The sequence below is a fragment of the Ruditapes philippinarum genome, unplaced genomic scaffold (genome assembly GCF_026571515.1).
Source record: "Ruditapes philippinarum isolate M1 unplaced genomic scaffold, ASM2657151v2 ctg485_1_1_1_1, whole genome shotgun sequence".
NCBI classification, from domain to species: domain Eukaryota; kingdom Metazoa; phylum Mollusca; class Bivalvia; order Venerida; family Veneridae; genus Ruditapes; species Ruditapes philippinarum.
In genome coordinates this window covers 275,397-395,284 of record NW_026855545.1, presented here as the reverse complement: position 1 = coordinate 395,284, position 119,888 = coordinate 275,397, and the positions used below count along the sequence as shown (strand labels likewise).

The following is a 119,888-nucleotide window of genomic DNA, read 5'->3' as shown; positions in this document are numbered from 1 at the left end:
ATACATACATACATAAATTTTCACAATTATACATAAATACATTAATGTAAATATACAAAAGGGTTGGGCCAAAAGTTATAACAACATTATCGGGGGCCCTCCCCTGTAGCAGCCCCTTGGGCCTCGTCTGTGACCTGAGTGTTACTAGGACCTTGACCTAAAGTCAAGGGATAGCCATATAAGAATCATCGGTGGCAGAATTTGAAGTAAGAAACACTTGCCCTGTATTCTGTCCCGTAGTATCAACGTTAGACGGTAACTGAATGTTACCAAGAAAATTAGTCAACATCCCTGAGAACTGTGACTGAAAACTGGCGAATTTTTCATCAATATTGTCACTGATAAAACTTTCTAACTCGGAAAAGTCCGACTTCTTTTTAGACTTAGGCTGTTTCCCTTTACTAGAAGACGCCTTAGAGTTGGATTTACCTTTCCCTTTGCAACTAATAACCGAGTCTGACTCGGAAATAGTATCCTTGTTATTGTTTAAATCCAAATTATTTCCTTCCATCACAAAAGAAAAATTAATAACTCCAAAATAAAATAAAAAGTAAAACCACGTGCTATAAACTACACACGAGTCAAAAAAAATGGCCGCGTTCGCTTTGACGCCGAAAATATAACTTAAGTTATTGAGCGTCTATCAAGTAGAGACTTGTTTGTTACGCTCTGCTGATTTTCTGGGCGTGTTCGATTCGCTTTAACGGAGTATATCCTAATGTATGTTTCGTATGGTAAGTAAATAATTGAGTGAAATGAAATTGTATAAAGGTGGAACATAAACTTCAGAGTGGAATTATGTTATTTTCTGCAAATTTATTGTGTGAAGAATTAATTAATAGGTGAATTATGTACATGAAATAAGACCTATGAAAATCAATCTTTAATATTAAAGATATAATATACAAATTTGATATCAGAAATTATTGGTAATTGCTACACAGTCTCTTTGTAAATATAAAATAAACATGTTTTGACTTCACACAAAGTAGATATTTCAGGTTATAAAACTTTACACACTATAGGTGGTCACAATATGCATATATAGTGTCGTAAAAAAATTGGCAGTTTTTTTTTTAAGAAAAGACCAACTTTACTTGTTCTGTAAAAGCAAACGCGACTTCCAATACATAGTTAGTTCATTTTCATATTCGAATTATACATATTCAGTAAGGATTTCATAAGTTTTAACACATTTCTTTGATTAAAATATTTTACTCAAATATGAGCATAAGTCTGAAGATATTTAATATGAAATACGCCTTGTTTCATGTAGGTAATTCACCTATTAATTAAAAACATTAATTCTTCACAAAACCAATGCGCAGAGAGTAACATTAAACAACTAGGAAGTTTATTCTCTCACCTTTAGACAATTTTCCAATCATAACAGTTTTAGAAAGTGCCATGTTTAAGAGATTCAAGCAGATGAATAAGATCTGAATAGATATTGACTGGAATATCAGTTGTCTCAAAAGTGGGGTAAGATAAATAAAACAATGAATTGGAACTGAAACTGATAATCTTAAAAGTAGATAAGTGGGGTTGTCCTGATTATGGATCATGTTAGCATTAACATAAAGAACAGAAACCTCCGTTCTTTTAAAAATTTATCTTTAAAGAGGGATGGTCTTAATTCCGGGGTGGTCTTAAGTAAGAATTCAACTGTAATGTATTCTGCAATTTCAGATTAACGCAGTAGAATCGCCTTGAGGACGCAATTGTCGCTGTGACAGCTCGGTAAAAGCGCGGTATACACGCTGTATAAGTGCGATAGAGACGCCATACAATCTCCGTACAAGCGCCGTGGCTAACCCCGGCGTTAAATCGGCGACCCTTCTGTGCTTTCACGGTGCTCCTGTTGCGTTGTAGAAGATGCTACTGAGTTGCTACGGCGTCCTTACTGTGATCCCACAGCGCTCTTGTCAGAGTGACGGCGTTTGTTTTGAGCATGTTCAAAATGCGCGCCGTCGGTCGGCGTTCCATGCGATGCCACTGCGATGCTGCGGCGATGTTTGCGATCTTACTGCGCTCACCTCGGCGTTCTAAATTTTCTTTGGACGCCGTGAGAAAGCCACCCTAATGTGACAGGGGTTTTAAAGACTATTATTTTTTTTCTAATTTCTTATATTATGTTCTCATATTATGTTTCTTTTTAACCAAATGTAAGATTGTAAGATATTTACATCAAATATGTACATATACACATGATGCGCACGGTTTTTAACAATATCATTTTGGCTATTGGTCTACAAAAGCTCTTTTGTATCATAGGCAAAAATAGAAACACGTTCCCTGTTGTCGCAATATTAAACTCTTGTATCACAGGCAAATATAAAAACGCATTTCCTGTTGTCGCAATATGAAACCCAAGAAAAACGTAACCAATGAACGAGCATCTAAATATGTACTCCTGCGCATCGGTCGAATATTCTTCTATCGCTCACTTTCTTGTCTGAAGTAGCGTGAGTGTATTCAGTGAGCTGCGAAGGGAGCGTACTAAATATGACATTTCTATCGTTATCCCTTTCACTGTCGTTACAATAAGTAAACCCCAGAAAAAAATGAACCAATCAATGGACATGCTTTCGAGTGCGGGTAACATAAACTGCACTCCAGTGTTAACTATGACTGTATACGTAAACGATTGAACTCTGACACATTTTCAACAGAAAGGTCCCCAAACTATGATACAAGTACGAATTGGTGTTCTCAGTATGGTAATTTAACACAGTGACATTCAAAACTGAGATTGTTTTTCATATTTAAGAAGTAGGTTCTGTTAATCTTTACGGGAATTTCTTTTATATGTTTGTTGTTAAACCTCGAACTTAAGTTCCAGGTTGAACGTAAACTATTCTACAAAAGGAATTACAATGGAAGGAAAATGGAAGCGCAACTCGAACATCTATTTGCATAAGTAATCATATTATTTTAATTAAACTAAAGAAACACGTTTCTCTGATGTCAAAGTAAGAAAAGTGTTGTACTCTATTGAAAAATGAGTTATGTCAAGTAAACCCTCATAATAGACAATAATTGTATCGGGACAAACGCACTGCGTTGCAATCAAATCGACCGCCGTCTGCGTTGTAAACAATTTTTGTCAATTCTTCTTTAAAAAAGGCAATAACAATTTTCAAAAGTTCCAAAATATGGTTGTTTTGTGCATTTATCATACATACCATGTAATGTTGGCGTATTTAGGGGTCGTTTTGCACACATGTGTACGTGTTTTAACCAAAATTAGGCAAAAGTGGCGTCCCCTCGTCAAAATGTACAGAAGTGATTGCACAAAATGGCAATGAATGGCACCGTGTGCGTGTAATAAGTTGGAAAAGTACATATGTGGGCTCCAGTTTCACTAGGTGTTTCCAGTAAAACATTAAAGCATAAAGCAAAATTCAGTCATAAACTTACCGACAAAAGCAAACGCCGTATTTTTTCCGCCGCTTCTGCGTCGAAATTTCCGACGCGGCTTCTTAGTTGTATTATTCTTTTCTCGTATGTATGATACATAATCATGCAGCAAAATTATATAAATATAAGACATTTAATAGTTTATTATCAAGTTAAAGATGGAAAGAACCGAAGTTTGCGTCATTGCAAGAGCTCATTTATAATCATACAGTCTATTACAACACAGTGTGATACAGACTTGTACAGGTATATACAGGCAGTGAATCAACTGCAATTAACAACACGTATTAGCCTACTTCGTAAATGAGTAAAGAGCTGCTCCGTTAAAAACAATACGCTTGCGACGTCGTTAACGTCAAATTTTAAAGTTATACCGTGCGCCGGGTCGCTTTACATGCACATTGCGTTAACGGCATAACATTTTCATTTGTTAATGTTTCTTGTTGGTATTTTTCGTTTCATATATAGGGGATATATTCCGATTTATGTTCCGTGTATTTTTATGTAAATGCATCTTACATGAAATCCTCACATAGGTTCATATCGTGGTTAAATTATTAGGCATATGAAAAACCATTATTATACGATTGCATGTCCTGTAGACTTTAAAATCTATTTTCATATTATACACTATTACAGGCGGTTGATCATTTCCACTACACTATATAGTCTAGTTTAATAAGGATGATAACGCTTTATCAGAAATTCGTGCTTACTTTATAGGCGGGGCTTAGTATGCTATCCCATGATTTAATTATCCAATAAATATTTTCAATCATACAATATATATTTTTAAATATAGAACAAATATATATAGAAAATTATTTAATTTTACCCATGAAATATGGTGCTATATCAGTCAAATATATTTCATATTTTTTAAAAATAAATATGAAATATAAATATGAAAGTGGGCGGAGTCAAAACTCATATTTATTTTAAGGGACTTCTTTCGCCGTTTTGTTTGAAAAATCTGATAAATTCAAAACAACTTTTTCTTGAATATTGTTTTGAAAACTATCTAGCATGATAGAAAATGGTCTAACTAAGAAAATTAATCCGAACACTAATATCTTTAATTCAGTAATTAACGCTGTACAGACGTTTAAAGAGTTGTTTACATGACGTCACAATGTAGCGCCAAACAGCGCGTGCTTACGCATAAATTACTGCGCGCTGTACAATTGCAGTTGGTAGCAAGCAAGGGGATTCGTTACCATTTTCTTTGATAATGAAATTAAATAAAAAGGTTATTTTTTCGGTTTTTTTTTGTGAAATATGGTATATATTTTCACTCAACATGATAAAATGCCACATATTTTCACTCGCCGTACCGGCTCGTGAAAATATGTGGCATTTTATCATGTTTCGTGAAAATATATTCCATATTTCACGCAAACGAAAAAATATCCTCTTATTATCGCACACAAAAAAATAATATTTTTTGATGAACAAAATTTTTTAGTAGGATAGAGTAAATATTATGGTATAGCATATAAAATTAGAGTTATACAATATAAATTTTGATATAGAACAAAAATTTAATTTTTGAATATTGCAACGTTTAACATGCCATACATGTCATACTAAATACATTATACTTTTTGACAACTTTTTTATGAATTTGAATTGCTTTCCTTTTATTGAAAGCCGTGTATTTCAGACAGAATGACCGCCAAGACAGCTTTGTAGAACGCCTGGCAGCACGAAATAATGTAATAATGAATATAAATATTTTTAAATATTATATATAAATTTTAAAATGCAATAAAAGTCACTGAAGAATGCTGAAAGGCCGAAACTATGGCGACCACAACTTTTCATATGTGTTTTTATTAAATTAAATAATCAAACCTTTTTTTCAAACTTAATCCAAGATGCACTTTACGTTATCAAATAAAGTATGTCTTACAAAACTCTAGTACTAGAATTAACAGACATTATAAATGTTTTCCTGTGAAAATACACATCATTCTCAGAGGAAATATCTTTTTAATATGTGTGTGTGCTGCCTTATTGTACACCCGTCAGCGGTAAAATATAAAATAAACTGATAATCTGAGAATGGAAGGAACACATACATGTATTTGTTATGCAGTCTCTAGTTATAATTGTTGCATTAATTGATTCAAAACAGTCTAAAAGCCTTACCTTTATAGCATTTAATTATTTTACATGTGCGGGATGATACTATTCAGTTATACATCTACTTGAATAAAACATATCAACAATAATAAAAATGATAATAATAATAAATTGACGTCTCCATGCGCATGTACAACCGGGACGCGAAAATGAAAAAATGTAACAATGCGAAAAGTAATAATGCGAAAAAGCGAAAATGCAACAATGCGAAATGTAACAATGCGAAAATGTAACAATGCAAAAAGCGGAAATACAACAATGCGAAAATGTAACAAAGTGAAAACACGAACTTTGTCGACTTTGTTCGACTCTTCGTGCTTTTACATGTTCGCATATTTAGGGGAAGAAGCGAAAATACGACAAGGCGTAAATCAGCCACTATATTTTTGCGTATCAAATTGATGTAAATGAATCTCATTTATAGCCTAAAATAATTAAAACTAGTCTACAAACATACTTATGCGCATGCTCTGCTTCAAAATACGACTTTACATAGACGAAAAATTAACATCGAAGTGGACATAATATCTTTTATATGTACGTTACATTTAACGCTACTGTATGGCTAGTGGTTCTCAGTTTATTTTTCTTTAAAGAATTGTCAATCAAAAGTAAGTGTATCCATCTTGTATACAATAAATAGTACCCATATATTTACTTTATGCAAGTATTTGTTGTACTAAGTTGAATTGTTGAACCAATATATATGCTTATGAGTAAACATTTACATTAATATAACTTTTATGCATTGTGTACTTACTTTTGTAATGCACATCAGTCTGTATACCTGAGTCACTTGTGCGCCATTTTGAACATTGTTAATGCATGTGTGGCGCCGTTATATGTCGCAACGCCACTAAATGTCGCACTTGCCGCTAAATGTTGCACCATTGCCGCTAAATGTCGCAACCGCCGCTAAATGCCGCAAAATCGTGTACCGTTAAATGTCGCTACTGTAACGTTAAATGTCGCACAATTTTCCCTCACCGTTAAATGTCGCAACACCACCGTTAAATGTCGCAATATCTAAATTAATGTACAAAAACTGTTATAATGCCAATATAAAGGTTATGTAAGTGACATGAAAGGATTTGCTGTGATATCTAAAATATTGGTTAAAAATTAAAGTAATCTTTGTTGGTATTATAAATGAACGACCATTATTTATGCTTTAGGGTCCCTTGGTGATAAAACGCATTTGTATATTTTTTTCATTTAGTTACCCAGATATAAGTTCAAGCTACAAGATTGTCCCAGGAAGATTCAATTAAAATTTGATTTAAGGTCAGTATTTCGGCCTTTCATGTTTTATAGACCTTTATTATAGATATTATACTATCTAGGTATCACAATGGGATTAGTTTTATAAATTTTATCGCGGTAAACAAATCTGATTAGTTTGTTGTTCTTTTCTTTTTTCTTTATTTTTAATTGCCAGTAAAAAACAGAATTATTATGGCCAGTTTAATATGCTTTTTCTTTTGCACTTCTCCACATAAATCATCTAGAAAAGCGAAAGAGAATGACAGACACTTTACTTTTATTGGTTTAACCTGGCGGGCTGATGATACAAGATGATACTTACATGTTAAAAATAATATTTTTTGATTCTAGTTACTTTTGTTTTTGTTTTTTTAAATGGCAACAAGCGATGTAATAGGAAATTGTTGCACGTTAATAGACCAGTCAACACCACCAAATTCAATCGCATTTTCAGTGTTTTTAGCACAGATTCTAGAAGCAGCCCAGTGTAAAAAAACTTTGTTTTAAAAGGTTCTCAAGAAGTTATAAAATCTCCGTTGTATCACATTTCTGATAGTTTGATGCCGTTGGAATAATGCAAGACTTTGCCGACATGTAGTCTCAAAGGATTACTGTATTTTTGGAAAAAAAGCTCAAGGTATCGCGTGGTATCGTGGTAAGTAAAGGTACATCACTTAGGTATCGCCAGTAGGTAAAATGATAGGTCATTTTATTTTAGACGCAGGTAAACTAGTAGCAAATCTTAATCACATATTTTATATTAAACAATATTTGGAAACATTGAAGTTTATAAATCACAAACATCTGTAATGACTGATATTGATATCATTTTGAGCCATTTGGTTATAAGGTATGTAGTTGGAGTTCAAGCATTGGCAAGAATGTAGATGCTCACGGAGTGTAAGATCATATTCTATTGCGTTATTTATTATGAATAGCGGCTAGCCGTGGCATAATGAAAAGAATTGGAAGTGATCTCATGTTTTTTGGCTGTAACAAAGGCAATTAAACCAAACACAATTATACACAAACGCGCACTCACACACTCACAAGCGTACATGTAGCATAGCCCGAATTATAATTATTAATTTTTATTTGGTCTTGGATCTGACCGAACACATTGAATGTGCGTTAAAAGATTATTAATGAGACTTCTGTTAGGAAGAATCAAGTTGCGGTATTGCCGAGTGATTGCCAGACTAGTAATCTAAAGATTGATGGCCCCGTGGCAGTGGCAAGTCGTTTTACCGATAGCAAATAATTTTACAAGCATTGCTTAGTACTGGTTCGTACCATTATTATGCTTTGAGCTTCCAGAACTAAAAAAAAATGTATAACCTAAAATTAATCAAGTTGATATTCAGATTGTAGAACGTTGTACTTACAGCAATATATACAAAATAAGCAGTGTGATACAAATAGATTTTTGTCGGATTTTTACGTCAGGGAAATATTGTGACTTTTCAATCTTACTGGTGAAGTAAGACCTCAGGTGACATTCCGTACATTATTTCAGACACGAACGGGAACCTGATAAAACCAGTGACGTGCCGTAAACTAGCTGCCATGGAGTATCTTCCACATATAAAATAATACTAAGTCCCTGGCGGGATTCGAACACACACGGTGAGGGGCAAGTAGACGGACACAAGTAAGCAAAGCAATATACTTAACACTTAACACTTAACAGATGCTTATCATATGCACATAACATGTAGCGTACTTGCATACTTTAATTTAATCAATCTCTTTTACAGTTTAATTTCACTCAAAAAGCATACATGTATTTCGGCTTGAGTCAGCAGATTTAAGACATTCCTTTAGGTTCCAAAATTACTAAAGATAAACAACCCATTTACTCTATGATTATTGTAATAGAATACCACTTACAAGCTTAATTTTATCATGAATATACATCTTGCGATATTTAGCGGTAGTGTTGCGACATTTAAGGGTTAAAATAACGTTTTAAAGGCTCATTATGCTTTTATGTGTTTTTCTTAAAAGCTTTTTAAGCTTTTATTTTGATGTTCTTCTATAATATCAAAAAAATACACATTGGCAAATTACCTGCACCATCTTTTTCAACTGTTGCTTTTTGGCAATGATGAGTACAGTTATAGTGAATTAGTATTTTATATGGAAGTCAAATACTACATTGTTTTGACTATTTTTATGACAAATAATTTCACATTTTTATAGCAAGCATCTTACATTTCTCTGATACCATTATTTTAACATTATAAAATTCATGCAAGATTTCCCACTAAAAAGCCTCTGGAGAACGGTTGTTACGGAGCTTACAAAAAACCCCTTAAGTTTAAGTTATTTATAGTCCGATCGAAAAACTTGATATTTCACCAGAACATTGCAATAGAGTATATTTATAGTTCTTTGGAAAAAAATATAACTGCATTTTATTTCATCCCCATCATATTTAAAATGGGGCTCAATATGGCACCAAAAGTTATCAAGTAAATGACTGACAGAACGGGATATTTTTCGCGGCATCTTTTAATTTTAGGAATACATCCACAATTTATGTACTAGAGTACTTTGTTATATGAACACAATTTTTAGATATTTCAAGTGGTAAAATTAATGAAACTTTTATCACTTAAGCATCAAACAAAGTATCGACCGCCATCTTGAACTCCACCTCAAATATTTCAATGTCGCAGATCGGAAATAAGTCAGTACTCAGTATTTAAGCAGAACTCAGATGACACCTTTAGACCTCTGGAACCCAAAGTGCGTTGATATGTAGCATATTAACGCACTTTGGGGTCAATTTCTCGATTTTGACTCTAAAGTGCGTTGGATGCGAAGTTTAACGCACATTGTGGTCGGACCCCAAAGTGTGGTGTAATACACCTCGCCTATTATTCCTAATTTGAGCTTAACCGGAGACTGACGGAAATAGCCGATATGTTTCTACTGTTCGTCCAGTCATAAGTTCTAACTTACTGAAGAAGCAAACTTGCAATTTGTGATTTTTACCTATATTTTAATAAAGTTTCCAGTTTAATTTCAGTAAAGTAGCAATTGAAACATCGGCAAGAATTCCTGGTGATATGTCACAATTTGGAAGTTCAACAAGTTTCGGAAGTATTGTTAGTCAGATAAGCCGTATTTATCGAAAATCAAGGCGAAGGGAACATGCTATCACATTCATCTGCATGTCAAGAAGAGTTGGTACCTCAAATACATTCAAGATAGTGATCGTGTGTTGCAAGTCAGATCAAAGGGCTGCTAATATTGCATATTGGGAGGGTGAGGGTTTTGACAATCATGACAGTTTAAAGCGTCTTAATAATGAATCAGAAATAAGAGCAAAAGCTAAACAACGATTCAAAATTACAAGCAAATCTGTTGACGTAGCTGAGGCACGAGATGATCTTTATCTAGATTTTCAGCCAAAATTGGAAAGATCTTGCAAGAATTTATCAGTAAAAATTCCAACTTGTGAGACCATAAGAACTGGTCATTTTGAATTATTCAAATTAACAAAGAAAGAAGATAGCTCAGAAGAAGACGATGGAAACGAAGAATTGGAAAAGATTGCCTCTTTTGAATTTTCCCTGTTAGCTTTCAATGCAAGCATGATAGACAAACTTGATGGCAAATGTAAGTATTTAGATTTCATTAGAAATTCAACGACAGCACCTATTTAAAATTGCAATGAATGGCAAATCGTTACTATGGTAACGAAACTACATTACTGAAGTATTATTATATTACAATATGTCAGGATATTAGTTTGTTGATAAAAGTGCATTTGATCAACATTTAGTAAGAAGAATTAGTCTTTGACCTTCGTTAAGATGAATATGACAGCGTCTGTAAGAAAAACTAATTTAAAACATTGATATTTGGACGATTTATGATAGTTACAATGTCCGTTGTAACAATTCAATTACACAAATATATATGCATAGATACAGATCGCTCTATTAGGAAACCTTTTTTACAAGACAATTCAAGAAAGTACAAATTTAAATAGAAACATACTTCTCGTCAAGGAATAAAGGTATATATTTAGTTATAGGCATGTTGAAACATTTATTTGGTTTTATTTTACAATATCTAGCATTCCTGACATACAGACGTATGATTGAGCTTCAAAAAGCAATATTTGATGTATGGTGGAAAGTGCTTATACTCATAGATGTTCCATTTAAAACGATTGAGAAAACAATGTCTGAATTCTCAGGCAGTCTGGAGGAGAAGATAAATGGGGTACAGTTCAATTATTTTTCCATGCATTCCCTACATGTTTTGAAGTTACTTGATTTTCTTTGTAACGAATGCGTGCCCAAAGACAATAAAAAAAAGTATGTGAAAATCGAATACTCAATTATATTGCGTTAGGCAGTATACAAGCACTGACAATTGTTGCACTGTAGGTATCATAGTCTAAAATTGTAGTATTTCTGGTTGATAATATAAATTGTCGGTATGAAGCCGTTTTACCATAATACTTAACATTCAATTGAAATATGTTTATGGCTTAAACTTTCTTCAAAGCAAAATTGTATCACATGGAATAGTTGCGTTTTATAATATACAGCTATGGTTTGATTGGAAAGAGAAGAATAGAAGCGACAAGTCAAGGGGTATACCTATCCTTATGTCTGCCCTGTGTCGATGTGGTAAAAGACTAGTTGCAAATGACATACAAAGACAACTTCTTATCTGGTATTTTCCAAATAATTCATTATCATTACCTTTTCTTGAATAATGCAATTTTAATAATTGTACTTCGCGAGTATATTTAAGATTTACTTAATTCGTTACTACAGTAAAAAACAAAACTATTTTTATAAATAAAATCAGACGTTTGTTAGTTAATTTGTAAAAATCATTAAGCAAAATTAAGGTTAAACTGAGCTTTATATGTTTGTTATTACTGTAATTGTATTTATTTGACTTGTAATTGTATTTTGTTCTAAGGAAAACCAATCCGGAAAATCGAAGTGATTCCTTCTATGAATGGCTTATTATCGCCTACAAATATGATCTTCTTATTCCAACACGTAAATATTTATTTTGTTTGAAAAAAGGAATCATTATACTAGCTCAATTCTACATAAGCTTGTATAAGAAGCTTTTTCTTCAATTTACTGGAAACTTAACAACAAACACATTTGTAGATATCGGTCTTCATAAGTTTTTTTGGTATTCTAGTGTTGTTTTATTTTAACCTTATTTGTTAGAATGTATCATTAATCAGCTGTTGAAATAAGAAAAATATTAATCACATCAATCTATATTTGAATTCTGCAATACAGTATCTGTAATAAAACTGTAAATTAAACATGTAGGTTATGACAGTCCAATGTCTGATTCATTCTTGGTAATGCTTGCTGATCGTGTCAGTCCATCATGTGAACTTGCTTCAGCACTGTCAGTACCGGCTGGTACAGCGTCAGACGTCCTTGCCAACAACAGGCTGTATCCCAATAATGGAATGAAGACATTTAAAGTAGGTTTGATATATGAAAAGAAGTTATTATAGAATGTTTATCTCCTTGAAATCGGTAAGTCAGTTTCTTTGAACCGTAATGTTATGAAGTTTAGGAAACATGTCAAAAATGAAAATAACTTAAGTACAGTTCAACGCCAATTTCACATTCTCCTTTGCTTTGTTGCAATTTACTTACATTTTTATTAAATAGAAAGACAATGTTTTCTTATCTCCGTATACAAATAATGTACTGCAATAATGTCTGTAGTTTACCGAAGATCTAATATCGTGTACTTTACCGAAGATTTAATATCGTGTAGTTTACCGAAGATTTAATGTGGTGTAGTTTACCGAAGATTTAATATCGTGTAGTTAACCGAAGATTTAATATCCTGTAGTTTACCGAAGATTTAATATCGCGTAGTTTACCGAAGATTTAATATCGTGTAGTTTACCGAAGGTTTAATATCGTGTAGTTTACCGAAGATTTAATATCGTGTAGTTTATCGAAGATTTGATATCGCGTAGTTTATCGAATATTTAATATCGTGTAGTTTACCGACGATTTAATATCATGTAGTTTTACCGACGATTTAATATCGTGTAGTTTACCGAAGATTTAATATCGCGTACTTTACCGAAAATTTAATATCGCGTAGTTTACCGAAGATTTAATATTGTGTAGTTTACCGAAGATTTAATATTGCGTAGTTTACCAAAGATTTAATATCGTGTAGTTTACCGAAGATTTAATATTGCGTAGTTTACCAAAGATTTAATATAGTGTAGTTTACCAAAGATTTAATATCGCGTAGTTTACCGAAGATTTAATATCGTGTAGTTCACCGAAGATTTAATATCGCGTAGTTTACCGAAGATTTAATATCGCTTAGTTTACCGAAGATTTAATATCGCGTAGTTTAATGAAGATTTAATATCGTGTAGTTTAACGAAGATTTAATATCGCGTAGTTTACCGAAGATTTAATATCGCGTAGTTTATCGAAGATTTAATATCGCGTAGTTTACCGAAGATTTAATATCGTGTAGTTTATCGAAGATTTAATATTGTGTAGTTTATCGAAGATTAAATATCGCGTAGTTTACCGAAGATTTAATATCGTGTAGTTTACCGAAGATTTAATATCGTGTAGTTTTACCGAATATTTAATATCGTGTAGTTTTACCGAAGATTTAATATCGCGTAGTTTACCGATGATTTAATATCGCGTAGTTTATCGAAGATTTAATATTGCGTAATTTACAGAAGATTTAATATCGTGTAGTTTATCGAAGATTTCATATTGTGTAGTTTATCGAAGATTGAACATCGCGTTGTTTATCGAATAGTTTACCGAAGATTTAATATCGTGTAGTTTACCGAATATTTAATATCGTGTAGTTTACCGAAGATTTTATATCGTGGAACCAGGCTAATATAAAATCATGCGTGGTTGTTGTTGTTGTTTTTTTTTTAGAAACTAGGAAACAAGTTGAAGAAATTGAAATATATAGGGTCACCGGACCAGTGCTCAACCAGTATTTCACAAAATCACAGAAAAAACTCTTTCAAAACCAAAAGATTGCTGAGAAACTTATTTTTGTTACAGATCTGGGCCTTTGAATCTCACAATAAACAAAAGCGTTTTAATGACGCAGATCAGGAAACAATTTACCACGGAGTTGTACATAGGGCCTAAAACCACTATATTTTTCAGGCAACCAAACCAGTGCTCCATCAGATGGTTATATCTCTATCAGAACTTTTATTTTTGAAAAACATATATGACTTTTAATGTTGAAGAATTCTATTTCAAAAATAGTTTGAAAGATTTATGTTTCAGTGTGTATAGATACAAATATGAGAGTAAATATGATAGGAATTCGAAGGTAATGTTTACATTGACAAATAAAGAGTTTTGGAATGTACAGTTACTGAAGAGTTTGAGATTACTTTTTCTCATATTTTTTAAATAAAATAACTCTGCAAACATAGCAAAGTGTGATACTTGATGTAATATACAGTTGGTCTACGTTTTAGTAGTTTGTTCCCTATTTGTTACCGGACAACTGCCATATTTTGTTTACATGTTCATAGCCCTTGCCTTGTATGGAAAGCTGGCTTTTGATGATTTTTGGGCGCCTTTCCCATGGAAATTAATTGGAAGCGTAAGAGTAAATGCAATTTTACAACAAAGTATTGTCCAAATTTACCTTAAATGGCATTATTTCAGTGTTTTAAATACTTTTAAATGCTACTTTTAATATAAAAATGTATTTTGTCCTGTTAAATATCGTCTGCAAAATGGCCAAGCTTCTTCCAAACCTGGAGTACTTGTAAATGGTGTAGAGGTTACAGTCAGGTACAAGTCAGGTACAAGTAGCACACACAGTTTGTTTTACTTTAATGCATAAATCGTACGCAAAGAGAAGTATTGGTCAAGCACTGGGCTGGTCGAGCACAGGTACGGTGACTCTATAACTTTAAAAATTTTGTATTTTTTCTTTTGAGATGATTTGAATAGTGTTGTTTATTTTATTTATTTGTTTTGGTTACATTTGGTAACAGGTCTAATGCCGTTAATGTCTTAGACATGTATATTGTGTTTACGCTAAAATTTGTTTTATTGTTGGTCATTTGCATATATCATTTATTGGGATAAAATAAATGTCTAAGGATAAATCATTACGACTGTGTCAGCTCTGTCTATATATAAATAAGATATATGTTGTCGGATTCCTGGCACAATACTATCGTAGTATAAGACGAGTACTACTAGTACGATGTGATAAAGTTTCGTGTCGTAACGTTTCCCCTTTAATTTTAACAACAGTTTACTACACAGATCTAAACAAAACAGCAAGTATTTCTTTTGTAGTGCACAGCGCAGCCATTTTACGCCTGCGTAAATATATATATATATTGATCAGAGCTGCATTACTGGTACTGGTACTGCAGTACGTACTGCAGCGATTTTGCAAGTACTGGTACTGATACTGAATTACTCTTACAAAATTTTGCTACTACTGGTACTGGTACTGTATTACTGTCTAAAAAAGTGGTACTGCTACTGCATTACCCAGTACTTTTGGTTTTGATAAAAATTAAAAATAGCATCAATTTTTCTCATAAAATAAAGCTGTAAATTACATTAACTATATTTTATTTTTTCTAAAGATAATTTGCTGCAATATTACTTCAAATGTTAACATGGTATTCATCATAAAAAGCACCAAAGACTTTAAGTAAAAAACAAATTAAGATAAACATACTCAATAACTCTTTATCCTAAAATATCCTTATAAAATCTTTTATCAGCACAACAGGTTGGGGCAAAATAAATTCTTGATAAAAACAAAAAGGTGTTATCATTTCTATAAATTTATTTTGTATTGTATTGGCAATTTATGTCCATGGCTGCTTGAAATATATGTTTTATATGAAATCAAATACAATGAGGCACAACTGGTAGCCTACAAAAAAAACAACAAAACAAAGTCTATCAACTGAAAAATCATGAAAACAGCCTGGTGATCACATACTGCATCATGAAATATAAAAAGTTCCTTGCCCAAATATGCAGGACAGTCTGGTGATAGCAAACATTTTGCTAAACAAAATTCAACAGTGAGGCGCCAAATTTCACTATCAACGGGCAGCCTCCAAAACACAACATATCAAGTTTATCCCCTCAAATCTAAAATTTGACAATTTAGAAAAACACATCACCATGTGTTACTGACAGCCTGATGTACAGATACTGCCTACTTAATAAAATATCTGTCTCTAAATAAACCATGCCCGTATTCTGCCAAAGAAATGCTTCTCTACAAATGAGTTCGACTTTTTTCTTCACGGTGTTTTCCAGAAAGGAAGATAACTAAATTCCGTACTTCACGTACGGTTCTGTATTAATATACTAAAAGCAACATACCGTTATCCTGAGTGCATGATAAATTGCTTTGTCCAAATAATGTGTACAAACCTTATTATTACTTTGTATTTACTAGTAAAAGAGCAAAATAAACACTAATTAATTTCTTCTGTTCTAATTAATCCCATTTCAAGTGAAAAAAGTGATATTGTTAGCACCATAAAAAGTTGTTATTTACTTTGGTATAAATTGCATTGTATTTATACAGTTGACTGGTTACTAAACAATTGGATATGAAGTCACATGAATATATGTTGTAAATATTGTTTGTAAAAAGTATGTTAAAACTATAAAGTTGTAAATATGTTATGTTAACTTTAAAGTAAATTATGATTTTATTTCTTTGCTGAATAATATTTGCAATTATTTGTTTGACACTGTATTTATTCAAACTTTGATGAATATATAAAAGTAATGGTACTGATACTTAATTACTTCACCAAAAAAAAGTAATGGTACTGCAGTACCGAGCTAAAATCTAGTACTGGTACTGGTAATGGTACTGCAAAATTTGCCAGGTACTGGTACTTAAGTACTACACCCTTAGTACTGATGCAGCTCTGATATTGATAAATTACATTTTTTTGAGATTTTTATTTGGCTGTATGTTAATAAAACTGCAATCTGATCCGCACATATATAGCGCCAGTAAATGAAGCGCGAACTAATGTGTTGGCACAATATATCTTTTTAAAGTCACCATTATGACATTAATAATATCAAACAAACACCCATTTATCGTGACTTATAATTTTATATTACAGATACTTGATCATTTTCGCATGGGCATGAACAATAAAGCGGCTGCTTTAAAAATGTTAGTTGATACTCTGAGGGAAATGAAACTGTCGAAAGACGCAGAATATGTAATCATGATGACAGGAGCCTGGTAATATACTTTGCCCTTAAAACACGTTTATTTTGATATAATTGTAATACTCAATGGTCAGAGACACTTGGTGTGTGGAGCTCCAAACGCCTTAGAATAAAAGAATGTATATTTGTTAATACCAGCATATGTACTTATCATATATATCAATGAAATTTAAATGAAATTTAATATTTGATGTTTTGAAGAAAAAAAAATGAAGAGAAAAAAACCCTAATAAACAACAACGTCTATAATAATACAAAAGATAAAAAATGTCCGTTGGAAAAAATCCGCACACCTACCGTCAAAATCGTCTTGCATTTTTTTTTTCATTTTTAATATCTTCACGTAATCATTTTGTCCATTGACGCATGGAATAAATTTCTACACGATCAACAATTTATCTCCAATATTAACAATACAATATGCCAAATAAACATCAAAACTATTGCCGTTTTTACTCCATTCACAAGATATTTTGACAAATCTAAACGTGACTCTCATCTTTGCGATAAATGCGATGCGCTTTGTATGTGGGGGCCAGCATATTCCCAAATGATAGCGACTATAGCCTGCCTGTTTCTCGTGTTCAAATGGCGACGCATTTAAATAGGGCAAAGCCACGGCATTAGTATTATTGTTTAGTTCGCATATTGTGTCATTGGTCGCAAGAATTATGCTCTCAAGGTAAATTTTAGTACAAGTTTCCACACAATTTCAAACATGTGATGAGTTTTCTAGCATTGTTGTTATTCAAGAAGAATCTGTTTTTAAAAAAGATACGAATATTCCTTAAATACGTTTTAAAGCCGCATGCCCCCAGATGAGCCAAAATTATATACATGTAAATATTTTTTTTTTAAATCAACCTTGAAAAAAATGTAAAAGATTTTTAGAAATGTAAAAAATATTCAAAATTCAAAAAACAGTTTACGTGTTACATACAATTCACGACTGATTTTGGAGTATTTATCACTATTTGTCAACTGCATGACGAACACTTAAGGATTAATTTTGCGTATTCTAACCTATTTTTGTAATAATCGTAGATTTCAATTGCTCCTTGCAATGTGAATTAAATTACATGTACTTTCTTTGTTCATTTGATAATATTTAACTTTTTAATATTTTTTTTAAAAATGGAAATCAGCATGAATCTTGACACATGCTGGTTTAATTATTATGCCCCGGCATATACATGTAGTAATTGAAACATTCGTTCGTACGGACTCAGGTGATATTTTGTGATGAAAAGCCGTGATGCTTACGGGGTGAAAATATGTTGCTTATAGTTTTTGTGTAGTGGCGACATAAAGGGATCACTTCTCCCGTCTATCAATCTGTCCGTTCATCACAAAACTTGTCCAGACTACTCCTCAAAAATTACTGGTGCAATTTCATCCAAGCTTTTCAGGAATGGTCAGAGTACCAAGTCTAGTTGTGCATATCGTCTGCATTTTCCGGTTCAATGATTTTTGTCAGAGTTATGGCCCTTTAATGATTTTTATTTTTAAAGATTTTCCGGACTACTCCTCTAATACCTCTGATGGAATTCAATGCAACTTTACAGGATTGATCTATAGCTCAAGTACTTGCGCATATTACACGGGTTTTGCAGTTGGATGAATTTTGGCCGAGTTATGGCCCTTGAATAAAAAGGTGTTGTGTGTGTGTGTGTGTGTGTGTGTGCGCGCGCGCGCGCGCGTGTGTGTGTGTGTTACCAGCTACACAAAATCTTGTCCGGACTACTTCTCAGAAACTAGTGGTGCAACTTCATCCAAGCCTAGTTACATGCATATCATCGGCTTGTTTGTTCAATGAAATTTAATCATTATTATTTTTTTAAAGTTTTTCCGGGTTATTCCTTTTATACCACTTATGCAATTTCAATGGAACTTAAAAGGATTGATTGGTAGGTCAAGTACTTGGGCATGATACACAGGTTTTCTGTTTGAACGATTTTTGGCCGAGTTATGGCCCTTCTATAAAAAAGATGTTTTTTGTTGTTGTTGTTGTTAATATTGCTGTTGTTGCAAGCTACACATAAGCTCAATTGGACTACTCCTCAGAAACTACTGGTCCATTTTCGTTAAAACTTTACAGGAAAGGCATTCAGTAGGGCGCCGAACAAAAAGCAGGAGAGGGCACAAAAGTCGGGACATGGAGTGGTCGCACCAGTAAATGATAACAATTGACAACTAAGTAAAAGAAACCTCTAAATGTAAACGCCATTTAAAAAACAGTTTTAAGGCAATTGAAAAAAAACGCAATTGCATCTATAATTTTTTTCAACGAATATCTGACAAATCAATATGATCTTCGCTGAATCCTTATGCAGTTTATTATTTGACAGAAAAAAAAAGTTTGCAACCATAAATGCGTGAACTATAAGTTTGCTACTAAAATGCGCTTGAGTGTATTGAAACTTAATTTCAAACATTTACACAGTATTGAAAGATACATATTTTGTCTTGTTTGGTGAACTTTAAAACTTACAGATGCGAATCAATGACCATATAAATCGCCCTGGACTGTCACTTGTCAAATCTCAAAATATGTATATAACCAGTTTATATCTTAAATAACTTCGTAATATCAGAAGTTTTAAGTTGAGACCTTAAACCGAGTGTGCCATTTTCATTGCTTTAACCCATTACGCGATATACACGCCTTTTAACGCCTTTTTCACCCCCCCCCCCCCCCCCGTTGTTGTCTCTAATGGTGAAAAAATGCCTTATTTAGGCCCCCAACACTTGTTTTTGTTTGAGAAATGTTGTTAAAAAAGTGACCACTTTTTCGGCGCGGCCCCCCAACCAAAAGATACGCTGAAAAGCATTTGACTCTATCTCAATCCATTGAGAAGTTGCAGCACTTTGAAATCAATTTTGATGGAAAAAATCAACGCAAAATAGTAATTTTTTACAATTTTGAGATGTCCCCTCGTTTCCATGGTAACAGAAAATTTAAGCCTGAGCATGTTGTTTCAAGGGCAATGGTCCAGTCAACATTTGTGCCAAGTTTGATTAGTGTTGAAGCAGTTTTTGTAGTGTTATAGCAATTTGAACTTGTAACGGGAGACTTTTCAATGAAAACAGCCATTTTTCACAAAATGCTCATGAAGTAATGGGTTAAGGAATAAGCATATTAAAGAATTTCATAATAGCATACAAGCCCACTTACCTGAAGCAAATACGTGCGAGTGTTGTAAATATTTATGACATGTTAGCCATTTTGTCAAGTTTGCAACCAATTTCCTCTCTTGAACCAAGTGTGCAACCACTTCAGGTCCTGCCCCTTGATAGTCGTCTTCTTTCGGACTGAGTTAGGGATCAGTGGGTCAATATCAGGGTTGCAAAATAATCGATTTCTAAACATTTGCTGATACAAGGGGGTATAGCATGCGCGCATCCTCAAAATGCTGATACCGCGAACACTTTTTCCACCGGTATTTTGAACAAAAGCGAGTCATGTAAAGCAATCAGAATGGATTTGAATTTAATTTCTTTTGCCTAACTTCTACTTTTAACATTACAACTCTTCCCTTTCTCGTCAGTATTTCGCGTTGAATGCGATATTGAATGGATACTGCGTACACCCGGTGTTGAAATGTTACAGAAATAGAGACATTGTCGATTAAACTGAAAGTTTCACACAACTGGAAGTTAGTTTATTGTAGAACTATTTCACAAATATATTTTCAATTTTCAATCTTTGTTATTTTCCCTTTGTACGAAAAATTTCTTAAAACGACTTTTTTTTAAAAGGAAATAGACATGATGATACTGCGTATACTCTCAAAAAAAATCAAGATACTGCGTACACATTTATATTTTATTGATTCTGTCTACATTTTCTTTGAACCAGTCTAAGTTCTTAATGGGATCAAATGGATATCAATGGCAAACAAAAAATAATAAAAAGATAATTAAAAAAAAAAGAAAAAAAGATTCAAATCCTGTGATAAAGGATGCTCCCTTAAAATGTGTAAAATGTACATCCAAAAAAACGTTTGAGTTTAATACTTTTTATTAAAATTCTTTACTCATTTATGTAACATTCTAAACTGATAATTTTTTTCGTACATTACATTTTAAAATAACTAACTTTTTATAGTAAAATTTATAGCTCATTTTAAGAAATAAATGTATGCCAATTTGTCGCGAATTCTTCTCCAGATAACGACATCGTTAAGATGGTCCTTACAAATGAGACCTTTCAATGGTATGTGTATATTTTATTACTACTTGACATATACGACTGAACGCAAGTTTGAATGCCATTGTGGTAAACATCAATTTGTTTTATAGTTGTTGAATACCGATTTTATATATTTTTTTCTTTATAACTGCTGTCCTACGCAGAATGCGTATGCATTGAATGCAACATCCGTTTCTATGGAAAATTCGTATCGTAAAACGAAAAAGGGTCTTTCTGAAGTACATCCTTATTCCCTGTTTTATATACAAAATGTATATTTACAAGAATAAAAAAAATCATATTTTGGTAAAATCTGACCTTGTAATTAAAAAACAATACGTATTTTTGTAAATACGGACATCATACAAAGTTCCCATATATTACGAGTGTACGAATCACGGTATATTAGTCATATACGTATTGCATGATATACGGTCCCGTTCATCTACGTGTTCAAATTTCACTTATTTTTGCCTGTCTTTCTATAATATTCGGAATTCCGTACCCTTTATTGCATCCATATATTTTCCGCAGTGGTCATAATGGCGTATAATTTCGTTTATAGCGGGATTTTGAAACAGGGCGATCGTTTTAATGACATAAAAATAACAAACGCCCCGTGATACCGTGACTTTTATCCATAGGGGTAAAATCACGTGTACCGAAAGAATTGAGTCGGTGACCCCCTATTTTGTTTAGTCATTTAGACTGAGTATACATTTTAAAGTACGTTTAAAGAAAACAAAAATTTATTTCAGGAATTTTTTAATAAGCCACTATAAAGCCGTAAAATGCGGCTAAACTGAACATCAAATTTTACACAAAATTGACAATTTTCTTTCCATTTTTCAAACATTTTTCGGCGTAAAACAATAAATTTTATATCAGCTTAAAGGAAAAAATAATTTCCGTCAAATGCTGTAGAATTTAAAATATTTTGTCCGCCAATGGCGTTGAAATAACCGTAACAGTTTAAGACGTCATGTTCAAAAACGGGCTCTGATGGTCAACTTTGACACCGTGTGTACAAAAATTGGCTGAAACTATTGAAATAAAATCAACGGAACCTAATCAGAAATATGGTCAACTATTGCATGCCAATTTTCAAGACGCTTCTCGAAAGTTTGCAAAGTGTCGCGTTCTACCATTTTGTCTACCTTAATGCTCTTAGGCAAACAAGTTGTTAAAACTCGTATGATAAGAATCTTGTACCCGTTATTAAGTAAGGTGAGAAAATAAATTTCAGGTTGGTTAAACAAAGAGATATATGTTAAATTTGAGTGAACTGTGCTATAATATGACACGGTATCGAGTTTAGATGTGCAGTAATATAATCACAAAGGCCGTAGGCCTACAGACACCTGAACGACATATCGTGCTATATGTATAACACAGAGCAAACAAAATCAAGATGTTTTTTTTTCTTCCATTCTACCACGTCAAGAAAAACTATAGTTTATGGTTGGTGGCTGATTTGTGCCATTCGTGTTTTCGCCCTGCGACCCCGTCCAGCGAAAAGTCCAGTAAAACAAATTAAAATGGCGGGGGGGGGGGGGGCGGAGCGAAAACACGCTAATTAGCGAGGGCAAAAGTAAATAAATAAAACTTCGCCCCGCGCCCCCTAATGAGCGTGCTCCCCGCCATTTTAACATGTCAATTATCGACTTTTCGCTTGGCGGGGTCGCGGGACGAAAACACGCTAATTAGCGTGGCCGCGGCGAAGTTTTATTTATTAAACTCCGCCGTTTTACATGTATTTCTTAAATCTCGCTCCGCGCCCCCGCGGGCGATGGTTTATTTAGTAAACTTTGCTCCGCGTCCCCGCTAATTAGCGTCTTTTTGCTGCGCGCCCCCGCCATTTTAACTTGTTAATTTTCGACTTTTTGCTTGGCGGGGTCGCGGGGCGAGGGTACCATAATAATTGGACTGTATTGGTGGTGGTTAAATTAGTAACATAAACACGACCGTGCAGGAGACGCAAAAGGGACACGTGTATGTGATAAACATGTAAGTTTAATAGTGAATTTCTTGAACTAGTTTAATAAAATTATATTATGCGAGCCTCTGGCGGGCATGATATTATTTTATTCAACATGTCCAATAAATTTAGTATTAAACTGAGTGCATCAACCGAATAAAAAGCCTTTGAAGAACGCAAACACTGAGGCAAGAACAAATTTAACCTCCACCAGTTTAGTCCAACTATAGTTTTTCTTGACATGTTAAAATGGAAAAAAAAACATATTGATTTTGTTTGCTCTGTGTTATACATATAGCACGATATGTCGTTCAGATGTCCGTAGACCTACGGCCTTGGTGATTATATTACTGCACATCTACATTTTAAGGGAGCATACTTTATCACAGGATTTGAATTTTTTTAATTATCTTTTTATTTTTGTTGTTCGCCAATGTTATCCATTTGATCTCATTAAGAACTTAGATTGCTTAGAAGAAAGTGTAGGCAGAATCAATAACACATAAATGTGTACGCAGTATCTTGATTTTTTGAGAGTGTACGCAGTATCATAATGTTTATTTCCTGTAAAAGTTCGTTTCAAAATATTTTTCGTACAAAGGAAAAATAACAAAGATTGAAAATATATTTATAAAACAGGTTCTACAATAAACTAACTTCCAGTTGTGTGAAACTTTCAGTTTAATCGACAATTTCTCTATTTCTGTAACATTTCAACACCGGGTGTACGCAGTATCCAGAATCAAAATCGCATTCAATGCGAAATACTGACGAGAAAGGGAAGACTTGTGCCAAGGCATTTTGAATATTAAAACTAGAAGTAACGACGTCTTCTTTACAAAAGAAATTAAATTCAAATATATTCAGATTGCTTTACATGGCTTGTATTTGTTCAAAATACCGGTGGAAAAAGTGTTCGCGCTATAAGAATTTTGAGGATGCGCGCGCATGGTATGACCCCCTTGTGATACAGTCTTTATCTATTGATGATATTTTGATATTTGGAAGGAAAATATCTTAGATGATCCAGTGTTGGGAGTCACAAGGTCAAGGTCACCTTTGGTAACAAAAGATTTTTGCACTTTTTCTTATACAACCTTTGTACTGTTTTTACAAATTTCTCAAATTTAGAAGGAACATATCTGAGAATCATTTAATTTTGGGTTCAATGTCAAGGTCTTGCATTTATAAACATGTACATATTGGATATTATTTATATTTAATTAAGTTGAATATTGTCCAACTCCTTCAAATAACAATGATATGCCAACTTCTATTTTTCACAATAACAAGTTGCCATGACTCTATCAGGTTACACAACTGCATTTACAACTTGATTTGGCAGTTTTTCTGTCCATAGCTGGGTGAATGGGTAAAACATTTTTACAAAATTGTTACTGACAAGAATCTGAGCCGGGGTATTTGTGTTTACCAAACTAGTTCTTGTTGATTTTGTTTATCAGTATATGTTACTTTTTCTCAGGTTGCGAAGGTTACCTGGAGAGACTAGTGAGTTCTCAGAAGTGTACAAATCATTGACGAAATAACATATGGACATCTAACAATATGACATAACCTGTATCAGTATTTTTTCTGAACGGACATTTAGTTAGTTTTTTAGGTATCGTGTCAATCGATTTTAAAAATCTTTCTTGCGCAAAAACAGCGCTAAAGACATAACAGCATGATTGTATAACTGTAAATGGGCTGAAACTAACTGTTAGCCGAATAGTTCAATCTATCTGCCCTCAAGTTTAAGTCACAGGGGATTCTGTTATTTTTTTCCTTTCCCACTATATATATATAATATAACAAGGGATACAAGTCAAAATTGCTCAATTCATGAAAAAGTAAATACAACGCAGTAAACAACAGTTTTTTATTTGTTTTGGTCGTCAGACCAAACAAATAATGGTAGCGAAATTTCAGACACTAATGCTGTTAATTGCAATTGCCGAAAGTAGTCCGCGTTTTTGAAGCGGTTACTTCCCTTTATATGTAACACAAAGGCCGAACAATTCAGGGGAGATCACTGCGTAAATATGGTCACATGACAGGCGCATTAATTTTCAAGCAAAATAATTCCCGAATGGTCGAAGATTTCTAATATTGTTTTATTCTTTATAGATGTACATGCTTATAGTAAGCGCCATGACTATTTACACAAGCGTTAAACAACAGAAACCCTAATTTAGAATTATATGGTTTTCTTCAGGCCGTTAACATATAAATTCACCGTGGCTTGCCTAGGAAGCGAGAGGTCTGGAGTTCAAATCCCAGTTACTCCTTTTTTTCAAATTGTTTAAGTCAAACATTGGATTGAATATCAGTGTTGCAATTAGTCTTGATGTGTGAATGCATTTTACGAACCCGTGCTGGTAGTGCGAGGCCACGACTTGTATCCCTTGTTTATATTATATGTATATAGATTTAATAAAAATGACAGATTTCCCTGTGGTTTAAGTGACCTTATGCTCATACTTTCATATTCAAGTTGATCTGAACTGACTATATATTTCAAAATATTGACTGTTCAAATGGTGATTGACCAACAGTTCATATTGGAAAATGTTTTGGATAAAATTTAAAATCTATGGAAGGGTATTAACGCAAAAATTACATCTTGCCTTCTTACGTTACATTGTGCTTTCTGACTGGACTCTTACTATTACATTTTGCATTATGACATGCACACAATGCATTCTGGCTTGCACATCTTGCATAATGACTTGCACATTTTGCTTTAAATTGCATGAATCGTTTGTTATTTGATTATCTTCAAATTTGTCTACGTTAAAGTTATATGTTTGATGCTAAAATCAGTTCAGTATAATCATAATGATCGTAAACTGTCTACATTTAATGTATACAAAAATAGGAAATCTATGTAAATCGATTATACATGTATGAATAATACATGGAAGCACGCACTGTGTGCAATACAACAAGGCAGGTTGCAAACTACACGGAAACATGTACGGAACCATACGGAAATAACCGAAAATATACGAGTATCCGAATATCCATCACAATAGTTATGTTCCTTATTTGCAATTTAGCCATAATCTTATTTGTTACGGTTGATGTCATGTGGTTGATTTTTTATCATCTGATCATTTGTCAAGTTTTTTTATGACCCAAGCACTTTAAACAACTGTTCTATTTTATAATTATTTTGTTGATAAAAAAATAATTCTAAAATCGTTGATTTGGAAATGTGCAACTTGTCATTGTCAGCTGGAAATACAATTTGACCCACAGAGTTTCAGTTATAAATACAAAAATTGGTTAAATCGTTTTGTATATTTGTTTACCTTATTAACTCCATTGTGGAAATGGAAATTTTAAAACAAAGGGACGTAACTTGGTAAACTGAATCCGAACCGCAATACGGACTTTACCGAAAATATAATTAACTGTAGCGCCACCTGTTAGCATAATTTGGGTGTCACATATTATTACACCACAGATGTCGCGTCGTATTATGCTTGCTGCCTACGTTCTACCTTTCAAGCTGAGTAAATAGAACCAAATACAAACAGTTGCAGGTTAAGTTATTGAATTAATATACCAGAATAATTGATCGTTAAATAATGATATCAACATACAATAAAAGAAAACGCACACAGCAGCAAGCATAATGTGCATGTAAGAAAGCAACATGTAAAAGTCAGAAAGCAAGATGTACAAGTCAGAATGCAAGATGTACAAGTCAGAGTGCAAGATGTACAAGTTAGAAAACACTATGTAACGCAAGAAAGCAAGATGTAATTTTTGTTAATACCCTTCCATAGACCTTCATACTTGTAATTATATTCCTGCGCAATTGAATTCGAACCGTGCATTATTCTACAACAATGCACTCAAAACTGAAATGTATCTCTAATTAACGGACATATTCTCGTGACTGTCAAATGACATCGCACTATCACGTGGAAAGCTTGTGAAAATGGTCTCTTACACCAGGGTCTTTCAAAAATAATGGTCTGGAGTCGGACCACTTTTACGAAAAAAGTTGTCTCGGCTGATTCAGGTGATTATGTTGATCTGGCACAGTACATCACACAGTTCAAAAATCAAATTATAAGCTAAATTAATGTTGTGTTAAATCAATCACAAAACTTACTGAAAACTAATCCTGGGTGCATTACTCTATCATTTTTTTTAATTTGAATTTACAATGAAATAAGAAATTAAATTTTATCGTTCCCGGTGTCAAGGTAAAAATCTACTGTTCATATTTGAAAATAGGTCCGAGTTTCATAGGCTTGTTTTAATTGTATGCATTGTTCAGTGGAAAAATAGAAATTGCTTTTACAGAGAAAAAAGTTATTGAATCGTATTATGTAAAGATTTTATAATATTTCACGATGTTATTTACAAATATTTTATGTTTAATTTGTTATATTTTCAAAATGGCGCCGTTTTTTCGGCAAATATTCTGAACAAGCAATCAATATTCTTCAACAGATTATGGCTTTAAAAACATTATTTTCTGAAATATTTATATATTTTTCACAAGTTTAAAGATTTTTAAAGAACATCATGTTGTTAGAACTTTCATTTTTACTCTTGTATTTAATTTGCACCCTTTTCTTGAACACTTACATAATTTGCATATAGCAAACTATACCGAGTTATACTCAGACATGTTGAATTGTAGCGAGAAGGGTTTACAAAGCGTGTTTCCAGACCATTCTATTTGAAAGACACTGCTTACACATAGAATTACAAATTCAGACGTCTACTTTTATTCAAAAATAGCGCTAATGCATCTATTTTCGTGCATAAACATCTGCAGAAGCCATCGGACTTAAATTCCTCGCCCTGCGTACTTGGGCTCGTGCTTCTGCAGATGTTATTGCAAGAAAGATCCGAAAGATGCATTAGTCATCTATTATATTTTACATATTTTTTGTTATTGTTTATAAGCATGAAACCTTGTAGTGTCTACATTATAACTGAAAAAAAGATGGAACTTGAAAAATAAAATATGACAATATATATATATATATATATATATATATATATATATATATATATATATATATATATATATCACATAAACCGCGGCGCAGGAGTGTAATAAAGCCATTTAATAAAAACGATATTACACTAGACGACATTACACTAGTGTAATAACACTTTGACGTCACGTCATTTGCACTATAAACATAGCGTTAAAGCGCGCTAATGTTAGCGTTACACTATAGGCGCGTCAAAGAAAAATGACTCTTGTTAACAGTTTACCGTTCTTATTTTATATATGTGATAAATAGAATATTATATTCGTGTAGATTCAATACTAAATTTATTGAACTCGTTGAATAAAAAATATTATGCGAGCCTCTGGCGAGCATAATATGATTTTATTCAACTCGTTCAATAAATTTAGTATTAAACCTACACTCATTCAATATCCTCGTGTGTGTGTGCGTGTGTGTGATAATACGATAAAATACGTTTTTTTGTTGCTGTTGTGTTATTGTTGTTATTTGTTGCTGTTTTTTAAGATTATATATATATATATTGAAACGACACTTGTTCAGTCAATTTGTTTACGATTTTTGTACAAAAAAATCCCCGCCAGTAAGTTATATATATGTTTGAATTACTACATCTTGTGTTCAATCACTTACGTTTTGTGAATTACCACCGATCGGCAATTTAACTCATTCAATCAAATCAAAATGCTTATGTGCATTGTATACTGCAGACAGAACAGAACAGAACATAAATATCATTACTCGGTTTATGCATAAAAAGCTAATTATCACCATATTACATATATGAATACATCATATGATACATGAATGACATATGGCATAAACAAATATAACTGAATAATAATGACTCATGAAGTGTGAGAATGTTTAATGGGAAAGAAGTAATTCAAAAAGCAGTTGAATAAACGTATATGAGTAACGGTCAAAACTTTGTCTAGTTTCACCTTACATTATCAAATTTAACTACAATTCATTTTGTTTTATATTTGGGAATTTTAGTAGTGCCTGTCAATACAATTCAGGAAAAAGCAAAGCAAAATGACAAAAGAAGGAGAATAACTGATGAAACAATACAGGGCAAATATTTTAAGCATTTACCCCCCTTCAATAATCTATTATCAATTCACTTTAATTTTATTCTTTATTTTTATTTAAGATAAACTTAATTTCGGCCCGCAATGAAGATCAGGAAACCGAATGTTTTAGCATCATTTAATAAAGTCGTAACCTACCTACCTACCTACCTACCTACCTACATACATACCTACCTACCTACCTACCTATACCTATACCTACCTACCTACCTACTATTACTTACTTTCTTGACTTATTTACTTACTTACTTACTTTACTTACTTATTAAATTACTTACTTACTTACTTGAACTTACTTTTACTTACTTACATACTTACTTAAACTTAGTTACTTACTCTCACTCACTCACTCATTCACTCACTCACTCACTCACTCACTCACTCACTCACTCACTCACTCACTCACTCACTCACTCACTCACTCACTCACTCACTCACTCACTCACTCACTCACTCACTCACTCACTCACTCACTCACTCACTCACTCACTCACTCACTTTACTTTACTTTACTTTACTTTACTTTACTTAACTTTACTTTACTTTACTTACTTTTTCTTACTTTACTTTACTACTTTACGTTACTTTACTTTACTTTACCAACTTACTTACTCACTTACTTTACTTTACGTTACGTTACTTTACTTTACTTTACTTTACTTTAATTTACTTCCTTACTTTACTTTACTTCACTTCACTGGGCTTTACTTTACCTAACATTCCCTTACCTTACTACCTACTTTCTTACTATACTTTACTATACTTTACTTTATTTTACTTTACTTTACTTTACTTTACTTTACTTTACTTTACTTTACTTTACTTTACTTTACTTTACTGTTTTAATTACTTAAGTTTGCGTGACGACAATATTATTTTGGGTAAGAAATGTCAATATTTTTAGTATATTTCATATATAAGGATTGTTTAAATGTGATCTTATATTCCCGATTTAAACAACTTAATATGTAAATATCTCATAATCTATTCCATGGAAATAGGTACAAATAGCTTTATTGAATCCTGCTTCTTGAAGAATGTTTCTAACTTTCAAAGCCAAGTTTGATGAACAGTTTACCGCATCAACATCATCTTTCTGAATACGCAATAATGTTTTGAATATACAAAATATTGTTTTCAATATATAGAGGATATTCAAGTTTTTTCTATAAATACATGATTTATTTTCATCAAGTGGTATGAAAATAAATATTTCATGAGTGGCGGTAGCCACAAGTGAAATATGGTAATTTTCATGCCACAAGATGAAAATAAATCATGTATTTAAAGAAAAAACTTGAATTTTCTGTTTATTATATACATTTTTCTCTTTTTTTGCGATAAATTTTGAAAGACTTTCCCTTAAATTTTGTGTACTGGCAGAATTTAAAAGAAAGTAGTCCGGCAAGACACCAGTGAAAATACGGAAAATATGTTTCACTGCAGTGAAAAATAAATTTTTACAGTGATGATACGGAAAATGAAAATACGCATTTTATTTCATCAATATTATTCAATATTTCATTTATAAGTATATAATTAACAATTTTATTTTATGCTTTTGAATGGATTATTGATGTATTCGTGAAAATTATATGTAGTGGTGGGGTTTTCAACAAACACTTGGTGATGTTTATATATATATTTACAAATCAAATATTTTACAAGACAAATACATTTCACAAAATACATAATACAAAATATTATACAACAATTCAAATTACAATAAAAACAACTTCACAAATAATATAAATATTAAGAGGATATTTTTTCGTTTCGTGAAATATGGAATATATTTTCACGAAACATGATAAAATGCCACATATTTTCACGAGACGGTACGGCGAGTGAAAATATGTGGCATTTTATCATGTTGAGTGAAAATATATACCATATTTCACGAAAAACGAAAAAATAACCTTTTTATTTAATTTCATTATCAAAGAAAATGGTTACGAATCCCCTTGCTTGCTACCAACAGCAATTGTACAGTGCGCAGTAATTTATGCGTAAGCACGCGCTGTTTGGCGCTACATTGTGACGTCATGTAAACAACTCTTTAAACGTCTGTACAGCGTTAATTACTGAATTAAAGATATTGGTGTTCGGATTAATTTTCTTAGTTAGACCATTTTCTATCATGCTAGATAGTTTTCAAAACAATATTCAAGAAAAGTTGTTTTTTATTTATCAGATTTTTCAAACAAAACGGCGAAAGAAGTCCCTTAAAATAAATATGAGTTTTGACTCCGCCCACTTTCATATTTATATTTCATATTTATTTTTAAAAAATATGAAATATATTTGACTGATATAGCACCATATTTCATGGGTAAAATTAAATAAATATATATATATATAATTATAATATAAATATCAAGTATTTGTTATCAAGAAATAAATGAGACAATGAAGATATTATAAACTTTTAAATGATCCTATTACTTTGGAAGCAATGAAAGGAGTGGTCAGTTACCAAGAAATATTAGCTATCCCAGAACCAAATCATCTAAAAGTAGCTTGCATACCAAAATCAATCATCCATCACTCAACTTGCAAAAACAGTTCAATCATCTATAACAAAAGGACAAAAGACAAACATGAACACATAACACCACAATATATTTGGTCTGGCCTTTAAGGGAAATTACTACCGAAAACATTGTAAAAAGATCACTTGGTTAAATTTAACCTTATCTACACATATTTGATAATTGCACAGTGAAAATTATCTAAATATAATTACACACTTTTCATTGAAGAGACTACTTTTTAAAGATGTCCCCCATTTAGTACCTCATTTGTTTGCTTACAATTCAGACATTGTCATGGCTGTTTAGCGCAAACCACAGCTGAAATTGATAAATAACTTTAATTTCAAATGTAATAAAAAAGAAAAAACTTACATCAATTCATTCAGTTTACCAATCACCAAACATCGTCTCGAAATTTTCTACAACCATAATAATAAATATAAAAATAATGCATTATTTGATTTTGTATCTATGAATTCACTTATTTTAGGTGGACTTTCATTCATACTATTGTGTTCGAGGTCCTTATCCGAAGACTGACGGAAAGGGCAGAAAAGTTTCGATTGAAAAAATCCAAATGAAATCCCTCTGAATCAAACACATTTTTTTCCTCCTTGAAATACACAATTCGCTTAAATTTCAAAGGACAGTCTTTTTCTTCTTCTAGAATTTTTGTTTTAAAAATTAAAACAAGCAATTATTCATTTTTTTTGTATAAGATAGATAATATCATCACCATTTAACCTTGATTTTCAGAATTATTCTCTTGCTCAAAACTTCATGCATTTATGAGAAATAAACCTCATTAATACACTTGTTACTATATATAGTAACAAAATTGCCTATGATTTCAACTGATTATGAGTGTCACGTGACCTATTATGAGTTTGCGGCCCGGGGCCGAGAACTAGTTATCAGCCCGCAGAACATGTGCACAAACTGAAACAATGACGTCACATTTAACGTCATCAAACAGTTAACTGTAAAAGTGAAAGTAGGTTGTCAGCACGCATCGCTTTATTTTTATTATGAGACCTTAAGCGTATTTAGTACAAACACATTTTTGTTACTATTGAAATTTTAAGAAATAATACGACAAATTCATTCCGAAAAAAATGAAAATAAAACTTGCTTCTTGGTTCTACTGCTTTGAACACACAAACAGAAAACATCTCTGTACTGGCATGCGAGCAGTTCCCGTACAAAAATCGTAGTTACTTAAACATTTTTTTTTATTACGCTCACTCACCAAAATTTAAATGTTACACATCAATATTCGGCTCGTCAAACAAATCATGGAAATTCCATCATGTTCTAAACATAGAATAACCCTTAGTTATGAGGCCTCATATGGGGTACCGAAATTATCCATTATTTTGTATGAAGAGAAATAAATAAATGTACTCCCGTACATAAAATTTAACCGATTATAATTATACAATTTTATTATATCGGACATATTTTTCATTTATAATTGTTGAACAGACCATTTTCTAAGAGATAAATAGATGTAATTCAGGAAATAGAAAGTAGATTAAACGCGTATACATATCTATTACCCGGTACCGTTACCCCAACGCATTCACATGCGATGGCATGCTTGTATGCATGCTATTTTACGCATCAAAGCCATAAAATTATTTTATATAGTAATATTGGTCAAAATTCTGATAATTAAACAAGTTTTCATCACATTGCCTATTTATCTGTAAACAGGTGGTATTTGTGGAAAACCCTTTATCATGCCTCACGTGTAAGTATTTTTGCGCATGCGCGCAAGGACGGAATCCCACAGAGAAAACAAGGTCACGTTTTGACAACGCACAGGTGAAAGTGATTTAAAATGAGACTTTTTATACGTACTGCCGAACTGACACTTAGATTTTGTCTCGTGTATGTATCTGCTTGATTTGAAATGAATTTTTGAAGACTGCAAGTAAAAATCAAGCGTTTAAATGAAAAATACGGGTACTGCTTCTGTACGGGAACTGCTCGCATGCCAGTACAGAACAGTAGAAGAGTAGACAAGAATTTCAACGAAAGAACTTCAAAGTCTATTTGTTTTGATTATGTTTTTGTTATATTTTTTTAATGCTACTATTAGATGTACCAAGTGTATTAAAGACATTAATACACGTCAGCGTAGGGCCGGAAGGTGATAATCGGCCCTGAATGAATAATGGCCCTCGGGCTAAAGCCCTCGTAGCCTAATTAATTTGGCGTGAACGGTTTGACCCATTTTACAGACTTTTTTTTTCTTACTGTCAAACCGTTACGCCTAATTTTAACTGTCATTTTTACGCACGGAAAATCTACCAGCAACACTATCGATAGTTTGGACTGATTTTTACTGCTTAAACATGAAAGTATCTTCAATGTCCTCTAAAAATCAATAGAATATAAATTCTAGTACTAACTTCTCCTAGAAAAATATTAGATTGTACCTGTCTTAACGCATACATGCGATTTATTTCAAATTTGTACTGTATACACTATCTCCGGCGGACATGTTATGACGTCATCGTAAAAAATCGATTCCGTGAAAGCTGGTAGTAGCAACCAGTGTGTCTAGCAGGTAAGTGTGGGTTACGCATGAAGATTAAACTTCAAAAAAATATCGGGGAAATAAATCTATTCATTATTTTTAAATAAATGTGTGCATTATTAAATACTATTGAAAAGTATCAATGTGTTAAACCTAAAATACAATGGTAGCAAATAGGCTCCGTACAAGTACTGTTGTTTAATATTTTTTAAATGTTTTAATACATGTACTCAACATTTATCAATAGATGGTTTGCCTTCTTGTTTACTGCTAATGACTGCCGATAAAATACTGACTTCATTTATACATGCATATTTAAATGACAATTAAGAATGTAAAAGAAATAAAGGAATTCTTTTTCACCTATTGCTGATATATATTATAATACCATATTAAACCTACTGATAAAGTTAAATGTCTTCTTGACATACTTTATTAATTTACTAAAAAAGGAACTTTATTGTGATCCAGCCATATGCTGTGTAACTATAAGGGAAGGGTCACATATTTTAATTGAAATAAATTTTAAGTGGAGGATATTAAAAAAAAAATTCATTGAGAAGATAAGAATTTTCAAATGAACAGATTAAGAGACTTATACATGTATAAGGTGTATGTCTTGTTGTTTTTTTATACTGTTTTGGTGACACTTTTGTTTGTGTCCCTTGTTTTTTTCTCGTCTATGGTAAGTATCTTCCCTTTGCCCCTAGTTTTATTTCTTTATTCCGCCCCCTCCCCCTTCCCCGAATTTCCTATCCCCTACCACTGTGCCAGTTTACTTAATGGTCCTATTAATCATTTATTTATTTATTTTCTTTGATTTTGATTTCCTTGTATGTTACCATTATTTCTTTATATTTATCATTTTGTATCATTTTAGTGATAAGCCAGACCGTGCTCTCTCTTGCGCCGTCCTGTTTTTGTTTAGGATCCTCCTGGGTTCCTTGCAAATGGTTCTTGTTCCTGGGTCGTGCGGGGGTTGCGTTCATTGAACGCGGCCTTTCCTTGTTCATCTTGTTTATCATATTTTATACTTGTATACCGAACCGAACCATAACAAACAGATAATGATTATCAATACAAAGTTCGACAAGCAAGCAAAGAAATGTAAAGAAAACAGAAAAAACTTATCCACATATCCGCCCTCCAAAAAAAACACCAAAAAAAACACCTGAAACTGCAAAACCGAAACATAAATACACATGGGTGCCAAAGACGGCTCTGGTAGGTACATGTGCTCCCTTGCGCCGGTTTCAACAGAATTCATCACTTAAACATAATAATGTAGAAATTTTAATCAACACCCATAGATGTGTACAAAATACGGCGGTAATCATGGAACTTTCAATGCAACACATTTGAGGTGCCGTTCAATGAAAAGCGGGAACTAGATAACATGGAATTTTAAATGGATATAGGTTTTGGTGTCATTTTGCGACAGTCGTTCTAACAGACGACTACAGTAATCTAATCAGACTATTTCTCCCATCTGTCTTACATTGTTATGCTATTCTACGTCTTAAATAAGGGTCACTAAATTTCCGCTTGCTGCGTTTTTATCATAAACCCCGTCATATCTGTTCGACAATTGCATTTTACTGAGGACTGTCTGAAATTCCATTTTATAGTTTGAAATTTTAAGATTTTTTTTTCTCAGAATTTAGAGTTATTTTTGGTTGTTTTGAACTTCTTCCCCTACACAACTGTCCTCAATATTTTTAAAGATAATAAACTAGAAATTGATAGGGAGTTTAATATAAATTGAAATTCTTCTTTGCTTCATCATGTATAGTATACTTATAATTCATTAAGATGTACCTACAATTACATTGTATTTTCATATGTGCGAAATCATGGCAGGGTTATAAAATAAAAAGGCAGTTCAGAAATTTCACCTTATGATCACAGATGTTAAAAAATCCGACATTACAATTTCTAATTTGACAATTTAAATGGACTTTTAAAATGCAGTATGATCTGACGTCGGACATCTAAGTAAGGTTATCAGAATATCCTTTTCACATTTTATTTTTAATGCGTGAAAAAAAAAGTTATTCCTGCATAATTCATAATAAATAACTTAAACAAATTTTATTATAAAGCTTGACAAATACAATCGATTGCCGCCGATACCTGTGTTACACCATGGAAATTTTACAATTTTACCCTGTTTTACCCTATCACCGCTTGCGTCATTTTCCAATATGGCCGCTTACAATAATTTTCAACGATTTAAAAAGTTAAAGTGGAATATTTAGACTTGTGTTCGACTTTAAAGTATGATAACTTGGAACCTTGCATAAAAAACGGTTCTCTTTCAGGTAATGTAGACCGTTTCTTTGAAACTTTTTTAGTTTTCGCTCCCAAAATTTTCTAATTGGGAAGCGTCCGTGCATAAAAATGCAGTTCGTGGTTGGACTTGGAAAAAGACAGCGCCCGTCCAAAATTATCTCGGTGTCTCTTTGACAAGTCTAATTAGTTGGACTAAAGCCCTCGGGTCCATTATTCATTTTGCGGGCCGATTATCACCTTCCGGCCCTCTCCTGCCGTGTATTAACCTCTTATTACTTCACAGTGATAATTTAAGACAGATAAAACATAAGAGATTAAACATAATTTTAAGTGGTACGTTGAAGTCAAGTAATAAGGTCTTTGTAGCTTGCATGAATGATCCGCCACTCGTAAATACCAACCCTAAGTAGTTACTCAATTCCTTGATTATTATCATTTTTTTGGTCTTTAATATTTAACCGTCAAATTACAACGATTACTATAGGACAAAAGAGTATCAAGTGACTTCTGCAAACCGGACCGAGTCACTGAAATGATAGCTGTATCATCAGCAAATAACAATAGATAAATTGATATTTGGTCAATACTCAGGGCTATGTTTATGTGTCCTTGCAAGTGTAACACCATAGCATGCAAGAAAATGGAGAAGAATATCGGAGAAGTTATCTCTCCCTGGAAGAGATAAAGATAGATAATGTTCACACAATTTCACCTCTTATTATTAACAGTAATTTGCAATCTATACCTAGTTTTATAAGTTTATACCATAACCTTGACCTCTCAATGCAGTCGTACGCTTTACTATAATCCATCAAACAACCGTGTTATCAATTTGAGCCAGCCCGCATAGCTCTGTCGGACCGTATTAGATGTCTCATTCGGCCGGATTAATCACAGGTTATCGGCGTGGGACCAAGCCCTACCACAAGGTACCATCCCCCAGGACCCACTGTACTACCCAAATATACTTCAATACAATCAAAATACATGTCAATACAAAATCAAACAATTCTATCAAAAAATATAATACTGATACTATAAACTATGAAAAACTCAATCCAACCGAATACGGCATGTTTTATGTTCCATTTTTGGCTGAAGAGTGTCCCATATTCGACCGAATATCTCGCACGTGTGACAAATTCATACAGAATATGTCAGACGTGTGACATAAACGTTCCGTGACATATACGGTCCGACAATCGGTAAGAGCGCGAGACTTGTAAACTCGACATTGTGGGTTCGTTTCCTGGACTGGCCAACAGCCTTTCGTATGAGACTATAAAATCGAAGTCCATTGTATGAGTGATTGGCACGCTAAGGAACCAGGAGAAGCTTCTTGAATTGGGGCATCTTTCTGTATCTTGCACTATCCTCCAAAAATCTAAAATGACTAACACTGCTGGAGGACTCGCCCATATGGGCAAACGGTGGCAAGTATAAATAAACTCAAATACAACAGTTATTAATTTCCCTTTATATCAGTGAATGTATGCAAAAATAAAGAAAAAGAGTAGGCCTTAAAACAACGGCAAAAGTAGGGATCGAACTACATACCTATATTAGTCATATATTAGACAATCACTCTACCGTCTCTGCTATCTTTGACATGGCCTATGCATTAAGCTGGTGTGACTTTTCAAAACATTAGTTATTTACTCCATATTAATTCTCGTAAACTACACGGACAGAACCGACGTGAAATCGAATATTTAAATGAGTGCTATAATGTATTCAAAATTGACAGGTAAATAAAATCAGACTATATCTAATGAGGTCGTTTGGTTTACTCGTGGCTTCTTGATAGCTTTCATGATTTCCTCATTTGTGAAAACATTCATCTTGCGACTAAAATGTGCAACTGTCATACCTAAATTATTGAAAATCTTCATAGTCATTATCTCTCCCCTGACATTTATTATATAAATGCTCTTTAAAATCACTGACTGAAATATCTTCACCACAAAAAAATAGAACTTGTGGTCTTCTTACGCCATGCTCACACAAAAAATAGAACATTTGTTCACATCGACCAAATGGCACGTTAATATAAGAGGAACGTCTGATATGGTGAAAAGGCCAAGTCAAATTCGTCTTGTAAAATTATAGAAGAAATCAATATTTTCGAAATGTCTATCCAGAGTAAATATTGTTATGGTGTGAAACATTGCAATTTTGCTTCAAACCTTGTACTATCAAAGAACTTTTCAATCTACGTACAGCTTAAACTCTATTGGAACCAGTTATGTTTACCATAGACAGAAATATCAAAAGTGTTTATGATAACTTTATATCACAGTGTGTGTATAAAACTCGATCAACTTTATAATAATTTCTCATCAAATTAATTTCTCATAAAACATTTCAAACTACTGGTTGGAGACCACCAAAACCGGACAACCACCAAACCCGGACAGCCCCGAAAATGCTTAATTTAGTGTTTTTTCTTTGTTCATTGGTTGTTAATCTATTAGTCACTTTTTCACAACAATAAATGCAAGTTTCTTCTTTAATTAAGTAATTAAAATTATAGTATAGTACAATATAAAGAAAATTCAAATACTGTATGACACTGACAACACCGAAAAGAAAAAATCAGAGAATGTCAGGACTTGGCTTGCTGATCAAGAATATTTCATATCAAACATTTATAATTATAAATATTGCCGTAAATCCCTTAAAAGTGAATAAGTTCCTTATTGTATTCATTTCTTTTGTCTCTTGTTATCTTTCTCAAATTTCAAAGAAATAACGGATTTCCAGGAATTTAGCTTAATTTCCAATATCTCGATACCTATTTCAATTTTATAAAAAAAAGTTGATTTTGGTATGCTACTTGTAATGATGAAAAGGAAAAATTCACATCATTATTTGTTACGTGTTGTCACTAGAAATGTTTAGCATGAATACATGGAAACAAAACTTGACTAAGACTTTGTCGAGTAAGTCTCCGCTAAAATTGCCAATATCATGTAGGTATCTTAACTGCAGTTTTGTATATGGTGTCCTCTTAAGGATTACGGACCCTAATGGTTACCGAGAAGATAAAAATAAGTTTTTCATAACTTTTTTCTTACCTAGATAGTATAAGGCATTTTATTTTTTCAAATAATAGAAAAGTTCAACATCCGATTTTATTATTATTATTATTATTATTTATAGTGCCACACCCTATCTTTGAATTTTTGCTCAAATTTCAATCACCCTGGCACACATTTTCTATGTCTCTGTTTTCATTTTGCACCTTTACATTGTACAAAGTGACTGTAAGTAACAAGTATTTATTGTGTTTTAAATTTTCTTTATCTTAGATAAATGCATGCGCGTAAAATGAACTCCCCTTTTCACAGGCTCAAAAATGACATATCTTTTTGAAAAGTTTGTATGTAGGAAATCTAATAAAACTTAAATATAAAATATCTTCATATATCTTTATATATATAGAAATATAAAACACTTTTACCAACTAGAGTTTTGCTAAAACAGTTTGAGTTTGATACATACGGAAATTTGCATGGTCAGAGTTATTAAGTTGCATTATAATATCATTTATGCAAATTTTTTATGACAGCCATACTTGATCCTTGCATATCGTAGCTAATTCCTTAAGAAAAAATGTAAAAATCGCTAACAAGACACTTTATAAAAATCTTTAAAAAATAGTTGCATTGACTACGATCTCTTGCTTCCTAAACGAACGTGTTACCACTGGACCATGGGCTTCCAATATAGTTCCAAAACAGTCCGAAGCAAACCAAATGATTCTAAATTTAGAATGTCGATTAGGGTTTGTAATCCTTAAGTACCCCACCAACTTTCGATTCTTTGATTTGCTGTACTTGCTCCGTGGATGTATGATCTGTCATGGTCAGGAGACTCGTGCCTAAAAAAATCTCCATTCTATGTCGGTAATATCCATTAATAAAACAAGGGCACCCACAGAGTTTTCTTCGAGATAATAGCGACCGATTACCCTCGGATTATTACTTGTGTTATACACATTAAGCCAAATCATGCGCCTCGAAAGGCCTCATATGCAACCTCTTATACAAAGTTTAAATGACTTTAGTTTATCGTACGCAACTAAGTGCAAAATAATGTTTGGAGAAGTAGAATAATAAGCACGCCTGCGAATATCTCTGGCTCTTCTAAGATACACACATACCGAGTTCAAGTCCTTTAAAATGATACGCATATCTTAAATTCGTACATTTAGACCTCTTTCTTTACACCTTGAGACCATTACGCTGTCAATGTCTGTGAAATTTCTTCTTTTTAGTCCCAGTGCTTTTAAGATTATCTTCAAATGACGAATACTAATGTGGACTACTTAAAACATATTGAATTTCCCAGTATTTCAGTCCAATTTCCAAAGTCACGAATAAGCACTTCCCTGTCCATTTTAGCAATGAAAGATCATATCCTCATTGGTCAGTTATAACTATCGCGTGTGCACGTAGTAGCTATCGCGTGCACACGTAGTAGCTATCGCGTGCGCACGTGATATATACAATGTTTCTGATGCCCCCTCTATGCCACCGTATAAAACTGTCAAGTTAGCAAAAATTACTACTCTCGTTCCAGGTAATATTCCTAGCGATCATTTATTATAACTTATCGTCTGCTATTGTTATCGGACGCCTACTCCGTTCCTTATTTTAAGTTTGCAATTGGCATTAACAACAAGATTGATTTAATTTTTATGATCCCAATGTGCGATTGTTTTAAATTCGTTTTATATCATTATATTGGTTTCCATTAGCAGTCGGGCATACTTCCTGATCGGGAAACAAGGGGATTCCCCTTCAAGGCTTCCCGATCAGGCAGCAAACGTCAAAATTCTTCCCGATCAGGAAGTTTTTTGGCCTATTTTTACGTAGTTCAGGAAAAATGGCCGCTGCATAATAGTTTTCAACCCACTTCAATATGAACATCACATTTAAGTGCAGAAAAGATACATCTAAAATCCTACCGAGTCATTTTCTTTTAAAATGCCTAAAACTAAAATTATCTGAAAGTGAATTTGAGTGAAGTTTTACGATTTTTCTAAGAAGTAGCGGCTTCCCGTTTTGGAAACACTGTTTCCTGATCAGGCATCTAGCATAATATTCACCATTAAATGTTTTCCGTTTGGGAAGTTTTCTTCTTTATGTTAGCGCGTTCTATTCTGGAATTATTGCTTGGGACAACACCAACAAATAAAGTTATATGTGCAACAAATCAACATGTGAGTCATGGTGTGAATGTTTTGAAGTCTTAAGTGTCTAGCAGTTCAGATACAAATGATAGCATCATAGGTGGTGTCTTCTTAAATTTTGTAAAAATGAATATTTGAATATATTCGAATATGGAAAAACGAATATTCGAACATCAATGTAAGTTCTTATTCGTTCCTGGCCCTAGTTATTTTTATTATGCCCCACTTCGAAGAAGAGCGGGTATATTGATTTGCTAATGTCCACACAATATCTGTATGGCTATAAATTGCATGTATACAATTTTATGTTAAAACAAATGTTATGTTATGTTAATGTTGGTCGGCCAGTCCATTGGTAGACCTCAGTTATTATCTTAAAAACTATTAATCACAGAGTCTTCATATTTTACATACTATTGGTCATAACTATAGTAGATGAAACCTATTGATTTCAGGGTCACTTTGTCAAAGGTCAAGGTCACAGGAATGGTTTCCGCTCATTATCTTGAAAACTATTTCTCACAAAGTCTTAATATTTCCAAATTAATTAGTCATATGTAGTAGATGACACCTATGATTTTGTGGTCACTAGTTCAAAGGTCAAGGTCACAGGGGCCTTAAATGTCGGAATGGTTTAAGCTCATTATCTTTAAAACTATCTATCACTAAGTCATTATATTTCACATATTGATTGGTCGTAAGTAGTAGATGACCCTATCAATTTTTGGGTCTTTAGGTCAATGGTCAAGGTCACAGGGACCTTAAGTATGTTTGTTTATCCGTCGTTAGACCACATTGTTTCTGCTGATTATCTTAAAAGCTATTTATCAAAAAGGCTTTATATTTCATATATTGATTGGTCATAACTATTAGATAACATATATTGATTTTGGGGTAACTAGCTTAAAGGTCAAAGTTGCAGGTGTTTTAAATTTCGGAATCGTTTCCGCTCATTATCTTGAAAACTATTTATTAGAAAGTCTTTATATTTCACATATTGATTGGTCATAACTAGAAGATGACCCTTTTTGATTTTGGAGTCACTAGGTCAAAGGTCAAGGTCACAGTGACTTGAATGTCAAAATAGTATCCGCACAATATCTTGAAAAGTATTTTTCACAAAGTTTTCCTATTTCATGTGTTGATAAGTCATATGTGGTAAATGACCCTTATTGATTTTGGGGTCACCAGTTTAAAGGTAACAGGGTCCTTAAATGTCAGAATGGTTTGCGTTTATTATTTTGAAAACTATTAACCATTATTTGAGAAATATTTATCACTAAACCTTTTATATTCCACTTATTGATTGGTTATAATTAGTAGATGACCCCTGTCGATTTTGAGGTCTTTAGGTCAAAGGTCACAAGGACGTTAAATGTCAGAATGGTTTCTACTCATTATCTTCAAAACTACCCGTTATCAAGTTTTTGTGTTTCACATTTTAATTGTTCTTAACTAGTAGAGGGCCCCTGTTGATTTTGAGGTCACTAGGTCAGAGGACAAGGTTACAATAACCTTGAATGTTCAAAGTAGATGCTTATAGTTACATTTACATGGTAGTATATAATTTATTTCAGCTATTCTTCATTTTGTTTAACTTACTAATGATAGATTTCATTCAATTTCAGCTAGAAGGGGGGGGGGGGGCATATATGTCATTATGATATTTCTTGTTTTATTTAGTTATTTTATCTTATATTTTATTCATTTTTTAAAATTAAAGTGGCTTAAAGGGTATGTTCTATATCTTACGAAATATTTAAACTTTTATTAACAGCAAAATTATGCTGGTTCCATTATTATATGGTTGACTCCTGAAAAAGTAATGTAACATAGAATATCACTGTTATTAAATACAAATGAATCTTGTAAGTAAACAGAAACACGATACTGTTTTGCTATATTAGCCATTCGCGTTTAAGGCAAAAAATTACCATATTTATTTCACACAATAATTTTGGAAGTATACTTTTTTAAAATTTTAACAATAATTTTTGCATCAGATATATAGCTTTATACACTTAAGTTTCAGAAATATGACACAGTCACTACAAACACATGTACAGTGTAACTTCCGAATTCCGGAACTTCTGAAATCCGGAAACTTCTAAAAACCGAACAATTTTTTCGGTCCCGATTTTTTCCCTTCTATTTTCTATTATATAATACTTCTGAATTCCGGAACTTCTAAATTCTGAATTCCGGACGATATTTTCGTAAAATTAGAGTCAAATCAATGCAATTTTACCTCCAAAAATCGGAAATATCCAAAGGTGTGAAATACATTGTAAATCGAGAATGTTTACCCTGCAGGAAGATTTAATCTCCCTATCGATTGTTAACTAATTAGCGGTGATTGTGTAATTTGACACGCGTTAAAATCACAAACTGTGAAATGGTATGTTTGAAGTGATGCGGTTAATCAAAGTAATTTACGGCGGTCAGTTAATTTGAAGAGTAAATTAGCGGATTAAATGACAATTAATTGGACAATGTATGCATCAAACGTCTTTAGGGATTTTATTGCATTTGATGTAATAATTAATTAGCTAGCATCGGACGATATGTAAGTTTATGCAATTAACAACATTTCTACAAACTGATAGAAATCCAAAAGCATTTGCAGGTAAGATAAAAATGTATTCTTTTCATTCACATCTTTATCTTGATTAAAAAACTATTACATAATTATGATATAACAGTAATGGCCACATCTTCCTTGACATTAAGTGATATTAAGTGGCTTAGTCTTGTCCACATTATCATAAACCTCTGAATTCCGGAAACCTCTGAAATCCGAACTTTTTGACAAGTCCCATGGGTGTTCGGTTTTCGGAAGTTACACTGTAGTATGCAAACACGTCTTGAGCTATAGCCAAAAAAAATAATGTGAGCTCTAGTCAACATTTGAATTATTTGAGCTGCCTGGTAATTGTTTTGAGAAATAACACTCTATGCAATGTTGTTCAACATGTGCTTTACAATCTTAACAGTATGAAACTTTTGTATTGTAATGATGATTTTTGTACTGTCCGTCAAGTATAGCTAATGTTTTGATAAGTATTATTACGACTAACAAGAACATAAGTTTCGCCAGATATATTCTACTCGTCGTGATTGAATTATGTGCCACATGTCTTTAAAAACTGACCAGGCTTGGCAATTTCTAATCATCAAGGCCAGGAACTACAACAAATATAAGGTACTTCCAGATTGGGAAGCAATGTATCTTAAACTTTTAATGATGAATATTTTGCTAGATGCCTGATCAGGAAGCAATGTTCCCAAAACGGGAAGTGGCTAGTTTTTGGTAAAATCTAAAAACTTTACTTAAGTTCACTTTCAGATTATTTAAATTGTAAACATTTAAAAAGAAAATGACTCGGTAGGATTTTAGATGTATCTTTTCTGAACTAAAATGTAATATTCATATTGAAGTGGATTGAAAATTGTTATGCAGCGGCCATTTTTCTTAAACTACATAAAAAAGGCCTAAAAAACTTCCCGATCGGGAAAGATTTTGACGTTTGTTGCCTGATCGGGAAACCTTGAGGGGAAATCCCCTTGTTTCCCGATCAGGAAGTATGCCCGACTGATTAGTGTCATATCAAATGAGGCTGGGGTGCAGAAGAAAAATGCTCACGACCGGTGTTTGAAACCCTGGCGCTGTTTTATATTTTGATGCGAAGGGTCTTGTTTTTTTACCTTACATCATTGGCCAACGTAATCTGAAGACAAACTATATTTAAAGGGACTCTACTGAGCTTTTTGAAATGAAGGGACCAACGATATTATTTAAAGATTTTGTGTAACTGGGTGTAGGTCTGAACCTATGTAATTTGTGTACAAAATTCTCTCGCTTCATTTCCCTGGAATAATAAATTGTATTGTGCAAACCAAGCCTTGTGCAACGTTTTTCACTAAAATCGGCAAAAAAGTTGCAAAAACAAAATGGAATATAAAGATTTGAAATTTTTATGTTTTATGCTATTGGGCCTCAGTGGTCTTCCTTTAATACGAGAAAAAAAGCAGAAAGACATGTTTGTAATATGTAAACTATTGTAGCAGTAAATTTAGATTTGTTTACTTTTTACAATATCTTTGAAATCGTTTTATTACAAATTCTTTAAAAACCGCGTACCAACGCAGTGGCTTTTTTAGATTTGTTAGAAATCTGATTTGTTCAGTTTTCCGCTCAGGCACTTATGAGCATACTGCCTGTGGACGGTCTGGTTTCAGACTTGAACCACAAGCGCTGTACATGAGAATACATAGACACGATCGGCTAAGAAATACCACAAGACAACACTTTCACAACTCGAGACTGTCTTTCGTCTAAGAAAGATACAAAGTCACATATCATAAGCAATTCATCAAAAAATATTTTAAAACAAATCTTAAATACTTATGCCACGAAAATGTCACTTAGTTGCCTAACGTTATGGAGCTTTACTAGGACACGCTGTGGAACAACCACCATTTCTTTAGCAATACAGGTTACTTTGCTAACTTTTTTCACACCGTGCATTTAGAAAATTGTAAACACTCTTCTTCTACCTTATATATAATCTTAAAACGGAACAGTGCGTTGTAGGTTTGGCACTTTCTTTTTCGACAAAAAGGCCGATCATCACTGTTATCTTTTGCAAGATTTTAACAAATTGGAGTGTCTGAGTTTAAATATAATGCACGATGTGTAAAGTGTATATCTTTCATTTATCACAGACACATTTATCACAGCTTTGGGTCGTTTTTTATTTTATTTTATTTATTTATTTATTTATTTATATATATCAGTCATTTTACCTTTGCAGAAATTTCATAGGAATATATATGATTATAGGAATGCGATCATTATTTCACATTCATTAGTCGGAGATACTTTTTCTAAGTATGAAATGGATCAAAGCTTGCAGGCACTTTTTATGCACTTACACACTTTATGCATTAGGCCGTCGAAAATGTGCCTCCACATTCTCTGAAAACATAACAAAATTACCCCCCCCCCCCCCGACGAAAAATAACCCTTAAGTTTAAAATACATGTAGTGATTGTGGTTAATAAATCGTATATTTTACTGGTTTGACTATGATGAAAGGTTGAATCTTGCAACCACTTTCGAGCCCACTTCCTATAACTGCCAAATAAAAAAAGAGAAAAAAAAAAACATTAGCTCTGATGCCCAAGGTCTCTGTGTTGAGAGACATTTTTACCACAAGGCCGACTTTTCTGCTTTTAATAATATGAATTTCCCTGAATCATAACGACAGATAATTTAAAAACGGGGTCGGTGATTCCCGATTATCTTTGCCTCCAGGGTTTCTGTTATTATGTTCTTAGATCATACAAAGTTTCAATTAATTCAATAATACAGTTTCAAAGAACTCGACAAATTCAAATCGATAATTACGCGTTTTTGTCATCGTGTCTTCGCGTTTTCGTCTTTGTCGCGTTTTCGTCTTTTTCCTTTCGTGTTTTCGTGGTGTTTCGTGTTTTCGTATTTTCTCCCTCCGTTACGCTTGTTTTGTTTAACAATGAACGAGTCATTTTCAAATGAAGTAATTGTATTATTTTTAATGTGAAACTGTTTAAGATATAAAATAAAAATGGCATTTATAAAAATGATTTATGCTTACTGTTTAATTGAGAGTATTTACTAGAACTATATTATATAATTGAACTCAACTTGACAGTGAAACTATAAGCATTATGTACTATAATTATTTAGTAACCAAAATAGACATGAAACAGAGAGGATAGTTCCTGGTATGAGTGTATAAGGCATATTGATCACATCGATTCAACAGACGTCGTTTCTCATCATAACTGTCTGTCCATTCCACTGTTTTCTCTTGTAATGATTTTCCAATATTGCGCAGAAGTGTACCCTGAAATTCAATAACGGAAAATAGATCGTACGCGTGTGTTCGCTTGCTCTACATAATTTATTCAATCGTCTGACTATTTCAAGACGCGAAACAAATGTATGTAACATGGCGGATGTATGGAAATGAATAATGACTGTGTGTAGTGATCATATTGATTCAGAAAAATATTAATTATATAATCTTCATTTCAATGGATAGCAAGAACGGATTAACATAAGAGGAACGATGAAATTACAATAAACAGATGACAAATTAATTGGAAATATGATGCAGATTCAGAGACCTATCAGGACAGAGTTAACTCTGAGGTATATTTAATTAATATAAGTTACGTACGTCAGCTCGCATATGTTTCATATGAATATAAATATGGGAATAATTTCATATTTAGAATAGATTTTGTCAATTTCGTTGGTTATCACAATCAACTGCAGCAACATTATTGAATATTTTAGAAAAGTCATTGTTGCCAAGTTAACAACATTACTAATTTATTTACAACGTTTATGTTGTTAAAGAGGAATTATGCATATACATGCACATTAAATATTGCTTTAATGTTTTTACTTTACATGATAAAAATCACAAACATAAGCATGCAGATTGAGTAATTTAGCAAAATGTTGAAATAGCAACAGATAAATTGCCTTTTCTGCATTTTGGAAATTAGTACAGTTATTTTGATTTATTATTATGCATGGGGGTAAAAGTACCACTGTGTTTACATTTTTCTACCTTTATCACAAATTATTTCAAATTCAGATTTATTTTCTTCAGGCATCTTACATGATCTTAATATATGACTGCAGCATTAGTAAACACATGCTTGTCCTTTCTTCATTTCTGAGGCTTCATATGCCTTTCATACAATTTATATTCATAAACATTTTGGTATTTTTAAAGTGTTAACAGGATATATTTGAAATTACACCAATATTACACAAGCGTACGAAAGATGCTACTGTTTTTATATCAATTATGAAAATGATGAAATAAAGTTCAATCCCAGGGGTCGTTTTTTTGTTCAAACCCAGGGATCGTGGTTTTTTGGTTCAATCTCAGGGATCGTGTTTTTGTTAACTCTCAAGGATCACGGTTTTGGAAAAATTCCAAGTATCGTGACTAATGATGAAATCCCAGCTATCGTGACTTATAAAGGATCGTGGTGTTTGTTAAATCCCAGATATCGTGGCTTATAGTCAATCAAGGGATCGTGGTGTTTGTTAAATCCCATATACATATATCGTGACTTATAGTCAATGCAAGGGATCGTGGTGTTTGTTAAATCCCAGATATCGTGGCTTTTGGTTAATTGAATGTGAGGGATCGTTGTTTTGGTTAAAATTCAAAGATCAAAGCTTATGGTCAAATCAAAGGGATCGTGGTTTTTGGTTTGAGCTGTCTTATTTGACATATAAGTTGCAAGAAACTGTTTCATAATCGACCTTAACGTTACACCAATATTATTTTAATATCTGATAGAAACTGGTGCAAAAAAAAGGTGGTGTAGAATCTACTTGCTTAATTATTTCCTGACAATAGGTGTAAAATTCGGTCGCTAAGTGGCAGAAGAAAACCAGCTACATTAGAAAAGGAAATAAAAGGATAGAGATGCAAATGAAGGTTTAAAGGCACATTAAGCCTCGGAAATGCTGCCAATGTTATTTCTCAAAAACTTTTTTGTTTCAAGGTTATACTCATTTGCCATATACAATGACTAACTTTGTCAACTATATAATAATAATGGTATAATTTTGTGCTTTGTTTTTTTTAACCCTGGAAGTAAAGAAAAAACAAGATTTTTTTAACATTTTGCTTTTTTTAAGGGGCAATTCTGCAGTTCCCGGCCACTTTATCAGTTGCTAAAAAACCCCAATCCCTCAAAATCCATTAATCAAACACTATGAAACACATGCCTTAAAAGATATTGATCAGTACTAAATCTATATTGAAATACTAAATGACAAGTTCTCACTGCAGTTATGAAACTGAAAATAAATATGAGTGGGGTTTACAAAATATTTATGTTTATTTCTTGCTTTCTAGTATTTGCTGGTTGTGCTTGAAATCTCAGTTTTAATGGCGTCGGCCGTTCACCTTTTATGATGACGTCATTCCGTGGTTATGAATGAGAAGTTGGCATGGGTGTTTGTATTATTATTTTTGTTTTGTTGATTGTTCACTCTTATGCCCTTAAGGGCCATGAGTTTTGTTTATAAATAAATAAAAAAAGTATTCACCGAAATCTTCATATAATATTACCCATTTGGAATGCAATTTTTTTTTAAATTTTTACCCCTGTATTTTTGACATTGATAACGCTGTTTGAATCTGTAATTAACACATGATGTATGTTTAAGTAACTTTGCTTTTGATTGCTCAGCTAGAACTCTATATTTACCAATATAGAGTGGCGAGGGTAAACAAACCCAAACACACAGATAAACACGGGGGTGGAACCCCATATAAATCTCAAAACTGAGCATCGGTAAAAAAATATGTGAATTTCCGCGGCTCCAGATGTGCAGTATAACTCGATATGTGGGGAAGACAGGGTAAGTTTGCAACATTTTAAACATTAATATATATTTCAAAGCTTTTTTTAAGAAAATCGAAATGTTATTCTGGCTTTCCTTTATATTTACCCTTTATTGTTCCGAGTTTTATGTAGTCTTCAATGAAATACGCTTTCTGTCGTGGGTTCTGGTATGCCCAAAATATGCAATGCGTATGAAGAAAATGCCGCTTAACGGACTGCAAATACAGATTTTTCACAAAATATTACCACCAAACGATGCTTAACATTCAAACGAACCCTTATTGGAACATTGTTTTTTTTTTGCTATAACAGTTTGAGTTTGATACATTTTTTATGCTCCCCGAAAAATTTCGGGGGAGCATATAGTCGCCGCCTTGTTTTCTTAAGAAATAATGTTAAAATTGCTAAAAATACTTAAAAAAAAAAAAAAAAAAAAAAACATCATGAATTGTCTTGACTTGGATTTGAACCCCAGACCTCTCGCTTTTTAAACGAGCGTGTTACCCCTGTACCACGAGTAAGTTATAAGAAAATAGTTTGAAGCAAACATATTTATTCAAAATTTTATTTTTTGGGTAAACCTTTTTTTATTTCGAGTTTTATTTTTTTTCAGGGAAAAACCTTTTTTTTTTAAACACTGATGTAAAAAAATTTTTTAAGCAAAAATTTTTTTCCCAACGGGTGGGACTTTTTTTAATTTTAATTTTTTAAATACGACCTAAGGGGGGGGGGTTTTAAAATAGCGTCCTTGTTTACCCTGGTTGCTTAACTTGTAAGACTACGGTGGCACCAAGGTGACATGTGTGTGTTTTAATTTATCTCGTGGCCACGAGATACTATGTCCCGTGGCCACGAGTTACTAAGTTGTGGCAACGAGATAGCTAAGTCGTGGCCACGAGATACTATCTCGTCGCCACGAGTTACTAAGTCGTGGCTACGAGAATAGCTAAGTCGTGGACAACGAGATACTATCTCGTCGCCACGAGTAACTATTGTGGCAGATTTTGATTACTTCTAAAACAATTTAATTTATCTTTTATTCTTTAAATTTATTTCTCTCTAAAATTCTTCTGTTTACAGTAAAACATTTTAGATTCATTTTAATCCATGACTTTTCAAGTGTTAAATTGGTCCTCTTAAATTTTTGGTCATTTCAAGAATTAATGATTAAATGTTACGCTTTCATGGTTTTTCTTATTTATTGATAATGCTTTCTTAAGTAACTGATTAAATTGAAACTACTCCTATTTTCCATATGTTCTAGCATGAGACTTTTTGTGAGTTCATTTTTAGACAGCCCCTAAATAAGGGAGATTTTTCTGACCATTTTCGCATTGCTTGTTGTTCACGGACAATAAGGTAACTTTTACCTGTCAAAGGGCTAAGCCACCTTTCCCACCTGTCTCCTTTAAAAAAATAAAACTTTTTTTTTTCAAAATCTTTTTCCCATTATAAATTTAAAAGCCTTTGTTGACTTATAATTATTATTTTGACTCTAAGTAATTTTCATATTATAGAATTACAATTTTAATTTGGTATTATTATAAATCAGAAAATTTCTTAGTAAAACTCATGTCCAAATAAAACAAAATTAAACTTGAAAATGTTGTGGTTTTTTATTAATGTTAGTTGGTAAAGTATTTAAAAATAGGAGGTAATTGAACTTAAAGCAAAAACGGTTACATTTTGGGGGCCCTCGTCCGTTTTCCTATATAAATCAATTTAACATTTTTTCTTGTCCACTTTGGCAAACCCCCAAAGGTTCTTTGGTGGTTTCCCTATTGAAAGTGCCAAAAAAAAGGGTTTTCATTTCTGATTTTTTTGAAAAAAGAAAAACCAACTTGCATTATGACCCACTATTTACCCCCTTTGAAAAATAAAACCAATCTAAAACCCCCCCTTCGGGAAATTCATTTTAATTTATGTATAATTAAAAACAAAATTTCTTTAAACCTTTTATAAGGGAAAAATAAAGCCTAGTTTTTTTTCCGAAGCAAAAAAATTTGGAGATTTTAAAAATAAAAGCACAACACCCCAAATTTTAGGATTATTCCTTTTATAAAAAATAAAAATTTTTGTCAAAATTTTTTCCAAAGCATTTCCAAAACCCCGGGGGTTTTTTCCTCAAAAATGACCGGATTAAAACCCAAAAAATTTTAATAGGGTAAAAATAAAATTTTTTACAACAAAATTTAAAGGGCCCCGCCTCATATTTTCCCCTTTTTATAACATAATGGGCCACGTTTTGAGCAAAATCACAATACAGTGACGGCAGCAATACAAAAAATACTCACGTTTTGGGATCTGCTCAAAGTGAACATACGGGAGCATGAACACCAGGGGGCGTTTTAAGATGATCTCAACCATATCTCAGTTGTGGGGCCTTTGCAAAAACAGGCATGCACTCAAAATTGAACATAGTATGTCTGCACATGATAAATCAGAAAATGTTCATAACAAGCTTATAGATGGATATTATCAAGAAAGGCATTTTAATGAATATAAGCAGGGGACGTCTCAAGCTGACCAAAATCACAACATAGTGAATGGGTCATTTCTGCAGGATAGACAACCTGTTGGCTCAAATCCCAGTAAAGACCACAATAGGGGTGTGTCCTCAACATATATTTGGGTACTATCAGGAGATAGCCCACAAACAACAATACAAAATAACCCCAGATCTACTGTCAGACAACAGCCTTACTTATCTGACACAAGTAACCAGGTTATAAATATTAACTCTCGGCAGGGGTTGTCTCAAAGTTTTGATCAAATGGGAAAATCTAGACCTTTCATCTTACATTCCTCGCATTCTATAGATGAACAAAATAACAGGCAACACACAATGAATGAATTTTGTCGTGAGGGGGCATTTCCAACAGACAATGACGTAGCACAAACAGTTAGTTCATATAACAACCCTCACATAGAGGGAAGGATATGTGACAAAATAACTTATGTTAACCAGGGGCCGTCTCAAAGTGTTACATTGCAAAACACAAATGCTGCTGGTAAATCATATGAGTATGTCAATATGCACAATCACACAACTGATATGCACACTTTCACAAACAGGGACAAGTTCAAGATTTTCAGAACCCAAACTTAAATGCTACAAGTAATACACTTCAGTACAGTAATAATGAAAGCGCTCTTTCTGGACAACGCCTTCAAAACGATAGAGTTTTTAGTCAAGGCCTTAGACAAACTCTTATAGAGCACACACACAAGCAGTAGCAAATACACTTGAAATACATCAACAAAGTCCCAACAAGGGGGCATATCAAAACTTGTCTTTCATACCCCATAGTAATTGCTATATATCCCTAAACACAGTTCAATGTCGGTTCCAAATGAAAACATGGAAAGACAGAACTCTTTTATTAGAGAGAGAAGGGATCTATGCACACCATGTTACCCTAATGACCAATATGCATCGTATTTGAATGATACTTGGCATCAAGATAGACAATTACCTGCAATCAACACAAGAATACAGAACACTCACACAAATTTACCATATGATGATAAAAGTTCATATCATTATACATATATACAAATATTATTTGCATAATCAACCACATATATTTACGTCAAAACCTAAAGCTAAAGAGCCTAAAAATTTGATGGTCAATCAATTGAATGGCGGGACTACATAGTACATTTTGAAAATGTTGCAAAATGGAATCAATGGGATGAGACTGAAAAGGCACAACAATTGCTTATGAGTCTAAGAGGTCCTGCTCAAAAGCTACTTAGCGACCTTAACCCCATACAAATACATAACTATCAATATCTTTTAACAGTGTTAAGTCGAAAGATTAAAACCCGGGCTAAAAGAAAAAACAGATATGTTTCGGATTTTTAGAAACAAAAAAGGCAAGCAAAATCAAAAACTCCCTTTTGGGATTTTGGCTATCCCAATTACAAAATTTATCGTAAAAGCTTTTTTCCTTTAGTGCAACAAAAAGGCTAGAAAATTTCCCTTAAAAATCATGGGAACCAGTTCAATAAATGGTTTAATCAAGCCCGAAGTGGAGAAGTCATGTTCAATACAGACACCCTTCAACTATAGATGCAGCTATTGCCTTAGCAATAGAATTTGAAGCCTTTGAAAATTCACAGGGGCATTTCTCAGGAAAACCAAGATTTTGAAACTGAGCAAACCATCAAGCTGCAATACTATTTTTTTAAATTAAAGGAACCCGTTACCCTTAGATGATATCGCTTCACTACTTCAAACTTTGAATCAGAATATAACTAAATGAAATAGAAGCAGATCAAATAGACGAGGGAGATCTAATAGTAGGGGCAGATCTAACATAGAATGTTTCAAAATGTCATGCCCCAAAGGTTATATGGCAGCAAACTGCACTTCAAACTATCAGGAAAACTAGCAGGGACTGTCCTTGCGCCCGGAAAGTCCAGCCCTACGAAAAATCAAAAGAAATAGGGGTCAACATAACATTGTTTTGAAGCAATAATTACTAAACGTAGCCATGTCTTTATACAAAGGGGTCAATTATTCAGGATGTCTTGGTAAACAAGCAACCGCATTTGGACTCTAGTATTCAGGTTGAAGTATACTTTCCAATAATTTTTAGCGGAAGAAAGATTGGGCATTAAAAGGGAAGATCTAACAAAAGGTTTATCAATATAAACCTTTTATCTGGCGGCAAATGGGGGGGTAATTTGCAACGCGTGTTTGGTAAAATAAATTTGAAATTTTGAAAAATAGACAATGAGGTGTTTTCCTGTGGACTTTCTTGTGGCTGAACTTGAAAACGACTTACCTGCTTTTTAATAGGTAAAAGTGACTTCGCTTGAAGGGTTTTTGATGTTTATTTAAATTTTTGGAAAAGCATGTATGATCATAGGCAAACAACAAGAAAAGTTATGCAAAGACAAGAGAGCAACAAGTTAGCTCGCATAAAACTTAATACTTCTACTACGATTCCTGCAGATTCTGAAATTACAGTAAAAGCAAAAGTAGATGGTGTATGTTTTGATACACAAGGGGTAGTGGAACCATATAAAGTTCTGTTGAAGAAAGGTGAACTAATGACAAAAGCTCTGGTCACCATTGACCAGAAGAGCATACCTGTGTCTCTCATTAATATAACAAATCAAAACATTAAGGTTGATAGTAATCTAACAATAGGTAGCCTTCAAGCAGTTTTGTCTGTAAGTGAGGTTCCTATTGAAGTTAAGCTATATAGTGTGTCAAATGACTTACCTAGCCATTTACAGCCTCTTATCGAAGAAGCTTCAGGAAATCTTAATACAGAGCAATCACAGAAGTTAGGCTCACTTATCTATGAATTTAGAGATATATTTTCTGATGACACCGAGGTCACACAAACAGACCTGATGGAACATCATATTGATGTTCGGGATTCTAAACCAATTGAAGTACCGCCGAGAACTGTTCCTTTAGACCAAAAACATATAATTGAAGAGAAAGTTCATAAAATGTTAGAAAAAGACATAATTGAACCTAGTTCAAATGCCTGGGTAGCACCTGTAGTGCTCATTAAGAAAAAGGAAAAACCCCCCCTTTAAAGGTTCTGGACTTTGATTCGGGACGCCTTAAGGGACGTCAAAAACCCCAAAAAGGACGCTTTTTCCGCTTCCCCAAGATAAAAATGATGCAACTGATTCCGCTTTCCTAAAAAAAATATTTTTTTGGGGAAACCTTTTAACCCTTTTAGCATCTGGTATTTTTGGGGCAGGTAAAAAAAAAAAAAAAAAAAAAATTGAAACACTGACATTTAAAACCTCTTCACAACTTTCAGACACCATATCGGGGCCCATTATACAAGTTTTTTAGAATCAATCACCTTTTGGGTTAATCAATAAGCAACAAAAAATAATACACGGTTTGAACGCCTAAATTTGAATTAGTTCTAAGAAAGGTAATCAATTTGGAAAAAAAGGGTCTTTTGCTTTACGTAGCATGACATAATTGTTTTTTGTCCCGATTTTTCCGAAACCACACAACTTTTGAAAATTTTGAAAACAAGTTTTTGTTAGATTTCGCGCTGCAAATTTTAAAAAACTTAACCAAAGAATGCCAAATCTTTTTCAAGAAACAAAGTTTCATTTATCCTTGGCCATATTGTCTCCGTGAGGAAGGATTTATCTTTGGTAAAACCCCAGATAAATTCAGTCAATTAAAGATTGGCCCTGTAAAACCCACAAATAAATCTGAAGTGAAAAGCTTTTCCCTTGGGTTTTTGGCTTTCCATATTATAGAAAATTTCCCAATTTTCAGGTCATGAAATTTAACATTTTCAATCTTAATGAACTTACCTCCAAGAAAAAGAAAAAAGTTTATTTGGGGACAAGAAATTGTCCAAGAAAAGTTTTTGAAATAAGCTTTTAAAGAAAACTAAACTTCACCACCTGTCCCCTAGCTTTTCCCGCAAGAAAATGGCTTGTTTCATTCCCCTGGATACAGATTTGCAGTTTGCAATAACCAGTAAATAGGTTGTTGTTATTAGGTCACAAGAATACAAAACGGTGAAGAAAAGTTGATTTCAATAATGCAAGCAAATCTTTCTCAGCAAAATCACAACAAAGATATTGTACCAACCTTTATAGAGTTGGTTAAAGCAGTGGTAACATTTTGTCAAGTTATTTCAGACTTTACTTGTGGGGTCGAAAGTTTCCGTAATAAGAACTGACCATGCATCCTTTTAATAGGCTTTAAAATTTCAAAGAAGCCAGAAGGAAATGTTAGCCCCGTTGGTTAGCCCGTAACTTGGAATACAATATGATTTTTTACAATACAATATCGGAAAAGGGTAGTTTACACACAAACCCGCCGATGCAATTATCTAGAATTCCCATTCGAAAACGTACTTGCAAAAGAACCAACTGTTCAGATTGTGGCCTTCAAAATCCAAATATAGATTGCAGTGTTCAAAGTTCAAATACAGGTCATAGTGTTCAAGTGAACCAAAATTGTATTGTTCCAAATGTAAACTTAGAACAAAGTGTTGAAACTTCAAATAATAGTGATCAAAATATGAACATGGTCTATAGTGTTCACAATTCAAGCACAGGTCATTGCGTTAAGAATATTAACAAAGATGCAAGTGTTCTGCAAGATAACACAGTTTTTAGTGTTAAAAAGGCACACACTAAATATGAAGAAAAAAACACTCGGTATGATGTTCAGTGTTCAGACACAGAGTTTGGACAAGATTTAAAAAACATGTTTTGTATATTTGAGGCAATCAATGACACTCAGTTGTCTAGTACAAAAAGTCATAAAGAAAGCAACGGCTTTTCATCCCAATTATCCATTCAAAAGTTTACATTTAATGATTAGAATAGTGAAGTTCAAATTCACACATTAACTGTAGAAAGTGATGGCAATACTCAAACCCAAAGCCTAGCCGAAAATCAAATTCCGGTCCTGAACTCAAATTGGATTGGTCAATGGTCAAATAAGGAATTGCTAGAGTTTCAAAAGCCGGATCCTGACAATAGAATCATCCTAGACTTTAAGCTTAAATCCAAGGATAAACCTTCAAAACATATAATAGCACAATATAACACAAATGTTCGAACCTTTTGGACTCTCAAGATTAGTGTTACCACAAAAACTAAGAACTGATGTCTTTAACCACCTGCACACTTACAGAATTGCAGGGCATTTAGGTCGAGACAGAAGTATTGCTTCAATAAAGAAAATATTCTATTGGCCTAATTTCACTTGTAACATTAAACGTTGTGTTCAATCTTGTGATATGTGTGCTAGAAGAAAACCAGGTCCAGATTGTGGAAAATCACATTTACAGCAAGAAATTTCATATCAGCCTCTTGACCGTATAGCTCTCGACATTCTAGGACCTTTGCCTTGTACTTCTGATGGTAACCAGTATATTGTGGTCATAAGTGACTATTTTACAAAGTATGTAGAAGCTTATGCTTTAAAAGACCATACTGCTCTTACGGTACCCGACAAACTAGTCACAGAATTCATATGCAGATATGGTGTACCCTCCATTATCCATAGTGATCAAGGTCCTGAATTTGAGTCTACACTTTTTAAAGAAATGTGCAGATTACTGGGTATAGAAAAGACGAGGAATAGAAAAGACGAGGACAACTCCTTACAATCCTCGATCTGATGGTTTGTCAGTAAGAAATATCAGAACTGTTCAAATGATGCTGGCGATGTTTGTTAATAAGAACAGAAATGATTGGGATGATCACCTTCCTTTCGTTCTTATGGCATATAGGTTAACCATTCATGAAAGCACAAAATGTTCTCCAAATATGTTAATGTTTGGAAGGGAGAATACACTTCCTGTTGACATAATGTATGGATATCCACCTTGCAGTGAAGGTTTTTCATGCCCATCAAAATATGTTGAATGGCTTAGACAATCAATGTCTGATGTCCATAAAAAGGTTGCCGAACAACTTGAAAAGGCTCCTTCAAGACAGAAACAATCTTATTAAAAAATTTTTTTCAAAAAAAGATCATTTTATAAAAGGGAAAGGTTTTAGGGGGGGGAAAGGGGAAAACCCCATCAAAAAGGCAAAAGAAAAATTGGGTTTTGGGGTTTTGGTTGGTCCTTCCAAATTTTCCTAAAAAAAGGGTTTAAAACCCTCTAACCTTTTTCAGATAAAAACCCCAAATTTTTCTCCCCAAGTTTTCTGGTAGTTATGTTGACCCATTTAAAAAATTTTTATCAGGGGGTCCCAAACAAAAAAATGTTTTCAGAAATCACAATTACACAAATGATCAGAAAAATGCCTTAAACATGCAAAAAAATAAAAGGACTGTAACAAAATTGGGGCGTAAAATTTTAAACCCCTTTTTGATAAATTTGGGGGAAAGGGAAAAGAAGTTTATTTTTATTTTGAAAACCCCGGCGGGTTTGAAAATTTTCCATATAAACAAAAAGCTAAACCCCCAGTGTCAAACCAAAGGCGATATTTTCACCTACTTAATGCTTACAGTGGCTCACTATTTCACGTTTAACAGTAAAAAAAATATTAATATATAAAGGTGGAAGTCTGAATTAAAACTCCTAGTCTTAAGCATTGTACATGTATAAGTATAATTTTGCTATGCTAATACAGCAAATTAAACATTTGTACATAGCATATTTTAACAAAATTGTGTTTAATAACTAGTCTTGCATTTAAATACATTTTAGTGAAAAAAAGGTAACATGCATTGATTAGGAAAATGCGCTGTTTTAATATTTTTTTTTAGTTTTGGTTAGATAGTGACACAGTCTGATCAGAGATTGACGCAAACATATGATGACATCATAATACAAACTTGATGTAAATACAAAAATAGTATATATCATACTATCGAAAATCCCTTTTAAAAAAAAGAAAAAATTTTTCCCTTTAAATTAAAAAAAACTACAATTTTAAATTAGGGTTTAAATTTCATTTTTTTAAAAAATTCCCTTTAATTTAATTCAAAAAATTTATGTATAAAACTAAATATTAACAAAATAGGGGCACTATCTATAAATCATTTTAATAATGTATTTTTTCCTGAATGTTTTATACATAACCCAAATGAAAATATTAAAAAAATAAAAAAACTTTGTTTACACCGAAAAGAAAAAAATTATAAATTTTCCCCTAAAATTTTCCCAAAGCGACCGAAAAGGATTTAAAAACTGATCCCCCCGTTTGGGTTTTTGGCATAACTTTTTGCCCGAAATTAAAAACCCAAATTTCAGACATATCTGTTGGGAATTAGCCCCTTTATTAAAAAAACAAGAAGGAAATACCCTTTAATTTTAAAAATTTGGGCCCTTTAACAAAAGGCAGGCATCTCCCCCTTAAAAAAGGGGGGGGAAACCCTGGGGATCCCGTTGTATGTGGTCCCCGGGTCACTTTCCCTTTTAAAAAATTGTTTTTTGATGAAAGGGTAGGGGGGGTCGCATGGTCAAAAAACCCTAAAAAAAAAAACGTTTTGAAAAAGGTGGGGTAGGTGGGGGAAACCCTTCGGGGTGCAAAATCTTAATTTTCCCTAAAAAAAACTGTTAAAAATCGAAATAAGGTTTTTTAAAACCCCTCATTCCCTTTTTTTATAACTTTTTTAAAGGATTTTTAAAAGCCCTTTTTAAAGGAAAATTTTTATCTTTGAAAAATTAAAAAAAGTAAAATTAGCACTTTAAATTTTTCCCTAACTAAAAAGATCAAAAATATTTCAATAAACTTAAAAGGGAAATTTTTTACTAAAAATTAGGAAAAAAAAAGGGTTTTTTTTTTTGGGGAAATTAATATTAATTAATAAATTAAAAATTTGAACTTTGAGCCTTCAAAAAGTGTTTTTAAACCAAGAAAAAATAAATATTTTATATTTCTCCTAATAAGTGTTTAAAACTTCTTATATGGACATGCAAAGTCCTTAATAGTTTTTAAACATTGAAAAAGTCCTTAACTTAGACTTTTAAAACTACTTAACAGAAGTAACAAAGTCCTAAATATGTTTTTATAGCTCTTTATTACGATTTCAACAGGTTTTTAAGAACATTACGATTTTGCACCAGTTCCGTAACAAAACTGTAACGTTGTCAATATATAAGAGATTTTCGAACATTTACATACACAAAGGACAAGTAAGGAAAGTGACCGTGCGACCAAATACACACATTACAGGATTCCCCCTTCCCTTACAAGAGATGGACAAAGAGTTGTCCTCCCTTTTACTACAGGACAAATTTCAAAATCTCCATCTCAAGCTGATGTCGTAGCTCGAATCTATGACATCTGGGCTGCTAAATGAAAAAACGTATGCAGATGTGTTTTGTCACGAAGGTGGTCTTTGGCATGAATTGTGATCGTCAATTTGTATAACCGACTAATTTCAAACGATTGCTTTGTACATCACAGCAAATTCTTTCCTATCTGATAAATAGCTAGTCCCTAGATGACCTACATGGATGAACCACATATTGCATGTTAAGTGTGGTGGTAAAAATTGACAACGTTCTAACCCAACCAGTGACCTTTAATTTAGACAAAGAAACCTGGGTCTTGTTCACAACACATTGTCCATCTATAGTGACTTTATATTCTTAAATAAAAATTGAAACTTCCATGTATATGAAAGTTACATGTACAGAGCGGACACAACAACCACCATTTATATGTATATAACATAAATATTGAAAAAGTTTAAACCCCAGCAGTGGCGCAGGAAAACGGGTCTTAAGACAACACACCATACATTTATGATAATTTCATATGTGAAATAAAAAATATTATCCTTTCATGCATATTAGTTTCAAAGCAGACACGACCATCTCTGTCTATATGTATATTAACTTCAAAATTGGCAAAGTTTGAACCCCACCTATGGTAAATTCATATATGTGAAAGAAAAATTAAAATCCTTTCATGAAAACCCAAGTTTCAGAGCGGACATTACCACCACCTTCTGTATTTATATAACATTAAAATTTAAAATGACAAAGTTTGAACCCCCAGAGTGACCTTAACCTTAGTCAAAGAAGCTCAGGTCTTGTTTGCGACACACCATACATCTATGGTTATTTCATATATGAAAGAAAAAAAATTAAAATCCTTTCATGCATACTGAAATTTCAGACCAGACATAACCACCACCATCTATATTTATATAACATCAAAAATGACAGTTTGAACCTCCACAGTGACATTGGCAGAAACCCGAGTCTTGTTCGCGATACACCATATATCTATGGTTATTTCATATGTGAAAGAAAAATAAAATCCTTTCATGCATACTGCAGTTTCAGAGCGGACACGACCACAATTGTCTATATGTTTAAAGCGGGACGGACTGACTGACAGACAGACGGACGGACGGACGGTTTGATTTTCACATGCAACCCTTCGGGGGCATAAAAACACAACAAAAAACGGATATATTCAGATTGGGGATAGGTTATGTGGTAATGGGTTTAGATAAAGTTTTATCTGGTGCATGGACGTAATTATTTATAAACCTTTTAATCCTTTTTCCTAAATGTCATTTTGCGCTAAGAGGCATTGCCTCTATGAATCTTTTCATGAGAAGCATTATTTGCAATATTATCCATTTCAAGTCCCGAGAAAATAACAATAATCTTTAATAATCGACTTATTGATATAAATTTAAAAATCTATCTTTTGACATGTCATTAAAAATGCTGATGAGGGCGGTAAGCGTATAACTGGTGCGTCCCAATTATTTACAGCAATGTTTTTTCTGTGTCTTTGGTCATCCAACCAATCAGGAACACCCAACATACTTCTGACTGGCTCATATGATGTTGGGTTTACAATATCGGTTATTAAAAAGTAACCGAGGTTCCGAGTGGGAAATTGAATTTATAAAGGGAAGCCAAATATAAATTGAAATTTTATGTTTATTAAAATTCTCATTTCTGTTTATCATGCGATAAAGCAGTTATAATATATCGAACTCGACTATCATGTAGAAACATCATAGCCTGGGCGGCATACAGACAATGTTCTCGGCCCATATTCTGTAAAGAAAAATCTTCGATATATATATATTATCCATGAAAATAACACTATTTCATTTGATGGAAGAAAATTCACACAGACAGAAGGAACAGCGATTAGTTCACGACTAGGGATGAATTACGCATCTACATATCTTGGATCATGGAAATCACAGCTGAGATAAACTTCAGTTTGAGTATTTCCGGTATGTGGATGACGTTTGGGGCCTTTGGACTCACGGTATCGAGTCTTTAAAAACATTCCACGAGCTTGGGAATAACCTTCATCCCAGAATAAAATTAGAATTAAGATATTCTACTGAAAAACTTGAATTTCTCGACGTAATGACGAAGATTCAGAATGGCATTTTAATAACATACCTTTACACTAAACCAACAGATAAACACCTGTACTTGCATAAAGAATCGTCTCATCCGGAATCTACTAAAAAATCAATACCATATGGACTTGCCTTCCGTGCTAAACGAATATGTACTAATGAATCGACTTACAAACAACATAGGGAGAACATTAAAACTCAGTTACAGAAACGAGGCTACGAAGATCGACATATTTAAACAGAATTAAACAAGAGCCATGTCAACATGGCCATTCCCCGCCAAATGTGTTTGCTCATTGGAAGAATGTATATGTAGTAGAGCAGAATAATTCCATTTTAAGAGGTCTTTTGATAATAAAAACTCATGGCTACAAGGATTACAGATTTGAAACCTATGTGAATATTGATGGGTGAAAATAACAAAGGGCAATAACTGAAAAATAATGCAGGGTAGGTTATCATTCTTGTGTGCTGCATCCCTCCTCAGTAAAATCTATCCACCTATGAAGTTTCAAGTTGATATCTCAAATACTTTTTGAGAAAAAAATTGAATTGAAAAATTAAGTATGAAAAATAACAAAGGGCAATAACTCAAAAATTATGAAAGGTAGAGTTATCATTCTTATGCACTGCACACCTCCTGAGTGAGATCTATGCACCTATGAAGTTTCATTTTGATATCCCAAAGGCTTTTTGAGTTATGCTCTGGACAAAAATCAATTTTGAAAAATAACAAAGGGCAATAACTCAAAAATAATGCAGGGTAGAGTTATCATTCTTGTGCAATGCACTCCTCCTCAATGAGATCCATCCACCTATGAAGTTTGAAGTTGATACCTCAAATACTTTTTGAGATAAGCTCTGGACAAAATAGCATGAAAAAGAACAAAGGGCAATAACTCAAAAATTGTATAGGGAAGAGTTATCATTCTTGCGCACAACATTCCTCCTCAATAAGATCTATCCAACTATGACATTTCATGTTGATATCTCAAAAACTTTTTGAGTTTTGCTCCACTCAGGTGAAAAAGTAAGGTGAGTGAGATATATGCACCTATGAAGTTTCATGTTGATATCTCTCTCATAGGCTTTTGGAGTTATGCTCTGGACAAAAATCAATTTTGAAAAATAACAAAGGGCAATAACTCAAAAATTATGCAGGGTAGAGTTATCATTCTTGTGCACTGCACTCCTCCTTAATGAGGTCTATCCACCTATGAAGTTTCAAGTTGATAACTCAAATACTTTTAGAGATATTCTCCGGACAAAAATGTCGGACGGAAGGACGGACGGAAGGACGGAAGGTCGGACGGACGGACGGACGGAGACTATTTCTATATCCCCCGCCGCCTTTCGGCGGGGGATAATAAAGTAGATAGTAAGAAAAGAAGTGACTTATTACAGTATAATGCAAATAAAGAAAACACTGAAAGAATCCCCTTGGTGCTGACATTTTCCCGAGCGCTCCCGAATGTAGGACAACTAGTACAAAAACACCTACCTGTTTTACACACCTCAGATAGAATGAAGGAAATATTCCCGAATCCTCCAATTGCGGCATTTAGAAGAGATAATAACCTACAGGATATTCTTGTTCAAAAGAAACACATTAAACTATTTTTTCAACAGCCGAATTCCTGTGCTCCTTGCAGATCCAAAAAGTGTGCGATTTGTCCATACGTTATTGAAGCAGACACATTCATTGGTGTGAACGGGGCCTCGTATAAGGTTCGAAATCAGATCACGTGCAAATCTACGAATGTGGTGTATGCAGTTTGTTGTAAGCGTTGCGAACGTTATATTTGTGTTGGAGAAACAGGGGATACGTTGTACAAAAGACACCTTCTAAATTTATCAAGAATACGAACCAAGTACAACGATCTGTTAGCGGCGCATTTTTACACGAACGACCACACAATTAATGATTTTTCTATCATGGGGTTGGAAAAGCCATACGGGAATGACCAATACAGAAAAACAATAGAAAATTTGTGAAAAAATAAATTAAGAACCTATAGACCATATGGAGTTAATATCAAAGAATAACGCGGCAGACGGCAAACAACGCCACGGCGGGTGTCGTTCATTGACGTTACGTCACTTCCATTGTTTTGTTTTTATATATTTGTATGTAAAATAAATGCTGAAGAAGGCCGCAAGGCCGAAAGCTACGGCAAATTAGCGTTTTTGCTTATATACGGCAAGTTAGAGATTTTACTTATATATATTTGTGAAAAAATAAATTAAAGAACCTATAGACCATATGGAGTTAATATAAAGAATAACGCGGCAGACGGCATATATATATATATATATATATATATATATATATATATATATATATATATATATATATATATATATATATATATATATATATATATATATATATATATATATATATATAGCTTTACAAAGTTCAATAAATTCAGTTTGACTTGTCAAAGTTCCATATCCTTTATTGTGAATTGTTTATTATACGAGTTCTATCCGCTCTGCGTCAACATTTTCATGTACTCGGGCCTTTTAGTATTTCCAATGCTAGCATAAGCTAGTAAGCCCTGTCATTGTGGTGATCAAACACACTTATAAAACGTTTGAACTTTACATTGACCATTGAATGCTTATATGGAAGTGATCCGTAGTTTTATAGATGGTTTTCTATATCACTTATGGATCTCTTCAGCACATATGGAGCTCAAATGCATTTTTGAGCAGCGATTCCTTCGTTTGTAGCCAAATCTCAATAAATATTTAAATCAGGATTTGTCTGAATGTTAAGCATCGGTCTGTAGTGAGATTTCGTTAAATCTCTGGGGTTTTTTTTGAGTCCGTTTAGTGACATTTTCTTCATACACATTGCATGTTTTGGACACCAGAACCCACGACGGAAAGAATATCTCGATGAAGACTGCATAAAAATCCAAAACCAAAATGGGTAATATTAGAGGAGAGTCAGGAGGGTAGAATCACATTTCAATTTTCTGAAAAAAGGATTGAATTTTATATAACTGTTTAAAAGTTGCAAACTTACCATGCGATTGGCCTAATTTCACAGTCACATCTGGTGTTATGCTTCACATCTGGGGCAGCGGAAATTCACATATACTTTTTACCGATGCTCATTTTTGAGATATATATGGGGTTTCACCCCCTTGTATGTAAACCTTAATTTCAGTGTGTACTCATCATGCGTGATAAGCAATTCTGCCTCATTTTATAAACTACACAAACCCGATAATCTCGTGCAGTTGTATCATGCATGGGCGACTTAAACACCGATTTTCATTTTTTCAAATAATCTGATGTCACAACTTCGAAAAAGCATTATTGTTAAATCTTAAGACTTTTAGCCGCCATGCCACGGCTCTCTGAAAATGTAATCCGGCTATTGGGATGCTGCAAGCGGGTACTAGTTTTATGGGCGTTTGGCTGCTCTAGGCAAACATTTTCTAAATCGGTAATACTGGATTCGTTCATGATTGTCCCTCGTATGATGTCCCTTAAAGATCACGTCATTAGGCTGAATCACCTTCGCAACCGGTTTTTGCATGCTGCAGCTACATGGCTTCTGCTCGGCAGCTAAGTGTCAGTGACCAACTATCCGAAATCGATTTATGCAATCCCACATTCCAATTCGTGCCCGCAGACCATATACTGGTCAGATACTGAGACAATGTCATAGGGTGGCCAGGTTGATCTGGGCACAGCGTCACTTGCGCTGGACACGAAACCAGTGGGGTCGGTTATTATTATCGACGAATCTCGCTTTAGAGTAAGTCATGCAAAGGGCAGGGTGCGAATCTATCCTCGCAGATGTGTGTGTATTTGCGTTTATTTATACTCGCCACCGGTTGCCCATATGGGCGAGTCCTCCAGATGAGTATTAGTCATTTTAGATTTTTGGAGGATAGTGCAATTACAGATACAGAAAGATGCCCCAATTCCAGAAGCTTCTCCTGGTTCTTTAGCGTGCCAAGTGTTTAAGCACCCATACACGGGACCTCGATTTAAAGTCTCATCCGAAAGACTGATTAGTAATTTTAGTTGGCCAGCCCGGGAATCGAACCCACAATGTCGAGATTACAAGTATCGCGCTCTAACCGATTGAGCTATGCGGGCTGGCATCCTCGCAGAAATGAACGTTTCGCACAATGTTGCATCTGGAAAAGAGATAGGTTTGGTAGGGGAAGCGTGATGGTATGGGAAGGAATTATGGGGGACCGAAAGACAGAGCTTGTGGTTGTGTTGCAACCTTACTGCGGAAGGTTATGTGCATATTCTGGCAAACACTCTTATCATTCATGCAGGCTCATGGTCCTGGATTAACTGTCCAGCACGCCAATGTAAGGCCACACACTGTTCGTTAAACAGACAATTTTCTAGATTGCAACCACGTTAACGTCTTGCCTTGGCCCGCTGACTACCCGAAATTGAATCCCATTGGATATATCTGGGATAAACTTGGGCGAAGAGTGAGGACAAATCACTGATAGACAACGTTAACGACCTTTCAAGGGCGCTGCAGGTGGAATGGGAGACCCTGTCTAACGTGCTAATCAGGCGTAACGTTCACTCTATAAGGAGGAGACATCGAGCGTGTATTACCAGTTCTGGGGGCCACACACGTTGATGTATTGTTCTGATAAACAATATTGGTTTTAATTCAAAGATTAAGAATCTCAAACTCTCGTAAAGAGTCTCGTTTATCGCCTTTCATTCTTGGAATTTTTACTTTGGCCCCTAGGTCAGAATTTGTTCGGGTATAAATTGTTTCTTTTTGTTTGATCGACAAAAATGTGAGTAATTTGAAGTAAAATCTCAAAAAAAAAATAAAATGTAATCAGACTTATTTGATACACCAATAAGAAATTGAAATATGCCCATTTTAAGCCCATGTAAAGTTTTTTTTTATTGAGTGTAGTTTTTACTATATAAACACTTGCCGCTCTTATTGCTTCCCTACTGAATACTGTTAGGGCCATCGTGGTTATACTTTGCAATCCAGAGGGCGACAATGCGACAGTGCGATGACGACAATATGAATTGCGAGGACGACAATGCGATAGTGCGATGGCGATAATGAGATGACGCCAGTACGATAATGCGATGGCAACAATGCGATAACGGATGGCGACAATACGATAAAGCGATAAAAAATACTTTCGTGCTGTCACCATCGAAGTATAATACTGTCGTCATATATCGTACTGTCGTCATCGCATTATCGCACTGCCATCGAAGTATCGTATTGTCGGCATCGCATTGTCGACTATCGCCTTCTGGTTAAATGCCGGCGAATTAGCCGACGAATTTGAATATGGATAAATAATTTTAGTTTTGTCAGTAGTTTTTTTCTTCTTCTTTTTTCTCTCTTTTTTCCTCTTTTTATATATATACACGTGTATATATATAAATTTATTTACTTTTTTTTGGAGGGGGTGTATTTGTTTCTTTTTCCTTTTTTTTGTTTACTGAAAACATCTAAATAAAATTATAAATTAATGATAAGCATGATATGTAACATTTTATAGCAAAAGAGTAACATATAACATACACGGAAATAAAATATAATGAATTGTGTGAAACTTTAAAAAAGGTCGACAGAATTCAGATGGGAATGGTGTTATGTTGACATTTAAAAGATGTAAAAAATGTTAAAATAATTGTTTATATTACTTATATAAAAAGACAAAATTATATTCATAGACCATATTATATATGTTTTGAACCAAATATGGTGGAAACTGGTCTGAAAGTTTGTTTTGATGACATCTAGGTTAAGTTTAAAAATTGGGTCACCTGGGGTCAAAAACTAGGTCACACCGCCCAAATATTGAAAACATTGTTAACACTCTAGTGGTCATATTTTTGACTCAGTTGTCATTAAACTTGGTCAGGATGCGTATCTAGGTAATTGCTCGGATGGGCAACAGGAGCTAAAAATAAAATAAAAATATTTGTTAACTCTCCATTGGCTACTGTTGTTATCCAAATATCATGGAAATTGGTCTGCAGGTTTGTTTTGATAATTTAGAGGTAAAGTTTGAATATGGGTCACCTGGGGTCTAAAACTAGGTCACACTGCCCAAATATGGAAAAACCAATCTAACATTCTAGTGGCTACTGTTTTGATCCACATAACCTTGAAATTGGTCTCAAAGATTGTTTTGATGATTTGTAGGTCAAGTAAGAATATGGGTCACATGGAGTCAAAAACTAGGTCACTCCGCCCAAATATGGGCCATCTTGTTTATTTTTAGCTCCTGTGACCTAGTTTTTCATCAGAGATGACCCATGTTCATACACTTCCGAGTAAATATTTAGACAAGCATCCTGAGTAAGTTTGATGACAATTGTGTCAAAAATGAAGACCTGGTTTGGTATTGCATTTGGAGCCCCTGATACAGTTCAAGGTCACTGTTATTAAAAATAAAAAAAAATGATTTCTGGACAATAACTGGATTTAGGAATGAGATATTGTAATTGTACTTGGTATAAAGCAAGATTATATAAAGACCTGGCTTGGTATTGCATTCGGACTTCCTTGTGTCAAGGTCAATGTCACCGTTACTAAAATAGAAATAGAAAACTCGAGTGAGAAATGAGATATTGTAATTAAACTCTGTATATAGTAAGCTCATATGAAGACCCGTGTTATTTCATCGTTACTTAAAATATAAAAATAGTTTTCCGGACTATAACTACAGTAAGGCATGTGATATTGTAATTAAACTTGGTATTTAGCGAGCTTATATGAATATCCTCAGCTCGGTTGCTTTTGTACCCCCGGGAATCAAGGCTCACTGTTACTAAATATAGAAAAATGGTTTCTGAAAGCTAACATTAGTTAAGAATTAGTTTACACAGTTGATACTTCATGAATTATAGGTCAAGTTCAAATTTTGTTTCAGACCACTTAAATTTCCAAAAAGTCAAGGTTGCTGGAGGGGGCATTAATCACTTTAAGTGATAACAAGTAGGGAGTTCTAAACACTAAGGAATGCACGAACCCTTTGTTTTTAGGGTTTAGCCCCCGAAAGAGGATAGAAGAGGATAAAAGTTGCACAATATAATTTAATATATAATTTTATATTTAACACATTGTATTGAAATTAAAATATTTATGTGATGTGTGATGTTTTAATCAATAATCAATAATTTAAAGCTATTTACGCAAAAAACATATATATTATATGCTGTAGAATACTCAAGTGAACTTTATGGCCCATATGCCTCTTGTTAGAAAATCAAAAGTCTGTAGGATTCAGTTTTAAAAATGTTATTTGTATGTTGTTGCAATATCTATAAATAAAGTTTGATTGCAAAGTATAAGGTAAGAAAACAATTATTTCATGGCTGTTTGTGGAACAGTAAACTGTTGTTCCTCGATATTAGGGATGACATTTGGAACTGTTGCCTTCGGCCTCTGGCAACAGTTCCAAACGTCATCACGTATATCTCGGAGCAACAGTTTTGACTGTTTCACAAACACACATGAAATAATTAATGTATATTGATTAAATTCGTTAAATAATCCTTTGTTGCATGCTTGAACCGTCTGCTGTTCTATTTTGACGCTGAAAACCTATGATTACTCTTTAAAGATATTTAGGACGCGTAAAGGACAATAGGTTTCAAACAACTAAATTTTCTGGCTGTCATACTCTTGTGATGCCCCTTCGTGGCGAACTTCGGAAAATAAGAGGCTTAACACTAACATTACAAAAGTGAGGGGTAATAGCGAGCGCGAAGGGTCTGCTCGCAAAGTGAACATTACTGTAACGCAAGTATCTTCGGGGTATGGTTTATTGCCAGAAGTACAGCAAAAGCATGGATAATAGGTTTACCTCCTCTGCATAGGTGTTAATTTTGGTTCCCTGTCCTATTATATTTGGAGCACGCCAGCAATTAGTACCAGCAGGTTACCTGCATTATTATTTACCAAAGCACGCGGGAAAAAGTTATTCTGGTTTCCTGTCTCACTATGGTTCGTATTCAAATTGACATTCAGAACCACTTGCCAACTACCATTAATCCAAATAGACTTTTCTTTGTATGTCAAATATATTCATTTGTTATTTATTATGAAAAAATACACTTCTGTTTTGTATACATGTACTGGTGTAGAACTATTTTTGATCTGTAATAAGACCGGGATGATTATGAATAATCGTCGAGGCGATTTGTAGTGGGAGGGGGTCCTTACAAAGAAGTGCTCCGAATTTGTACTTGAATAGTTTATTGTTGTGGGTGTGTTTTGGAAGTACAATATCCATCGCTACCTTTAGAGATAGACAACCTTCTATGCAACGTGCCCAACACGTTTCAATATTTATGTTCTGTATATATTGTGTTTTAATGTAAGTTATGTATAGAAGTATTTGTTAAAAAATACATATCAGTCCATGCATTCTTTGGAAAAGAGACCATATATGAAATGTTTTTATGTGTCACAGGTTGGTTCACGATTTAAGCCCTGAGTCTGGAGATTCTATGGATGAAGATGATGACGAGTCCATAGAAATACAAAAAGAACGCTTCCTGATCAGTTGTTTGGCTCGGTCTGCGATTAACAATAACAACAGTATTAGTCAGGTGACACAGACCACATGTGAAAGATTTTGTGATAAGACCGAAACAATCAAGGATACATACGCCAAGTTTGAATGGCAACAGAACCATTTAGAGAGGATAAACAATCATATAAATGAACAACATTTAAACAAAGTTCTTGATAGTCCATGTCAAAATATCAATCTGATAAACAACAATTTCATACAGGTTTGTATCTGGCTTTAGTAGCTTTTTCATATTAACAAGGCAGTCTAAAGAACGGCTATATCCCCTGCTGAAGCACTGTTGAACCCTTGACCGACTTTTAATTATGACTTTAACCTTGGAAGAAGCTATCCGGTTTTTGAGCTCTGCGCATCATTTCATAATGGTGATCATTTGTTCCAAGTGATTTTAAAAACTTTTAGTAGTTAAAAGATTATTAAGCGGAAAGGTAAGGCAAAGTAAGGACTTTTTTATATTTTACCTGACAGTGTGACATTCGGATAGCGACGTGACGTGATTGTAGTGCTCGGAACATTATCTCATAATGATAATATATTGTCCAAAATTATTTTTTAAAAATATATTAGTTTAAAAGTTATGAGGCGGACACGAAATGATGACTTGTTGACATTTTATTCTCAAGAGTGACATTGACGTTGGAGGTAGCCACATCGTCTCATAACGATGCCAAGACCATACTTCTACATTGCTTAATCTTTTAATTTTCTCCTTTTATGATACAATGTACTTAAATATTTTTACTAAAGTCATTGACACTTTACATTTATAGAGATTGGTCAGAGGAAGTGCAGTTTTAAGGAATAATAAATCTTAATAACTAGTTCTCCCCTGTATATTATTAAGTGTGTTGTCCAAGATCAGATGCTACCTTGCTTGTTTTTTTTTGAAAAATCACTTTACAATAGTAAACTTTCATTAAACCTATGAAGATGACAGAGAGAAAGACATTAAACATTTAGCTCAATATTTGTTAAAAAACAGCAAAAAATCCCGAATGTCGAGCTGAATTTTGTGCTAAATGTCGAGCTATCTTCACATCCCAGCTCCACATTCAAATGAGAGACAAAAAAGAATGTTGAGCTAAATGTTTGCTGAATGTTTAGCCAGCTGCACATCCCAGTCTGACATTCAAAAAGAGAGAAAATAACACGATTATCAAGCTGTATGCTATGCTGAATGTCGAACCAGCTTCACATCCCAGCTCGACATTGAAACAGAGACAAAAATATGAATATCGAGCTGAATGTTGTGTTGAATGTCTATTCAGCTTCCCATTACATCTCAACATTGATAAATCGAATGTCGAGCTGAATGTTTAATACCGAACTTTCTTAGATTTACTTTCTTTTAGGATTTATAGCTTTAACTCATTGACAGATGTCTTTCATATTTTATTGTAACATACCTTGTGGTCTTTTAACTATGGTCACTTGGGTCAAGATGAATATCACGTAAAAACAGCTTTTTACACTTTTTATGCCCCCACAAAGTGGGGAGCATATAGCGTTGCACTTGTCCGTCCGTCCGTACGTCTGTCCGCACTCACAGGAGAGTAATTATGTGGCTAGAGGGACTGTTCTTTCTCTTTGATGTCATTCATTCCGTAATGCTTTTATGTGGCTATTTTCTTTTGTGTGGCTAAAAAGAACAATAGAGAGAACAATAGAGTAGCTACATAATTACTCTCCTGTAAGAACGTCCGTACGTCCGTACGTCCCGAAATCTTGTGAACGCAACTCATCTTAAACCGGATGGCAGATTTTGCTTAAACTTCCAGGGATGAACAACCTTAATGTGTAGATGGTAGTAAAGGAAGGAATTTTCGCTGCGACCAAATTTAACAGAATTATGGCCCTGTGTTGATTTTTTCACTATATACTCTGTAGAAATTTTGTGAACGCAACTCCTCTTAAACCGGATGGCAGATTTTGCTTAAACTTCCAGGGATGAACATCCTTAATGTGTAGATGGAAGTAAGGGAAGGAATATTTGCTGCGACCAAATTTAACAGAATTATGGCCCTTTGTTGATTTTTTCACTATATACTATGTAGAAATTTTGTGAACGCAACTCCTCTTAAACTGGATGGTAGATTTTGCTCAAACTTCCAGGGATGAACAACCTTAATGTGTAGATGGAAGTAAAGGAAGGAATTTTTGCTGCGACCAAATTTAACAGAATGATGGCCCTCTGTTAATTTTTTTCACTATATACCATCTATATGTTGTCAGTGGGGGCATCCCAGTTCTAGTGTTAATACAGCTTTTGTTTATTTATATCAAATAGGTGGATACTTTTAGTAAGTGAAGTAATAGGGCGTCATACACTAAGTTTAAGGTCAACGATGCATAAACTTGTTTTTTAGCTCACCTTGCACATAGTGCAGGTAAGCTATTAGGATGGCCCATCATTTGCGCCCGTAGTCCGGCGTCCGTCCACATTTTATTCAAACGACTCCTTCTATGATACCACAAGGCCAATGTTAATGAAACTTGGCAGGTATACTCTTTGTATGAAGCTCTATCAAGATTGTTCAAAGAATTCTACTCCATACTAAACTTGTTATGGCAACTAAAAGAAAACACTTAAAAGTTCTTTTACTTCAAAATGGAAAGGGCTAGAGCTTAGATATTTCTCACAAGGCATTAGCTTGTTGGTTTCTTCAAAGAATATTCAAATTATGGTATAGAGATGAAAATTGGTCTCTGTTTTGGTGGTTAAAGGGTTTTTTATTGCAAGGTTATATAGACTTTCTTTGTAGGGATAAATTGAGATAGTGTATCTTGTATTTTTTTGTCTCAACAGACATTGTTATGAAGATTTTTCTGTTAAAGCATTAAAAAGATGAATAGGTTGTTGAATGTGAATGTTAATTAAAACAGGGTCAATCAGAATAGCACAAATTTGAGAGCTACAGTGAAGTTGATTTCCCTATTCAATAATGGATTCTTCAATTAATTTCGTAACACCATCAGTAAGGAGACTGTCATTTCCGAAATACAATGTAACGTATTTCGGTTCTTGACAATGACTTGCACATTTTATTGTGTAAAATATTTCACAAAGAAACTAAAGGGAACAAAAAATGTTGTATTTTTTCACAAAAATAAGCTGATTAAGATAAAGTTTAATTTACAGTACGGATATTATTTTTAACATCTTTCCGGTTTGCGGGGAAAATCATATTTTCAAGATGAATTTTTTCAATGAATGAAACTTTTATTGAAATTTATGAAATATTTCGATAAGACAAAAATTTGTACATCTATTCTACAGTAAGGACAGAGTGATGTTTTGGGAAACGAACGCTAGTATTAGCTTTGAGTACCAAAATATTTTTGTATGCAAATTAGGTGGTTCGAGTTTACAATATAAAATAAATATATGTCATTATATTTCATTCTTAGAACAAACATACAATTCAAATCAATAAATAATGCATATCAATTAGTCCATTCAACAACTTTGCCTCAGAAAACATTTGTATCAATCTGACCTCGAGTTGAGATTATAAATAGAACTAAACCGAAAGTATGACAAAATGGCCGCCATGCACAAGAAATTGAGAAATTGTGTAACATAAACTCGTATTTCATAACAAAGAAGTGAAGATGAATACAATTATCGATGTGCTTCGTTAAAACAGGTATTTTGTTAACTATTTGTTAAGTATTAAGGCATGACATTCAGTATTTATGTAAATATCACCTCCCGTGTTATGATTTCTAAAATTATACATGCACACATGTGATATTGACCTCAATAAATGTTTACAAGTGAAAATGGAACAATAATTTATGGTAATTACCCATGGTGCTAGTAATACTTAATTATCTTTATCATTTTGTTAGCTAAGCAAGAAGCTTACGTAATTTAAGAATTACCTAACCTCACAATTTTATCAATTTAAACTTGAAAATCTACTCAAAATGACTTCCGAAACAGTAATTTTTGAAACATGAAAATGATTCATGTAGAAAAATAACACAAGAAAAAACTGATTTGACTCATGAAAATTTTGGCCAAACAGTCTGCCACGTGAAATTCTGACCTAACTGAGATTCCTGCTGTTTTTTTTATATACATTTGACAAGATTTAATTTTACAATTAAACCTGTGTATAGAGCCACTCATGTAAGCAGAAAGAAGTTTTTGTAGAAAGGGGTGTTTAAATATGATGCTTGGGGGTCAGATCCTGCCCCCAACATGATACTCCCTGAGTAAACACTCTATCAAACAATATTTTAATATTTAAACACTAATGGGATATCTGTTACGACTCGAAAGAAATTACATATATGAAAAAATACTGTTTACCATCATGTATTGAGACTTGATTCCGGGCAGGCAGGCGATGGTTGGACCAGTTTTCGTAACAGTTTTCTCAGCAACTACTTATTAGAGCCTCATGATATTTAGTATGCAGCATTAACACGGTGATACCATGGCATTCTATTTCAGGTCTGTCGCTCATCCACTTCATGATTACTTACTTAGTTAAATTCATAATAATGGTCAATGGTAGGAATTTTTCGTAACAATTTTCTCAGCAACTACTTATCACAGCCTATTGATATTTGGTATACAGCATTAACATGTAGTCACATACCATGGGATTTCAGGTATGTCGCTCATCCACTTCCCGTTTGCTGACTTCGTTAAATTTTCGGCATTATTTGTAAAAATGAAATGAAATTTCCGAAACTGTTTTCTCAGCAACTACATGTCATAGCCTCTTGATATTTGGTATTGTGACTGCATTAACACATGGTCCCAAGTTCAGGTCTATCGCTTTTCAACAAATGCGACCTGGCCATTTTTATCTTTGACCCATTTTTATTGAAGTATTATCCAAATTTGTACTTCGTCTTCATTGTTTAAATTTTCATGATGTAAACACTCTACAGGGAGTGTATTTTTTAGCAACCTGTACTTTAAAGAAAAAAGAGGTATTTCTATACACTTGTTTGCATTCCTGTTGCTGTTGGCCAAAAATACTTTACATTTGACACTCACCTTTAAATGACATTAAAAAATGTTATAAACCTTGTTTTTAAAAAGAAAAATACTTTTAAGATCTCTTCCATAAGGTGAGCGATATAGGGCCATCATGACCCTCTTGTTTATAATTTTGCTTATACATTATTGTCATTTATAGATGACTTTCTTAGCGGGTAAATATCTTTGTTGGTCCTTTAACTTTGGGTGAAGAAAAAGCTGATAAAAATAGGTTGTTACATGTGCTCTTATTCATCCTGTTTTTTTATTGACTGATGTCTTTCATATATGGTAGATGGATACCTTGGGTTGTCATATGACTTTGGGTGGAATAAGGGGTAATTGGGTTAAAAATAAGATTTAGATAACTGGCATTGACTAATATGAATCGAATACATTGACAAATGAAAAGGTTCGGGGAGCATCCATCGCCATCAGTGAAATTCTTGTTGAGGGAGATGAAGAAGATATTTCAAATAATCTTTGTACAGAAGTTTCCAAAAGAAAATGTTTTTTGTACGATTATACTTAATAATGAATAATGACGATATATGTATCAAATCATTAACAGTCTATTTCACAAAGATAGATGTGATGTACTGATAATCCCTACACACATCATATTTTGAAATTAATTTCATGAACGATTTGGAAAGTACCTTATTTGTTTTATAATTAAGTATCTTGAAGAGTTTGTTTATTGTTTTGTTGTAAAAACAATCATTTCAAAAACATTTATCAGAAAACAGACAAGACAGTACTTTGGTTTTAATTCGAAACACACGCTTCATTGAGATTTGTTTCTAATTAAAAGCTGTCTGATGGTGAGAATGAATCGAGTGACAAAGAAAATGCACGACCTTGTTATCCTTCCTTAAAAACAACAACACCAAGTGCGAAAGCCGCAAGGAGACCCCGTAAACTGCCTGATATACCAAAGAAAGGTAAATATTTAGAACACTTTAAAAGTACATATAATACATAATAAATGCTCTATGGTCATTTTCTGCAGGAATAAAGGAATGGGGCTAAATTATTATATGGACAATATACCATACACATTTCAATAACTGTAACATTGTTTTTAATAGTCTTGCGAATGACTGTTAAAGTTTTGTTTTATACAGAATTTATCTTAGTTCGATTGTGTGGGAAGCAATAAGCTTATAGACACTCTTTCAAATCCGTTTATGGAACCAACCAGTACTGAGCACTGAGTGTAAAGTTTCGTGCTCAAGGAAACAACGACTTGCCCCTGACGGGGTTTGAACCCATGCGGCTAGCAATCATTAGATTATTAGTCCGACGCGTTAACCACTCGGCCATGTCGCCACAAATTAAAGCTTTAGAGAGTGTGTCAGTATAGATGTGTTACAATGTCCCCTAACATAATATTCACTTGTTTAAGTGGTGTGTATTAAAGATTGTCTCGTATATGAGAGATTAGCAGTGAACATTGAGCCAAGTTAAAAGGCATTACAATTTAATGAACATTGAGCCAAGTAAAAAGGCATTACAATTTATAAAGGGAAATCAATGAAGTGCTGTATTGCTTAGTTGTTGGCTTAGCAATCTAGCAGGGCATTCCAATATATAGAGTAAAAGGCTCTGCTGGAATGCTTAGCTAGAAGAGCAATCTAGTGGGGCATTCCTAAAAAGGAGTAAAAATGCTCTGCTGACATGCTTAGCTAAAAGGGCTTTCTGAAATACAGTAACAAATTACTCTGCTGAAATGACGAGTTGACAGAGCAATCTAACGACATATACTTTAATTAAGTGTAGTAAGTGTTCTTTAGTAAGCTGGTCATTTCTAAAAATAGTATAGAAAAGCTCAGCTGGCAGAGTAATGTAGCAGAGCATTCTGAAATAAAGAGTAAAAGTGCTTTGCTAGACTGCTCAACTGGTATAGATTATTCCAAAATATATTAAAAATGCTCTGCTTAAATGCAATGCTCAGCTGGATGAACAATCTAGCGGGGCATATAGAGTAAAAATGCTCTGCTGAAATGACGAGTTGACAGAGCAGTCTTGCGGGGTATTCTTTAAAATAGTGCAGTAAGTGTTCTGCTGGAATGCTGAGCTGGAAGAGCAATGTTGCGGGTAATTCCTAAGAATAATGCAAAAAAAAGCTCAGCTGAAATGGTCTGCTGGCTTGGCAATTAAGCCTCGAAGATCAAATTATTGAAATATCCATTTTTTTTGCTGTTACTGACTATAGCTTTGCTGCTATTATTGAACAGATTGACTTCACATTGTAACAGAACATTTTTAAGATAAAACTTTACTAATCAATCGCGTTCCTGAATAAAAATTAAAATTTAAAAAAGGAAAACACTTTTTTTCCTTAATTTTCTTTTTTTAAGATTTGTTTAAACCGTTTATTTGTTTGTTTGTGTTGTTGTTACTTGTTTTAGATAAAGGTAAACAAGTCGAGCGTTGCTCTCGCCCGGTGGTGGTTCTTGTTAACACTATATTTACGAATTTCCCGCTAGATTGCTCTTCCAGCTTAGGATTCCACAGAACATTTTTATTCTATATTCAGGAACGCCCTGCTAAATTGTAATGCCTCATAGCTTCATATTGATAACAATATTTGAAACAATGATCTTCTTCACGTATTTCAAAATTCTTTGTATGTTTACAGCTCCTGCTTTACCACTGAAACCTAAAAGTATAAACAATGAAAAATGTCTCGCTGATGAACTGCAAGAAGCCCTCGTCATAAATGATCAAGCCATTGAAAGTGAAGATGATGTGTTTATTCCAAGTTCTGGAAAACAAATTCCAAAAGTTTATCCTAAATACAGTGGTAAATTCTTAGAAGAACTGAAAACTGTAAAATTTAACTCTGTGTCAAAAAATACCCGAGCTTTCCTAAACTCGGACAATATGTATCTAAAAGAAGACTCTACAGAACGATCTGAAGAACAAAAGGAAAATGAAAAATCAAATGATATGTCTTGTGCAAAAGAACGTCACATGAACACATCTTCCAGTGGTGAAGGGAACAATGAGGGTGATGGAGGTGTGTATATTATAAATCATCTATAAATTTTATAGTAATGGAAAGAAAATGCAACTTAAAGAATTTAATATCTAGAGAATTGTTCAAGTATTTTTGAACCCATAGTTCATATCATTGGTTATAAAGTTTCTTCAAGTGTATCAAATACCATTTCAACACTAAAAGATAAAATTAAATATTTACTTCATTACAGATAACCGACGTTTCAACAATTGTTTTCCTGCAACTCAATACCAAGACTTAGTAGTAACTCATCGGGGAATGCATCGGTTTGTACCGCGTCACAAAGATGAAATAAGCATAGAAATAGGTGATCCAATACATGTATTTAAAACTGAGGATGACCTATGGTGTGAAGGTACTTTCTTCTTTGATTTCTATAACCAAATAAGAAAAGTGAATGACATTTGCAACCTCAATAATATAATCTGACTGTTAGAAAACGTGTATATATGAGTATCATTTTTAGCTCGACTTTTTTTTGAAGAAAAAAAGAGTAGAGGTATTGTTATAGTCTTGGCGGCGTTGCCGTCCGCAAACCTGTACCTGGATCTTACTTTCTTTGTTCTTGGTGTATTGTCTTCATACTTGGCCGCAACAACCCATTGGACAAGACCTTTCAGTAGACCACACTAACCTTGACCTTTATCCATAAATGACCTTGACCTTCTAGGTCAAAAGTCCAAATTTTGCTTGTTCTTGCTATTATTGGCTGTATCTTTGTTATTTTTGAATGGATTGTCTTCAAACTTGCACATAATAATCTTGAAGGATAGCCCTTTAAAATAGCTAGATAGACATTGACCTTCACTCACTCATAAATGACCTTGACTTTGAAGGTCAAATTATTGAAATTATCATTTTTTTGGCTGTAACTGGCTGTTCCTTTGTTATTTTTGAATGGATTGTCTCCAAACTTGAACATAATAATCTTGAAAGATAGCCCTTTAAAATAAGCAGACAGACCTTGACCTTCACTCATTAATGACCTTTGACTTTGAAGGTCAAATACATGTATGTATATCAGTGGCGTAGCGAGGCAAAAACGAATAATATGTGTTTTTTTCCCACTGCATTTTACAGCCGAATAAAGGCTGTTTTCCCTAGCTCAAAATAGGTAAATTTTCCCCTGAAAATGCAAATATTTTCCCCTAAAATACCTCGTGCTCTTTCTTACAAGAACAATGACATAACAGCATCTGACTTATATCAGCTTAAATACAGTCAGCTGTCCCAATAGACAGCCTCTGCTATGTACCATGCATGTTAAAGTGAATAAAAAAATGAAAAGTTTTATAAAAATGGGTTGGTAATTTCCATTCTTATTGTTTTGGAATCTGATTTTAGGTTTCCCCTCTTTTCGGTTTTATCTTGCTATATTTTCCCCTTCGAAAAGCCACGGGTTGTTTTGATAATTGTAAAAAAATCACTATTAATACTCCGTGGGGAGTGTTAAGGGAGGGGTGTCCCCCTCCCCTCTCTATGTTAGGGGGTTCCGGGGTTTCCCCCCGAGAAAATCTTTATTTTTAGATGCAAAATAAATAACACAATCTGGTGTACTTTGACAGCATATTTACCCCCCCCCCCCATCAGACGCTCATATCTTAATAAATTATATAATAACTAAGAAGAGAAATACATTGCAGCAAGACAAGGTTGTTTTCCACATGTTTCCAGTCTCTTCATTGTGCTGAATGACCGTTCCACTGAAGCCGCATAGAAACTTGCATAATGAGCAGAACAACCAAAACAAGGACGGACATTGCTATTCATTAACCAGTGGTAATGTACCCAGACGTGTTTCACGGAGCTTGTGGACTGCCCAACGCAAGTGCCCTATTGATTCACCATGTTACTGATTTCCTCACTTTCTTGGTAAAGGTAGCTTCGTCTTTATCACCTGCACAGCCATTGTACCGTCTGTGCAAGTAGCTTCCCTCTGTTTGTTTGGTTTTGTTTTTATAGCGCACTGACACAATTTAGGTAATATGCTCTCGAAACTGTGATGTTGATTTTGCCTAACATCGAGAATTCACAAACTTATATCAATACAAGGGCCAAAACCATCTCACCTGCTGGAGCTAAGAGATGCATAGACTCCAGAAGTTCAAAACCATTTAGTTGCCTCTTACGATCATACATGGATAGAAGGCAGTTCTTAAAGCCTTAAAGGCAACAGTGTTCTGTCGTCACATGTGTGATGACAATTTCAAACGTCGAAACATACGAGTATATCTATAAATAGCACAAAAGTTTAAAACTTTCTCTTTATTTCGATCTTATCATAATTATTAATTAACCCAAATTATATTCCATATTATTTGATAGAAAAAAAAACAACACACATTTGAATATGATTAAATGGCAAACTACCTATTTTACCTATTTCAAATATTCCGATTTACTTCCCTCTACTTAAATCATGTAATAATACATTGGCATCGGGCTAATCTTATTTTAACAGAATAATTTTCTGCTCATCGTTTAAAATGGTGCTATTGAACTATTGGGACTCAGTTCCTCGGAAGTTTTACAAGTGGGGGCCACTTGAATTGTACGTCCCGCTTTTTAGCTCACCTGTCACAAAGTGACAGGGTGAGCTTTTGTGATCGCTTTTCGTCCGGCGTCCGTCCGTCGTCCGTCCGTCCGTCGGTAAACTTTTACTTTAAATGACATCTCCTAATAAACCACTCAGCCAATTTCATCCAAACTTCACAGGAATGTTCCTTTGGTGGTCACCTTTAAAAATTGTTCAAAGAATTTAATTCCATGCAGAACTCTGGTTGCCATGGCAACCGAAAGAAAAAACTTTAAATATCTTCTTTTAAAAAACCCTAAGAGCTAGAGCTTAGATATTTGGCATGAAACATCTTCTAATGAGTGTCTACCAAGTTTGTTCAAATAAAAGCCCTGGGGTCAAAATTGGCCCCGCCCCAGGGGGTCTTTGATTTTCCCTATATGCATATAGTAAAAACTTAAAATATCTTCTTTTAAAGAACCCAAAGAGCTAGAGCTTAGATATTTAGCATGAAACATGTTCTAATGAGTGTCTACCAAGTTTGTTCAAATAAAAGCCCTGGGGTCAAAATTGGCCCCGCCCCAGGGGGTCATTGATTTTCCCTATACATGTGTATATGCATATAGTAAAAACTTAAAAAAATCTTCTTTTAAAGAACTCAAAGAGCTTGAGCTAAGATCTTTAGCATAAAATATGTTCTAATGGGTGTCTACCAAGTTTGTTCAAATAAAAGCCCTGGGGTCAAAATTGGCCCCGCCCTGGGGGTCATTGATTTTCCTTATATTTGTATAGCAAAAACTTAAAAAATCTTCTTTAAAAAAAAAAACCAAATAGCTAGAGTTTAGATATTAAGCATGAAACATCTTCTAGTGAGTATCTACCAAGTTTGTTCAAATAAAAGCCCTGGGGTCAAAATTGGCCCCGCCCAAGGGGGTCTTTGATTTTCCCTATATGCATATAGTAAAAACTTAAAAAATCATCTTTTAAAAAACCCAAAGAGGTACAGCTAAGATATTTAGCATGAAACATCTTCTAATGAGTGTCTACCAAGTTTGTTCAAATAAAAGCTCTGGGGTCAAAATTGGCCCCGCCCAAGGGGGTCATTGATTTTCCCTATATGCATATAGTAAAAACTTAAAAAATCTTCTTTTAAAGAAATCGAAGAGCTAGAGCTAAGATATTTAGAATGAAACATGTTCTAATTGGTGTCTACCAAGTTTGTTCAAATAAAAGCCCTGTGGTCAAAATTGGCCCCGCCAGGGGGTCATTGATTTTCCTTATAATATTATGTATGTAGCAAAAACTTTAAAAATTCTTCTTTGAAAAAAACCCAAATAGCTGGAGTTTAGATATTTAATATGAAACATCTTCTAGTGCGTGTCTACAAAGTTTGTTCAAATAAAAGCCCTGGAGTCAAAATTGGCCCGCTTCCAGGTGTTATTGATTTTCCTTATATTTGTATAGCAAAAACTTTAAAAATCTTCTTTGAAAAAAACCCAAATAGCTGGAGTTTAGATATGAAGCATAAAACATCTTCTAGTAATTGTCTACAAAGTTTGTTCAAATAAAAGCCCTGGGGTCAAATTGGCCCTACCCCAGGGGTGTCATTGGTTTTAACTATATGTGTATAGTAAAAACTTAAAAAATCTTATTTAAAAAAAAAAACCCAATGAGCTAGAGCTTAGATGTTTAGCATGAAACATCTTCTTGGGTGTCTACCAAGTTTGTTCAAATAAAAGCCCTTGGGTTAAAATTGGCCCAGCCAGGGGGGGGGGGGAGGAGCGGGGCAGAAGGAGGGGGTTAGATCGTTGTTTTTCATTATATGTGTGTAGTAAAAACTTTACATCGTGAAACATCTTCTAATGGGTGTCTTCCAAGTTTGTTCAAGTAAAAGCCCTGGGGTTTAAACTGGCCCTGCTCCGGCTGCCTTCATACAGGTGAGCGACCCCAGGGCCACTATGGCCCTCTTGTTTAAATTTTCATGTAAATCACCTTCTTAACATACTTGCAGCCAAAAATACCGATGCAAATTTTAAATCGCCTATAAACAATACTATATAGTTCTTTGTCAGCAAAGTCCTATTTTCCTTTTTTTTACTTAATGAGTCAAAACTCTCGGCGATGCCTAACCAGGGTTAGGGTACTGATTTTGACAAATTTTTTTAACTTTTAAGAGTTTATTTTTTTTAAAACACGATTTCAAATATATATATGCAGATATATATGAAAAGGATTCATACAAAACTAATGTGACAAGGCAGACCTATTAAAATTATAAAAAGGAAATGTTAAGGTTTCTTCAAACATTTCTTTGTTTGCTTTTAGAAAAGGAAATAGTCGAGCGTTGCCCCCGCCCGGCGGTAGCTCTTGTATACATGTATATTGGTAGGAACATGAACTTTACATTTAATACAAATAAATAAATAAATGATAAATTAATAGTATCAATGATGGCTGTAACAACGTCTTGGGTAATCTTGAAAATATTTTTTTTCTTTTTTATGTCCTAAATTTATTACGATGAATTTACTACACTACATTGCTTAATATGAAGTCTTTAATGTATAACAGTAAAGAAGTATAGGTTTAACTCATGACGGCACACTGTAGCAGATAATTATTGATCTACTCCACAACCACATATAGTTTTATAAATTGTAATATTTATAATCAATGGATGAAATTGTTTCGAGTTGTTATGATACTTTCATTTTGTATACAAATCATTTTCTATCAGGTGTAAATCTGCGCTCGAGTCAAAGAGGTATATTCCCTTGCATGTACGCCACAGACCTTGAATTTCTAGAAGAAGAAGAAGGTGAAGATCTTTGTCTCTTTCTGTTTCTGAAAAGCGGTTTAAACTTTAGATTTATTTAGCTTTGCGTGATTTAACTTTTTTCTAAGTGATATAATTACCCTATGTAAACTGTAAAAATATTTGCACTAAATTTAAACAATTTAAAACGGTCTAACCTTCCTTCTTAATACATAAAAAAATATATGTAAAATGGTTTAAAAGATATGTCAACATGTTTTGTGACATAATTGTTTTTTCATTATTTTTACACTGTACATTTGTAAATGGTTGACAAATTTACATTCAATTTTCAAGTATATGTAACGATTTTTTACCCTTTTGCTTTTTCTTTACTTATGTTAGAAGTAATTTATAAAATGCTTGTTTTTTACTATTTCAGAAGAAAATGGTTGTTCAAAATTTTTTCTAAGATTTCTCGGATCTGTTGAAGTAAACTATCATAAAGGTGATGAAATATTATGCCAAGCCATAAATAAGGTATTATTTAATTTTTCAGATAAAGTTGATCAATGTCTCTCTGATTATAATATTGTAGAAAAGTCGGAGAAAATCCATTAAATTGAGTCAGCTGTAATTGATCGTTATTTAATGTATTAAAGCGAAATATTAATTGTTATAGGGCGCTAATAAGCGTGCTTTTGTTCGCGCCCTGCCAAATTATTCTTAAAAGACCGGACTTTTCGCTCCGCGTCCCCGCTAATAAGCGGGAATAAGCAGTAATGTGTCATAGAGGTAGCAAAATGTAGATAAAGTAGTACTTTGACTTCCACAAAATTTACTGATACCAATTCTTTTATTCTTAAACTGTGTTATTTCTTCATGGATTTACTTCAATTTTCAAATATATGTTCGTTATTAACACCTACATCAAATGTGATTAGATTTATAAGTCTAGCGCCTGGGTTTTCATTTTTATTTTCATTTGCAACTGAAAATTGTCATTTTTGTTTTCTTCTTTGTTACTATAAATGGTGTATATTTGAAAATTGTTATATTTATCACTTTTCTTCTTTGGTACTGTAAATGGTATGTAAATGAGTATAACGTTCTTAAGTCTAGCATCTGTATTTCAAGAGTTATCTCCTCTCTTTAGCTTAAGAATTTGCTTTTAAAAATGCTATATTCTGGTTACAACCAGGGATATTTAAAGATATACCCACTTTTTGTCAGTCCGTTGTCTGTTCATCCCTAACAACTGTTTCCTGAGATTATTTTTAAAGAACTTAAAATAGAGAAAAATTTAAACATAAGTTATACATATTTATCGATCTGAGAAAATTAGATCTTTTAATTATCTGCTGTGTAAACATAATTTTCTTATTAGGCATGGAAACTAAACACATTACTTTGATACAGATGAACTAAGATTTCAAAAGAAAAACCTTGTTAACACTCTTGCGGTCACATTTTTGCCTCAATCATTATCAAACTTTGTCAGGACGCTTGTCTAGGTGATAGCTCGAATAAGTTCGAACAAGGGTCATCTCGGATGAAAAACTAGGTCACCGGAGCTAAAAATAGAAATACATTGTTAACACTCTAGTGGTCACATTTCTGCCTCAATCATCATAAAACTTTGTCTAGGTGATAGCTCGGATGAGTTTGAACATGGGTCATCCCGGATGAAAAACTAGGTCACCGGAGCTAAATATAGAAAAACCTTGTTAACACTCTAGTGGTCACATTTTTGACTCAACCATCTTTAAATTTGGTCAGGATGCTTGTCTAGGTGATAGCTCGAATGAGTTCGAACATGGGTCATCTCGGATGAAAAACTAGGTCACAGGAGCTAAAAATAGAAAAACATTGTTAACACTCTAGTGGCTACTGTTTTGATCCAAATATCCTGTAAATTGGTCTGAAAGTTTGTTTTGATAATTTCTAGGTCAAGTTCGAATATGGGTCACCTGGGGTCAAAAACTAGGTCACACTGCCAAAATATGGAAAAACCTTGTTAACATTCTAGTGGTCGCATTTTTGACTCAATTATCATCAAACTTGGTCAGGATGCTTGCCTAGGTCATTGGATGAGTTTGAACATGGGTCATCTCGGATGAAAAGCTAGATCACCTGAGCTAAAAATAGAAAAATCTTGTTAACACTCTAGTGGCTACTGATTTGATCCAAATATCCTGTAAATTGGTCTGAAAGTTTGTTTTGATAATTTCTAGGTCAAATTCGAATATGGGTCACCTGGGGTCAAAAACTAGGTCACACTGCCAAAATATGGAAAAACCTTGTTAACACTCTAGTGGTCACATTTTTGACTCAATTATCATCAAACTTGGTCAGGATGCTTGTCTAGGTAATTGATCGGATGAGTTCGAATATGGGTCATCTCGCATAAAAAACTAGGTCACCATAGCTAAAAATAGAAAAATCTTGTTAACACTCTAGTGGCTACTGTTTTGATCCAAGTATCCTTGAAATTGGTCTGAAAGTTTGTTTTGATGATTTCTAAGTCAAGTTTGAATATGGGTCACCCGGGTAAAAAACTAGGTCACACTGCTCAAATATGAATAATCCTTGTTAACACTCTAGTGGTCACATTTTTGACTCACCTGTCATGAAACTTGGTCAGAATGCTTGTCTAGGTAATTGCTCGGATGAGTTCGATGGGTCAGGTGAGCGATCTAGGGCCATTATGGCCTTTTTGTTTGTACTATATCTGGCTATAACTTTGTTATAAATGAATAGATTGGCTTCAAAGATCCTGTATATTTTAATTAAGGTTGTTACCACACTTAAGTGAAATTTCATATATGTATATATAATTGATCTTCTAAAACAATGTTCAAACATCGAATAATATGTAATATATGTACAGCAAGTATTTGTTCACATAATATGTACTCATTAAAATGCATGCATTCATTTCTTTTTGAAAAATTTGATTTAGACTTTAAAGAAAATAAATTTCTAATTATCTCCCTTTATTAACATGAAATGTAAATTCGGCAATGTCTTTACAAATAAGGCTTTTTGGAATTTACAATAGTGTTAAATCTTCATTTGAGCATTATATTTATGATATAAAGCCATAAAGAATCGAGTTACAGGATCTTTAATGTATATCGAACTCAAATTGACTTTGGCTCATTACTGAACTTTGCCTTGAAGGATAAATTATTGAATTTTAACTTATTTTTACTATAATTGACTGTAACTTAACAAATGGATATCTCCATAATTGGACATAACAACCTTTTCGACAAGACCTTCTTAAAGGTTGAACTGACCTTGACATTGAGCTGAAAAAGGAATTTATTTACTAAAACTTTTTTTTCTTTAATGTTCGTATATGTCTTGAATATATAAGTAACACGCTTGTCTGTACACTTTTGACTAATTTTACTATATCTAGATCCGTAATTTTTATATTTCATAAGTTGTAGTTTGAAAAACAAACAAACAAACAAACAAACAAACAACAACAACAAACGTTTTCTTTCATTTTCGTGTAATATCGAGAATGCATGTCTGATATCGATCTGGACATTTCATGACTGAAGCTTATTGTGTATTTTTCTGCACCGAGAGTAGCATGTATGGCAACTGTATTTGATAACGACGTGTGTGTTGAGGTCGATATTATATCTGTACGGTTTTAATGCTATATCATTTAGTTGTTGTTCTTTGTCACTAGAGCTATTTCAAATTTTACATGCAAATGAGCAGTCGATTCAAAACAATTACGTTTAACTATCATAGGTGGGCAGGTTTAGTTTGTTTTTTTTTTGTTTGCGTCACTACGCTCTTTGTTACAACACAAACAAAAAAACAAGAAATGTCGAACGACACATATGCCCACCTTTCTAGCCATTGACTCACATAATTGGTAATGTTGTTAAAGGAACTTACCATACATGGGTACATGGAAGTGTTCAATTATGGAAAAAAGAAAAATAATGAAGACGTTGTGATAAATACTTTTCAAGATAATGAGACATTAAAGGCCCCTGTGACCTAGAACATTGAACGTGTGACCCAAAATAAATAGGGGTCATCTAATAGTTATCATCAATCAATATTAGAAATATGTAGACTTTGTGATTGATACTTTTCAAGATAATCAGCGGAAACCATTTTGACATTAAAGGCCCCTGTGACCTTGATCTTTGATCTAGTGACCCTAAAATCAATAGGGGTCATCTACTAGTTATGACCAATCACAATGTGAAATATGAAGACTTTGTGATTAATACTTTTCAAGATAAGCAGCATAAACCATTTTGACATTTAAAGCCCCTGTGACTTTGACCTTTGACCTAGTGACCCCAAAATCTATAGGGGTTATCTACTATTTATGGTTAATCAATATCTGAAATATGAAGATTTTGTGATGAATACTTTTCAAGATAATCAGCGGAAATTCATCTGACATTTAATGCCCCTGTGACCTTGACCTTTGACCTAGTGACCCCAAATCAATAGGGGTCATCTACTAGTTATGACCAATCACTATATGACGACTTTGTGATGAATAATGCCACGGTTTTCAAGTAAATGCGGTTGACAAGTTTTTACCAATCTGTTTCGAAATGAAACTTTACAAACTTGAGATTGTACAATTAAGTATACCTAAAATATATATTGGTTTAATTAACACTGTCTGAAGTAGATTTTATTACCTTAAATTCAAGATAATCAGCGGAAATCGTTTTGACATTTAAAGCCCCTGTGACCTTGACCTTTGACCTAGTGACCCCAAAATCAATAGGGATCATCTACTAGTTATGACCAATCATTATGTGAAATATAAATACTTTGTGATATTTACTTTTCAAGATAATCAGCGGAAACCATTTTGACATTTAAGGCCCCTGTGACCTTGACCTTTGACCTTGTGACCCCAAAATCAATAGTGGTTATGAATGGAGACTTTATTTCTGTGCAGTTTTTATGCCCCCGCCATATAATGGCTGTGGCATATAGTGTTATCCTGTTCCGTCATTCCGTCCTTCCGTCATTCCGTCCTTCCGTCATTCTGTCATTCCGTCATCATCAGTTTCGTTCATTATCTTAGTAATAGTTGCACACATTCAACTCAAATTTGACATATGTCTATGTCATGAGAAAATACAGGTAAAGTTTGAATTTGGTCATGGTTCGATGATTTTTGGCAGAGAAATGCCCCTTTTACTATTAAAATAAAATGAAATTTTCAGTTTCCGTTCATTATCTCTCCAACGGTATTACACATTCAACTCAAACTTGACATATGGATATGTCATGAGAAAATACAGGTCAAGTTCATATGTGATCATAGTTCGATGATTTTTGAGAGAGTTATGCCCCTTTTAATTTGAAAATAATATGAAATTTTCAGTTTCCGTTCATTATCTCCCCAACAGTATTACACATTCAACTTAAATTTGACATATGGATATGTCAAAGGAATGCACAGGTCAAGATCAAATTTGGTCATGGTTCAATGATTTTTGGCAGAGTTATGCCCCTTTTACTTTGAAAATAATATGAAATTTTCAGTTTCCGTTCATTATCTCCCCAACAGTATTACACATTCAACTTAAATTTGACATATGGATACGTTAAAGAAATGCGCAGGCCAAGTTCGAATTTGGTCATGGTTCAATGATTTTTTGCAGAGTAATGCCCCTTTCACAATGAAAATAATATGAAATTTTCAGTTTCTGTTCATTATCTTCTCTAGTGTGTTACATATTCAACTCAAATTTGACATATGGATATGTCAAAGGAATGCGCAGGTCAAGTTCGAATTTGGTCATGGTTCGATTATTTTCGGCAGAGTCACGTCCCTTTCACTTTGAAAATAATATGAAATTTTCAGTTTCCGTTCATTATCTTCTCTAGGGTATTACACATTCAACTCAAATTTGACATATGGGTACATAAAAAAAAATACGCAGGTCAAGTTCAAATTTTGTCATGGTTCGATGATTTTTGGCAGAGTTATGCCCCTTTAACTTTGAAAAAAGGAAATTTTCAGTTCCCATTCATTATCTCCCCAACAGCTGTATATATTCAACTCAAATTAAAGATATGGATATGTCATAAGAATGCATTGGTCAATTTCCAATTTGGTCATGGTTTGATGATAGCTGACAGAGTTATCCCTCTTGAACTTTGAATAAATTGAGAAATTTTAAGTTTCAGTTCATTAAATCTTTAATGGTTGTACACATTCAACTCAAATTTGACATATATACACATCTTAGGAATAAGCAGTTCAAGTTTGAATTTGGTCGTGGTTCAATGATTTTGGACAAAGTTATCTCCCTTAAATGTTGGAAAAATTTTGAATTTTCAGTTTCAGCACTCATACTTTTGTGGAAATGTATGTAGCCATTAATTTGACTAGAAATATGCAATTTGCAATTAACAAAAGGTTAACACTGAATAGTTTCTGTGCCTTGAACTTTGTTTAAAAATGGTTTGTGTTAACAGGTTAGAATAGGTTTAAGGGCTTTGAACTTAAAATGAAAAAAAAATTTGTGCAAACAAATTTGGAACTAAATATTATAACATATGAAATTTTGGCTGAATGCGGGGACATCCGTGGCATGACGACACATTTCTAGTTTGTCGATATATTGTAATATCAAACTCTGCCTAAAGTTTTCGGAAACTGGTTGTTGAAATGCACTTAGAATCTTATAAAGATGAATCTTGCTTTACTAAAGCAATGACTGTTTAAGAAATTAAATGTGAAGAGTTGGCATATTTTTCCACCTTTATGTGTCTCTAAACTGTGTTGAAGCTCACATTTTTCCGTAAAAACAAACAAACTGTGTTTTTATTCTATGCTTAAATACGCAGTTAAATCACATTTCTTCAATATTTCGTTGAATATTTAATCCACTTAAAAAACTTTTTCCATGAATACACAAAGACTTCAGCTCAAAGAATAATAAGTCGAACGTTTGATGGCGGTGATATCATTAACTTTAATGCAGCATGCCTCCAGATCCAAATGTACTTAAAAAATAAAATGTTATGAAATGAACAAAGAAAGTAATTTACACATTGTAAACGGCACTTACAATCCACGTAAATAACCAAAAAGAGGTCGTAATATGCATTAGATTTGATATTTTTCACCTTCAAACGAACAAATGATATTGGAGGATAATTACAAATAATAAATAATTGTTGGCAGATATGCATACAAGAAGCTACTAGGAATTTGGAAAACATAAGAAATGAACTTCAGACTGAAGAACGCTGGTTTATTTAGGCCTACTCTTTCTTAATGATTGCACACAATGCATCACATTTATTGCTCGTGAGATAAATATGCCCAAATGTCCGCAAGATCAGTTTTGCATGTTGAAGGAAGTGTAATTATCTATAATACTATGTTTGGTGATCTGTCAATTGAATTAATTAAAGTAAGTTTTATATATTTGATTACGATTGTAATTTTAGTACTTTATCACTTTTAGCCTTGTTTTGCTTGAACAGGTCTGATCATGTCAGTATTTATGCTGTAAGTGTAAATAAATGCATGCCTGGTAAACGATAGAGCTACCTCTTTCTGAGGTATACGGAAAATCGCTCTATCGCTACTTCGAGCTAGTGCATGTCGCTAAAATCAGGTGTCAATAAAGGTTAAGAGTTGTCATTTTTTATCTATGTTGAAAACCCTACACCAAATATCGAAATTCGAAGAATGCTATACCATATAGATTTGATTAAAGTTTGTTGATATTTTTTGTTTGAAATGAGGTTGTAGCGGTGTTTCCCAGTTAGCAAATTTAGTGATACAACGGACCGTTTCATTATCTCCTTGGCGACATGACTACCTCCTTCACGACAGAGCTGTCTCGCAAAACAAATATCTTTATTATCTTTAATAACTAATATTTTTTATCTGATTTCAATTTGATTGGATTTCTAGACCTTATACTACTATCTACTTAAAACGTATTTGTTTTTAATCTGAATCGCTGTTTAGATGAAAATAGGAGGGAAAATAATTTGCTTCATGATGAAATGGTCCGTTTCAACACAAAAATCGCTAACTGGGAAACACCGCCACAGCTTAATTTCAAACACAAATATAACAACTTTACGTTTTCCAGAAATCTTAATCAAATCTACATGGAATAGCACTCTCTTGTTTCACTTTGAAATTATCAAATATTATTTTTATGGATAAATCAGTAATTCACTCAAAACAAAAATAATAATTAGAGTTACTAAAATATTTGGATTTGCTTAAAATATTCAGAATAAATCCAAATAATACAGATTAACTAAAAAAAAAAACAGATTTGCTAGAAATATACAGATGTGCTAACGTGTACAGAATTCTAAATTTTACAGATGTACTTAAAATATTGAAATTTAATAAATATAAAAAATATACAGATTTACTAAAAAATATACAGATTTACTAAAATATACAGATTTACTGAAATATACAGATTTACTAAATTATACAGATTTACTAAAATATACAGATTTACTAAAAGTATACAGATTTACTAAAATATACAAATTTACTAAAATATGCAGATTTACTAAAATATGCAGATTTACTAAAAAAATACAGATTTACTAAAATATACAGATTGAATAAAAATTTACAGATTTACTAAAATAAACAAATTTACTAAAATAAACAGATTTACTAAATTATACAGATTTACTAAAATATACAGATTTACTAATAGTATACAGATTTACTAAAATATACAAATTTACTAAAATATGCAGATATACTAAAATATGCAGATTTACTAAAAATATACAGATTTACTAAAATATACAGATTTACTAAAATATACAGATTTACTAAAAAATATACAGATTTACTAAAATATACAGATTTACTAAAAATTTACAGATTTACTAAAATATACAGATTTACTAAAATATACAGATTTACTAAAAATTTACAGATTTACTAAAATAAACATATTTACTAAAATGATACAGATTTACTAAAAATATGCAGATTTACTAAAATATACAGATTTACTAAAATATACAGATTTGCTTAAATATACAGATTTACTAAAATATACAGATTTACTAAACTATACAGATTTACTAAAATATACAGATTTACTAAAAGTATACAGATTTACTAAAATATACAGATTTACTAAAATATACAGATTTACTAAAATATGCAGATTTACTAAAAATATACAGATTTACTAAAATATACAGATTTACTAAAAATATACAGATTTACTAAAATATACAGATTTACTAAAATATACAGATTTACTAAAATATACAGATTAACTTAAATATACAGATTTACTAAAATATACAGATTTACTAAAAAATATACAGATTTACAAAAATATACAGATTTACTAAAATATACAGATTAACTAAAATATACAGATCTACAAAAATATACAGATTTACTAAAATATACAGATTTACTAAAATTTTACAGATTTACTAAATATACAGATTTACTAAAATATACAGATTTACTAAAAATTTACAGATTTACTCAAATAAACAGATTTACTAAACTTATACAGATTTACTAAAAATATGCAGATTTACTAAAATATACAGATTTACTAAAATATACAGATTTGCTTAAATATACAGATTTACTAAAATATACAGATTTACTAAACTATACAGATTTACTAAACTATACAGATTTACTAAAATATACAGATTTACTAAAATATGCAGATTTACTAAAAATATACAGATTTACTAAAATATACAGATTTACTAAAATATACAGATTAACGTAAATATACAGATTTACTAAAATATACAGATTTACTAAAAATATACAGATTTACTTAAATATACAGATTTACTAAAATATACAGATTTACTAAAAAATATACATTTTACTAAAAATATGGAGATTTACTAAAATATACAGATTTACTTAAATATACAGATTTACTAAAATATGCAGATTTACTAAAATAAACATATTTACTAAAATATACAGATTTACTAAAATATGCAGATTTACTTAAATATACAGATTTACTAAAATATACAGATTTACTAAAAAATACAGATTTACTAAAATATGCAGATTTACTAAAATATACAGATTTACTAAAAATTGCAACTCTTGCTCTTGCCAATAGATTGCAAACTGTTATTCATAAAATAGTAAGCTTAGACCAACAAGGTTATATTAAAACAGATTTAACAGATATAACATACGTTTAATACAAGACATAATAGATTTTTCAGAAAAACTTCAAATAGATGGTGCAATAATGTTTCTAGATTTTCGTAAGGCCTTTGATACTCTAAAATAGAAAATTTTAATTAATGTTCTTAAACAATTTGGTTTTATAAACTGGGTCGAAACATCTTATAATGATATTAAATCATGTATTAACAATGGACATAAATCAGAGATATTTAACTTAAATCGAGGTATTAAACAGGAATGTCCATTATGTGCTCTTTTATTTATATAAGCTCCTGAAATAATGGCCATTGAAATAAGAAACTCGAACAGTATAGAAGGAATAAAATTCGAAAATAATAATAAACAAATTAAAATAGCACAGCTTGCTGATGATACTACTCTTTTTCTGAAATCCGAACATGCAATAAATCTAGTAGAGTGTTTTGGCAAAAACTCGGGGTTACAACTCAAAAGCAAAAAATAACAAAAAACTTAAGCAATGTGGATTGGAAGAAGTAAATCACGAAGTGATAAAGTAGGAAATATAACATGGCCGAATAAACCAATTAAAACACTAGGAGTCTATTTTGGCATACAATACGAAGAGTGTTCTAAACTCAATTGGCAGTCAAAACTAACTGAATGTCAAAGTCTAATAAAAAAAACTGGTTGTTAAAACGTAAGTTAACGATGTGTGGAAAAGTTCAAATTATAAAATTATAAAATCGTTATTGATACCTAAATTTACTTATCTGTTTCATTCTTAAGTTGTGCCAGAAAGTATCGTGAAAGAAATCAATACAATGATATTCAAATTTTTATGGGACAATAAACAAGAAAAAGTAAAACGTGCAACTTTAATAGGCAATAAATTACAAGGAGATAAAGATATGCTAGACTTAGACTCATATATGACTTCTTTAAAACTTAAATGGGTAAAAGCTTTAACTGATGAATCAGAAGCAAACTGGAAATTAATGCCGAAACACCTTCTGAAAGATTTTGGTGACAATTTTTTAATATTTTATAGTAATACAGACACTATTAAAAGTCTCAATTGTAGTAATGTGACTGAATTTTATCAAGAACTTATTAAAATATGGATAAAAACTCGCGATTTACATAAGGAAAATCAAAATTTGACATTTGAACAAATAAGAAAACAAATAATCTGGGGCAATAAATCGAATATATATTTTTTAAATGATTTACTTAATGATCCGGATGAAATAGATCAAAATGTTATTTTAAATAAGCAACTGTGTCGTTGAATTAAACTTGCTCTTTAAAGCTATACCTCTAGCGTGGAAACAAACTATGAAAACGTTTCACTCTTCGCAAACAAAAATAAAAACAGAAAAACGTCTTAAGATAAATAACAGACTTTTTGAATTGATAGATTCAAAAACAATATATCAAATATAAGTAAACAAACTATTCATTAAAACCGCTACAAATTCGTATTGGTCAAATAAATATGAGAGAAAACTGAACTGGAATGATATATATAAATTCATTACAAGAATTTCTGACAATCGTTATAAACAATTCAAATTTAGAGTAATTAACATGATCTTTACAAGCAAAGAAACGCGCTATAAATGGAAAATGGTCTCATCTCCACTCTGTTATAAATGCAATAAAATAGAAGATTATCAACATCTTTTGGCAGTAAATGTATTTTAGGAGAAAATTTTATATATTTTTCAAGAGTTCGGAATTCAAAGAAATATACGTAAACTAGACATCCTTATTTTCGGTTATAAAATATCTCAAGAAGAATACTTTTACATAAATGTTATACTCACCATTGTAGCATTTAGTATATTTAAAGCTTACTTTTGTCGTAATAATTGGTCAAATGAATTTAACATATTAAAACTGTTTAAAACAGTATTCGAAATAATGTATCAATACTATAAATACCTGATGACAAAAGTTTTTGTTTTTTTGACAAAATACTCCAACTTTTAAAAGATATATACTAACCTCTAGATAGTTTCAATCTTTTTTCACTTTGTGTGTATATGTATGTTGTAACTCTATAACATATGAATATCTCAAATTGAATTTGTTAAATTATCTCATTGTATATATGTACAATTATGTATTATTATGTATAATATTTGTGAATAAAAAAATGTATCATCATTCATACTTGACATGGCATTAGATGTCTCATGCCTCAATGTGCCTTTATACGCCAAAACAGCTAGATTTAAAAACTATCTTCTGGCAACATTAAATACAAAATACAAAAAACTCCTACAAAGTACACCATTTTTATATAGTTATCAAGAATAAATATATATGAAATCAAACAATGGGCTCCCAGAAAAAACAATACGAAAAAAGATGAAAATCCAAAAGAGAGTTACAGTTATTATTCACTTTACATTACTCTTAGTATAAAGTCAATCAGTCGTACAGTTATTGCTAACTTCACTTCTCATAGTACTTAGACACCTAATTATATTTTGAGTTTCAAGTTTCAATAATAAAGGGCAATAACTAAAAATTATGCACGGTAGCGTTATCATTCTTGTGCGCTGAACTCCTCCTCAATGAGATCTATCCACCTATGAACTTGCAAGTTGATACCTGTAATACTTTTTGAGATAAGCTCTGGACAAAAAGTATGAAAAATAACAAAGGGCAATAACTCAAAAATTATAACGGGTAGAGTTATCATTCTTGTGCACAGCATTTCTCCTCCATAAGATCTTTCAACCTATGAAGATTTATGTTGACATCTCAAATATTTTTTGAGTTATGCTCCACTCAGGAAAAAAAATAAGTATGAAAAATAACAAAGGGCAATAACTCAAAATTATGAAGGGTAGAGTTATCATTCTTGTGCACTGCACACCTCCTGAGTGAGATCTATCCACCCATGAAATTTCATGTTGATATCTCCTGAGGACAATGTTCTCAAGGTGAGCTTTTTTGATGGCCCATTGTCCGTCGTCAATCGTCCGTCTGTCCGTCCGTGCGAGCGTCAACAATTTCTTTAAACAAATTATCCTCCTAAACCACATGGCCAAATTTGTTAAAACTTTGCAGGGATGTTTCTTGCATGAAGCTCTACCACAGTTTTTCAAAGAATTACGGTAAATTCCATAAAGAACTCTGGTTGCCATGGCAACCGAAAGATAATCTTATAAAAATCTTCTTGTAAAAAAACTGAAAGAGGTAGAGCTAATATATTTGTCATGAAACATCTTCCAGTAGATGTTTACCAAGTTTGTTCAAATAAAAACCCTATGCTCAAAATTGACCCCGTCCCAGGGGTCATTGATTTTCCTTATATGTATAAAGTAAAAACTTAAAAAATCATCCTGTGAAAAACTAAAAAAGTTCGAGCTTAGATATATGGCATGAAACATCTTCTAATAGATGTCTACCAAATTTGTTCAAATGAAATCTCTAGGGTCAAGATTGATTACGCCTCAGGGGGACATTGATTTTCCTTATATGTATTTAGTAAAAACTTAAAAATATTTTTGTGACAATCCAAAAGCAATATAGATAAGATATTTAGCATGAAACATCTTCTAGTGGATAACTACCAAGTTTGTTCAAATAAAATCTCTAGGGTCAAAATTGACCACGCCCCAGGGGGTCATTGATTTTCCTGATATGTATATAGTAAAAACCTAAAAAATCTTTTTGTGACAATCTAAAAGCATTATAGATAAGATATTTAGCATGAAACATCTTCTAGTGGATGTCTAAAAAGTTTGTTCAAATAAATACCCGAAGGTCATAATTGGCACAGGGGTCATTGATTTTCCTGATATGTATATAGCAAAAACTAAAATAGATATTCTTGTGACAATCCAAAAGAGCTAGAGCTTAGCTATTTGGCATAAAAAATCTTCTAGTGGATATCTACCAAGTTTGTTCTAATAAAAGCCTTAGGGTCAAAATTTGCCCCGCCCCAGGGGTCCATGATTTTCCTAATATGTATATAGTAAAAATTAAAAAATCTTCTTGTGAAAATTCAAAAAAGGTAGAGCTTAGATATTTGGCATGAAACATCTTCTAGTAGATGTCTACCAAGTTTGTTCAAATGAAAGCCCTAGGGTCAAAATTGACCCCCTTCCAGGGTGTCATTGCTTTTCCTTATATGCATATAGTAAAAACTTTAAAAAAAATTCTTGTGACAATCCAAAACCACTATAGAATAGATATTTGGCATAAAACATCTTCTAGTGGATGTCTACCAAGTTTGTTCAAATAAATGCCATAGAATCAACATTGGCCTGGGCCAGGGGGTCATTGATTTTCTTTATATATATTTATAGTAAAAACTAAAAAAGATCCATGTTTGTTCAAATAAAAGCCCTAGGGTCAAAATTGACATTGCCCCAGGAATCATTGATTTTCCTTATATATACATGTATATAGTAAAAACTTTTAAAAATCTTCTTGTGAAAATCTTAAAGGCCTAAAGCATAGATATTTGGCATGAAACATGTTCTAGTGTATGTCTACCATGTTTGTTGAAATAAAACTCCTAGAGTCAAAATTGGTCCCGCCCCAGGGGAGCGAGGTCGACTGTTCAATCCCCAGCCAGGTCAAATGTTTGTTTTGCCTCTCTTTTTCTATCATCTTTTCATTAACTCACCTCTCACTTAGTGACAGGCTGAACTGTTTAATAAAATGGCTGTCAGAGTTAAAATTAGAAAACAACAACATCCAAACAACATCTTAACCACTGGTTTAGAAATAATTTTACCCAAAAACTTCTTTGGTGACAGTGTACAAATGTTTTTTCACATTTAGCTGTCCTTTGTTTTTTAATTGTGCTTCTGGGGTGAAAAGGGGCTACACTTTGACCTTTAGACCTATTTCTCAGGTGAGCGATCCAGGGCCCTCTGGGTCCTCTTGTTTAGTTATGCTCTGGACAAAAATTAAGTGTGAAAAATAACAATTACTGAACAATTATGCAGGGTAGGTTATCATTCTTGTTTGCTGCACTGCTCCTCAATGAGATCTATTCACCTATGAAGTTTCAAGATGATACCTCTAACACTTTTTGAGAGAAGCTCTGGACATAAGGTATGAAAAACAACAAATGTAAATAACTCAAAAATTTTAAAGGGTAGAGTTATCATTCTTGCGCACAGCATTTCTCCTCAATAAGATATATCCACCTGAAGATTAATGTTGACATCTCAAAAACTTTTTTGGTTATGCTCCACTTAGGTGAAAATTAAGTATGAAAACACAAACAAAGGGCAATAACTCAAAAAAGTATGAAGAATAGAGTTCTCAGTGAGATCTATCCATCTATGAAGTTTCATGTTGATATCTCAAAGGCTTTTTGAATAAGGCTCTGGACAAAATTTAAGTTTGAAAAATAACAAAGGGCAAAACTGGAAAATTATGAAGGATTTAGTTATCATTCTTATGCAATTCACTCCTTCTTAAAATGATCTTTCCACCTATTAATTTTCAAGTTGATGCCTCAAATACTTTTTGAGATATGCTCCGGACAAAAATGTTGGACGGAAGGACGGACGAAAGGACAGATTGACGGACGGAGACTATTTCTATATCCCCCACCACCTTTTCGGGTGGGGATAATAAAGAAATTTGCTAAAATATACAGATTTACTAAAAGTATACAGATTAACTAAAATATACAGATTTACTAAAAATATACAGATTTACCAAAATATACAGATTTACTTAAAATATACAGATTTACTAAAATATACAGATTTACGGAAAAATATACAGATTTACTTAAAATATACAGATTTACTAAAAATTTACAGATTAACTAAAAATGTACAACATATTTAGTTAAAGTATACAGATTTACAAAAAATATACAGATTTAATAAAAATTTACAGATTTACTAAAAATATACAGATTTATTTACTAAAAATATACAGATTTACTTCAAATGTACAGATTAACTAAAAGAATAGATTTACTAAAAATAAACAGATTTTCTAAAAATAAACAGATTTGCTAAAACATACAGATTTACTAAAATGTACAGATTAACTAAAATATACATATTTACTAAAAATATACAGATTTATTAAAATTAAACAGATTTACTAAAAATGTACAGATTTACTAAAAGTATACAGATTAACTTAAAATAGACAGATTTTCTAAAAATAAACAGATTTGCTAAAACATACAGATTTACTTAAATGTACAGATTTACTAAAATATACAGATTTACTTAAAATATACAGATTTACTTAAAATATACAGATAAACTGAAAATGTACAAATTTACTAAAATGTACAGATTTACTTAAAATATACAGATTTACTTAAAATATACAGATTAACTGAAAATGTACAGATTTACTAAAATATACAGATTTACTAAAATATACAGATTTACTAAAATGTACAGATTTACTAAAAGTATACAGATTTACGAAAATATACAGATTTTCTAAAATATACAGATTTACTTAAAATATACAGATTTCCTTAAAAAGTACAGATTTACTGAAATATACAGATTTACTAAAAATATACAGATTTACTAAAAATGTACAGATTTACTAAAAGTATACAGATTTACTTAAAATATACAGATTTACTAAAAATAAACAGATTTGCTAAAACATACAGATTTACTTAAAATGTACAGATTTACTGAAAATATACATGTACATTTTTACATAAAATGTACAGAGTTAATAAATTATACAGATTTACTAAAAATATACAGATTTGCTAAAATATACAGATTTCTAAAGATTTAAGATTTACTTTTGTTATTTTCTGTCTATGTCATTAGTTTTGTATGTCAATAAATTATCATTTTGTTATCATCTCCAGGTCGCACTTTCAAGACGTGCAGTGAAAACTTCATTACCTCCCCCTATATGTACATTAGAAGTGAGCCAATACGGAATACGTATGTTCGATAAAAGTAAATCTGGGGTAGGCATAATTTAATTACTAGATTATATTTAAAATGTATATTAGAATTTATATAATTATATATATATATTTTTTTAATGCAGTGTACTGTTTCTTGTTAAGTCAGTTTCATTTGTATTTTTATTACTATTATTTTGTTGTACCAGCACTGTTTTGAGTGTACTAGTTAAACTGTGAGTTAAGATATCGAGTTACGGTATTAACCCCCCCAAATGCAAAACCTCTGCTTTGAAGAGTATTCCAATAGACAAGGATTACTGTCAAATGCATTGAAACTGAGGGCATGGCTTCAAACTCCAGGATGGGCAACTTTTTTCTTTTTCGTTTAAACATTTTTTATGTATCTCTCAGCCCAATCTTCGAAAAACATGAGTTCAATTTTAATTATATAATTATTATAGGCAAATTATTTAACAAATATGGTCCCTGATATTTTCAAAGTCTAATAAAATAAAAAATACATACACAGAAAGTCCAGATCCATGCAAGACTGCCCTTGGGCGAGGGACGTTGGTAACTCGCCTAAGGTAAATAACTAAAGAACTCTTAGGCCTTGGTATGATGACTGTTCTTGACCAGCAGATTACCCCTATTGATTTTGGGATCAAGGGGTCGAAGGTCAAAGTCATATTGACCTTGTAGGTAAAAACGGTTTCCGATCAATAACTAAAGAACACTTAGGCCTAGGAACGTCAAACTTGTATGTCTGTGCGTGCGTGTGTGTGTGCGTGCGTGTGTATGTATTTATGTTTGTGTGTTATATAGATTATATAGATTATATCGTGAACTAAAAATCTCTTGTAAAAAAAACACTGATCCAATTTCAACCAAACTTGCCAGGATTAATCCTTGGATGAAGGGCTTACAAAGTTGTTCAACGAATTTCATTCCATACAGAAATGCAGTTGCCATGACAACCAAAAGAAATTATAAGAATACATTTTTAAAAAATCGTCTTGTAAAGACCCACAAGGCATACAGCATAAATATTTTGCATAAGGCATTGTCTGGTAGACCTCTACAAAGATTGTTCAAATTATAGTCCTGGGGTCAAAATTGGCCCCGCCCCGGGGGTCATTGATTTTTACTATAGTAAAGAATTAAACAACCTTCTTGTCTGAAGGTACCAGGCTTAAAGCTTTGATATTTGGTATATAATATCATCTAAAAGTCCTCTACCAAATTTGTTTACATTTTGCCCCTAGTGTTTTAATTGCTCTGCCCCATGGGTGATAGGTTTTCCATATATGTAATTAGTAAAAAACTTGAAAAATCTTCTTTTCTGAATTGACAAAGGCTCGAGTAAAGATATCTTGCGTGAGACATTGTGTAGTGAAGCCTTATGAATCTATGCATAATGGCAATGTTCAATTGAATAGAAACAAACAAAAAATATGTTCCTACACTACTATTTAGTGTTGTATTAATGCGGTGGCATAGCATTTTTCACAAATGCAATTTTGTTTTATTTAATTTTCTTTCTAGAGATTTGTTTAAACCTTTTATGTATTTGCTTTAAGAAAAAGTAATAAAGTCGGACGTTGCCGGCCCCCGCCCGGCTCTTGTCTTTAAACATATTGTCTTTTTTAAGAAAGTTAAGTTTCAGTAATTAAACTGAATAAAGGGACTCACAAATTTATTGGAATTCCTAGATATTGTGTGTTGTGACCAAGACATGAATTAAAAAAAAGTGAAAATAAGGTTTATCAGAACTTATTCGTCTTGAACTGACCTGAAATCAAAATGAAAATCGAATGCACTTAGGACAGGTTACTCGAAAAACCGCTTTATATGTTTCTGTTACCATATTGTAAGATACATTTACCAAGTTTATCAAAGTTTAATTAAATTCTGAATGTAGTTTTTTTTAAATCTGCTGTATGCAACTGTAGCATACACACGTAAATATTAACACACTGAAATTTGCAATGCGTAAGGGAATAATTGTAATGATGCATTCCTGAAATATACCTGTCATAACAAATAACTGATATGGAAGTCTGGGTATTTATATAATAAAGTGAATCTTTTTTCTTTCAGCATGAACATCTTGAAGCATTTGCACATTTTTTCGCTTTGAAAAACATAACTTTTTGTGGACACCATCCCAGAAATGAACGGTAAGAATTAAAATATCAAAACAACAACAAAACTTAACAAATTTTTATTTTTACAAAACTGTATATATATAGTTGTATTGATAGAGAGTCTTAAATTATGTTTTGAATGCTGATAAGTATTGCTTTTAGCTCACCTGATTATAACGTGAGCTATTGAGATCACACTGTGTCCGGTGTAAAGAGGTAAAGTGACTCCTAATAAATCATGAAGCCTCAGTTTTATATAGATTATTTAGTGAACTTAAAAGAATATTCTTGTTAAAAACAACGTGTTCAGTTTCAACAAAACTTGCCAGAATTGTTCCTTGGGTGAATGGCTTCCAAAGTTATTCAAAGAATTTGATTCCGTGCAGAAATCTGGTTACAATGGCAACCAAAAGTAATTATAAGAAAATTCTTCGTCTAAAGACCCATCCGGCCTAGATCATAGATATTTTGCATAAGGCATTGTCTGGTTGACCTCTATCAAGATTGTTCAATTTATAGCCTTTGGGTCAAAATTGGCATTGTCCCGGGCATGAAACATTGTGTAGTAGACCTCTACTAAAATTGTTCAAAGTATACTATCAAACAATGTTCGACGTTACAATCTTTCAAAAACAACTGTAAAATTTATTTTCTTAGTTTACAGTTAAATACGTGATGAAAATTGATCAATTTATATTTTAATTGTTGTAAATGTTGATATCATCTTTTTTTTTTCTTTTTTTTAATCATTACCTTTACAAGTTTATCTATAATTACATGTACTATAATTAATATGAGTGTCAGTCGGACGAATGAATGAAAATATCTAACCATTTCATTCCAGAATATATAAAAAAAATTGTTTATACAAAAAGATTTTAAATTTTGTATAGATCTACATTTTTTTTCTTTCTTTGTTATTGTTAAATCAGAAGGCCTACTAATAAGTATACTTTCTTACTGTGTAAACTTTGTATGAAAATCAATGACCCCCGGGCGGGCAAAAACTCGACCTCAGTGCAATATAATAATAATAATAATAATAAATGAAGATTTTATTATTATTATTATATTGCACTGAGGTCGAGGTTTGGTCCGCCCGGGGGTCATTGATTTTCATTATGTACACACAGTAAAAACTTTTTAAAACATCTTCTCTTAATTCACAAAGGCTAGAGGTTAGATATTTGGCATGAATCATTGTTCAGTGGACCTATATCAAGATTGTTCAATTTATAGCCTTGGTGTCAAAATTGGCCGCACCCTGGGGATGATTGGTTTTCATTTTGTCCATATAGTTAAAACCTAAAAAAAAGTCTTCTTGTCGGAATGTACAAGGCTTAGAATTTTGATATTTGGTATATGATATCATCTATATAGGTCCTCTACCAATGTTGTTTAATTTTTATCACTTGTCTCAAAATTGGCTCCGCTCCGGGGGTCATAGCTTTTGGTAACATGTATATAGAAAACAAATCTTTTTATCTGAATGGACAAAGGTTAGAGATTAGAACATGAAGTAGTAGGCCTAATAACTTAAAAAGCAATGACAGATATCAGCTCGAAAAATAAGTAAATAACCAAGCGTTCGTAAGTTTGTAAAGCATCCTTTCAAAAAGTCCATGTGTTCCCATTTCCTAGCCGTGATTTGAATTTTTAAACATCTGTCAACACTTATTAATTGTCTGTAACAATCCTCAAAAAAGTGTTCTTTCTTCTTAAAAGATGTATGTCTAACAAATCCAAATGATATCCCTATGAATCAAACACAATTATTTTCCTCCCATGGAATACACAACATTTAAAAATGGCTGCCGCTTACATTACACAGAGCCAAGTCTAATATAAATTCGCCGTAAGTAACAGAAATATGGATGGATGGTTTGACTTTTACTCCTTCTAGAAATGTTTGTTTTTTATTTTAAAAACAAGTGACCTTTCATATTATTTGAATAAAATGACTAATATCATCCCCATTTAACGTTGATAGTCGAACTTATTTTTCAGCCCAAGGCTTCTTGTGTTTTATGAGAAATTCGACAAATAAAGAGGCTACCAATGGAGAAAACAGATTTTAATATTAAAGTTAATATTAAGGAAAATTTCGTTTTAACTTGTTTTTAAGCATAAAATAAAAAGAAATTTTGAGTGTACGCCACTCGTGAGAATACTGTTTTTAAAGCTCACTCGATGAAATAAAATTTCATCTTACACACAAACAAACAAATATCCTCTTTACATTTTAACTATATCTCCTCTGCAACCAATGAAATTCTAGAGGAATGAAAATTGGATGGCCCTTTAAAATGCTAAAATGGTTCCGGTCTTTTGAAAAAAAATGGCCGCAATAGCTAAAAATCGAAAATGACCTTTTTACATGTTTTACAACATTTCCCCCTAAACAGCTTAGTAGATTTAATAAAACTCTACAGACATAAGTATAAGGTGGTCTTGAACTAGAATTATTAAAATTGTCCTAGTTTGCTGAACAAGCTGGCAACCAAACCTAAAAATAGAAATACGAGTAAGCTCTTACGACATTTTCTCTTCAACGATGATACAGACTTTAATAAAAGCCTATACAGGACTGATCAGTAGGTGGTCCTTGGCAAAACTCAACAAGATGGTCGGCAGAGCTAAAAAGAGAAATAAGCTTTTAACTACATCTCTACAACCATGTTAGTTTGTTTAATGAATGACAAGAATGGTCATTGGGTGGTCCTTTAAAAATTGGTATGGTTCTAGCCTGTCAGAGGTAAAAAAAGAAAGAAATGTGCTGCGTATAGAAAATTTCTTTTTCAACTGATCGAAAGTCTACAGGAACGAACGTAAGGTTCGTAATGTTCTTTACAAAACTCAATGCTTAAATTATTCTAGTCTGCTGAACAAGATAGCGACCGGAGCTAAAACATTTATGACACTTTACATGGATATAATTTTTTTGTGTTTTACAAAATAAAACAAACTAAACTCATGTCTGCTGCTCAACTGCTCCGCAAATTTTGATTTGATTGATAGTAATTGTCTTTAGGTGTGCTTTACAAAAAGACGATTAAATTATTACAGTCTGGTGAACAAAATAGCTGCGTACTTGCTAAAATATAGAAATTAGACTTAGGTGTCATCCCCATCTCAACCGTTTGACGAATATTGATGAGACCTTATAGGAATGCCTAATAATTAAATCTTGTTCTCGTTGTGGTTAAGAGGTTGGATTTACTGTATATCCCTGCGTGAGACGACTAAATGGGTTCGAATTATTGGATTCTATGCTCCAACAGGTGAGATTGTTTTGACCCCAGATTTTGTTTTAAGTTTGTTACACACGAGATTAGCCAACATCATCTTTCCTTTCCTGTTTCGGTGCAATTGACCTATATTGTGTTAGTGCGCCGAAAAAAACCCAAACAAAAAGTTTTATAAATATGTCCATGTAAATTATATCCTCAGGTGAGCAATTAAGGACCCTCATGGCCCTTTTGTTAAGTTCTTGATCTTCTTTTTTCTCTTTAAAGGTACTTTGCTTTCATCACGAAACATCCAAATCAGTACAGATATGCTTGTCACGTGTTTCTAGGAGAAAAATCTACTCGTTCAGTTACCGACGCCGTCGGGTAAGTAAAAAACATTAGAAATAATTTATTTTTGATTTATAGGTCAAACATGATTTATTCAGAAGCAAAAGAAAAATGATAAGGTCTGAAAGATAATTTTCAAGATGATTTTAATAATTTCGTCGAGGGTGTTCAATGCAGTATTCATAAACTAAACAATAAAATAGATTGAAAGAGGATTGGTGATTTTGCTGTATGTTAGGAATGGTTATATTTGTATGCTTCTTATCAACATACTGATATTAGTGCATCATTCATTTATATTTCATTACATACTTATATTGAAAAAAATGCTATTCATGCAGTTACAAAAGCGATAACTTGAATGAATGTTTAGTACCTATTTTTCAGCCTTGCTTTTAAGAAATTCTACCAGGAATACATGGCGTTTACACACCCAACAGAGGACATTTATATGGAATAAAGAGCTTCAGGCAGTTTCATATTCTAAAGTCATAAACGTTTGTAATATTTGGTGTTTCATCCAAGAGGACGATATTCACATCCACTTTCTTAGAATTACGAATACTTTAGGGTATGAAAATCTATGTTAGATACATGATCTAATGTTTAGTTTGAATATTCTTCCACATTTATATAGAACGAATCGAAATAGAATACTTTATGTACACATACGTATTTTGATGTAAGGAACCACGCAGACAGTGAATAAAAAGTGGCCTATCGTAAATTATGGCTTACCGTTCTTTTCTGGATAATTCGAAACCTATATATATTAAGACGGTTAAATAGCTGTATTATCAGTAATGTAATCAGATGATACACTAGGACAAGAATAATATATGTGAAACGAAACAGACAAAGGTAATGTTCATCTAATGTCATGATATTGTTTCTTTGAAAAATAAATATAACAATGAAGTTGAAAGCAGACTAACATTATGCTTTACTTAATTCCGATCTATTGTTTATTGAGGAATATTTCTACAAACAGTTAACCATATAATTATCCCGTTAACTAACTAGTTAGTTTTCGTGTTAACGCGGTAAATGACAGATATTAATTAGACTAACTAGATATTTTTTCTGTTCGATAAATAAAAAAACGAATAAGTATCTAACTTCTAAAAAACATTAAAAAGTGTCCAGAAGGGCTAAAACTTACCAGTTAAATAATAGACATTTATCTATAAAACTAGATAAATTTTCCGTTCATAGATAATGCGGAATGTTTCGGACATATCCCTTGCGTTTGGTTGGCATAATTTTGCATTAAAGTGAATTGGTCTACAAGTAAAATTGTTTCCTGCGGGGAACATTTTTAATGATATAAAGATATTTCATTTACGACATTGTTTGGGGGGGATAAATAAACGTTTGTATCAGGAATATAGCTGACAATAATCGATCAATATAGAAGAAGGTCTTTGGAAACTGGTGACCGTTGATGACCGGAGAAGGTCGAACATAAAACGATTATTTTTTTTTAAGAAAATGATTAAATAGGCCTACCATTTAATGAATAATTCCGAGCAAAAAAAAAAAAAAAAAATAAAGCAAACACACAAGTTTTCGCAGAAAATATCTCTATTTATTATGGCAGATGCCACTACGAATATTTTAATTTTGTAGATTTTCAGTATAAACAATTTATTGTTTGTAACATTTTGAGATACATATTAAAGAAACATTGATAATTTTCAAACAAATCATTCAGGTTTTTTCACCTTAAACGGTAACATAATTATAGAAAATTAAAAATATCACGTAATAGTTTTTTGTTCTTAAGAGTAGGTGTAATTCTGACTTATTCCCAACCGGCAAACGGTATTTAGCCAGGTTTTCGACCAATCATGTACGGTTTACAGATCACATGCTCCTCCATGTACCGAAAACAGGTCACGTGCTCCTCCATGCCTCAAAAGTTAAACGCGTACCAATACCGCAGGGAATAACATAGGTTGTTCGGCGCGTTGATTGGTCACTACAAAATCTTGGTACCAAATGGTAGGGAATCAATTACTCTTAAAGGAAATAAAGCTGTCAATACAATCATTTCAATTAAATAAGAAGATATGTAATCTCGAAGTCACCGCAAGTGTCGACAGAGACCTGACCGCTGGGGGGTTTTTGTCAAAATTACCCGACTAAACGGCAGTTTATTCGAAATGAATGAATATTTTTTTGTATTGTGCATATAAATATGATAAAATTATATTATTATTTGTAATAACTGTCCAATCAAAACATCATATGAAACTATAACAAACCGTTTTTCCGATATGCCAAATTCCAAATCGTAATGCAAGTGCTTTCCCTATTATTTTTTGTGCAGATTATTTTCTCATTGGTTTAAACATATTTTATTCTTTCTCACATAAGCATATTTACATACATGATATTTACAATCAAAACAAGAAAAGGATTAGACTGGAAGCAACCTAATGCTTATTGAAGTCTTTTCCCAATGTACAATAAATATATGTGCGAAATAAGGCGAAATAAATTGTCGTTTGTTGACTTAGAAGGCTGATGTGTTACAACTTGCATCGAAAATGAATAAATAAATATAAGATATATCAATTATTTAAAGAAAAGCAAAATAAGACTAATAATGATAATAGTTTGATAAGTTCAGATAGAAAGAAGAATGGGATAGAAAAAGAAGGAGAAAAAAAACAACAGAAAAATATGATGAATGATAGTTGAAAATTATTGGAGAGTCAAAGCGATTCGATTTTTCAATATATTTATGAACTGCAAGGAATATTTTCTCATTATCTGAGTATGTAAGTGTCGTGTTACCAAACAGAATGGTTTTTAGTGAAACATGACAGTATGTGCTTATACAGTTTATCAACTGAGGTCTTATGTTTTTATAAAGAGGACAGTCGAGAAAAAAATGACGAGTTGTTTCCCTTTGTCCACAGACGCAAAGAGGCGAAGGTATGATATTCTTAGAAAAAAAGGTTTTCAGCCAAAGAGCTACAGTTGGTCCTCAGACGTGTGTGGAAAATCTGGAGTTTTCTTTTGCCATAGTAAAAATATTTCGGTGGCTTTTGAATGTTAGGAGATATACTCTTTTTAAATGACGATAATGTTGGAGAGTTGCGAACGTCACTTTGAAGACTGTTTAAGGCTCGAGTTGTGGATGGCAAGAAGGAATTATAATATAGCGTGGTACGAGCTCTAGGAGCCCTGTAATAGTTTTGATTTCGTAAGTGATATGATTGTTCATTGGTGGAAACTTGAAGCATTTCAGAAAAATAAGGAGGGGCAAGATTTTTGGTCATTTTATAAAAAAGAACAACTTTGTGTTGGTTACGACGAGGTTCAAGGGATTCCCACCCTACCTCGGACATAAGTTTGGAAATTGAGACAAGTTTGGTTGCACCCGTTACAATACGAGCTGCCTCGTACTGAACCTTTTCGATTGTTTCCTTCTCTTGAGATGTACAGTTATCAAAGTTAATATCACCGTATTCTAAAAGAGGACGAATGAAAGACATATACATTTTTTCCAGTGAATGACGATCAAGGATAAATTTCAACTTTCGCATTTCATTATCTGATACGCTTGTAGGTTTTCTCAATTATATAGTTTATATGAATATTCCATCTGAGATCAGAAGAGAAAAATACACCAAGATGTTTATGATGAGTAACTTCTTGAATAGTCTCACCATTCATCTCTAAGGGCGGATGGACTTGGTTGCCAGTTTTGCGAGTCAAGATAAGAGATTCTGTTTTTTTCGGGTTGAACTTTACCAACCAGGTTTTGGCCCAGTCGGAGATAGTAGAGAGATCAGAGTTAAGAGTGGTAGCAGCAGAGGTAGGATCATCTACAATTAGATATAGACTCGTGTCATCAGCAAATAGGCGAATATTAGCTTGTATATCGATAACAATGTCGTTTATATACGTTAAGAACAAAAGAGGTCCCAAAATAGATCCTTGAGGTACTCCTGCTTTAACAGTGCTCCATTTAGAATGTGCGCCAGGTATAACAACGCATTGCCTGCGGCCATGGAGATAGGATGAGAACCATGAAAGCAAGTTTCCATTGATGCCGATACATTTAAGTTTAAACAATAGGCCTTTATGCCACACCCTGTCGAATGCTTTACTAACATCACAGAATACGGCACGAACTTCCTTTCCTGCGTCAATTGCTTCAGTAAAGAAATTGTACAGATATGTTAGCTGGTTTGTTGTTGAGTCACCAGGTATGAAGCCTGGCTGCAAAGGTGTTAGAATGTTGTTGGAGTGGAGGTAGTTGAAAGTGTGTTTGAAAACAATTCTTTCGAAAACTTTACCAATTGTAGAAAGAAGAGATATAGGGCGATAGTTTCCAGGAATAGACCGGTCACCAGGTTTGAATATAGGCGAAACAAACGCTTCTTTCCAACATATGGGAAAAACCAAAGAACATAGAGATTCATTAAACAAATCAGCTAAAGGAGTAGAAAGCTCATTATACAACTCTACAAGAATTCTATTATTTATACCGTCTGGACCTGCTGCTTTACCTAATGGTAGGTGTTTGAGGACAAGTGAAATTTCATCGGGTGTTATAGAAAAGGGTTCCATATTTGATGTACAAGGTTCATTTTGCTGGAAAATCGCAGCAGTTTGCTCTGGTTCATTTAAAAGTGTTTGGTCAATAAAAAAAGTCGTTCAGTATGTCTGCTTTTGTCTTTTCGTCTTCAGCTAAAATATCACCATTTTGCAGAGGAGGAATAGAGGAAGAGGAACAGGGTTTTATAAATGATTTCAGGCAGGACCACCATGATTTTGTGTTTTGCTGTGATGTCTTAAGATTATTTGCAAGATTTTGTATATGATTTGCTTTAGAAATGTTTATTTTTGATACAATATTGTTGCGAAGTGTCCTAAATTGCAACCAATCGTGTTCTGTGTTGGAGCGTTTGGCTTTTTGTAATATCTACGTCTTTGTCTGATAAGTATTTTTAAATTAGGAGGAAACCAGGGTGGGTCATTTGGTCTAATGGTTACGTTTCTGTTAGGAATACTTGTTTTTGATATATCTATTATGGCCTCTGTGATTTTGTGTGCGTATATATCTATGCTTTGGTCTTTAAATTGGTGCAAATTTGTTGAAGCTGCAAGTTCTCGAAGTTGTTGATAGTTGCCTTTGTCAAACAGCCATATATGCCTTGTATAAGTGTGAGTATTTGGTTTATTAAAATTTATCAGGCCAAAAACAGGACAGTGATAGCGGACAGGTTGGTCTAGACAAGGCTCACCAACACCAACAGTGTATATGAATAAAGGATTCGATGTGAAAATAATATCAATTAGTGAGTTGGAGCTTTCAGTAAAGTGGGTTGGCTCTGAAATAAGTTGAGTAAGAGAAAGTTGCTGACTAAGTGAGATTAATTTTCTAGAGGCAGTAGAATTAAGCATGTTTATGTTGAAGTCTCCCGTGATTATGATGTTTGGTATACCGGAATCAACAGCAAGATTAAAGGAATCTTCGATTAAGGAGTGTTGTAGAGTAAAAGTGTTAGGTGGGCGGTAGTAAGTACCATAGAGAAAGCGTTTTGTCTTGCTAAAAATTTCAACCCAAATGCACTCAACTCCTTGAATTTCCAAGTCATGACGACGCAAATAACGATAGTAGCTTTTTACATACAACAGCACTCCTCCGTGACTGCCCCCTAACCGATCTTTCCTTTCTGGTTCATGAAAGCCTTCAAAGATTAAATCACTGTTTGGTGTAGAACTATCTAGCCATGATTCAGAGAAAGAGAGGATATCAAAGTCCTTGAATTCGGCAAAGAGCGTATCTAGTTTATGTTTAATGCTCTGAACATTGTAGTGCATAAAAGAAAAATAAGAGGAAATATCTGTCAAGGCTATGCTGGATTTGGAAGAAAGGGAACTACTTGAATTTGATCTAGAAACGTCTGGTCCAGGATTAGGATGCACATCACCAGAAAGGCATATCAAACACATGAGAAATCCTAAGAGTGAACATTGGATGCTTATTAGCAGAGACAATATATTATAACATATGAGAATGTGACATTTCTGTGGTGAATTGCAGACATAGGATGTGTGCGTTTGAATCTGAATGCACAGTTTAATATTTAGTTCTGATGAGTGAGTAGAGATTGCATTATCGACATGGAAGATAGTATTGATAGGTGTATGTATATAAGAACTATAAATATTACATAGAATCGCCAATGTGAGTTAAGTTTGAAAGAATTTATGATGACTGGTTTGGCCAATGGTTTCATCTTCATGTTATACCTTGTTCAAAACACATACAAGACACACCAGTCATCACAGAAAGTTCATTTATGTAAATAATGGACAGTGAAATAACTATCGAGAGTAAAGGATAAATCAAGTCGGTCTTTGAGAAGTAAAAAATCAAAAAGTAAAAAAGAAAATTAAAATAAGTCATAATGTGTAAGTGTGATTCGTGTGAGATAGAATAATATGACAAAAGAACTAAGAGATTCATTTTAAAGTTATTAATGTGCAGTTATATTTTAATAATAAATAATTGGAAAGAAAGCGTATATAAATGTAATGAACAAAAGATCTCAATAAATTGTCAATAATTATTTGTCTTGAAAACCATTGAATAATTTAATATGTATGTAATGAACAAAATAAGTAGAAAAAAGGAGATCTCAATAAATTGTCAATAATTATTTGTCTTGTGAACCATTAAGTAATTTAATATGTATGTAATGAACAACATAAGTAGAAAAAAGGATATCTCAATAAATTGTCAATAATTATTTGTCTTGAAAACCATTGAATAATTTAATATGTATGTAATGAACAAAATAAGTAGAAAAAAGGAGATCTCAATAAATTGTCAATAATTATTTGTCTTGTAAACCATTAAATAATTTAATATGTATGTTATGAACAAAATAAATAGAAAAAGGGAGATCTCAATAAATTGTAATTAATTATTTGTCTTGTAAACTATTAAATAATTTAATATGTATGTAATGAACAAAATGAGTAGAAAAAGGGAGATCTCAATAAATTGTCAATAATTATTTGTCTTGTAAACCGTTAAATAATTTAATATGTATGTAATGAACAAAAAAAGTAGAAAAAGGGAGATCTCAATAAGCTGTCAATAATTATTTGTCTTGTAAAGCATTAAATAATTTGAGATCCGCAACTACATCTTTTGGTGCAAAAATATATAGTGTGAAGTTTAGCCACTGGTCCTGTCACCAGATTTTATGTAAATACATGTACACCAGTATTGATATGCACGCACGTGCAAAGTATAATGTTTTCCGTAATTATATTTGTCTGTTACACAAATGATATCAGGCTTTATAACATCAAGTTGAAATTGCATAAATATAAATATTTTTAGTATGCATACACTTACAAAAATGAGACAGCTACAACAAAAAATACGATATTATCAATCATACATTTATGTACATAACACCAGTAAACAGACTTCTCTAAGCCGCGTCAAAGGCGTATAAATAAATATATAACAGTATAAGTATATACATACAAATATAGAAAAGTACGTTTCCACAGCCAGGCCAAAATTACACCGAGTCAGCCTCTTGGCCAGTCTGACGATGGGAGAGTTGACGGTTATATTTACATATTTAACTAAGAGCATACTTATAAATACTTGTATTTTAATAATACACCATCTAATAGCATCAATTAAAGTAACATGTTGTCACACATTACTGACATACAACACTATCAAATATCATTTAATTAAGTAATGTATGATGCTAGCAAAAACAACTCGTATAAGTTTAACTGTAGCAAGAAATAGTAAAATCACGCAAAAAAGTATCAATCAATTAGGTTTCCTATAGCTCAAGTTGTAAATTTTAAATATTTATTTATAATAGGAACATGAAGTTTACATATCTGCGATAATTTTCGCAGTATTAAACTAAGATACTTATATGAATGTTCAAGTTTAATATACAAGTGTGTTTTTCTTTGATCAGTGAATATTAACAGTGGTTAAAAAATATTTTAGTAAACATTCATAACGTATATATTGCAAGGTGTTTTAAATTCTGTTAAAGAATTAACATTTACAATCTTGTTTCTCGCATGTTTATAAACAAGGATATATCAACGCATTACCAAAAGTAAAACGGTTTACTAATAATAATAAGTGAATATTGACAGCATAGTACAGTATGAAGCCTACAATGATATAATTAGGTGGACACTTTTCTAAAGTGATATGCTTCAATAGTTATCAGGTATGAGAAAGTCACAGGTGGTATATACTAGTTACTACGATATACTACGTATAGTACACTGTTTAACAAAAGTTTGTATCTATCAGTGAAAAGCTGCTAAGTCGTCGCTGGTTTTGATGCGGATAAGTTCAGTACAAGGATTGTCATCACTTGGATTTGCGCCCGATGATAATATCTTGACGAGTATCGTACCGTCCGCTGACCATGCACCTAGGACCTTTCCATTCCCTGCTAGTTTTCTGGCTTCAAAAAGCAATTTGGAACGTTTCTGGGTCAGATGCTCGTTAATGTATGTGCCGCGTAATCCATGCTCGGTTTTTTAGATCGGTTCGTTTAATGTATAGCTTCTGGCGGGTTCTGTAAGAAATAAATTATACAAGTATGTCTCGTGATCCGTTTTCTTTAGGTTTACCTACTCTATGGCACCGGTCAATATCATCAAGACTCAGACCAGTCTTAAGAGTGTTACAAATGTTCATCACGAGGGAATCTGGATTTTCTCCTGCACTTTCCTCACCACCAGTATTTTCTCATTGACACGACCAATGAAAATACTTTATACGAATGCATCCGTTTATACTTTCATTTTGGATTGAGAATTTGACAAATCGGAAAAACGGTTTCATCTGTGTGTGTGTGTGTGTGTGTGTGCGTGCGTGCGTGCGTGCGTGCGTTATATAGATACCTCGGTCACATATTCACGGAATACGCCCACGGAACAGCCACGGATTATTTCCGGCATCGTCCGTAGCTACCCGTACTGGTCAGTAGCTCTCCGTATTGTAACCGTAATCAATCGTAATAGTCCTGGTATATCCGTAGCGATCCTTGACAATTTTTGAACATGCACAAAAAATTGCTACGGAAAAATCAACCGTAGCGTATCCCTGCTAGTCCGTATTAAAACGTACCGATACTTACTGGTCCGTACGAAAACCGTACTAGTCCGTACTGATTCGTAGCCCACCAACTTGTCAAGGGTTTCCACGGAGAACTACGTTTTAGTACGGTTACCCTACGTTTAAGCTACGGTTTTAATACGGATTAATACGGAAAGCCACGATCGTAATACGTTGTACTACGGAGAGGCAGGGATTAACACGGTCTTATACGGTAACACGGACTTGTACGGTCCACCACTGTTTAGTACGGATGAATTAAGTATCATGTACTTTCCAAAGGTACTACACAGACATATTTGCGGGAACATTCAATAAATGATAATTGCCATTTACTGGCTGCAATTTTATATTGAAATGGCTCAGAATGCGCAGGCAGTGGTCGAGCTGCTAGATGACATGCATAGAGGTAAAATATATTAATATCGTACTACAATTCATAAGTAATAGAATAATAACATTTAATGTTACACATTTTACAAACATTGGATCGTGAAATTTGAGTAAAAATCTACATAAAACGAAGTGTCTCATAAGCCTTGGACACTGACCCTTGAGTTATAAGAAGATGAATTAACAAGCTTTTCACATATTTTTAAAACATAAAGATTCCCGATAATAAATATTATTGTAAAAAAACGGCACATTTTAAAATTAAAAGAGAAGCAGTTTTGATCAACACTTTTTTTAATGATTACTAGTCCATATCTAATCAGGTTAGAGAGGACAGGCGAGATGGTGGACTAGAGATTGGCTTTTACGAAGACCGCTTCATGTTTAGTATGAGGCTCTCATGGCTTGTTGAGGATCTGGGACAGCGTCCTTCAAGAATTCACTTTTATCGGACCTGATGTGTCTCGGGGGTCAGACGCGATCAGGTCGAATCCTCTCCGCCGAAATCATTAAACTCTGCGATTCGTTTTCCAGGTGTTCCTTTCTTGTGAGGCATTTTGAAAATGAGCATGCAAGAGATTGTGGAAGGATGTATTAGGTCCGTATAGATCCGTGGCAATTCGTTCTTCTCCGTATCAATTCGTTCTTCTCCGTATCAGACCGTACTTATTCGTACTAACCCGTGCTTATACCGTAGCAGACCGTAGTGTATCCGTAGTGCGTCCGTCCTAATTCGTGTCGCTCCGCATCAAACCGTGTCGGTCCGTAACAATCCGTGTCTCTCCGGGGGATTTTGGTGGTTAATCCGTCGGACTCCGTACTTATACCGTTGTGTGTCCGTACTGGAACCGTAGCGGACTACGGAATTTCACATTTCCGTAAACGATTAAACCGTAGCTCTTCCGTGGCATTATTCGTGAATATGTGACCGGGGCTTAAGGAATTGTACGGTCCACCACTGTTTAGTACGGATGAATTAAGTATCATGTACTTTTCCAAGGGTACCTTCTTGTTAAAACAGACATATTTGCGGGAACATTCAATAAATGATAATTGCCATTTACTGGCTGCAACTTTATATTGAAATGGCTCAGAATACGGAGGCAGTGGTCGAGCTGCTTGGTGACATGCATAGAAGTAAAATATATTAATATCGTACTACAATTCATAAGTAATAGAATTATAACATTTAATGTTACACATTTTACAAACATTGGATCGTGAAATTTGAGTAAATATGTACATAAATAAAAGTGTCTCATAAGCCTTGGACACTGGTCCTTGAGTGATAAGAAGATTAATTAACAAGCTTTTTACATATTTTTAAAACATAAACATTCACGATAATTAATGTAAGTTTAAAATGAACAGCAAATTTTAAAATTAAAAGAGAAGCAGTATTGATCAACATTTTTAGCTCACCTGTCACAAAGTGACAGGGTGAGCTTTTGTGATCGCTTTTCGTCCGGCGTCCGTCCGTCGTCCGTAAACTTTTACTTTAAATGACATCTTTTCATAAACCACTAAGCCAATTTCATCCAAACTTCACATGAATGTTCCTTTGGTGGTCACCTTTGAAAATTGTTCAAAGAATTTAATTCCATGCAGAACTCTTGTTGCCATGGCAACCGAAAGAAAAAACTTTAAATATCTTCTTCTAAAAAATCCAAAGAGCTAGAGCTTAGATATTTGGCATGAAACATCTTCTAGTGAGTGTCTACCAAGTTTGTTCAAATAAAAGCCCTGGGGTCAAAATTGGCCCCGCCCCAGGGGGTCATTGATTTTCCCTATATGTATATAGTAAAACCTTAAAAAATCTTCTTTCAAAGAACCCAAAGACCTTTAGCTAAGATATTTAGCATGAAACATCCTCTAATGGGTGTCTACCAAATTTGTTCAAATAAAAGCCCTGCGGTCAAAATTGGCCCCGCCCCAGGGGGTCATTGATTTTCCCTATATGCATATAGTAAAAACTTAAAAAATCTTCTTTTAAAGAACCCAAAGAGCTAGAGCTAAGATATTTAGCATGAAACATGTTCTAATGGATGTCTACCAAGTTTGTTCAAATAAGAGCCCTGGGGTCAAAATTGGCCCCGCCCCGGGGGTCATTGATTTTCCTTATATGTGTATAGCAAAAACTTAAAAATCTTCTTGTAAAGAACCTAAAGACCTAGAGCTAAGATATTTAGCATGAAACATCCTCTAATGGGTGTCTACCAAGTTTGTTAAAAAAAAGCCCTGGGGTCAAAATTGGCCCCGACCCAGGGGTTCATTGATTTTCCCTATATGCATATAGTAAAAACTTAAAAAATCTTCTTTTAAAGAACCCAAAGAGCTAGAGCTAAGATATTTAGCATGAAACATGTTCTAATGGATGTCTACCAAGTTTGTTCAAATAAGAGCCCTGGGGTCAAAATTGGCCCTGCCCCGGGGGTCATTGATTTTTCTTATATGTGTTTAACAAAACTTAAAAAATCTTCTTTGAAAAAA

At 33.1% G+C, this 119,888-nt stretch overlaps 2 protein-coding genes across 2 annotated transcripts; both read left to right on the top strand.

Annotated features, from left to right (window-relative positions):
- The first annotated feature begins 5,711 nt into the window (after positions 1 to 5,711).
- LOC132743679 (uncharacterized) lies at positions 5,712 to 28,741 on the top strand. The gene is made up of 8 exons (XM_060732231.1): positions 5,712 to 8,479; positions 9,863 to 10,455; positions 10,919 to 11,067; positions 11,399 to 11,526; positions 11,782 to 11,864; positions 12,153 to 12,313; positions 16,994 to 17,118; positions 24,759 to 28,741. Exons 2-8 carry the CDS (start codon positions 9,903 to 9,905, stop codon positions 24,820 to 24,822), a joined length of 1,263 nt encoding a protein of 420 aa, XP_060588214.1. The 5' UTR covers positions 5,712 to 8,479; positions 9,863 to 9,902; the 3' UTR covers positions 24,823 to 28,741.
- A 19,128-nt stretch (positions 28,742 to 47,869) lies between these two features.
- Positions 47,870 to 108,779, top strand: LOC132743677 (JNK-interacting protein 1-like). The gene is made up of 11 exons (XM_060732230.1): positions 47,870 to 48,139; positions 71,653 to 71,977; positions 77,589 to 77,718; positions 79,419 to 79,799; positions 79,993 to 80,157; positions 85,055 to 85,135; positions 85,515 to 85,612; positions 102,085 to 102,189; positions 104,230 to 104,309; positions 107,792 to 107,890; positions 108,242 to 108,779. Exons 1-11 carry the CDS (start codon positions 48,096 to 48,098, stop codon positions 108,312 to 108,314), a joined length of 1,581 nt encoding a protein of 526 aa, XP_060588213.1. The 5' UTR covers positions 47,870 to 48,095; the 3' UTR covers positions 108,315 to 108,779.
- Positions 108,780 to 119,888: the final 11,109 nt, after the last annotated feature.

Excerpts from the sequence above, each read along its gene's own strand:
- LOC132743679 (XM_060732231.1), top strand. The coding sequence starts at position 9,903 with ATGTCACAATTTGGAAGTTCAACAAGTTTCGGAAGTATTGTTAGTCAG. Across the intron at positions 11,068-11,398 it reads TGGAGGAGAAGATAAATGGG|CTATGGTTTGATTGGAAAGA; the intron begins GTACAGTTCAAT and ends TATAATATACAG. Across the intron at positions 11,865-12,152 it reads TGATCTTCTTATTCCAACAC|GTTATGACAGTCCAATGTCT; the intron begins GTAAATATTTAT and ends TTAAACATGTAG.
- LOC132743677 (XM_060732230.1), top strand. The coding sequence starts at position 48,096 with ATGATGCAGATTCAGAGACCTATCAGGACAGAGTTAACTCTGAG. Across the intron at positions 79,800-79,992 it reads GAACAATGAGGGTGATGGAG|ATAACCGACGTTTCAACAAT; the intron begins GTGTGTATATTA and ends ACTTCATTACAG. Across the intron at positions 85,613-102,084 it reads TATGCCAAGCCATAAATAAG|GTCGCACTTTCAAGACGTGC; the intron begins GTATTATTTAAT and ends TATCATCTCCAG.